The sequence below is a fragment of the Urocitellus parryii genome, chromosome 16 (genome assembly GCF_045843805.1).
Source record: "Urocitellus parryii isolate mUroPar1 chromosome 16, mUroPar1.hap1, whole genome shotgun sequence".
Taxonomy (NCBI): Eukaryota; Metazoa; Chordata; class Mammalia; order Rodentia; family Sciuridae; genus Urocitellus; species Urocitellus parryii.
Genome location: NC_135546.1, coordinates 25,161,131 through 25,305,309, shown reverse-complemented (window position 1 = coordinate 25,305,309; position 144,179 = coordinate 25,161,131). Strand labels below are relative to the sequence as shown.

The window sequence follows — 144,179 nt, the reverse complement described above, 5'->3', positions numbered from 1 at the left end:
CCAGAGCAATTAGACATATGAAAGAAATTAAAGGAATAAATATAGGAAAAGAAGAACCTAACCTAGCACTATTTGCTGATGATATGCTTCTCTTCCTAGAAGACTCAAAAAACTCCCCTAGAGAACTTCTAGAACTATAATTCATCAAAGTAGAAGGATATAAATTCAACACCCATAAATCAAAGGCATTTCTGTATATCAGTGACAAGTCCTCTGAGAGAGAAATGAGAAAAACTATCCCAATATCCTCAAAAAAAAGAAACTTGGGAATCAACAAGAGGTGAAGGATCGATGCAATGAAAACTACAATACACTAAAGAGAAATCAATGATCTTAGAAGATGGAAAGATTTAACTTGAACTTAAATAGGCAGAACTAATATTACTAAAATGACCCTACTACCAAAAGCACTCTACAGATTTAATTCAATTCTGATAAAAATCTCAATGGTATTCCTCATACAAATAGAAAACACAATCATGAAATTCATCTGGAAAAATAATAGACCCAGAATAGCTAAAGCAATCCTTAGCAGGAAAAGGGAGGCAGGTCGCATTGCTATACCAGACCCTAAACTATACTACATAGCCATAGTAACAAAAACATCATGGTACTGGCATCAAAACTGGCTGGTAAACCAATAGTACAGAATAGAGAACACAGAGACCAACCCACAAAACCACAATTATCTTATATTAGACAAAGGTGCTAAAAATATGCACTTGAAAAAAGGCAGCATCTTCAACAAATGGTGCTGGGAAAACTGGAAATCCATATGCAGCAAAGTAAAATTGAATCCCTCTCTCTCACCATGCATAAAAGTTAACTCAAAATGGATCAAGGATCTAGGAATTAAACCAGAGACTCTTCAAATAGAAGAAAAAGTAGGCCCTATTCTCCATCATGTGGGATTAGGCTACAACTTATTTAATAACACTCCTATGGCACAGGCATTAAAACCAAGAATCAACACATGGGATGGATTTTAACTAAAGACTTTTATCAAAAAAATAGAATGGAGAGCCTCCTTTCTGGGAGCAAAGTTTTACCCCTCATACATCAGATAGAGCACTAATCTCTAGGATATATAAAGAACTCAAACATCTTAACAAAATAACAAATAATCCAATCAATAAATGGCCCAAGGACCTGAAAAGACATTGCTCAGAAGAGGATATATAATCAATCAACAATTATATGAAAAAATGCTCATCTCTAGCAGTCAGAGAAATGCAAATTAAAACCACTCTAAGATATCATCTCACTCTAGTCAGAAGGGCAGCTATTATGAAGACAAACAACAATAAGTGTTAGTGAGGATGTGGGGAAAAGGTACACTCTTACACAGCTCGTGGGACTGACAATTGGTGCAGCCAATTTGGAAATCAGTATGGAGATTCTTTGGAAATCTGGGAATGGAACCACCACTTGACCCAACTATTTTTCTTCCCAGACTATACCAAAAAAATTAAAAAGAGCACACTACAGGGACACAGCCAGGTCAACATTTATAGCAGCACAATTCACAATAGCTAAACTGTGGAGTCAACCTAGATGCCCTTCAGTGGATGACTGGATAAAAAAAATGTGGCTTATATACACATGGAATATTACTCATCATTAAAAAAGAACAAAATTATGCCTCTTGCATGTAAATGAATGGAGTTGGAGAAGATAATGCTAAGTGAAATTCGCCAATCCTCCCCACAAAAAATTGCCGAATATTTTCTCTGATATAAGGAGGCTGACTCATTGTGTGTTAGAGAGGGGGAGCATGGGATGAATAGATGAATTCTAGATAGGGCAGAGGGGTGGAAGGGAAAGGGAGGGCACAGCGGATTAGCAAGGATGGTGGAATGTAATGGACATCATTATACAAAGTGCAAGTATAAAGACTTGAATTGGGTGTCAACATACCTTATATACAACATACTAAATTATATATATATATATATATATATAGTTGTAATGCAAAAAAGTACATGTATAATGGCATAAATTGATGTGAACATACTTTATATACAGCAATATGAAAAATTGTGCTCTATGTGTAATAAGGATTATAATGCATTCCACTGTTGTCATGTATTTGAAAAAACAATAAAAACCATAAAAAATAAATCATGATCTAAAAAACATCTAGAAAAAAAAGAAAAAAACAAACAAACTAATGAACTAACTAATTGAGATAGGATGTACGTGGTGCTACACACCTGATATATCCAGAGGTCTGGAGGCTGAGGCAGGGGGATCACAATTGTGAAGTTGACCCCAGCAACTGAGTGAAACCCTGCCTAAATTTAAAAAAAAAATGCAGTAGTAATTTTTTTAAAAAATAAGAAAAAATAAAATTTTTTCATAAAAATTTTAAAAGGCCTGAGGATATAGTTCAGTAATAGGACACCCTTATTACAATCCCGTTTCACAAAAGGACAAAATAATGGAAAAAAAAGTACTTTTCAAAGTTACAGAAAAATATTTTTAAATTTATAAATTATATATATAAAAACAAAAATTCTATTCCTCAAATGACACTATTAAAGAGTACAAGGAGAAGTGACAGACGAAAGAAACCAATTGCCTCAACTTTAACCAAACTCTTCTAAGAAAGAAGGACAGAGAATTTGAGAGAAACGGACGCAAGAGCCGTGAACAGCCCCTTCAAATAGCAGGTATCTAAATGTCCCATCATCACAAAGCAATCGACGTCTTTTGAAAGGAGGGACTGCACAATAAAGTCACATTGTACACACAAATTGAAACAGTGTTAAATAACATGTGGGATTATCATGAAGGTCCACAGAAACTGATGTGGACACTACATCACCTGTTCATATGGGGACACAGCACACTCCGCCAGAGCTGAGACCTGGGGTCTGCTGAAAGACGATGTCCATTTGGTAATAGATAAATAATAAACTATGGAAAATAACCATTTATGGAAGTCAGCCACATATTGTTTGCCACATTGCATACAGTTTGACAAATAGTATGAAACACTGTGTTGGGCTGGGGATGTGGCTCAAGCGGTAGCGCGCTCGCCTGGCATGCGTGCGGCCCGGGTTCGATCCTCAGCACCACATACCAACAAAGATGTTGTGTCCGCCGAGAACTGTAAAAAATAAAATAAAATAAAATAAAAAAAAGAAACACTGTGTCAGTTTTATATAGCTGTCACATAAATCTCACATTTAACACATAAGCATATTTTAAAAGGACACCTGCAGAATTTGAAAAAAATGCAAATACAGGTCAGCACATAACAGACTGAATTACCCACCCTGGGAATAGATGATAGGACTCCTCATTATAAAGAGGACGGCTTCCCTCAGGTTCATCTATGACAACAACCCATCAAAATTTCACCATGATTTCCTTTTCATTGAAGAAGGGACCAAAGCAAAAACTTTGAAAATTCTCCTGGAAGGTTGAATTGATATGAAATTAGCCAGGAATTCTGAACTCTAAGAGCAATAGCAGGAACTATCATTACCAGGCACTACTGATGTTATAAAATTATCATAATGCAGTAATTTGAGGACCAAAAAAAATCGCAATGCAGAAATTTCATAGATGATTCCATATGTATGTAAATGTCAATTTCATTATTGAGAGACATATGCATTGGACCACTGAGAAAATCTCTACCATTCGAAGAGCAGGCAAAGTTGGGGGACACATGGGCAATAGTCCTGCCTTGAGCAATGTGCCACATAATTGGGACAGAATACCCCATTCCAGTGTCACCCAGAGTAGAGGCAGACTGAATTGGGGTCACAAATTGAGCACATTGGACACTAAATGACGTGTAGCTGGAAACACAATTTGTCTGGTGCTCATAGAAGAAAGAGCTGGATATACACAAGTATCAGGAGTAGAGAAAAGGGGTGGTTTTCTATGGCTGTGGTGGGTCATGAGCTTTATCCTAGGGATCAGGGCAGAAGGGGAGTGAGATCAAGAGTCCCAATTTATCCCTAGAAGGAATTTGCCAGCATGATCTGTAAACTGTTATTGCTAACAGATGAGCTCCTCGCTAGCCAGTCCCTAAGGGTAGACGGGACAAATGCAGTCCACGCAGCAGCCCTGCCTGAACCATCTCCCCACTACCTCAATAACTCCAGGCCTGACCATTTCTTGCTGGAAAGAGTATGTCCAGGCACTCAGGGTCCCAACATTTTTTTTTTTCCATTCCAGGAACTCCATCCTAACCAACCAATCTTTGGGAGCAATAGCAACTGTGCATGTGCAAATCTCCCTGGATCAAAAACAAGGGGCTTCACATTGATATGCAAGCACTTCCACGGACTACTATCACTTTTGCAGGAATAAAGAAAAAGGATTAAAACCACAACTACCTGTTTCTTTATACAATAGGCTCACACCCCCTTCTTGCAGTGAACACAGGCAGCCTAGGTTCTAAAAAATTGCATAAAGAATTCAGTCACCAGCCAAGTTGAAGACCTTCTGCACCCTGAGCCCAGCCGTAGGGAAGGGTCCTATAAAACAGGTGAAGGAACTTGTCCTCCAATTACATGGATAAGGAGCAAGAGACACACTGACACGGGACTAGAATATAAACTTAGTGCAGACAAGTTTTTAAAATAGCATGGAGTTCTTTAAAAGCTAAAAGAGTAACAACCAGTGTGGACGCATTTCCAAAGGAACTTGAACCAGTGTGTTAATAAATGGCTGCATGCCCATCGCTCTTCCAGGATCCATAAGAGCCAGGACGAGGGAACATCTGAAGTGGCTTCTGGATAAGGAGACTCCTCCCAACTGCAGGGCAGTCACCTAATCCCCTGAGAAACTACTTCCGCTAAATGTACCTGCTCATAGGTCCACAGGTGGCTGATATTTACCAGACGCTCAAGACACCTCAGATGTGCCAGGTGTGGGACCCTTGTGTCAGGCAGAGCCAAACCAGGACAAGGAAAATATCACAGATGGAATGAGACCCCTAGGACATGCAGTCCTCAGGGGGGACACTCAGCTCAAAGACATTCTGACGTGGTGTCTGGCCTGGGAGAGAAAGGGAGAGTACACATGTGTGCACGCGCACGCACGTACGTACACACACACACACACACACATTTTTACTGGAAATGGGGACAGGGGACTTGAATTTTAGGAATTCATTGATACATGTATACATGTATACAGCTTTTGTCCATGCTATTTTAAAAACTTGTCTGCACTAAGTTTCCCGGGTTCTGGATCTGACATTTTGCTTCACTTTCATTTAGAACATTCAGGGGAACCCAGGCTGGAGGGCACACATCTGTAATCCCAGCCATTCGGGAGGCTGAGGCACAAGTTCTAGGCCAGACTCAGCCTCTGTCTCAAGCTAAATGATAAAAAGGGGGAGGGATCTAGCTCAGAGGAAAAGGAGCTCTTCATTCAATGCACTATACCCCCCTCCCCCTAAAAAAAGAAAAGCTCAGGAGCAAGAAAAACCTGAGGCCCCTGCAGATCCCAGCCCCCTTGGGTAGGAAAAGGGCCCATGGAGTGGTGATTCTCACGGTCCCAACACTCTGAAACCCACCACAGAAGAAATTCAGGGAGGAGATTTGAGCTGTGAATTTATCCAGGAGATACCTATGTGATCAATAATAAGAATAAAAAGAGTTCATCCTTATGTGATTGTCTATAGTCAATTCTTGGAGACCAGTCTAAAATATACCCACTATTTCTAGAAGCTTTTTGTTGTACTGGCAAGACATTTGCACAGTCTATTCATTTGGTAAAGGTGCCACATTCTATTGCAGAATGATTAGGACAGTAAGGTATTGGCAGACGTTCTGTGGCAATGACTGGTGTGTTATGAGAAAATTCCATTTTAACACTGTTTGGACATATTGCTTAGAGTCCCAGAGTCCAGTACGATTGGCTGGTCTAGATCCCCCCATTTGCTATTTTCTTCTTCAAAAAGCTACCCCGAGATAGCCAGCATGCTTAACATGGGACCAATATATACGTAGTTGTCCACTGTAATCAGTATAATTAAATCCAGTCACAGGAATGGGTATATTCTGAGTATCTGTAAAACCACACATTACATGAGTATCATTGGTAAATACTGGGATGGATTCTCCAGTCTACATCACTGGGTATATGAAAGGAGGGTCTGAAAAATATGTCCAATTGGTTTCTCCCTAGACCCCATTTGTCAGACAGTTCAACAGAGCTAACATGGCCACAAACATTGTGGCTGCAGATTTAGCTCCTCCTTGTGTTGAACTATCTGTTCAGGTTGTAGCATTAGATTCTCCAGTTGTTTCCATCATGGTAGATTCAACATTCAGCCTCTCTGGGCCTTCTTCATCCTCTTCCTCTTTTGTAGCTTTCACTTCCTGCTGGGGGTCAGGGCTGACATCTCTGGATCAATCTTCAGTCATCTAAACCTCAGTTCCAGGTCCTCCATGTCTGATAGCATGTTCAGGTACCCCAACAGGATGAGAGGCACCTTCTGGGAAAACACAAGCATGACTTCTACTCCATGTTATCACTTAATCTGATCCTTTCTGTTGTTATGTTTGTAAATAATTCCACCAAACTTGGACCAAGAACCTGTTGCCGTGAAAGATGTGTCTTTCAGCTGCAGTGTGACTTTCAGAGTCACAATTTTAAACAATTAAAACAAAGCATGATTAAGGTTATTTTGTGGGGACTTATCACCCCCCTTTTTTATATATGTAGATTAATAGATAAATGAGCTCATTCTACAATGGCTGGACCTTGAGGATTCTACAGAATACCATTTTTATGATCAATACAAAATTGATGGCAAAACTGCTGAAAAGAAAAATTAGTATAAGCTGGAGTATTATCAATTTCAATCTGTAAAGGACATCCTAATGCTGCAAAAGTAGCTGGGCAGTGAGAAATAACATGCTGAGTATTTTCTTTTACACAGGCAGTGGCAAAAATAAATCTAGAATAAGTATCAACAATAACATGAACTTAACACTGCTTGCCAAATTGAGGGATGTGAGTTACATCCATTTGCCATAACTGATTTGGTCAAAAACCATGGGATTAACCCCAGTTGGTGAAGATAAAATATGTATGAAACATTCTGAAATTTGATGAATAATTTGACAAGATTTTCCCCAGGAATATTGAATTTTTATGTAAAGTAGAAGCATTCTGATGATGTAAAGAATGTGAGGCTTGTGCACAATCATTTAAAGATATGTATTCACAAATGGCAACAAGTTTATCAATCTTATCATTACCTGATTCTAAAGGACCTGGAAGATTAGAATGTGCCATTTTATGGCTAATAAAACTAGGATGGTGACACATTCTAATTATCTTTTGTAAGGTCTGAAACAAATTAAATAACTCTTGCAATGGTGTGTTCCCAGTATTTGATTTTTCAATATTTTTTTGTAACTCTAACTGCAATATAAACTATCAGAATAAATATGGATTGACTCTTTTGCAAAATGAATTAAAGCACAAATGAGACCTTGAATTTCTGTTCATTCTGCAGAAACATATGATGTCTGTATTATCTCCATATGAACATGGCTATAGAAACCTGCTTTTCCTAAACTCAGTCCATCAGCAAATACTGTTAGTGCTCCAACTATTGGTTAAGCACATACAATTTTGGGAAAAATGAATGTAGTCACAAGAGTAAACTGGATAATTTTCTCATGAAGGTAATGGCTTTCCATTTGGCCAGGAAAATTAGCAAAAGCTATCTGCCAAGTATTAGAAGATTACCCAAGCCAATCATGCTTTTGAGTAGAAAAGGGACCAACAATAATATTGGGCTATGACCCAACTATCTGCAAAACTCGAGTTCTTCCTTTAGTAACTAACTGAGCAATAAAGCCATGTATGGAGTTGATGACTTTTGAGGAGAATCGGGTATGCAAGGTCACTCAATAATTCCCAATTATTGCCATATTGTTCCCCTAGGGGTACGGACATTGGGAAATGTTAATCAATATATAGGCTCTTGTGGATTAATTCTAGTAAGCTGTGCAGTCTTCATGGCAGATTCAACTTTTGTTATGGCAATCCTTTCTTCTGCCAAAGTTGATGAGAAGGTGAAGAAGGATCTCCCTGTGCAATCCAAAACACAGGACACAAATCTGCAGTGGCGAGTTTTAAAATGGTCACAGCCAACGGATATCACCTAGTAACTTTTAGAGGTCATGTGCCTTGGGCAATCTAATCTGCTTGAAGGTACCTCCATAGTACCCAAGGTTAAATCTAAATCCCCATGGCTCCATACTGAGAAGACTCCCAAGTAATTCATGGGTGGCTCCTTGAAACTTGGTGAGGCCCTACCTCAAATTGAAACATAAAAATGGCTGGGAATAGGTCTGAGTGGTAAAGTGTTCCTGGGTAAAAGGCGAAATACAAAACAAAACAAGCCAATAAAAACAATAAAGAAAACAGCTGGGGAGCTATGCACATGTCAGACAAAATCAGCTGTAACAGAAATTGTTAGATAGAGGCAAGAACATGCTATATACTTGTAATTACATATATTAAATTATATATTAAATATAGGCATATTTATGATAAAAATCAAGATATATAATACATATCAATAAATTGGCAATCTCACAAACTAAGTTATAAATGTATACATGTCGAAAAAACAGTGTTCCAAAATATGTGACGTGAAAACTATCAGGATTAAAGGAAGAAAAATTTCCACAAAATAGGTGGATAATTTAAGATATCCCATTTTCAAGAATGAATTAAATATCTAGCAAAAAGTCCATGTAAAACAAAACAAAACAACTTGAACAATAATATAACTACCCTAGGTCTAGATGACTATATAGAATTTCTGCCCCAAAGAGTAGAATGCACATTTTACTCCAGTGTGTAGGAAACATTTTGCAGAACTTGCCATTTTAAAGCCATAAAAATATCAATAAATTTTAAAGCACTGAAATCAGGACAAGTATCTTTTGTAACTACAATGAATTTAAGTTAATAAAACAGAAAACTTAAAAATTTGCAAACATGTAGCAATTAGACAGTGTACTCTTTTGGAAGAAGAAAAAGAACAAATTAGAAAATAGTGTGGGTGGATAAAAATGAAAAGCAAACATGAAAATGAAAGCAAACATGCCAAAACTGATGAGATGCAGCTAAAATAGCCCTCAGAAGAAAATTCATAACCACAAAGGCCTACACTATAAATAAAAACTGCCCAAACAAAAACCTAAATTTACACAGTAAATAGAGAAAGAGAAGCAAGGTGTAATCAAATTGCACAGAGGATAAATTTTAATAAAGAGTAGAGCAAGAATAAAAAAAATAGACAAAAGAATTAAGAAAACAAACTTGATTGTTCAAAAGATTTACAAAATTGATTGTTCCATTAACCAAGAAAAGAGAGAGAAAGAGAGTACTCAGTTAATAAATATAAAAAATAATATTGAGACCATCAAAACTGACTCCACAAAAAAATTAGAAAAATTAAAGGGCATATTATGAACAACTGAATGTGAACAAATTTTTATATAACATCCATAAAAACTGACTTAGACATAGAAAATCTAAAAAGACTTAAAAGAGATTGAATCAGTAAAAAAACACAATAATAAAATCCATATCAGAGCTGGGCATGGTTGGTGCACACATGTATCCCAGTGACTTGGGAGGCTGAGGCAGGAAGATCGTGAGTTCAAAGTCAGCCTCAGTAAAAGCAAGGCGCTGAGTAACTCAGTGAGACCCTGTCTCTAAATAAAATACAAAATAGGGCTGCGTATGTGGCTTGGGAGTCAAAAGCCCCCGAGTTCAATCCCTGGTACCCAAGAAAAACAACAAAAATCCATATTAGAAATGTGAAGTGAAACTATCAAACTACATCTAAGTCTAAAAACAGATAGATGGCTTTATGTGAATAATTCTAATGTCTCTACCAAAGAACTATTTGAATTAAAAAGTTCAGCATTTATGCAGGATATAGCACCAATAAATCAATACAATATTTGTAGCTGAACAATAAATATTCAAAGCAAAATTATTTAAAAATTCTTTTTATGGTAGCATCAAACATTAAAAACATGGCAAAAATTTATAAACAAATATGTCTTATAAGCAGAAAATACTATAGAAAATGTTTAAAAGAATAAATAGGCATCGACTATTGATAAGATTAATGTTGCTGAAATGGTAAAATTCAAGTTGATTTACATACCAATGTAAACCTTACCAAAATTCCCACATGCCATTTTTGAAAAACATGTAATAGTAAGCCTAAGGTGAATATGGAAGTTCAGTCAACCTCAAATACCAAATACAGTTTGTTTGTTTGTTTTCAATGAAAATATAAAGAACAAAGTTGGAAGACTCACACATCCCAATTTTAAAGCTCATTGTAAAGTTTCAGTACTCAAAGAAACTGGATCCCTAGTCCTCACCCTGTTCAAAATCAATTCAAAAGAGGTAAAAGACCTGACTGTGAAACTACAAAATGAAGAGGGAAAGCAACTTAAGACTCTGCTAAGTACAACAAATGTTTTAGACAGAATTTTGAAATAACAAAAAAATAAAAATTAAAAATTCCATTAAACTAAAACCTGACGAACAGCAAAGAAAAAAAGTGAAATCCATATAAAATGGGAGATAATCTTTGCCCAGTATATGTTTCATAGAAGCTTCATATTTAGAATACGTAAAGAACTAAAAAATCATAACACCAAACAAGCAATCAAAAACTAAGTAATGCCATTCAAGTGGGCAAAGGAAGTAGACAGTTTTTCAAAAGAAACAAAAGTTCCAGTAAACATATAGAAAAATGTTCCATATAATTAGCCTTCAGGAAAATGCAAATCAGAAATACATGAGAAAGGCTGGGGAAATAGCTCAGTTGATAGAGTGCTTGCCTTGCATGCGAAAGGCCCTGGGTTTAGTCCCCAGTACCTCAAGAAAAAAAATACACGTGGTATTATCACACCCCATTTAGAATGGATAACTTAGAAAAGTGACAAACACCAATGTGGATGCGGAGAAAAATCAACCCTTATGCACAGGTGTGTGCAAGGAAATTGGGTAGCTGATATAAAAAAAGTGTGCATATTACTCAAAAAACTCATAGCTGGGATCATGGCACACAACTAATCCCATATTTAAGAAGTTAAAGGAGGAGGATTACAAGTTTAAGGCCAGCTTGTGCAAGTTCAAGGTCAAACAGTGCAAAACCCTGTCTCCAATAAAAAAGAAATATGCTGGGGGGCCAGGAATGGTGATAAATGAATGTAAAGTAGGCAACTTGGGAGACCACAGGAGGAGGATCCTGAATTTGCTGTGAGCATAGGAAACTTAATGTAATGCTCTCCCTAAATAAATAAATAATAAAAGTATAAGGCACTGTGATGTAGTCTATGGTCAAATGTTTTCCAAGCACATAAAGCCTTTGGTTAAGTTTATAGTATCTCAACTAAATAATACTAAAATAGAATTACCTTGTGATTCAGGTATCCCACTTGGGGGTATATAATGAAGAAGTATGAAACCCTCATTTGATACCTAGATGCTCATGTTTATTGAGGCATATCCCAATTGAAAAGACATGGAATCACCTAGGAATTCTGGGACAGATGGATAAAGAAAATATGGCATATATGCATGCATACATCCATAATAATCAAATCCTGCCACCTGCAACCAATTGGGTGAAATTGGAGGGTAGCATGGTAAATTGAAATAAAACCAGACACAGAAATACAAAGACTGCATGCTGTCCCGCATGTGGGGGAAGCTAAACCTGAATTTAGATTGGTGATTTTTAAAGGTTAAATACTGGCGGTGGGAAATGAGAATGGGATTTCATCAGTGGATGTGGCATATGTGTTAAAATACCATGCAGAGACCCTTTATTATGTATATTTAGTACATCTTCATCAAAGCTATTTTTAGAATGTTACTGTAATCAGTATTGAGTGACACTTACAAAATGATTAAATGGAATAATATAGCCAGGCATGGTTGTGGATGCCTATAGTACCAGCAACTCAAGTGACTGAGGCAGGAGAATTGACACTTTGAGGTCACCCTTGGGAATGTAGCAAGATCTTGTCTCAAAACCAAAATAAATTAATAATAATAATAATAATAATAATAATAATAATAATAATAATGAACTGGGGATGAATCTCAGTGGTAGAATGTTCCTAGATTAAAATTCATTACTGCAAAAAGAAATAAGTAAATAGAATTTAGAAATAGATCCTTATATTTATGGGTGATTATTTTTCAAGGAGAATGCCAAGATGTTATAGGAAAAATGTTTCCAAATCATCTGGAACAACTATCCTTATAAAACTTGGAACATGATCTCAAACACTATCTTACACTTTACAAAATTAATTTTAAATGGAAGAAAATGTAAATATGAGAATTGGGACTACAAGATTCTTGGCAGAAAACACATAAAAATCTCATGACCCTGCATTGAACACTAAATTCTTAGAAAAGACAATTTTCTTTGTTTCTTTTTGGTACCAGGGATTGAACCCAGGGAAGCTTATCCACTGAGCAACATTTCCAGACTTTAAACAATGTTATTTAGAGACCAATTGCTAGGTCTGGCTTTGAACATGTGATCCTCCTGCCTCAGCCTCCCAAACTGCTGGAATTATAGGCATGTGTCAAAAGATACTTCTTATAATGCCATATATTTGGAAAATATCTACATGATTTTAGATATGAGGTTTATGATATGGCATAATAAATTTTGTGAATAGTAAAGATAAATATTTATAATTTAGTCACTATGTTTCTTATAAGACATAGACTTTTTCTAGGCTTCTGTATATGCTATTTGAAATTTCACGGTCCCCCAACGGGGAATTCTATCTGAAAAACCCCAACCACATTTACCTTGTGTAAGTCAAACCTGGATATCCATTTTTCTTAATCTATAGACTTAAAGTAAATTTAAATTTCTCAAGAGTAAAGATTCTTCCTCTGGAGCCAAATGATCCCTAGTATTGTGTTGAGTCATATTAGCTGAAAGGCTGTCAAACAAATAATATTTACTAATTATCTTCTGACTCCAAACTAACATCTATATACTTGTTGCTTTTTCATGTAGTCATGAATGTATTGTTGAGTCACAAAAAGGAGAAATCTTATAATTTTGTGGGCATATTTTTTAAAAAATTATGAATTATCATGAAAATAGTTCTCATTTTCAACAAACTCACAGAAGTGTCAACAGAGTCAAGATTAAGCCTATTAAATTAGGAAATGTTGCTGTTCATTTAATAACTATTTGTTAATACTGAAAATTGAACTCAGGGGTGCTTTACCCCTGAGCTACATCTCCAGTGCCTTTGTTCCTTTTTCAGTTTTATTTTTTATTAGTGAATTTCAGTTACACATCACATTAGGGTTTATTTTGACATGAAATCATACCACTTTTAGAAGGCAGTTGGTTATTCTAAATGAGAAGAGTGGCATCATTAAAAGGAATACAAATATTAAATAGCCATCATCACATCCAAAGTAATGAAAATTTACTCAACTGTTTTTTGTGAGTTTTATGCTTCTAGATATTACACAAATGCCTTTGATCCTTTTTTAAAACTTTGCTTTTATATATGATGTGAGGTACTTATCCAAATACTTTTTTTTTCTTGTGGATATCTAATCATCCCAGGGCCATTTTTTTAAAAGAGAGAGAGAGAGAGAGAGAGAGAGAGAGAGAGAGAGAGAGAATTTTTTAATATTTATTTATTTATTTATTTATTTTTCGGCGGACACAACATCTTTGTTTGTATGTGGTGCTGAGGATCGAACCCAGGCTGCACGCATGCCAGGCAAGCGCGCTACCACTTGAGCCACATCCCCAGCCCCCCAGGGCCATTTTTGCTTTTGCTTTTACTCTTGAAAAATATAAGGTGTGTGTGTGTGTGTGTGTGTGATCCCTCTGAACCACAGATACAAATTGCTGCCCAAGTAGGTCAGGCAAATTTCTGCCCATGCAGTTACAAATTGCCGCCCCGGATCTGCCCAGGCAGCTGAACATAAGAACACTCCAGGGACACCACATAAAACACTGACACACTTTACCTTTACACAAGCTTCAGGATGGCTTCTCCACTTTCGTCTCAGGCTCCCCAAAAGGGAGGACAAGAGAAAGTCATGAGAGGCAGGTAAGAGAGAGACAATGTTCAGAAGAGAGCTTTTATTGGGGTGACTCTTGTTCTTAGAAAATTCTATTCAAAAAAGGCCAGAAGGGGAAGAGTTAAAAGGGACACATGAGGGTAACTCAACCCTCATGGGTAATGTCTACATCTGAAGACCCACCTCTCTATCTCAGCTGGACAATGCCCAAGTCACCACAAATGTAGTGACTGGTCAGAGCCACCTGCTTCAGGACTGGAAAGCATGGGTCATTCAAAATGGCTCCCCACATATCCCACATTCTTTTTTTGAAAAAGCAGGTGATGGGTCATTATTTCAAGTCCCCAAATTATTGTTCTGGGAGCATGACATCCTACAATTACAACACAGAGAGAATTAGTAGCAACAAGAACAATACAAAGATATATAATGCAGAGTGTTTGGGAATGTTTCCAGGGTTAAAGCTGTTTAATTCTTTAAGTATTTGATCAGCTAAAGAAGTAGGATCTGAAAAATCAAACTTACTTTTTTGTGTATCTTGCTTCTGATGATGCATCTCCTAAAGATCCACGCTACTATCATTATTCTGACAAATATTCAACAAATGGTTTTGAACCTTCTCCCAATACCATTAAGAAGCATTGCATTTGGCAGCAGTAACACACACATACTTATAGCTAGCATGACATTTAAGCCTTTTCTTGAATTTCAAAGTGGAAAGTTCATTACCAATATTTATGACAGCAGCTTCTAAGGCATTTAGCTTGGTCTCAATCTTTCATCAACAATTTGACTGTTGAATATTTGAGACATGGCCACAAAGGCTGTGACCATGGAAGCAATAAAAGAAACAAAAGCAACAACTCCCACTATTATGAGTCTAAGAGCACATTTATGTCTCACTATCTGGGCATGTATTTGTTGTAAGACTTGAAAACCAGCATCAGCCTACCATGGCTCTAAAATATTTACTGGTAATAAGAAATAAAAAGGGCTGATGAATTATCATCGTTCCTTTATCTCTATTATTTCTGGAGATACAATTAGTTAAATTACATTTACTACATGTTACAAGATATCTATCATCTTCCATTTTAACTTTTACATTTCCAGTAATTAAAACGTAAGGAGATTGAACTCAGGCCTGTAAGCCATAGCAAGAACCTTCCTGTTACAGCTCTTACATAAAAAGTCTGGTAAAAGTTTGTCAGTAAAAAGTAAAAATTCTGAGGCAGCAATTAAGCTTTAAACATCTTTCTGAAGGCCACATTCGCTGAAGATCAGGATGTTACTAACAAATCCTCCAGGATTCATGGCATTACCCTTGCATAACTGCCTTTTGTCAAGTTTAGGAGACCAGTCCAAATTATACCCACCATTTCTACACACCTTATGCTGTACTGGAAAATTATTTATACAATCCATCCACTTAGGAGAGGTGCCAATTTCTATAGCAGAAGTTTGAGGAGAATGAGGTATTCGTGGACCTTCTGTTGAGATGACCATTTTAATAAGTGATCTAAGGTTTTGAGTCTCCATTAACAGTATTATTAGTTGGTCCCCCAATTGCTGTCTTTTCTCCCAATGACACTTTTGGACAGCCAGCATATTTATCATGGGACCAACACAAGGGTAGTTGGGCACTATAGCCAGAATAATTAAATCCAGTCACATGGTTTGGAGTAATAGAGGTGTCTGTAAATCCTCCATCATGAATGAGTCATTAGCAAACACTGGGATGGATTCTCTTGTCCACACTGCTGGGTGTACTAGAGGTGGATCTGGAAAATATGTCTAGTAAGTGTCTCCATGATTCCCCTTTACCTGATGGCTCAAGAGAGCTATTCTGCAGTGAGCATCATGGTTGGAGATTTAACTTTTCCTTGCTATCTAATAATTTGTTCACCTGCAGTGTCAAATTCTTCAGGTCCTTTCATGAGAGTGGCTTTACCATTGGGTTTCTCTTGGCCATCTTTCTTTCTCTCTTCCTTCTGGAGTTCCTCTCTTTGGGGGGAGTCAGGTCTGGCATCTCTGGGTTGCTCTTCAGTCATTTAAATCTTGGTTCTAGGTCCTCCATGCCTGATGATGCGTTCAGGTACCCAAAAATGAGGAAAAGTGCCTTCTGGGAAAATACAAGCATGACCTCTGCCCCACATGATCACTGAATCTGGTTCTCTCCATTGGCCAGTCTGTAATTCCTTCAACCAAACTCGGCTTAAAGGGCCTGTTGCTGAGGAAGACATGTCATTCAGCTGTAGTGTGACCTTCTGAGTCACAACTTAGAAAAAAAAAAACAAAACAGAGCATGACTGAGATTATTTTAGGGAGTCCTAGTCCGATCTCCCCCTTTTAGCTTTTGTAATTGTAGCTTAAGAGATAAATGAACTCGTTCTACAATAGATTGACCTTTCTCATTTGCACGTTTTGAGGACAGATTGTATGTCCTTTAATCACATGACCTAGATATTAAAAAGGAGAGGTCTTTAGCATCTTTTCAGGTTCAATGCACAAACCCATTGCTGTGAGAGACATCTCTAATTGGGCAAAAAGTTTTAAGAGTACATCTGGGTTATCATGAGCTAAAACTATGTCTTTCATAAAATGAATAGTATATGCATCAGGGAATTTCTCCCTTGATGGTGTGATGACCCAAGTCACAACATTTTGACATAGGGTAGGAATATTACACATTCCCTGAGGAAACACTTTCCAACAATACCTTTTAATTGGTTCTTTAAAATTGATTTCTGGGACACTAAAGGAAAACTCTTTAGAGTCATCTGGGTGCAAAGGCATACAGAAGAAGCAATCTTTCAGATTCATTATTATCAAATAAAAACCTAAAGGAATAGCTGTAGGAGAAGGAAACACAGATTGTAGTGCTCCAATGGGATCTGTAACACAATTAATAGGTTTAGGCCTTGTAATAATCTCCAGTTACCAGATTTTAACCTAATTACAAAGATGGATGTGTTCCAAGGGCTGAGTGTAGGCTCTAAAAGACCACCCTGAAGTTGTTCCTTAACTAATATGTGGACTATTTTAATTTTCCTCTGTTAGAGGTCACTGACAAATTCAGATTGGCTCTTTTGTGAGCCAATTATTATTATTATTATTTTGCTCTTCTCTGGGTTAGGGATAAGGTCAGGGCACTTTCCAAAAATTTGGGCTGGGTGCATTAGATAATCTCTGTTGGAGAGATTGGGTTACAGGTAGGTACTCTTCCTGTAAATCTCCCTCGATTTCCTAGGAGTAAACCTTTTTTTTTTTTTTTTTTTTTAAAGAGAGAGTGAGAGGGGAGAGAGAGAGAATTTTTTTAATATTTATTTTTTTTTAGTTCTGGGCGGACACAACATCTTTGTTGGTATGTGGTGCTGAGGATCGAACCCGGGCCGCACGCATGCCAGGCGAGCGCGCTACCGCTTGAGCCACATCCCCAGCCCAGGAGTAAACCCTTAATTAAGTTCCTCAAATGACATGATAGTCTCTTGTAGAGAGCCGGATGGCCTGTTCTGATTGCACAGCAATTTTAATCTAGCACAAAAACTTGAATCAATCAATCACTCCTAGCAGTACCTGAATTCCATTTTTTACATTGTTTCATCTCAAAATTAGGCCTATGGTATGGGTGTAATGGTCTGCGAGTAACCACAAATATTGTGACTGATCAGAGCCTCCTGCTTCAGGACTGGAAGGCATGGTCATTCTCTTTGGCTCCCCACAACACATCTTATTGTTAGGCTGAAAATTTAAAAATTCAGGAGCTCCCCAGTTACTCCCAAATTACAATGTACACTTTCCATAGAAAAAATTAAAATGACTCCTCAGAACTAAGTTATCCTGTGTGAAATGGCATGGAATGAATACAAAAGGAAAGGTACATGAACGACCCCTGGAAGGAAAGAGAATGACCATGCTACATCCATATCTGAAACCAAAAATGGGGTACACTTGGGCATTAGTCCTGCCTTGAGCAATGTGCTACATAATTGAGACAGAATACCCCCATCTAGTGTCACCCAGATTAGATGAAGACTGATTGGGGTCACAAATGGAGCACATTGGACACTAAATGACTTGTCACTGGAAACACATTTTGGTGCTCATAGAAGAAAGAGCTGGATATACACAAGTATCAGGAGTGGAGAAAAGGGGTGGTTTTCTATGGCTGTGGGGAGTCATGTGCTTTATCCATAGGACCAGGGCAGAAGGGTAGTGAGATCAAGAGTCCCAATTTATCCCTAGAAGGAATTTGCCAGCATGATCAGCAAACTGGGGTTGCAAACAGTTGAGTTCCTCTCTAGCCAGTCCCTAAGGGTAGACAGGAGAAATGCAATCCACCCAGCATCCCTGCCTGAGCCATCTCCCCCATACCTCAGTAATAACTCCAGGCCTGAACAGTTCTTTCTGGAAGGAGTATGCCCAGGCACTCAGGGTTCCAACATTTTTTCCAATTCCATGGACTTTATCCTAACCCACTAAGCTTTGGGAGCAATGGCAACTGTGCATGAGCAAACCTCCCTGATCACAAAAGAGGGGCTTCACATTGCACTGCAAGCACTTCCATGAGATACGATCCCCACACCAGGAGTGAAGAAAAAGGATAAAAACCACAGCTACCTGTTTCTTTATAGAATAGGCTCACACCACCTTCTTGCAGTGAGCACAGGCAGCCTGGGTTCTAACCAACTGCATCAGGAATTCAGTCCCCAGCCAAGTAGGAGAGTTTCTGCAGCCTGAGCCCAGCTGTGGGAAAGGTTCCAAATCAAACAGGCAAAGGAACCAGTCCTCCAATGACATGGATATGGAGAAAGACCCGCTCACATGGGGCTAGAACATAAGCTTAGTGCAGCCATTTTTAAAAACAGCATGGAGTTCCTTAAAAGCTAACAGAGTAACAACCACTCTGGATGCATTTCCAAAGAAACTTGAACCAGTGTGTTAATAAATGGCTGCATGCCCATCGCTGTTCCAGTATCCACAGGAGTCAGGATGAGGATACTTCTGAAGTGGCTTCTGGAAAAGGAGACTCCTCCCATCCACAGAGCAGTCACTTACTAGCCTGAGAAACTACTTCCCTTAAATGCACCTGCTCATAGGTCAACAGGTGGCTGATATTTACCAGATGCTCAAGAGGCCTCAGATGTGACAGGTGTGGGATTCTTGTGTCAGGCAGAGCCAAAATATGACCAGGAAAATGTCACAGAGGGCATTTGAACCCTGGGACATGCAGTCCACAGGGGGGAAACTCAGCCCAAAGACATTCTTACAAAGTGTCTGGCCTACGAGAGAAAGGGAGAATACGCATGCACAAACACACACACACACACACACACACATTTTTTTTTCAAATGTCAAGTGGTTTTTGGTGTACTTTTCTGTCATGTGAAATGCTCATAAACAGAAAACAAAACCTTTGCTTCTTATTTTATTACAGTGGGGAGGCAAAACTGTCACTGGAAATGGGAACAGAGGACTGGAATTTGAGGAATTCATTGATGCATATGTACAGGTTTCATCTGGGAGACAGGGTTGTGGATCTGACATTTTGTTTTCCTTACATTTAGAACATTCAGGGAGGTGCAGGGAGGAGGGCCACACCTGTAATCCCAGCCACTCAGGAGGCTGAGGTATAAATTCAAGGTCAGAGTCAGCATCTCAGAATCTGTCTGCTCTGTGGGAAAGGACATCTGCATTCAATCCACTATTCTCCCAATGCCCCCCCCCAGAATTAAGAAACCCTCAGGGGGGAGAAAAACCTGAGACCCCTGCAGATCCAAGTCCACTTGGGTAGGAAAAGGGCCAATGGACTGGTGATTCTCATTGTCCCAACTCTGAAATATATGACAGAAGAAATTCAGGAAGGAGACTTGAGCTGCCAATTTGTACAGGAGATACCCATGTGTTTAATAATGAGAATAAACAGAATCCAACATCTTTAGAAACCCAAGAAATGTAAAATAAAACCTTATCAGAGAGAAAATTAAATAGTATCAATGAAGATAGGAACCAAAGAATTCTAATAAACTCAAGAAGTTTAACTGCTTCTTAACTATTTGTGGAAACTGTTTTGCCATTAAAGACACATGATAGTCCCCCAACGCAGTGACTTGCTGCAATCAGTTCATATGACCGGGATAATACATTAATAGTTATGGTACATTCAGCTTAAAAATAGTATAAAAGGCCATGGGTAAGTTTTACACGGGTGCCATATGCAGGTGGTATTATGTATAACTATGATGCACTAATAAACAATCCAGCATGCTTTACTCTTAATGGAAGCATCTAGTCCTAAAATTCATTGACAAAGTTAAAATATGTGAACTTAACCAAGAAACCTTTGAATTATAAGAGAAAAATAATTATAAGCGAAAAAAATAAAATAAGAAGAAGTTATTACCTAACACGTGCATTGTGAAGCTGTACTGTTACAATTGCCATCAAGGAATCAAGACGTCAACAGAGTCCACCCACAAACGCACGTGGTTGTAAAAATCATATACTTAATTGCAATGGAAAAGTCATTATAAATCAAACCCTAACAAGGCCAATCTCAGCAACTTAGCTAAACCAGTGGGCAGAATAAAAACTAAAAACTACCAGGGAGAGAGCTCAGTGGTAAAGCACCGTTTTGTTAACTACCAAAACAAAAAAACAATAAACTCCACAAAACTAGCTCAGGAATGGCAAGGTCCCTGTTTACCACAGCTTCCCTCCTGCAGGAAAATGGTGTTTGGAAATTTGATCTTTTTTTTGGGGGGGGGGATGGTGTTGGGCATTGAACTCAGAGCCACTGGATCACTGAGCCCCATCCCCAGCCCTATTTTGCATTTTATTTTGAGGCAGGGTCTCTCTGAGTCTCTAAGTGCCTCATCCACTTGCAGAGGCTGGCCTTGACCTTGCAATCTTCCTGCATCAGCCCCCACCCCCAGCCGCTTTGAATGGCAGGTGTGTGCCATTGCTTGGTTTGGAGATTGGATTCTTCTAGTGGTCCAACCTGTCAATCACCACACCCTGGGAAGACGCCAGGCTGCTGCGCTCACCTGCCAGATAGATAGGACTTAAGCAGGGGCTGAGGCTGCCCCAGGGGATGGGGAAGCTACGCTATGAGGATAGGGGTCTCTGCCACTGTCACGCTCTCCACCCTACTGGCCAGGGGGACATAGGGGCACTGTTCCCAATGGGCTCAGGCCTGTGGTTGCAGAGAGCCCCTGGAGTCAGGGTCCCCAAACTCGGGTTGTCCCCACAACCGGGCCGCCAGAGGGCCTCCCTGCCCCGCCTCCCTCCTGAGCCTTCCTGTCCAGGCACGAGGTGCCACTGCACACTCACCATCTCCTGGTTTCCAGCAGGCAAGCCTGCCCTGGGAAGCTTCAGCTTCTGCATGGCAGGGCCACCAGGGATCCTGGGCATGGAGCAAAGCCTGAAGTCCAACTGCTAGAATCCTGGAACCACGGACCTCAGAGAAATAAATCCCCTCCCAAGCGCGGAAGCCCGCCCCCTGCTCGCTGGCTGCGCTCAGGATTAGACAGCGCTCAGCACGGGGGCTTCTGATTGGACAGGGAGTCAGTCAGTCTCTGCTCTCCCCTGTCTGAGCCCAGGGAGCCTTCTTTTTGAGTGGGGGGGGAGGGTGATATCTGCTCCAGGTAAGAAAGAGGCCAGAATGGCAGGGTTGGGTTGCAGCTTTTTTCTTTTTCTTTTCCTTTTGAGGTCTGGGCATTGGGGTAGGTTTAGGGTGATCAGAATTCTAAGTTCTGTTGGGTTTTGATGTTAGGAAATTGAAGTCATTTCTTGAAAGTTTCATCACCTGGGCCTCCTCCTATAATAAGACAACCCAAAGCGTCTTTGGTGGGCTGTCTTGTCCTCTGTTTATCTGTGCAAAATTCTCCAAGCAGAACTGACCTTTTGCCCTGTGGGAACTGCCCAGTGCATCATGGCCAGCGCTGGTGGAGGCTCACTGGGGGCCTGGCAGGCGCCCTGGAGGAGTTTACCACGCAGTTGGCAGCGTGAGAGCTCATGTTCCTCCAGCTGAGTTGAATCTATCTGGAGCCCACATTGAGGCTGGAGGCAGAGTAAGGAGATCAGCACAGAAGAGATGCAGGAGAGCACATCCCTGGGTAAACCCCAGCTGCACCCAGGCTCCCTCACTCTCTGGTGCATTGGGGGTTGAAGTCACAGGACTCCACCTCTGAGCACCTTCCCCAGACCTACTTTGAATTTTATTTAGAGACAGGGTCCTACTGAGTTGCTTAGTACCTTACTTTTCTGAGGCTGTCTTTGAAATCGCCATCCACCTGCCTCAGCCTCCCCAGCCACTGCAATGACAGGCGTGTGCCACTTTTTTTTTTTCTTTCTTTCATTTTGAGAGAAATACCTGCGGTGGCCACAGGATAACAGCCTTGCACAGATCAAGGCCACCCTGGGTGATCTCCTTGGTTCCTGCCAGTCCCCTGGATCCTAGGCAATTGGATCCTGACTCTTCCAAAAACCAGAGAGGACCCTGCCCAGGTGTACATCCTTAGTATCAGCTGAATTCGCTGCACTTGACAAGAAAAAAGAAAAAGAAAAACAGACAGACCCTACCTGCTTATCTTGATGCAAACAAAGCCAATGTCTTTCAAAAGGGAGCTCCACATCTTGTCCCCCCAATTCAGTAGTGCAAAAAGTCACATAATACAGGGAAGACTTCTCCTTAAGAGTGACTCAAGGGTCTCTCTAAGAAAAAACAATTTGCCTTTGATTGGTAGTCCAAGAAAGCCAATTCCAGGTTTTCCTAATTTGGTAAAATAACTCCATAGCCTCGAATGCACCCTGCTCCTCTCTGCCTGATTTAACAGTGGAGGCCTCAAGATTACTTGCCCCCTGTGACCTCTGCACCTGTAGATGAATTCGGGGGACAGGCGAGTCCTATCTTCTCTCTGCAGCTCCCTGTACCTCCACCTTCCCACAGGCTCCAACACCTTTGGCAGCATTCAATGGGGGAGCCATTTAGAAAATTCTGGAATGTACCTAAAGACATTTCCTCATCTGGCTATGATGCTATCAATTTGGTTCCATGGTCCTTTTCAGTACTTTTAAATCTTTTTCTATTTTATTGGTTCTTGTTAGTTATACATGACCATAGAGTCCACTGTGGTAAACTTATCCAAAAATAAAAAAAAAATACCTTATTCTCCTTAGGACCCCATTCTTGTGGGTGGGCATAATGAGTAGATTGACTTAGGTATTTTCATTTATTTAAATGAAAATATGTTCACTTCATGCTACTGTCTTTCCTGTTCTTATCTCCCCTCCCTTCATGTTGCTCCCCTTTGTCTCATCTACAGAACTTCTCCTCTTGCCTCCCACCTTCCTTGTGATATAGATTTGATTTTGGGGTATTGCCTATTTTACTTTAGCATGATATTCTCCAGATCCATTCATTTACTGGCCAATGTTATGAAGTCATTCTTTTTAAAGCTGAGTAGTATTACACCATGTATATATATACCACAATTTATTTATCTATTCATCTGTTGTTTGGACGTTTAGGCTGGTTCTGTAGCTTAGCTATTGTAAAAGTTGTGCTATCATAAATATTGATGTGGCTGTGTCCCTGTAGTATGCTGATTTTATCCTCTTTATGCTGAAGAGTGGGATAACTGAGTCTGATGGTGGTTCCAGTCCTAGTTTCTTGAGGAATCTCCATCCTGCTTTCCAGAGGGGTTGCACCAATATGCAGTTTCTCCACCAAGGTGTGAGCATTCCCTGTCCCCCACATCCTCACCAATTTATTGTTACTGTATTCTTGATAATTGCCATTCTGACTTGAGTGAAAGAGAATCTCAGTGCAGTTTTAATTTGTGTTTCCCTAATTGCTAGAATACATTGCCTTTTCAGTATTTTTTTAAATATTTTTTTCTAGTTGGAGTCGGACCCAATACCTTTATTCTGTCCATATATTTTTCTGTGGTGCTGAGAATGGAACCCGGTGCCTTGCACATGCTAGGCGAGTGCTCTATGGCTGTGCCCCAGCCTCAGCCCCCATTTTCAGTATTTTTGTTTACTTTTGCTTCTCAGTACCAGCAGCCCAGGTATTTGGGGAACCAGTTGTGCTGCATTTGTGAAATGGGAACATTTCTCTTGAAAGACGACTGAGAAGGTCAAGGCACCTGCCCAGGATTCCAGGGATGAGCAGTGCAAGGTTGTCTGGCCCAAGATGAGGAGAAAATGTATGTGGCTGAGAAGACAGAAAGAGCCGGGATCACCCTGGGGCTAGAACCCCCACCTTCCCCCATGAGGGAAATTATTAGTTATTCTTGCTGTTAGTATTCTTAACCCAAATGAGAAATTTTCCTAAGCTACCAGTGCCACTAGATATAGGTCCCTGAATGGAGCTCAGATTTGTCTTGAGAGGCAATAAAAAGTGAATAACCAACCCAGTGGTTCCAATAATCAAGCTAGACCTCTGGTTCCTTGGGGACAAAGCACTGGGTTTTTTCCCCAATAATTAACAATCCAACAGCACCTGAAACCCAATTTATGAGAGATGGAGAATTGGATCGGTGCGTATGGGGGTCTGTGGGTGGCCAACTGCAGGAGCTTGCCTGGGGTGCATTACTTGCATCTGAGAGGCTTTGCAACCTCAATAAGATAAGCAGAGTGGCGAGAAAACTGGCAAAACTCTCTGCATTATTCTAGCCAGGAAAATTTATAAGCACTTTAAAAGCATCTTAATGTTTACCCTCAGTCGAATGTGCCTCAATTAGAATGCCACCATTTGAAAATAGCTATCAACATGAAAAGTTTCTGAACCACATTTGAGGATAACTACAAAAACCATATGATTCCATGGCTAAACACATAAGTAAAAATAAAAATCGAATAACGAGCATTCTCTTAAGACTTCCTTCCTGAAAACATTGCCCTATTTGCTTTTAATAATTCCTCTAGCAACACATGACGTTCATTGAGAACCGAGGAACATGTCTGCTTAGGGCAGAAATGCTGGATACTAAGAAGAAACTTACACTGAACCTCAAAGGAGAAGGTTCGTAAATCACAATAATGCAGGAATGCCCACAAATTTTGAAATTAAAAACAAGGGACTGGAGTTCTGGCTCAGTGACAGAGCACCTGCCTAGCACTTGTGAGGCACTGGGTTCAATCCTCCGCACCACATTAAAAATAAATATATAAAATAAAGGTATCCTGTTCAACTAAAAACTATTTTTAAAAACAATGGTCAGACTTAAAAAGAAAAATTTTTAAAAAGCCAGAGATAATTTTTGATAATACATAAAATATAATCAAAGTAGAGAAAAGTTTATTGGCCCAGAAATCACTAGCAGCAGGAAGTGAGGAAACAGTGAGGCTTCTCTGACATCTCTAGGCCACACACCGATTTGCTACTCAAGTTTATGGGAGATGCTGTGGGTAATTCCAGAGGCCTGCCCATGGACCAATTCCTACTTCTTAAGTGGCAGTAGGATTGCATCATATTTGTAGGTTCCTACTCCACATGATCTTTTCCAGAGTCACCAAAAGAAACCCTGAGTGTGTGTGTGGGGGGCAGATATTATGAAGACAAACACAATAAGTGTTGGCGAGAATGTGGGGAAAAGGTACACTCCCCATATTTTTCTGGTGGGACGGCAAATTGGTGCAGCCAATATGGAAAGAAGTATGGAGATTTCTTGGAAATCTGAGAATAGAATCACCATTTGACCCACCTGTCCCTCTCCTCTATCTAACCCCAAAGGACTTAAAATCAGCACACTACTGGGACACAGCCTTATCAATGTTTAATAGCAGCACAATTCATAATAGCTAAACTGTGGAGCCAACCTAGATGCCTTTTAGTGGATGCATGGATAAAAAATATGCATTATATATACGCAATGGAATTTTACTCGGCAATAAAAGAGAATAAAATCATGGCATTTGCAGGTAAATGAATGGAATTGGAGAAGATAATACTAAGTGAAGATAGCCAATCCCAAAACAACAAATTCCAAATGCTTTTTCTGATATAAGGAGGCTGACTATAGTGGGGTATGGAGGGGAATCATAGGAGGAATAGATGAATTCTAGATAGAGCAGAGGGGTGGGAGGGAAAAGGAGGGGGCAGGGAATTAGCAAGGATGGTGGAATGTGATGGACATCATTATCCAAAGTACATGTATGAAGATACGAATTGGTGTCAACATACTTTATATACAAACAGAAGTATGAATAATTGTGCTGTATATGTGTAATAAAAATTGTAATGCATGCTGCTGTCATTTAGTTTTTAAAAATCAATAGAAAAAACTTATTATGAAAAGTTTAAGATGATATTCTAAATATATAAATGCAACTCTCAAGTCACCTTGCTCTGTACTGACCAGTTCTCATTGGAACTTTTCTGGGACCAGTAGGAAAATAGGGGCACAACATACCATCAGAGAGGACACTCCAGCTTGAGAGTGTCCCTATTTTCCTTCCCTATGTCTTTAAATAAACTAATACCAGATAGATTGAAGGATGTGTCTGAAATAGTTGTTAGCAGGTGCACACTAGTGACAGGAACAGGAAGTTGACATGCCAAAGATCCAGGACAACTCTAGGTCACTAAGGGCTATGCAGGTATGGAATGTTTCTTACATATTTGATGGTTAGGTGCAATCATCCTATCTTCTTGAGTTCTGAAATCTAGTCTGTGAAAGTGTCCCAGAACTTGTCCCTACCAGGGTAATTTGTGTTCTCACTGGTAGAGAGACCTGTATTGCTCACATAAATCACAGGTTGTTGGCTGAGGAATGGAATCTAGCACATCGACGTGACCCAGGCAGGGCTCTAGGTAAATTATGATTCTAAAAAAAAAGTGGGGGTCTGCACAGAGGGCAGGTTTATTAAATGACTCACTGATCTGCATGATCCCACCAATCACGTCTTCATGCTACCTGTCTCTATCAGTATGTAGCTGAATGGTAGAGCTACCACGAGCACTGAAGATAGATAGATCAATAGATAGATAGATAGATTGATCGATCGATTGATCGATCAAGGCAGGCATGAGCTGCATCTTTGAGAACCAATAATGTATCATTCCATAGAGTTCCCTAATAATTTTGCATTTTAAAAATACAATCATTGGCTTATAAAGTGTAGTATCCACTGGTAGGCCAGGTGTTGGATATTCATTGAAAATGGAAAAGAGACCTTCTATGTGACCAGAAACTCAAGAAAACCTTATTCACGGGCCATAAATAATCTTTCAAAACCACTGAACACTTTTACGAGTTTTCTAAAACAAAAATAAAGACAAAAACAAAACAAAAAACCTAGGTTCTGCCTGTCCTCTTTTCCACCCCAACACTCATGGCTCTGCCTGTCACCTGCTGCTTTCCCAGGTGTCATCTCTGTCACTCAACTTGCTTCTGTCTCTGGTCCAGATGTTATTGGAATTCCTACAACATATTTCTAAGCCTTTTATAGACAATCTTCCCTGCATGTTCTCCAGGGATTGGAAATACCTGTGGCCATATGCATGGATTCTGCACCCAAGGTCTCAAACACTGGTGCATGGGAAGGATTTGAAAATGATTTGCCCATGTACCAAATAAATGTACAGACTTTCTCCCAAGTAATGAAATGGTATAACGACTTCTTACATAGCAGTTACTTTGTACCATTTTTTAAAAAATATTTTTAGTTGTAGATGGACACAATACCTTTTTTCTATTTATTTATTTTCAGGTGTTGCTGAGGATCAAACCCAGTGCCTCACATGGGTAGTTGAGCACTCTGCCACTAATCCCCAGCCCCAGCCCTGTATCAAATTGTACTAGTAACCAGTGATTTTTTAAATTACAGGAGGACATGAGCAGACTGCTAAAAACTTTATACATAAAGTGATGACTTTTGCTATCCTTTGGGGATTGCTGCCTGGAACCAGTCATGCACCTATGCTGAATAAAAACTGCAAGACATCTCCACTGCTGGAATCAGTCCTCATTTCTCTCCTCCCACAAATTTGTTTTTTATCTGGGTTCTTACATTTTGTCACCAAGAACTTTGAAGTGGCCTTTGACTCCTTGTCCTTGTCAGCTATCCATTCTATTACTTGCAATCAACTTCACCTGGAAGTTTTTCTGTAACTCTATTCTCATCCATCACTGGTACAGACCCTTACTGGCTCTTGCTTAAACTGGTGGTTGGAGGGGGAACAAAAACAAAACAAAAACAACTCATCTTTGACTTCTTGACTTCAACCCTTATCATTGAAAAGAATCATTATTTTTATCATTAAGGAAAATTAACTGAGCCAGAAAGAGTGGTGCCTGCCCATGATCCCAGCAACTTTGCAGGCTGAGGCAGGAGGATCATGAGTTCAAAGTCAGCCTCAGAAACTTAGAAGTAAGCAACCCAGTGAGACCCTGTCTCTAAATAAAGTATATATTAAAAAGGGGGGAGGCTTGGGATGTGATTCAGTGGTTAAGTAGCTTTGGGTTCAATCCCTGGTGTCAAAAATAAATAAAAAATGAGCAGAATTGACCACTGAAATTCCTTCTAAGAAGCTTTCAAACTCTCATAGCCTAGTATTTTTAGAAGTTTAGAAATATGTGCTTCTGCATGCATTACATGGTATGAGAATGAGGCTTAAATTCTCCCATGGATGACCACTATAGCATTTTCCTTTTGGAGAGAATAAGGACCTCCACTGGCTCCCAGGGACTGATACCTCATCCCTCCAATCATGGTGGCATTGTGGCACGGGTGGGGGGTTACCTTGCATTGTCAGATGAAATCAGGTTCAATCCTGGGAATCAGGTATGCACTGGACTGCCGTGGTTACACATGAGCCATTCTTAAGGACACTTTGGCATACAAATATATACTATGGAAATGAGGTTCAACTTCCTTCCTGGTGGACATTTTAGAATTACAATGAAGTAGAATTGACTTCCTTGTCACTGGTACTTTCTCCTCAGTTTATTTGTGAAACAGGTTCCTCCTAAACTTATTAAACACATCTCAAATTCGTGGGTCATAATCTCATGGGAAATCATATCTTCCATTAGGAGAGGGTCAAGGTGTGTCTTCTATTCTTAGGCTCCAAGGTGCTAACAATGCAACATGGGCACAAACAGAATGTGGTGCATGAGTAATTGGAGAGATGTTCTCTTCTACACAAGTGGAGCACTATCACAACTATCAGTCTCTCAACAAAGATGGCAACTAGCCACTAACAGGAAGGTATTCCACAAACAGTATATCAATTGGGAAACTGCTGGAGAAGGCAGAGGCTCATGCCCCTGGAGGGCTGAGACAAGATTGCATCATGCTACTCAGAACACTTTGCAATTTAAAACTCATGAGTTGCTCATTCTGGAGTTTACTATAGCTTACAGAAAGAGAAACCATATAAGAGAAACTATGATAGTTGAATTGCTGTAAAACAAATACCAAGAAGCAATCTCATGAATGGACAGAGAGAAGTAGTTGATCAGGTACAAGACAGCATTAGTGGGTTTCCCTAGAGAATCCAAGAAGCTGGAAGGCAGTGGGAGGACATGATAAAACCTGTTTTTTTAATAATCAATAATTTTATACTTTGCAAAACTGTGCTTCAAAGATAAAGGCAGATTTGTACAAGGAAAGGTTTGTGGTGAGTAAAAAACTCTTGAAGAAATGCCTATAGAACCATCTAGGTTAAAGTAAATGACAAAAGACAGAACGTTGAGCCCACATAAAATAATGAGAAATAATGGTATATATAGTCAGTAGCTAAATATGGTAGCTAAATATATCCAGTACCATGGAGTGTATAGTTTCTAACTTTTTCTATTTGTTCTAAAAATATAAGAGTAAAAATTATACTCTATATGAGTAATAAAAATTGCAAAGCATTCTGCTGCTGTGTATTTTAGAAAATAACATTAAACTAAATAAATATGAGTGCAAACCTAACACTTAAAACACAAAATAACAGTTACAACCAAACAAACATTGAAGCTTAATGACCTCAAGACTCCATTTCATTTCTATCAGAAAATACTTAAGGCTGAGTAGTTTGTGATTAGAAAGTCATTTGGATCAGAATTTTTTGAGTGTGAGTGTCCAAGATAAAGGGATCCCATCCACTTTGCTTCTGGGGAGTATCCAATTTGCTCCATTCCAGCATGGTGGCTGTAATCAGAGTGGGGACAAGTGGAAGAAGAAAAATCATATGGACCAATACGAGCAACAGAGCAGAGAGGGGCAGTCTTGATTTTTTCATAACAACTCATTTTCTCAAAAACTCATTTCAAGAGACTAGTGTCCATTCCTCCTGAGGGTGGTGTCCCCAATGACCGAATTAACACCCAGTAGACAGCACATTTGAAAGGTTCCCCTGCCTCAGTGCTACTATAATGAGGATCAAGCGTCCAAAAGCTAAGCTTGATTGGGGACAAATGATATCCAAGGCATAGAAGACACACAATGCAAGGAGTTATAGTTTATGACAAAGATAAAAAACAGGACTGAGGGACAAATCTGTAAGATTAGCAAAACTTTTCTATACAATTGAAACTAATTTGGCATGAACAAAATAAAAATTGTCATAAATTTAAGATGTTAGAGCTCCCAGAACCATCACTAAGGAAAAACTAAGCATGTGCCAGAAGAAGAAAATAAAAATGGTACAGAAGAAAAAATAAATCATTAATAGGCAATAATGGGAAAATTCATGTACCAAAAATATGTAGGTAGAAAACAAGTGGCAACATAGAAAAAACATTTTTCATTACTATTACTTTTTAATTACTATTACTACATATGGATTCAATTTATTCAAATTTTAGAAAGTATATTGATCAAGTTGGGCATGCAGCACACCTCCGTGACTCTAGAAACTCAGGAGGCAGAGGTAAGAGGACTGCAAGTTGGAGGCCAAATTCGGTGACTTATGGAGAGCCTTTCTAAGTCATCATCATCTGGGCACAGTGGCGCAACGCTGTCACTAAGCTACTTGTGAGACTGAGGCTAGGGGATCACAAGTTTGATGCAGGCATCAGCAACTTAGTGTAACACTGTCTGAAAATAAAATATAAAGATATTATAAAGTGACTGGGGATGTAGCCCAGTGTTACACTCTTGGGTATAAGTCCTAGGACCAAACAAAATTATTCTGCTGTCTACATCAGATTCACTTTAGATTCCAAAACAAAGTTGAGATAAGAATAAAAAGTGTTAAATAAAAATAGCAATCAGGACCCCACCCCTGTGGCTCAGGTCTATTATCCTAGTGACTTGGGAGGCTGAGGAAAAAGTATCATGAATTCAAAACTGCAGGTGGTAAGAATAGAATTGCTGGAATGGTGGAATTCCATTGGTGGAATGGTCTGGCTGCAAAATAAAAGCTAAGAAAGGTAAAGCAGAAAAAAAAGCCCACAGGATAGAGAATGTAATTTTAAAAAAAGGGGCAGGATGGGCTAGCCAATCTTAGAAATGAAGCTTCCACACTCAAAAGAGTAAAATGGAGCCCATGTTTGCTTTATGTATATCAGGGAATAACAAAGGTTTTTTAATGGAATGTTCTTTGCCAAACAAGGTAGAGGAAGGCTTTGTAGTTTCCAATGGGTTATGCCCAACTCCACAGCTACAAGATGGGTCTTCCTAATAGAGCAGAAATAGGGTCATGTACTTTGGGCAATCCAGTGCACTCTGGGGAGCTGTGGATAGTTATCAATGTTAGACCTAAATCTCCATGGTTCCATACCCAGAGAAGACCCTCAAGTAATTCACAGGCGGCACCCTGCATAGTACCCCTTTTTACTTTGCAATAGAAAATGATTAGCCAATATTTCAAGTTCTTGGAACCTTGTTCTGAGGGAGAGACAACCTATTATCACAATACAAAAAAGAACTAGTAGCAAATATCTCATTCCAATAATATACCATGCAGAGTGTTTCGGCACATTTCCAGGGTTAAAGCCATTTCATTCTTAAAGTTTTTCCAGTTAGAGAGGTAGGATCCGTAAGATCAATTTTGCTTTTCTGAATATCCTGGATGTTGTGATGTAACTCCATAAGATCCAGGCTATTATTATTGTTATGCCAAATGCCCATTAGATTATTTAACCTTTTCTCAATCCCTTAGGGAAGCCTTATATTTGGCTACAGTAACAGAAACCTTCATAATTACATGGCATTTAAACCTTTCCTTAAACTTGAGAGCAGAAAGCTTATTATCAATATTTATGACAGAAGTTTCTAAGGCATTCAATTTAGTTTCAATATTTTCATCAATATTTATGATTATTGAGGGCTTTGGAAGTATTTTGAACCAAATTATTAAGAAAATTTGCATGTTGAATATTCTGAGATATAGCCACTGAGGCTGTAACTATAGAAGTGATAAATGAAATTAAATGACATTTTAAAAATTATAACCAAAAATTTCGAGTCCAAGAGCTCGCTTATGTCTGGTCAACTGAGCATGCATCTGTTGTAAAACCTGAACACCAGCATCAGCATACCATGGCTCTGAAATGTTGACTATTAGTAAGACAAGGGAAGTTTGGTGAAGGATTAATGTTCCTTTACCTCTGTTATATCTAGTGATGCAATTAGGTAAATTGCAGATTTACAGGCTACATGATATTTATTATCCTTTCTCTTAACTCTTACATTTCCAGTAATTAAAGCATAAGAAGATTGAACCAGTCCTGCAGCCATACAAGGAACCGTCTTCACACCCCCTGCCTACAGACTCAGGCATAGGGCTGTCAGTGTAATATAGGAAATCTGAGGCTGCAATTAAGCTCCAAACATCTTTTGGATACTACCTTCACTGAAGGTTTGGATATTACTGACAAAACCTCCAGGGATCATGGCATCCTTTTGTGATTGTCTTTTGTCAATTCTTAAAGACAGTCTAAAATATATCTACTATTTCTAGAACCGTTTTGTTGTACTGGCAAGACATTTTCACAGTCTATTCATTTAGGAAAGTTGCCAAATTCTATTGCAGATTGATTACTACAGTAAGGTATTGGCAGACGTCCTGTGGCAATGATGGCTTGTTATGAGAAAGTCCCATTTTAATAACTGTTTGAACATACTGCTTAGAGTCCCAGGGTCCAGTACGATTGGCTCATCTAGACCCCTCCCATATGCTGTCTTTCCTTCAAAAGATACCCCTAGATAGCCAGGTGCTTATCGTGGGATCAATATATACGTTTTGTCCACTGTAAACAGTATAACTAAATCCAGTCACAGGGTTGGTTTTAATCTGAGTATCTGTAAAACCACATATTACATGAATATCATTAGTAAATACTGGAATGGATTCTCTGGTCAACACCTCAGGCTGTACCAAAGATGGGTCTGGAAAATATGTCCAGGTGGTTTCTCCCTGGACTGCATTTACTGGACAGCTCAACAGACCTAACATGACCACAAACATTGTGGCAGCAGAGTTAGTTCCTCCTTGTGTTGAACTATCTATTCAGCCTGTAGCATTAGATTCTACAGTTGCCTCCATGATGGTAGTTTCAACATTCAGCCTCTCAGAGCCTTCTTCATCCTCTTCCTCCATTGTAGCTTTCCCTTCCTGCTGGGGGTCAGGGCTGACATCTCTGGATCAATCTTCCATCATTTGAACCTCAGTTCTAGGTTCTCCATGTCTGATAGCACATTCAGGTACCCCAATAGAATGAGAGGCACTTTCAGGGAAAAGACAAGCATCACTTCTACCTCACATTATCACTGCATCTTATCCTTTCTGTTGTTATGTTTGTAAATCCTTCCACCAAACATGGCTCAAGGGACCTGCTGCAGTGGAAAAAAATGTGTTTTTCAGCTGCAGTGTGACTTTCAGAGTCACAATTTGAAAAAAATAAAACAAAGCATGATTAAGGTTATTTTGTGGGGCCTTATCCCCCACTTTTTATAATTGTAGCTTAATAGATAAATGAGCTCATTCTACAATAGCAGGACCTTGATGCTGCTATGGAATACCTGTTTTATGATCAATACAAATTTGACTGCCTAACTGCTGAAAAGAAAAATTGGTAAAAGCTGGAGTATTATCAATTTCAATCTGTAAAAGACATTCTAATACTGCAAAAGTAGCTATACAGTGAGAAAAAAAAAAACATGCTGAGTATTTTCTTTTACACAGGCAGTGGCAAAAATAAATCTAGAGTAAGTATCAACAGTAACATGAACTTAACACTGTTTGCCAAATTGGGGAATGTGAGTTACATCCATTTGCCATAACTGATTTGGTAATAAACGATGGGATTAACCCCAGTTGGTAAAGATAAAATATGTTTAAAACATTGTGAGATTTCATGAACAATTTGACAAGTTTTTCCCGGGAATATTAAATTTTTTATGTAAAGAAGAAGCATTCTGATGATGTAAAGAATGTGAGGCTTGTGCACAATCATATAAAGATATTTATTCACAAATAGCAACAAGTTTATCAATCTTATTATTACCTGATGCTAAAGGACTTGGAAGATTAGAATGTGTCCTTCTTATAAGGCTAATGAAACATGGATAGTGACATATTTGAATTGTCTTTTGTAAGGTCTAAAATAAATTAAATAACTCTTGCAATGGTGTGTTCCCAGTAGTTGATGTTTCAATATTTTTTGTAACACGAACTGCATGTAAAATATCTGAATAATCATTGATTGATTGGCTCATTTGCAAAATGAATTAAAGCACAGATGAGAGCTTGAAGTTCTGCTCATCAAGCAGAAGTATAAGATGTCTGTATTGTCTCCATATCAGCCTGGCTATAGAAACCTACTTTTCCTGAACTTGATCCATCAGAAAATATTGCTAGTGCTCCAACTATTGGATAAGCACATAAAATTTTGAGGAAAATAAATGTAGTCACAAGAGCAAACTAAATAATTTTATCATGAAGGTATTGTCTTTCCATTTGACCAGGGAAATTAGCAACAGCTATCTGCCAGTTATTAGAAGATTGCTAAAGCCAATCATGCTCTTGAGTAGAAAAAGGTACAAAAATAATATTAGGCTATGACCCAACTATCTGCAAAACTCATGCCATTCCTTTAATAACTGAGTAATAAAGCGATGGTGATGAGTTGATGACTTTTGAGTAGAATGAGGTAGGCGAGGCCACTCAATAATTCCCAATTATTGCCATATTGCTCCTGTAGGAGTATGAACATTGGGAAATCTTAATCAATTTATAGGCTCTTGGGCATTAATTCTAGTTAGCTGTGCAGTCTCCATGGCAGATTCAACCTTTGTTATGGCAATCCTTTCTTCTGCCATAAGTTGATGAGAAAGTAAAGAAGGATCTCCGTGGAAAATCTTAAATAGAGGACTGAAATCTGCACTGGCTATTGTTAAACTTGGTCACAGCCAATGAATATCACCTAGTAACATTTAGATGTCATTTGCCTCGGGCAATCTACTGTGCTTCCGGGTGCTGACAATAATACCCAAGGTCAAACCTAAATCTCCATGGCCCCATACTGAGAGAAGACCCCCCAAGTAATTCACGGTGACTCCCTGCAACTTAGTGGGGCCCTACCTCAAAATAAAACATGAAAATGGCTGGGGAACGTTTTCAGTTATAAAGTGTTCCTGGATAAAACCACCAGTACAAGAAAAAAAAAAGAAAACAAATAAAAACAAAAAAGAAAACAGCTGGAGGGCTCTGCACATGTGAGACAAAATCAGCTGTAACAGAAATTGTTAGATAGAGGCAAGAACATGATATATACTTGTAATTACATATATTACATTATATATTAAATATATGCATATTTGTGATAGAAATTAAGATATATAATATATATCAATAAAGTGGGCAATCTCACAAGCTAAATTATAAATGTATACATGTCTAAAAACAGTGTTCCAAAATATGTGAAGTGAAAACTCTCAGGATTAAAGGGAAAAAATTTATACAATAAAGGGGTGGATAATTTGTGATACCCTGAAAGACCCTAGCCCAGTTAGCACAGTTACCTAAGGCCAAGATATGAAATCAAGGTACCGGGCTTGTCACAAACAGGCTCAGGCGCCGGATGTGCTTTCCATATAACCGGTTGAGAAAGGACAGAGCACCCACATCCTGAGGCATGAATGAATAAACAGGAACACATAAGCAGGAACAGAAAGAATAGAATGCAGACCTGTGGTTTTTGGAATGCAGACCTGTACCCCCTAGGTGGCCTATATGCTAGATTTAAACAAACCAGTAAGAAACCTGTTGCTTCCCACGTGCGCGAAACCTGCCCCAAACCCTATAAAAATCTCTGTATCCCCAAGCCCGGTGTGCCAGTTCACCAAAGCTCTGGCTGAGGTTCTGCTGGGCACCTGCAGGCTCCTGTGTCTCAATAAACCACCTCGTGCTTTTGCAGCCAGTGTTTCCTGTGATTCTCCTTGGACAGGGAAACGGGGGTCTTTCAGAAACGGAGTGCCTTTCAACCCCACTTTCAAGAAAGAATGAAATGACTATCAAAAATCCATGTAAAACAAACTGACTTGAACAACAATATAAGTACACTAGGTCTACAGGACTATATAGAATATTCTGCCCCAAAGAGTAGAATACATATTTTACTCTACTGTGTAGGAAACATTGTGCAGGACTTGCCATTTTAAAGCCAAAAAATATCAATAAATTTAAAAGTCTGAAATCAGGACAATGATCTTTTGTAACTACAATGAAATTAAGTTAAAAAAGAACAAAATTTAAAAATTTGCAAACATGTAGCAATTAGACAGTGTACTCTTTAGGAAGAAAAAAATAAAAAAATATTTTAGGTGGATAAAAATGAAAGCAAACATGCCTAAAATTTGAGGTGCAGCTAAAGTAGCCCTCAGGAGAAAATTCATAACCACAAAAGCCTACATTATAAAAGAAAAACCACCCAAACCAAAACCTAACTTTACGCAGTAAGTAGACAAAAAAAAGCAAGCTGTAATCAAATTACATTGGGGATGAATTTCGATAAAGAATAGAGCAAGAATAAAAGAAATATAAAAAAGAAAGAATTAAGAAAACATCTTGATTGTTCAAAGGATTTACAAAATTGATTGTTCAATTAACCAAGAAAAGAGAGAGAGAGAGTCCTTAAGTTAATAAATATCAAAAATAAAAGTGAGACCACCAAAACAGACTCCACAAAAAATTTAAAGAATTTTAAGGGCATATTATGAACAACTAAATGCAAACAAATTCCTATAAATCTTCCATCAAAACTGACTTAGACATAGAAAATCTAAAAACACTTAATAAGAGATTTAATCAGTAAAAAACACAATAAAACATCCATATCAGAGCTGAGCATGGTTGGCGCATGCCTGTATCTCAGTGACTTGGGAGGCTGAGGCAGGAGGATCCTGAGTTCAAAGCCAGCCTCAGCAAAAGCAAGGCGCTGAGCAACTCAGGGAGACCCTGTCTCTAACTAAAACACAAAAAGGGCTGGGGATGTTGCTCTGTGGACAAGGGCCCCTGAGTTCAATATCTGGTACCAAACAACAACAACAAAAATCCTATTAGAAATGTGAAGTGAAACTATCAAACTATATCTAACTCTAAAAGCAGATATATGGCTTTATGTGAATTAAATCCTAAGGTCTCTACCAAAGAACAATTTAAATAAAAAATTTCAGCTTTTATGCAGGATATAGCACCAATCAATCAATGTAATTTTTGAAGCTGAACAATAAATATTCAAAGCAAAATTATTTAAATTTCCATTTTTGGTAGTATCAAACATTAAATTCATAGCAAAAAATTTACAAGTATGTCTTGTAAGCAGAAAATACTATAGAAAATGTTTAAAAGACTAAGTAGGCATCCATTATTTATTGATAAGATTTAATGTTGCTGAAATGGTAAAATGCAAGTTGATTTACATACCAATGTAAAGCTTAACAAAATTCCCACATGCCATTTTTTGAAAAAGATGGAATGGTAAGCCTAAAGTGAACATAGAAGTTCAGTCAACCTCAAATATGAAATACAGGTTTTCTTCGAGAAAAATATAAAGAACAAAATTGGAAGACTCTCCCCAATATTAAAGCTCAGTATAAAGTTTCAGTTCTAAAGAAAGTGGTTCCTGATTCCTCACCCTGTTCAAAATCAATTCAAAAGGGGTAAAAGACCTGACTGTAAAACTACAAAATAAACAAGAGAAAGCAATTTAAGCTCTGGTAAGGGCAACAAATGTTTTGGAAATAATTTCAAAATCAAAAAATGAATAAATAAAATAAAAATGGCATTAAACTAAAAACCTGATTTACAGCAAAAAAGTGGAATCTCTATAAAATGGGAGAAACTCTTTGCCCAGTATGCATTTGATACAAGCTTCATATTTAGAATACATAAAAAACAATAATAATAATAAAACAAAACAAACAATCAAAAACTAAGTGATGCCATTCAAGTGGGCAAATAAAATAGACAGTTTTCAAAAGAAGAAACACAAAGTTCCAGTAAACATAGAAAAATGTTCAATAAATTAGCCTTCAGGAAAATGCAAATCAAAAATACAATGAGGGAGACTGGAGAAATAGCTCAGTTGGTTGAGTGCTTGTCTTGCATGCACAAGGCCCTGAATTCAGTCCCCAGCACCACAAGGAAAAAAAATGCACGAGGTATCATCTCATCCCAGTCAAAATGGACAACTTAGAAATGTGACAACCACTGATGTGGATGTGAAGAAAAATCAACACTTATGCATGGGTGTGAGCAAGTAAATTGGGTAGCTGATATGAAAAACTGTGCATATTACTCAAAAAACTAACAATAGCTGGGATCATGGTACACAACTAATCCCATATATTTAAGAAGCTAAAGGAGAGGATTACAAGATTAAGGCCAGCTTGTGCAAGTTCAAGGTCAAAGAGGGCAAAACCCTGTCTCCAATAAAAAAGAAATGTGCTGGAAGCCAGAAATGGTGATAAATGCCTGTAAAGTACACAACTTGGGAGACCACAGTAGGAGGATCCTGAATTTGCTGTGAGGATAAAGAAACTTAATGTAATGCTCTCTCAAAATAAATTAATAATAATAATAATAATAATAATAATAATAAAAAATAAGTCACTGTGATGTAGTCCAATGGTCAAATGTTTGCCAAGCACATGAGGCTTTGGTTAAGTCTTCAGTATTTCAACTAAATAATACTAACATAAAATTACCTTATGATTCAGGTATCCCACTTGGGAGTATGTAATGAAAACAGTAAAACACTCATCTGATAACTGGATGCCCATGTTTATTGAGGCACTTCCTAGGTGAAATGATATGGAATAGCCTAGGAATTCTGGGACAGATGGATAAAGAAAATATGGCATATATGTAGGCATACATCCATAAAAATCAAATCCTGCCACCTGCAACAATTGGGTGAAATTGGAGGGTAGCATGGTAAAATTAAATAAAACCATACATAGAAATACAAACACTGCATGCTGTGCTTGCGGCTGCCTATAATATCTGCAACTCAGGTGACTGAGACAGGAGAATTGACACTTTGAGGTCACCCTTGGGAATGTATCAAGATCTTGTCTCAAAACAACAACAACAACAAAGAAAAATAATAATGAACTGGGGATAAATCTCAGTGGTAGAGTGTTCCTTGATTCAAATTCATTACTGCAAAAATAAATAAGTAAATGGAATAGAATTTAGAAATAGATCCTTATATTTGTGGTCGATTTTTTTTCAAGGAGAATGCCAAGACATTATAGGAAAAATGTTTTCAAAAAATCTGGAACATCTATCCATCCATATAAAACATGGAACACGATGTCAAACACTATCTCACACTTTACACAATTTTAAATGCAAGAAAGGTGTAAATATGAGAATTTAAACTACAAGATTCTTAGCAGAAAACATGTAAAAATCTCATGACTCTGCATTGAACAACAGATTCTTAGAAAAGACAATTTCTGTTTGTTTCTTTTCGGTACCAGGGATTGAACCCAGGGGAGCTTAACCACTGAGCAACATTCTCAGCCATTTTAAAAATTTTACTTAGAGGCCAATTGCTAAATCTGGCTTTGAACATGTGATACTCCTGCCTCAGCCTCCCAAACTGCTGGGATTATAGGCAGGTGCCAAAAGATACTGCTTATAATGACATATATTTGGAAAGTATCTACAGGATTTTAGATATGAGGTTTATGATGTGGCATAATAAATTCTGTGAAGGGTAAAGAAAAAAAAAATATTTATAATTTAGTCACTATGTTTTTTTTTAACTATAGACTTCATCTAGGCTTCCATATATACTATTTGAAATTTCACTGTTCCCAATGGAGACTTCTATCTGAAAAACTCCAACCACATTTACCATGTATAAGTCAAACCTGGACATCCATTTTTCTTAATCTATAGGCTTAAATAAAATTGAAATTTCTCAAGAGCAAAGATTATTCCCCTGGCACCAAATGATCCCTAGCATTGTGTGGAATCATATTAGCTGAAGGGCTGTCAAACAAATAATATTAACTAATTAACTTCTGGCCCCAAACTAACATGTATATACTGGTGGCTTCTTCATGTAGTCATGAATGTATTGTTGAGTAATAAAACAGAGAAATATTATAATTTTGTGGACATATTTTTTTATTATTATTATTTTTTTATTGTTGGTCATTCAAAACATTACATAGTTCTTAATACATCATATTTCACAATTTGATTCAAGTGGGTTATGAACTCCCAATTATACCCCATATACAGATTGCTGAATCACATCAGTTACCCTTCCATTGATTGACAAATTGCCTTTCTAGTGTCTGAGGTATTCTGCTGTCTGTCCTATTCTCTACTATCCCCCCTCCCCTCCCCTCCCCTCCCCTCCCCTTTTCTCTCTCTACCCCTTCTACTGTAAATCATTTCTTCGATTTGTATTATCTTGTCTTACCCCTCCTTTCCTCTTATATGTCCTTATGTATAACCCTGAGGATCGCCTTCCATTTCCATGTGATTTCCCTTCTCACTCCCTTTCCCTCCCACCTCTCATCCCTGTTTAATGTACATCTTCTTCACAAGCTCTTCGTCCCTACCCTGTCCTTGTTTACTCCCCTTATATCAAAGGGGTCATTTGGTATTTGTTTTTTAAAGATTGACTAGCTTCACTTAGCATAATCTGCTCTAATGCCATCCATTTCCCTCCAAATTCTATGATTTTGTCATTTTTTAATGCAGAGTAATACTCCATTGTGTATAAATGCCACATTTTTTTTTATCCATTCATCTATTGAAGGGCATCTAGGCTGATTCCACAATCTTGCTATCATGAATTGTGCTGCTATGAACATTGATGTAGCAGTGTCCCTGTAGCATGCTCTTATTAGGTCTTTAGGGAATAGACCGAGAAGGGGAATAGCTGGGTCAAATGGTGGTTCCATTCCCAGCTTTCCAAGAAATCTCCATACTGCTTTCCAAATTGGCTGCACCAGTTTGCAGTCCCACCAGCAATGAACAAGAGTGCCCTTTTCCCCGCATCCTCTCCAGCACTTATTGTTGTTTGACTTTCTAATGGCTGCCAATCTTACTGGGGTGACATGGTATCTTAGGGTAGTTTTGATTTGCATTTCTCTGACTGCTAGCGATGGTGAGCATTTTTTCATGTACTTATTGATTGATTGTATGTCCTCCTCTGAGAAGTGTCTGTTCAGGTCCTTGGCCCATTTATTGATTGGGTTATTTGTTATCTTATTGTCTAATTTTTTGAGTTCTTTGTATATTCTGGTTATTAGGGCTCTATCTGAAGTGTGTGGAGTAAAGATTTGTTCCCAGGATGTAGGCTCCCTGTTTATCTCTCTTATTGTTTCTTTTGCTGAGAAAAAACTTTTCAGTTTGAGTAAGTCCCATTTGTTGATTCTAGTTGTTAACTTTTGCGCTATGGGTGTCCTATTGAGGAATTTGGAGCCCGATCCCACAGTATGTAGATCATACCCTACTTTTCTTCTATCAGATGCCGTGTCTCTGATTTAATATCAAGCTCCTTGATCCATTTTGAGTTAACTTTTGGGCATGGCGAGAGATAGGGATTCAGATTCATTTTGATGCAAATGGATTTCCAGTTTTCCCAGCACCATTTGTTGAAGATGCTATCCTTCCTCCATTGCATGCTTTTAGCCCCTTTATCAAATATAAGATAGTTGTAGTTTTGTGGGTTGGTTACTGTGTCCTCTATTCTGTACCATTGGTCCACCTGCCTGTTTTGGTACCAGTACCATGCTGTTTTAGTTACTATTGCTCTGTAGTATAGTTTGAAGTCTGGTATCGCTATACCGCCTGATTCACACTTCCTGCTTAGCATTTTTTTTTTGCTATTCTGGGTCTTTTATTATTCCATATGAATTTCATGATTCTTTTATCTATTTCTACAAGAAATGCTGCTGGGATTTTGATTGGCATTGCATTAAACTTATAGAGAACTTTTGGTAATATCGCCATCTTGATGATGTTGGTTCTGCTTATCCATGAGCAGGGTATATTTTTCCATCTTCTAAGGTCTTCTTCTATATCTTTCTTTAGGGTTCTGTAATTTTCCTTGTATAAATCTTTCACCTCTTTTGTTAGGTTGATTCCCAAGTATTTTATTTTTTGGGGGGGTATTGTGAATGGAGTAGTTGTCCTCATTTCTGTTTCAGAGGATTTGTCGCTGATATTCAGGAATGCCTTTGATTTATGCGTGTTGATCTTATACCCTGCCACTTTGCTGAATTCATTTATTAGTTCTAATAGCTTCTTTGTAGACCCTTTTTGGTCTGCTAGGTATAGAATCATATCATCTGCAAATAGTGATAATTTAAGTTCTTCTTTTCCTATTTTTATGCCTTTAATTTCTTTTGTCTGTATAATTGCTCTGGCCACTGTTTCGAGGACTATGTTGAACAGAAGTGGTGAGAGAGGGCATCCCTGTCTTGTACCAGATCTTAGAGGGAATGCCTTCAATTTTTCTCCATTCAGAATGATGCTGGCCTGTGGCTTATCATAGATTGCTTTTACCATGTTGAGGTATGATCCTGTTATCCCTAATTTTTCTAGCGTTTTGAACATAAGGGGATGCTGTACTTTGTGGAATGCTTTTTCTGCATCTATTGAGATGATCATATGGTTCTTATTTTTAAGTCTATTGATGTGGTGAATAACATTTATTGATTTCCGTATATTAAACCAGCCTTGCATCCCAGGGATGAATCCTACTTGATCATGATGTATAATTTTTTTGATATGTATTTTAATCTGATTCGCCAGAATTTTATTGAGGATTTTTGCGTCAAGGTTCATTAGAGATATTGGTCTGTAGTTTTCCTTCTTTGAAGTGTCTTTGTCTGGTTTCGGAATCAGGGTGATGTTGGCCTCGTAGAATGAATTTGGAAGTTCTCCCTCTTTTTCTATTTCCTGAAATAGCTTGAAAAGTATTGGTGTTAGTTCCTCTTTAAAGGTTTTGTAAAACTCTGCTGTATACCCATCCGGTCCTGGGCTTTTCTTAGTTGGTAGTCTTTTGATGGTTTCTTCTATTTCCTCTATTGTTATTGGTCTGTTTAGGTTGTCTATATCCTCCTGGCTCAATCTGGGCAGATCATAGGACTCAAGGAATTTATCTATGCCTTCACTATCTTCTATTTTATTGGAGTATAAGGATTCAAAGTAATTTCTGATTATCTTCTGTATTTCTGAAGTGTCTGTTGTGATATTGCCTTTTTCATCCCGTATGCTAGTAATTTGGGTTCTCTCTCTTCTTCTCTTTGTTAGCATGGCTAAGGGTCTGTCAATTTTATTTATTTTTTCAAAGAACCAACTTTTAGTTTTGTCAATTTTTTCAATTGTTTCTTTTGTTTCAATTTCATTAATTTCAGCTCTGATTTTAATTATTTCTTGCCTTCTACTTCTTTTGCTTTTGTTTTGCTCTTCTTTTTCTAGGATTTTGAGATGAAGTATGAGATCATTTATTTGTTGGTTTTTTCTTTTTTTGAGGAATGAACTCCAAGCAATGAATTTTCCTCTTAGAACTGCTTTCAATGTGTCCCATAGATTCCGATATGTTGTGTCTGTGTTTTCATTTAACTCCAGGAAGTTTTTAATTTCCTCCTTAATGTCTTCTAAAACCCATTGGTCACTCAGCAACCTATTGTTCATTCTCCAAGTGATGCTTGATTTTTCCTTCCTTCTTTTATCATTGATTTTCAGTTTCATTCCATTATGATCAGATAAGATGCATGGTATTAGCTCTACCCCTTTATATTGTCTAAGAGTTGCCCTGTGACATAATATATGGTCTATTTTTGAGAAGGTTCCATGTGCTGCTGAGAAAAAAGTGTAACTACTTGATGTTGGGTGGTATAGTCTATATATGTCAATTAAGTCTAGGTTGTTAATTGTGTTATTGAGTTCTATAATTTCCTTATTTAACTTTTGTTTGGAAGATCTGTCCAGTGGTGAGAGAGGTGTGTTGAAGTCTCCCATGATTATTGTATGGTGGTCTATTAGACTCTTGAACTTGAGAAGAGTTTGCTTGATGAACACAGCTGCACCATTATTTGGGGCATATATATTTATGATTGTTATGTATTGTTGGTGTATAGTTTCCTTGAGCAATATGAAGTGTCCTTCTTTGTCCCTTTTGATTAACTTTGGCTTGAAATCTATTTTATTAGATATGAGTATGGACACTCCTGCTTGTTTCCGCAGTCCATATGAGTGGTATGATTTTTCCCAGCCTTTCACCTTCAGTCTATGAATATCTTTTCCTATCAGATGCGTCTCCTGTAGACAGCATATTGTTGGGTCTTGTTTTGTGATCCATTCTACTAGCCTGTGTCTCTTAATTGGTGAGTTTAAGCCATTAACATTTAGGGTTATTATTGAGATATGGTTTGTTCTTCTATCCATATTTGTTTATTGATGTTACTAACCCTGATTTGTTATCCTCTTTGACTACTTTCCCCCCTTTACTGACCTATCTCCCATTGTTGGTTTTCAATGTTATTTTCCATATCCTCTTCCTATAATGTTTTGCCAAGGACTTTTTGAAGAGATGGTTTTCTAGCTGCGAATTCTTTTAACTTTTGTTTATCGTGGAAGGTTTTAATTTCATCTTCTAATCTGAAACTTAATTTCGCCGGATACACGATTCTTGGTTGGAACCCATTTTCTTTCAGTGTTTGAAATATGTTATTCCAGGATCTTCTAGCTTTCAGAGTCTGTGTTGAGAGATAAGCTGTTATCCTGATTGGTTTACCCCTAAATGTAATCTGCTTTCTTTCTCTTGCAGCTTTTAAAATTCTCTCTTTATTCTGTATGTTGGACATTTTCATTATAATGTGTCTAGGTGTGGATCTCTTATTATTTTGCACATTCGGTGTCCTGTAGGCTTCTAGGATTTGGGAATCTGTCTCATTCTTCAAGTCTGGGAAGTTTTCTCGTATTATTTCACTGAATAGACTGTTTATTCCTTTGGTTTGGAGCTCTGTGCCTTCCTGTATCCCAATGACTCTTAAATTTGGTCTTTTGATATTATCCCATAATTCTTGGATGTTCTGCTCATGGTTTCTTAGCAGACTTGCTTAGCTGTCTATGTTCTTTTCCAGTTGAAATACTTTGTCTTCATTGTCTGATGTTCTCTCTTCTAGGTGATCTTCTCTGCTGGTAGTATTCTCAATTGAGTTTTTAAGTTGGTTTATTGTTTCGTGCATTTCTAGAATTTCTATTTGTTTGTTTTTTATTACCTCTATCTCCCTGTGAAATTGATCTTTTACTTCCTGGATTTGTTTGTCAATGTGATCTTTCATTGTCTGATTTTGCTGTCTAATGTCTTCCTTGAGACTCCAGATCTTCTGAAGCATATAAATGCTGATCTCTTTATCTGACATTCCATCTGTTGCAGCTATTACCTCTTCTAAAGTTGAGTTGACCTGCATTGCTTGTCGTCCTTTCTTTCCTTGTCTTTTTATACTGCTCGCGTTTCTTTCTGCTTGGTGCAACTGTTGTGTTTTTGAAATTTACCCCCTATTTCTTTATGTTGCTCTTGTATAGTTGGGGAGTCTCCCTTGCAGGGAGCGTATTGGCTGTGCTCCTCCTCTAATTATGGTGGTCTGTCTACCCCGCTGATCGGTCGCAGGTCTTCCCCCGGTGCGGGCACGGGTGGTGGCTTTGCTCTGCCCCCACTCCAATTGTGGTAACGTAACTACCACGCCCTGGGGTCCTTGGTCCTGATCTGGATGTGGGTGGCGGCTCTGCTGGGCCCCCACTCCAATTGGTGTGACGAGTCTACCGCGCTGGCAGACCTCTAGGCCGGTGGGTCGCAGTTCTGCACAGCCCCCACTCCCAATGGGGGTACCTGACTACCTCTCCAACTGGTCTCTGAGCCCCCTCCGGACCCGGGCGGTGACCCTGCTCCACCCCCACTCCAACCAGTGTGACGCGACTGCCTCGGTGTTACGTGTTCACCACGCTGGCAAGCTACCTGGCCTGTCTTGCCAGTTGGCAGCAGATCTGCCTGCCCTGCTTGCTCGGATGTCAGCTCTGCACAGCCTTTACTCCAAATGAGGTTACTTGGCTACCGCACTGCTGAATCACTGGTCCTATTCTAGGCGTGGGCGGCTGGTCTCTTCAGCCCCAGCTGCGTTTGGGGTGTCATGGTACCACGCCGGCGGGTCACTTGGCCTGCTCTGGGCGCAGGTGAAAGCTCCACTCTGCCCCTACAGCACCCCGCCGGACCCTGATTGAGAAGCAGTCACCGCCGGTTCCCTAGCCTTGGGCCAAAGCAGCTTAGGTAGCCGGAACCCCGACTCTCCGATCCCGATACACTCTCCGCTGGGAGCTGGCTCCAGGGAGCGACCCCCACGGGTTCCCCAGCCCCAGGCCAAAACTGTTCCGGGAGTCAGAACCCAGTCGCCCCAAGCTCAGTGCACGCTCCACTTGGAGCTGGCCTCCACCGGCAGTCTCCGCAGTTTCCTCAGACCTGGGCCAGGTTAGTCCCGGGAACCAGAATCCAGCTGCTCAGTGCCCGGCGCATACCTTACCCAGCACACGCCTCTAGGAGTATTCTCCACAAGAACCACCTCCCCGAGGCTGAGCAAGAAATCTGTCTGCTAGACGCAGGTAAATACCAGCCTGATATCACCTGTTCCGTAGTTGAATGGGCTGAGATCAGTAGAACACGGGGATGATTACATCATCTCTCCGAAATGGCGGCTGCTGTCGTCCTCTGTGGTCCGACCGGTGCCTGGAACCAAACTGGGCCGCTTCTCTCCTCTATTTCAAAGCTGGAACTCAGCACTAAGGGCTCCGATGTACCACTGGCGGGAGCCCCCCCGGATCCGTATCGCTGTTCCCCCACTCCGGCACCCTGCCGCTCCCCGGCACGCGCCACAGACTCCAGCCTCCGGGCGATCGCCTGTCAGGCTATGCGACCCTCCGTGCGGGGAACTGGAGCTCTCAGAGCCGAACTTCTCACGATGGAAATCTGTCCACTAGATTCTGGAGCACCTCAATTTCACTGGAACTTCCCAAAGATATCCTTCAGCCGTTTTGAATCGTCTTTCTCCCACTTAGTGACGCGGCGCCCTGGGGTGATGCACTCCCTTCACCGCCATTTTCCTATTCTTGTGGGCATATTTTTATCAAGTTATGAATTATGATGAAAATAGTTGTCATTTTCACCGAACCCACAGAAGTATCAACAGTGTCAAGATTACGTTTATTACATTCAGAAATGTCTTTGTCCCTTTAATAATTATTTGTTGGTACAGAAAATTGAACTCTGTGGTGCTTTACTCCTGAGCTACATCTCCAATGCCTTTGTTCATTTTTAAATTTTATTTTTTTTATTAGTGAATTTCAGTTACACGTAACATTAAGGTTTATTTTGACATGAAATCATACCACTTTTAAATGGGGATTATTCTATCTGAGTCGCGTGATTAAAATAAATACAAATATTATATAGCCATAACCACATCCAAAGTAATGAAAATTTCCTCAGCTGTTTTTATGTCTTTTATGCTTCTAGCTATTACACAAAGGTCTTTGATCCTTTTTTAATTTTATTTTTGTATATGATGTGAGGTATGTATCAAAATACATTTTTTCTTCTTGTGGATATCTAGTAATCTCAGGGGCATTTTTGCTTTAGCTTTTACTCTTGAAAAATATAAGCACTGTGTGTTTGTGTGTGTGTGTGTGTGTGTGTGTGTGTGTGTGTATGTGTGTGTGTGTATGTAATCCCTCTGAAAACCAGTTACAAATTGCTGCCCATGCAGGTCAGGAAAATTGCTGCCCACACAGTTACAAATTGCCACCCCTGACCTGCAAAGTCAGCTTAAGTTAAGGGCACTCATGTGAATTTCCAGGGACACCAAATAAAACATAGACACACTTTACCCTTACACAAGCTTCAGGACTTCTTCTCTGCTCTTGGCCTCAGGCTCCACAAAAGGGAGGGCAAGAGAAAATCACGAGAGGCTGGTGAGAAAGTGACCACATTCAGAAGAGAGCTTTTATTGGAGGACTCTTGTTCTTAGAAAGTTCTATTCAAAAAAAAAAAAAAAAGTCCAGAGAAGCAGGGTTACAAGGAACATGAGGGTAAGTCAACCCTCATGAATAATGCCTACATCTAAAGACCTGCCTCTCTATCTAAGCTGGGACAATGCCCAAGTCACCACAAATGTAGTGACTGGTCAGAATCTTTTGCTTCAGGACTGGAAGGCATGTATCACTCAGAGGGGCTTCCCACATATCCGTCCTTCTTTCTTTGAAAAAGCAGGTGATGGGTCATTATTTTGAGTCCTTGAATTCTTCTTCTAGGGGCCCAACATCCTACAATTACAACACAAGAGAGAATAAGTAGCAACAAGAACAATACAAGGATATAACATGCAGAGTGATTAAGAATGTTTCCAGGGTTTAAGCTGTTTAATTCTTTAAGTATTTGATCAGCTAAAGAAGTAGGATCTGAAAAATCAATCTTACTTTTTTGTATATCTTGAATTTGATGATGCACCTCCAAAAGATCCAAGCATTATTCTGACAAATATCCAACAAATGGTTTTGAAGCTTCTTCCAATACCATTAAGAAGCATTGCATTTGGCAGCAGTAATACACACATACTTATAGCTAACATGATATTTAGGTCTTTCCTTGAATTTCAAAGTGGAAAGTTCATTATCTATATTCATGACAGCAGTCTCTAAGGCACTTAGCTTGGTCTCATTCCTTTCATCAACATTTATTTGATTGTGAAGAGCCTTGGAAGTATTCTGAGCCAAATAATTAAGAAAATTTGCATGTTGAATATTTGAGATATGGCCACCAAAGCTGTCACCATGGAAGCAATAAAAGAAAACAAGGGAACAACTGTCACTATTATGAGTACAAGAGCACACTTAGGTCTTGCTAGCTGGGTGTGTATTTGTTGTAAGACTTGAAAAGCAGCATCAGCCTACCATGGCTCTGAAATATTTCCTGGTAATAAGACAAAGGAGGGCTGATGGAGCATCATCATTCCTTTTTCTCTATTATTTCTGGTGATACAATTAGTTAAATTACATTTACTACATGTTACAAGATATCTATCATCTTCCCTTTTAAATTTAACATTTCCTGTAATTAAAACATAAGGAGATTTAACACAGGCCCATAAGCCGTAGCAAGAACCTTCCTGTTACAGTTCTTGCCTACAAAGTCTGGTAAAGGTTTGCCAGTAAAATGTAAGAATTCTGAGGCAGCAATTAAGTTCCAAACATCTTTCCGAATGCCACCTTCCTTGAAGGTAAGAATGCTACTAACAAATCTGCCAGGATTCATGGCATTACCCTCACATAACTGCCTTTTGTCAATTTTAGGAGACCAGTCCAAAATATACCCACCATTTCTACACACCTTATGTTGTACTTGAAATGTAAAAATAAAATTTAAAGTTTCTAGTATTAACAAAAAAATGAAAAAGAGATGGAGGGTGCCAGATCTCTAGACTCTGAAGTATAAGCAATTGAAAACAGACTTACGTGCAATTTTGCCTTGAGCATAGTGGTAGGATTATGATGTCCACTCCCCCCAATGGTATGGGGTACTATGAGAATATGAGCACAAATCACAGATTTTATATATATTTCAATACAGCCCATCAACAAACTCAATATTAAATTTAAAAGAAAAAAATTAAATCTCTATTGTTTAGGTCAAGCCCTAGCTACCAGAGATCCAGGGATCCTGAAGGATGAGTGGCTTAGGTGAAAGAAGAGGAGACAGGACTATAGTTGCAAGTTATGAGTCGCCTTCAGAAGTACCTGCTGCCCCTAGAGTGGCCTTTATTTTTATACATTTTTACAAGTGGTTTTTTTTCATATAGTTAATGTATAGCTTCAAAGCTCAATTTTTTTTGATTTACATAATTTTTAAGAGTTACAATATTTTCAGACATATATTAGTTACCTAAGATATTGAGTACATTGTTTAAAATATTTTCCTGTAACCTTTGCCAATCATGATTAAGCTTTTACATTTTCACCTCAATCAATAAATACTAGACTACACAACTCGACTTCATGTATCTTGACCTATTATTAACTTTTAACTTTAAAGCATACGTATAATTATATCATTAACCTTTAACTTTAAAGCATACCTATGATTATTGGTAAGATTTCTTACTTCTAAAGTCCCAATGAAAGACTTAAAGTAGTTAAAGCCTATTACTTAAAAGCACTTTTCTGAAGTGCTTCTAAAATGTATGTATATTAATTTGATATTATTCTATTTTTAATTCCAAAGGTAATTTTCTTTTTCACATGACCTATTTAACTGCTTTCTTTAAGAGTTTCTTTGATACTTTTCCAAAATACAACTATTCTTATGTCTTTGTAATCTTTAACAAAAGAGCAGGCTCTTTAACACAGCCCATTTACCATTAATATTAACAACGTGTTTCCCATTTTTATCATGAATTCCTGTGTAAGGCAAAGGAGGGCCTGTTAGTGACTGGAAATGTATGTTGCACAGATTGTAGATTTAGAATGTGGGGCTTAGTGTAAATTGTTATGTTTTTCTCAAGAACCTTGAGATTTGTAAGATTTTCTTCATAAATTTTTGAGGAATAACGCTATTGTTTGTGTCCTGAGAGATATTAAAACACATCTCCAGGCATGTCTTATGTGTATCTTTAGTCTCATTTTGGGAATTTTCCTGCCATTTCCATCAACATGTACTTTTATTTTTGATTGATGTATACTCTATTATCCATATCATGAGTATCATAAACAATACATTTAACCTTCCCCATGGTTTCAGTTTCTAAATAGTGTAGCTCTGCCATGGCATCCCCCATGCTGTGACCCTGTCAGACAAAGGGTGCAGGAACAACGTAACCACATTATCTATAAGACATCAGCTATTTTCAATATGACTTCTGTGGAATTTGTGATTGAATCTTGAGTTCCAGCCTATGGTGTGTCAATTAATTGTCAATTAATTAACAAGTCATTCTAAAACTTATTGGCTCACTCGACCCCTGAGCCAAATCGCCAGCAGCATTTTGTATTTTATTTAAAGAAGTGCTTAGCACTTCTCCCTTGCTGAAGCTGGCATGGAACTCATGATCCTTCTACTTCAGCCTTCCAGGACCCTGGGATTACAGGAGTGCACCACTGCACTCAGCTCTGTTCACAATTTTAATGCCAGCATTCCCTCTTTGCCTTACCAACTATTTTTTATGCTATATTTCAAATGGATGCAGTATTTCTAATTTTTCCTCCAAGAACTGGATGACAGTTTATAGATTTTGCTTTCTCTTTGTGAGCATTTCACATGAGAAAAAAGCAGACACAATGAGATTATTAGAAGTGATGTGAAGGAAGAAAAAGGTCACACTTTAAATAGAGAGAATGTGTCCTCTCTGTAAAGAGAATAGCATGGCTCTCTTTCTCTCCATTTTTATTAGAGATCTAAAAAAAGATTCTAAAGGATCCTGCCCAGGTACAATTTTTGACTTTTGACTGACAGCAGGATAATATAAAACTCTCAAGTATCCAGTGCCATGAAAACTTTAGGTTAATTAGCCTCATGTTCATGATTTATAATTGAATTCTTAATCATAAACTCTTGCAGATTTTATGGTTAGTAGGAATTATCTTTATTTCCCTGAGTTCCAGAATCTGGTCTTTAAAGTCTCCCCTTTAGTGTAACTTGCGTTCCTCTTACAAACATTATTTTGAAACTGCATTTCTCCTGCAGATAATAGTTTGTTAAAGAATGTAACACATCCTGTCCAGTTAATCCAGAAAGGGTGCAAGTAAATTGCTTCTTGGAAAATAAAGCATAGGGTCAATGTGTTGAGCTTATTTATTTATTTATTGTTTTGTGTGTTGAAATCAGAGCTAGTCGACCAGTGAGCTACATCACCAGCTCCTTTTTTATATTTTATTTACAGACAAGATCTCATTGATTTGCTTAGTGCCTGGCTGATACGTTGCTGAGACTGGCTCTAAATTTATGATTCTCCTGTCTCACCCTCCCAAGCTGCTGGGAATACAGGTATGTGGCACCATGCCCAACCTACCATTTACCTTAAAGGTACTTCAATTCTTTTACCAGGTTCTGTGAATAATACTACAATTTAAATATAGTCTTTTCTATGATCTAATGACTCCAATTATTTTTAGATACATACCCAGAATTACTACTAGTGAATCATATGACATTTTTATTTTAACTTATTGAAGAACCTTAATACCATTTTCAAAAATAGCTTTATTCAATTTATATTTTCACCAGCATTTTTACAAGTGAATCTTTATATCCATGCTCATATGCTCTGGATTACCTACTATCTTTCAGTTTTTTATTTTTTACTTCTAAATATTTTACTTATTTATTTACTAGTCATATACACAAATAACTTTTATTTTATTTATTTGTTTTTATGTGGTTCTGATGCTTGAACACAGTGCCTCCCATGTGCTAAGGAAGCACTCTATAACTGAGCCAGAACCCCAGCCCCTATCATTCAGATTTTTATCATAGGCATTCTGACAAGACTGCTTAGGGTGAAGGAAAGTTTTCATTTGACTGATGCATTAAATTTCTGAGGCAAGTGTGTTATATTCCAGGCTGTCAAGTAGCTAGAAGAAGAGTGTACTGTATTTTCTGTGGTAAAACAGGATTCTGTGATTTCTAACACATTTTTAACTCTACTGTTGCAAATTTTAGTTTTTGGAAGTAGTTAAAAACAATGCAAATCCAACTATTTGTAATGTATGAATATTTGCACATGCTCAGTCTCTGTTGCTTATAGAAATTGGATGTTTAGGATATACTCCCTGAAACAGAAGTCACTAATTTTAGATGCTCAGTACATGGAGAAACTACTTCTGAAAACAACTGGAAGGTCTGGAATTATTACTGGGGTGAACAAGGGTAGGTCAGGGCTCAGAAAATGCTCAAATATTATTGAGTCTATCGGTAGTTTATTTAATTTTCCCATTTGGTAGCTATAATTGAGTTGAGAGAGAAGCAATTCTTCCAGAAACAGAAGTTAGTAAAACCACTGGAACTTATTCCTAGTGAAGATGACTAGAAACTTTCTCTAGAAACTTTCAGATGACTGGGAGCCAAAAGTAACAATTAGCATTTTGAAAATCATTCTCAGAAAATACTATAAAGAGTAGCAGAAATATCTGAGGGGTTCACAATTCGGAATTCATTTTTTAATTTGTTGATCATTTTATTATGGAGCCACTAGAGTTCCTTTTATAGTCTGAATACTATGAAATAATTAAATATGTAATGTAAAATATTTTCTCCTGCTCGGCAACTTGTTGTTTTAAAAAATATTATCACATGTATGACCTCCTCAGTAGCCACATGAATGTTTATAGCAGCTCAATTTGCAATAGCTAGACTATGGACCAACGTAGGTGGTTCTTGAAAGATGAATTTATAACGAAAATGGAATATTAGTCAGGTTGAAAGTAGGCTAAAATTATGGCATTTTTTTGTAAATGATTGGAGTTGGAGAATACCATGCTAAGTGAAATAAGCCAGTCTCTCAAAATCAAAGACAAATGTTTTCTCTATTATACTGATGCTAATTCAGGAGGGAGGGGGCACTGGGGCAGAATAGCTTTACCTTACATTAGGTTGGGGGAAGTGATAAGAGGGAAGGGAGAGGGATGTGGGAATAGGAAAGATAGTAGTAGATTGAAACAGACATCATCACTGTATATATATATATTTGACTACAAGACTAATATGTTTCTGCAACATGTACACTCAGAAAAATGAGAAATGATATCCCATCCAAGTATGATATACCAAAGTGTATATATGTGCATTCTAATGTCATGGGGATAAAAGAGGGTCTGGGGATGTGGTTTAGTGGTTAAGAACCCCTTGTACTATAATGAGTGAGAGAGAAAATAGGGAAGACAAATCAGAAGGCAGGATGGATCCACACAATTCCAACAAGTTTCCCATAATCCCTACCCTCATTACCAAGTACTTAGGGTCTGTATGATATTGGTCCATCTGTGAAAATTTGAAAAAAAAATATTTTTTCTTATGATCTGGAGACATAGAAATGGACTTGCAAATTTCTACCAGGCCTGGTAGAATGGGTTGGAAACAGTCGTCACATCCTATAGAATTCCAAAGTAGTTACTTTAATTGAACCACTTCAGCTGAGTTCCAAGCAAATGTGACTGCCATTGGGGTAACGGTTCAGAGACCACATTGCTCCAGTTTTAGATGACTGTGAGGTCATCCTGGGCAACCGAGTCCACCACTGTCTCAAGAAAGAAAAAAGAAGGGGGGCCTTGGTGAGGGTGTAGCTCAGTGGTAAAGCAGCCTTGGGTTCAATCCCCTGTGGAGACCAGTGACAGTGATTGGGAGACAAGTGTCTGAGATGGAGGTTTCTAATGACATAATGGCAGTGGCATGCTTGGTGACTGGAAAAGTTTCTATGCAAATGTATAGGATGCCTGGTTGCTATGGCAATGCTCTCCATGGGGGAGAATCTGTTGTGGGAGACTTTTCAGCTTCGTCCTTATTCTCAGGCAAAAAGTTCCTTGCTAAGTCAACCACATGGTTCACCAGTTCCACTGTTTTAAAGGAAGCTTTAAAATAACTTTAAAGGATGGACTTTCTTGAGAGCTTCAGGGTGCTCTTAACATTGCACATTCCAACTATAGAATGTAACTCCGGAAATAGCTGCATACTGTTGCTAACTGTGTAATTTTCATAAATACAAAGAATAATGCTTGCATAGTCTTTAATATGATCAATGAAAGATACACAATAAAGTTTGCTGGTGTAATTCTTTTTTTCTTTTTTTTAGAGAGATAATTTTTAATATTTGTTCATTTATATTTTTAGTTTTTGGTGGACACAACATTTTGTATTTTATTTATATGTGATGCTGAGGACCAAACCTAGTGCCCCATGCATGCCAGGTGAGCAAGCTACCACTTGAGCCAAATACTCAGCCCCCCCGGTTTAATTCTTTAGACCTGCTGCTCCAACATAGAGCAGTGATCCACCCGATCCCAGATGTTGTATCTTCTGCGTATGTGACTCTTTATTTCTTCCAATGTCCCATCAAACATTGCCACAACCTGCTAGTTTGGCCGTGTTTGTCGCAGCAATCCCCAGTAGCAAAAATAAATAAATAAACACCATCAATCTCTGATTAAATCACTTCATATGTTTTTTGATATGTTAAAACAAGGTATATAGAAACTAAAAATTCCTATAAAATCTGATGTGCTCCTCAGAATATTTAATAGTCTAACAGTTTCTAATTCATTAAATATCGAAAAATCAGTGTTCTATCTGGGCATCCTGAAATGTTTAAACACTGTCACTGATAATCACAGAGGAAAAAATAAAATACCAACCACAGAAACACAGATATTCTCTATCTCAACATTTGCCTTGGGTAGATTACTGCTACTTTGATGATTTGGTCCCGTCTGTAAGTATCAATACCCAATACCAAATATAATGAATATTACTAATCCTATCTAATCAACAACTGGTATATATTTTGGCCTCAGATTCGGCTAATATTTTCTGTTTTCTCTATTTCAATAGCATTCTAATGCAAATTGTCCTTATCACTAACAGGACTAAATAAAGTTCAGACTACTCATCAGCTTTTCACAAATGACCTGAGCAGAGACTCACAGCATCACGTTTTTTGCAGGAGCACCTCATAAATTGCTGACATCCTCCTCCAAGGTTGCTTGACACACTCCTTAAAGACAAGAAAATCTGACACCTTTTAGGCTGCCCTGGACCAGGTGGTAACGTGTTCTTCACTTATCAGTTTCACTTGAGCTCCCCAATGACATCATCTATAAATCAGAGACCTCCATATGGAATTCCTCCACCAAAAGGCTCTGAAAAGACAGGCACGTTTAGCACCTTCATAGACTCCTGCACAATAAAAGCTTTTGCAAACTCTTTATGATAAGGACATTATGGCCACTTGTGATGACTACCAATTACTGAGGGTTGCCAGAGCAAGAAGCTTCTCCTCATGGACCTTGCTAAATTATTATTTTTTAAAAACATACAATTGATTTTTATTGAATTGGTGAATTTTACAGAGTTCCTGAATTAATAAACCATGCCTGAGAATCCAAAGAATAAAACAATATAATGGACAAGCCCATCCACCCATCATACGGTTTATTAAAACTTGGTTCATAATGCATTTTTCTGGGAGGTACTGGGAATTGAACTCAGTGGCACTCAACCACTCAGCCACCTCCCAGCCTTCTTTTTTATTTATTATTTGAGTTTCTTCTTAGAGACGGTATCACTGAGTTCTTTACTCCTTGTTATCCAGGGAGGCCACCTTACAAATCACAACACTTGGGATAAGGTTGTGGTTCAGTGGTTGACAATGTGCCTAGCATGTGTGAGGCACTGGGTTTGATTCTTAGAAAAAAAAAAAAAGTATATATATATATATATATATATATATATATATATGAAAAATGAAAAGATGGGCTGGGGATGTGACTCAAATAGTAGTGTGCTCACCTGGCATGCGTGGTGTGCTGGGTTTAATCCTCAGCACCACATTAAAAATAAAGATGTTGTGTCCACTGAAAACTAAAAAATAAATAAATATTAAAAAATTCTTTCTCTCTTTAAAAAAAGTAATAAAAAAAATCACAATCCTCCTGCCTCAGAATCTTGAGCCACTGGTATTTCAGGTGTATGCCACAGCACCTGGGGATTCTCAAGAATTTTGAGAATTTCAGAGTCTTTCATAAAATTTTAACAATAGTGGAATCTAAGCCTGCTGCAAGTCTCTAAAACTTATAGTACACTGTACCATTAAATAAACCTCTCCATGTTTATCTCAGTTTGTTTCACATAAGCATCACACTACAAAAGTTTATGAGAAAATGCATACATGAAGGAAAATATGTGCTTCAAGGTCCAAGAGGTTACTTGTTATTATGTTTGGCCCCCAAATTATGTCTTTGGTATGACAAAGAATATTTTAATTCTCATTTAATCATTGTACATTCTCACTATTTGCTCAGCTACAAACCCAAATCCATCAGAAGGTAGCCATCCACCTGCCAGCTCACATGACAACACTATTGTCCAAAAGGGACAGGCAGGTCCTGTCAGGAGATTCTGGAGCCCTCCTAAAAGTCTTGATTCCTGCACTGATGTCCTCACCAAGACTGAACTCCTACAAAGAATGCCCACATCCCAGGACAGTTGCATTCACTCCAGTCCCTCACACTGCCCAGGAGCAAGCCTGCAAATACTGCCTTTGGCAAATGGATGTATTACAAAGAAGTCCAGACTGCATCAAGTGCTCACACACCTCTATGCAATATTTCCACTAAATCAAAAACGTAAAACTAGGAAATTGCCACACTGACTCATTAGCTGCAAAGAAAGTTTTTGGAAATCCTGGGAAGCATTCAAAACTATTTTTTAAAGAAGAAGTTTTACTGAATGGCTTAGGCTGTATTTATCAAAAACAGAAGGGCCACAGCACACTGTTTTGGCCTTCCTCTCCAAACGAACACCGAGTCACAGCAAAAGGCTGGAACAGAGATGGCAGTGACAATCAACCCATCTTTGGCATGGTGGCAAATTTCAATATTTGGGCACAAGTATGTAAGGAACTTTTACCAATGATCACACAAGATCCATGACACCTGAATAGGTTGTGGGTGAGGTTTTGCTCAGGAGTCTTGGAATCCTTAGGACAAGTAACTGAATCCTTTAGCATGAGCAGAAACAGCCTTCTCCACAACAAGTACTGCACAATATCACCTGATTGGAGGCTGTAGCTTTATTAGTGATGTAGGACACATGAGGCTAGACACCCAAGGAATATTCCAGGAGCACATTGATTAGCTGCAGGGTTCTGAGGGGTATCACTTAATATTTGGAATATTAAGTGATACCCCTGTTTGGAATTTCATTGATCTTCATTTACATCCAGTGGGACAGGGATGGAGGTTTATATTTTTTGTAGGGGTATACATAAAGGTGTTTTGTTGTTGTTGTTGTTGTTTTGATTAGTTCACAGAAAGTACTTTGTGTACCAATTGAAAGATTGGTCAGAGGTCTTCCAAGCTTTGCCACAAAAGCAGAAATCTGTGTTATAACCCACATTGAGATCTTTGCAAAATCTTTTCCTGACATTCTGTTGAAAGAAAAATTATGGTGAAGGTCTCTTGAGAAGCTTATTTAAGATTATTTGGTGGAGAAGGGAGTGCCACTATATTAGGACATTAGACTGGGATGCTCCTTACCAAGCCTTTGGTAATGTAGTGTGTATTAAGAAAACTATCACACAATTTTTTCCAGGGCTACTGAGGTACTCCAAAACACCGAGAGAAATCAAACCTGGGTTTTCTGGCATATTCCACCTAAGTATTATTCATGGGGAGAAAACCTAAGTTGGATGTAGTTTTTTAAAAAAAAATCACTGGTATAAAAGACCTTTAAGAAGGAAGAGATCAGCTGCAATTGTGGAGGAAACACCTGCAGAGCTACATCTGCTGATGTGTTTATCAGTGGGTTCCACACTCACAGCAGCAGCAAACTCACCACCTGAGCTATGGAGCGTTCAGCGCTAGAATGCCTGCCTAGCATGCACAAGGCAGGATTTGGTCACCAGAACTGGGAAAAGAAAAGATAAAGCAACTCAAGTATAGGGCAAAAATATATTTTGAGAAAGTGCCTCTCTAAAGAATATACACAAATGACATTATTTTATAATGCTCTTTAATGTGCCTACATACAGCACAATACATGAGCCTTAGAACAAGCAGAAGTGACAAGAGTGGTGGTCCCAGAGTCAACAACAGATCAATAAGCAATCAAGGAAAAGGAAGAGGCCAGCTGCAGGGTACACAGACACATTCCTATGGTCCCAGCTGCCAGCCTCACCCCATCTCAAAAAATAACAATTAAAAGGACTGTGGAGAAACTCAGTGGTAGAGCACTCCTGGGTGAAATCTGAACAAAGAAAGAGAGGAAAGAAGTTCAGAAGAGCCATTTCACCAATATGTACCAAAGGCTGGAGTGGAGAGGCCTAAACTAACATACACAACATGTAATGAAACATTAGACAAAAAAGACTTAAAATACAGGAAAATGGAATCTAACAATAAGAGAGATTTAACCCAGGAAAATGGAATCTAACAATAAGAGAGATTTAACCCAGAAAAACATGTTGCTTTCAAATCTTCATGCTGATGCAATGCTCCTCTCCAACCCAGGGTGCAATTTTGTTACCTCTGAATAGATTAAAAAAAAAAGAAAGAAAGAAAAAAAGAAATGAAGGCACACACACCATTTTCACACATCTAAAGTGGTTACCCAAAAATAAAAAATAAAATGAAATAAAATAAAATTTTCCTCAAGTGTGAACAAGTTCAAATGGATCTGAAACAAGCAAAGTTCTCACCACATTTCTACATACAGGGCTTTTCTCCAGTGTGATTTCTTAAATGCTGTTCAAAGGGACCTGGAAAGTTGAAAGTATTACTGCAATTTTTAAAGATAGAAAAAGGATTTTCACAGATGTGAATTCTTTTATGACTTTGGAGAAAACTCTGAAAGTTGAATATTGCCCCACATGGCTTATCCTCAGCATTTTCTACAGTATGAGTCCTTTCATACAACTGAACAAAACTAGAATGGCTGAACCCTTTATATTTCTTACTTGCATAGGATTTATTCTTTTTATTCCAAAACAATATTCCCAGTCCTTAGGAAAGAAATGAGAAAACTAGAAAGATTTCTCACATTTCTCACATTCACATGGCTTCTCTGCATGAGTGTTTTCATATACAAGAAAGGAAATGAAGCTGACAAAATGTAGCAAATCCCCCAAATTCAGAGGGTTTGTTTTTCAATGTGAGTGAAATGGCTTTGAAGGCAACAGGGAAAATGGAATGATTTGTGATATTTTTCACATTTAAAGAGTTATTCAGTTGGATGTGGTGGTGTATGCCTTTAATTCCTGAGACTCGAGAGGCTGATTTTGAAGAATCAATGTTGGAGGCTAGCCTCAGCACCTTAGGAAGACCCTAAGAAACTCAGCAAGTCCCTGTCTCAAAATAAAAAGTAAAAAGGAACTGGAATGTAGCTCAGTGGTAGAGCACCACCAGAGTAAATCCCCAGTGGATTGATTGATTGATCAAGCTCTCTCTCTCTCTCTCTCACACACACACACACACACACACACACACATACACACACACACAAACACACACATTTTCAGCAGTGTGAGCCTCTCTTGTCTTTGAGGATGACATGAAGTATTGATTTACCATATTTCACATTCAAAGGGTTTTTCTCCAATAAACTTCCTACATGTATATGAGTGAAACAGTAATAACAGAAGAGTTTACCAGTTGTTTTCATGCATATGATTTCTATGCAGTATGTGTTCTTTCACATGTGTGAAGCAGACAAGATGTGGCAAAGGCTTCTCCACGTTGTTGACATTCATTGGGCTTCTCTTCAGTATACATTCTTCCATGTCTCTGAAGGTCACTGGATCTAGCAAAGGCTTTGCCACTCTGCTTACATTTTGAGGGCTTCTCTCCAGTATGAGTTTGTTCATATGAGTGAAGGTAAGAGGACTGAGTGAAGGCTTTGCCACACTGCTTACATTTATAGGGCTTCTCTCCAGTATGAGTATGTTTATGCATCCGAAGGTAAAAGGCAGTAGTGTAGGCTTTTCCACATTGTTGACATTCATAGGGCTTCTCTCCAGTGGCTGTTCTTCCATGTCTGTTAAGCTGATCGGATGTAGCAAAGGCTTTTCCACATTGTTTGCATTCATAGGGCTTCTCTCCAGTATGTATTCTTCCATGTTTATGAAGATGACGGGATGTAGCAAAGGCTTTGACACACTGATTACATACATAAGGCTTCTCTCCAGTATGAGTTCTTTCATGTATGCGAAGGTCACCAGATCTAGCAAAGGCTTTGCCACACTGCTTACATTCATAGGGCTTCTGTCCAGTGTGCACTCTTCCATGTATTTGAAGTTCACTGGATCTAGCAAAGGCTTTTCCACACTGCTTACAATCATAGGGCTTCTCTCCAGTATGAGTTTGTTCATGTGAATGAAGGTGAGAGGACTGAGTGAAGGCTTTCCCACACCACTTACATTTATAGGGCTTCTCTCCAGTATGAGTTCGTTCATGTATCTGAAGGTAAGAGGCAGCAGTAAAGGCTTTTCCACATTGTTCACATTCATAGGGCTTTTCTCCATTATGCATTCTTCCATGTATGTGAAGATGACGGGATGAAGCAAATGTTTTTCCACATTGTTGACATCCAAAGGGTTTCTTTCTAGTATGTGTTCTTCCATGAATCTGAAGGTAACTAGATCTAGCAAAGGTTTTTCCACACTGCTTACATTCATAGGGCTTCTCTCTAGTGTGTGTTCTTCCATGAATCTGAAGGTAACTAGATCTAGCAAAGGCTTTTCCACACTGCTTACATTCATAGGGCTTCTCTCCAGTGTGTGTTCTTCCATGACTCTTAAGCTGATGGGACATAGCAAAGGCTTTTCCACATTGTTTGCATTCATAAGGCTTCTCTCCAGTATGTGTTCTTCCATGTGCATGAAGCTGATGGGATGTAGGAAAGGCTTTTCCACACTGCTTACATACATAGGGCTTCTCTCCAGTATGAGTTCTTCCATGTTTGTGAAGGTCACCAGATCTAGCAAAGGCTTTTCCACACTGCTTACATTCATAGGGCTTCTCTCCAGTGTGTGTTCTTCCATGTCCCTTAAGCTCATAGGATATAGCAAAGGCTTTTCCACATTGTTTGCATTCATAGGGCTTCTCTCCAGTGTGAGGTTTCTGATGTATTCTAAGTAATCTGGGATAAGCAAAGTCTTTCCCACATACCTTACATTTGAAATGTGCATTCCCTGTGTGTGTGATCCTGTGCTTTTGAAGACTTGTGTGTGAAATAAAGGTTTGACCATCTTGTTTACATTCATAGAGTTTCTCTCCAGAATGAGTTCTTTCATGTCTTCTAAATAAAGAACAGAAATGAAAGGCTTTCCCACATACCTCATACTGAAAAGGTTTAACTCCACTGTGTTTTATCATGTGTCTTTGAACACCTGGGAGAGAAAAAGAGGCTTCACCACATTGTTGACATTCATAGGTTTGCCACCCAGTATGAGTTTATTCATGTCTTTGAATGTCATTGGAACAACTGATGACTTTCCCACATACTGTACTTTCATATGGTCTATCTCCAGTTTGTAACAACATTTGTGTGTGAACACTTTTGAGAGAAACCAGAGATTTCCTATATTGTTTAAATTCACATGGTTTCTCTTCACATTCCTCATGCTTATAGTATTTGTGTCCAGAGTGAGATGTGATGTGCCTATGAAGGAATGAAGGACATATGAAATCTTTTGCACACATAATGAAGTCACATGGATTTACTCTATTAAAATTTTTCTTTGTTTGATTAAGAATTGGAATCAATTTGAAGGTTTCCCCACACTATTCTGTGGGGAAAGTTTGAAGTTTACAATAGGACTTCTTTGAAGAATAAGTGACCAGCACATAATTGATACCTAACTCATTCAGTTTTCTATTTATTTATAGGTCTTTACATTTCTACTAACATCAGGTAAAGGATAGATTTTCTGACTTGTTAAAGTTGCCTGAAAATAAAGAGATTGAAAGGAAACAATCCTTTGCAACACAGCTTCTCTATGGCTATTATTCACATAGGCATATTCACATATGCAATTTCATAGTACTTTTTGCATGTCAAGTACTTTGAAAAGACTGAATACCTGTTACAGATAAGTATATATTGCTGGTAAAAAATATTATAAGAATAAATACATTTCAAATTATGCATACTTCTTTGGTTGGATTGCTTTAAAAATTATATGACAGTTCTCAAATTCCCTCACAAATTCCTCTTGTGAGTACAGTTACCTTAGATTGCTTCCAGAGTTTTCAATCTGATCTTCAGTGGTCTTGTCTTCCCACTTGTTTCCTAAAATGAGAGAACATAACAATCTTTATGAATATTTAGGAGCTAGAAATGCTTTGCCAAATTGTAGGTGCCATTTATGCTTCAATAATTCACCAACTGATTTCCTTTTCACCTTCTACATAAATGACCAAAATAAACATGAGTTCTCTATTTGATTAATTTTAAAACCAAAATTATTACCTATAGAAACCAGGTTTCTGAGGACTTCCAGCAGCACATCTCTGTAAAGGTTCTTCTGGGAAGTATCCAGAAAAGCCCACTCCTCCTTGGTGAAGTTCACAGCCACATCCTCAAAGGTCACTGAGATCTAAAATATCCCACAAATGTATTTTGGAAGCCAGCACAGAATGACAGCATGACATATATATTCTATATATGTCAATTAAGTTATTAATTGTGTTATTGAGCTCTATAGTTTCTTTATTCAACTTTTGCTTGGAAGATCTATCCAGTGGTGAGAAAGGTGTGTTAAAGTCAACCCAGATCATGTTGTGGTCAATTTGACTCTTGAACTTGAGAAGAGTTTGTTTGAACATAGGTGTGCCATTGTTTGGGGCATATATATTTATGATTGTTATGTCTTGTTGGTGTATGGTTCCCTTCAGCAGTATGAGATGTTCTTCTTTATCTATTTTGATTAACTTTGGCTTGAAGTCTACTTTATTTAATATGAGTATGGAGTTCCCTGCTTGCTTTCAAGGTTCATGTGAGTGGTATGTGTTTTCCCAATCTTTCACCTTCAGTCTGTCTTTTCCTGAGTCTCCTGGGGGCAGAATATGATTGGATTTTTTTTAATCCAGGCTACTAGCTTATGTCTTTTGACTGGTGTGTTTAATCCACTAACATTTAAGGCTATTTTTGAGTCATGATTTGTATTTCCAGCCATCTTTGTTTATTTTTGTAACTTGAAGTGTTATTTATTGTTTAATTTTTAATTTGTATCTTCATATAGGATCCAGCATTTTAATTGAACATATGTAGTGATCAAATCTGTGCAACTTCGCTGTGATCAACTTTCTCAGCTTCAACATATGAGTGCAAACATCCAGGATTTGTGAAATATGAAAAATCACTAGAAAAAGACAGTCTCCCATGGTAAATCCAGAAAAAAGAATATAAATTTAAAAATTGTAAAATATAATCCCAGTGCTTTGTAAGGCTAAGACAGGAGGATGCTGAGTTAAAATACAGCAACAGCAGGGCCCTGAGCAACTTGGTGAGATGCTGTCTCTAAATAAAATACAAAATAGGAGTGAGGATGTAGCTAATTGTTTGAGTGCCCATGAGTTTAATCCCTGGTACCCCCCAAATATATTAGGGTTCACATTTAATCACTAGGCCTTAGTTATTTTGGTGAGATCTATATATAAATGTCATATGCCAATTCTCATGAATTTATTTTATGTTAGTCAAATATTATATAAATATTTTTACAGTATAGGCTTAAATTGATCTGTATTATCATGTAAAAAATAACTTAAAAATTGCTTTAGATGTAGCTGAATCCTTGTAATCCCATTGGCTCAGGAGTCAGAGGATTGCAAGGCCAAAGTTCAGTAACTTAGCAATATTTTTCCCCAATATAAAAAATGGCTGGTGAGATAGATTAATGACTAAGTGCCCTGGGTTCAATCTGGGGTACAAAGGAAAGAAGGAGGGTTTTTAAATTGCCTTGTTTCAACAACAAAAACAAATATGAAATTTAAAACCAAAAACTGCATTCTATCACTTTTCTGTGACACACAGAATCTGCTTTATTTCATTGTAAACATTTGAATGTTACACAATCCAAGTTTTCTAACACTCAATAAATGACATGTTTTAATCACGTGGGTCTCCAGGCCATTGGATGAATTTAAGGTCAGTGTAGCTGAGGAATCTGCAGTCATACAAACTGGAGTGTGCAGATGCCATGAATTTGCAGTAATAGTTAAGAACTCATGAATGGATTGTTCATTGCCTTGAAACTGTTGGAAAATTGTTTTCTGATGGTAAATTTCTGTATCAGTATTGGGAAGAACTTAGACCTTTTCCTGATAGTATGCTTCAAAGAAAGGGACACAATTTCATGCATTAATGAGGAGAACTAATCTTCATACAGGAAGTGGCTAGGAGAAAGCACAGTCTGGTCATTCTGCTAGCTCCAGTTTTGAACCACAATCATTACTAAATGATGTGCCTCAAGTATGATTAAAATTGTGTAAATGTACCATGGTAGTGTTGTGAAGAAATATGTATAGTAATGTCCATGCTAAGATACAATTGTTGTTAGGAAGCATCCTGGAGAATGGGAGTGATTCATAGATAACTAAACTCCTGAGCTATGTACCTTCCCAGCTGTGCAGATTATGCCTCACACAACATAGTCCATGAGATCATGAGACATAACACAAGCTCTCTGACATCAAGGAGGCAATCTGAGAAACACCCCTCAAACAAGGGTCTACGGAGTGATACTTCCAGCTTGGTCCATGGATGCCCTATTGTACTGGGCACTCATGTTCTTTATGCACTGAAGAAATTAAGCTGCCCCCTAGAGTGGGCATTCTGTGTGGAAGAACATGTAAATCACAGGGAATCTAACACAGATTTCTGAAATAGGTTACATTTGAAGAATTCACATATGGTAAGAAGAAGGAAAGGCCAAGTGAGGAGATGAGAAAAAACAGATCACACATGAAAAAGAAATTTTCAAAAAAAAAAAAAAATCAGAAGTTTTGTTTGTTAGAGCTGATAGTAAAGACTCCCTTTAGTATCTGGATCCAGGAAGGAGTCATGTTAGATATGATGCTCTCACTAAAGTCAGGGGTGGTTGTATGACACATGCACCATCATCTATGTTGCAACCATCTAGTGAGGACTGCTCAGGCAGTGGACACGAGCTGGTGATCAGGACAGAAGTAGAGAGAATTATAGGAGAAGGACACCCCACTGGAATTTAGGGATATTTGGATCATCTGGGTGGGCACATTCCATGGTTAAAGTGAGAGGAAGAAACATCTCTTCTCCCATATGCAGTGTGAGCCCCATGATGTTCATAAGGGGTGAGAAAATAGAATCTGTCACCCCTAACAACACATGTGCGGACTTACAGCTTGGGGTTGTCCTCATCACCCAGCTCAGCTTCACCACTACTGCAAACCCTAACCATGTCCTCTTGGTGTTCACTAACAGATAAAAGGGATATGGAGAATTGAGACTGGTCTTGCTTCAAGCAAGTGGGCTTGCGACTGATGTCAGCCTAGGCAGAAACCTCTTACATGTGGCTCTTTGTGTGCTGAGAATCTATAAAGAGCACTGGGGAGAAATGACTGACACTGCAGAGAGAGCAACACCATCACCCAGCACCTCTGCTGCAAAACACGTTCTCCAGTAACATGATGAGCCAACCCTGGACAATATTTGACTAAATGAATGGAAGCTCTTTGTGAGAAGTAGATATGAGAACCATGGTTTGCTTTTATAAATTGTCAGGGTTTTAAAATACAGCTCAGGATTCACACTTACATCTATAATATTTATATTACTATCATTTTAAATTTCTCCTGAGAAAAGCAACTAGAAGAGAAATTGTTCTTTAAAGTCAAGAAAGAAGCCCCAGAGGTGCTGCTTTGTGGGCACAAGTGCTTGGAGTACTGCATACAGGGCATAGATTAATGGTGTCTGTGTGGCAGGCCACTCCCCATGCTAGGCATGTGAGTGGTAAACTGCTTATCCTGTTGGCACAGCTCTGGTCATGAGGCTGCCTGTTGCAGTCCCACTCTTTGATTGTTCACTGCAAGGACAGTTAGCAGACATTACATTGGTGGCTGTCTATATTTTGCTTAGGTACAGCCTGAGTACATATACATGGTAACTGCACAATAAAATCAGACCTGCTTCCTGCTTGGTCTCTGGAGGTCTTGATTAGAGACTCTGCAGCCACACTCTCCTCTACTCTGTTATGTGGACCTCCTTGGGGATGAGAGAGCCCATGCCCTTCTCTGCAGACCCACAAGCTCTCATTACTGGGAAACCTACATGATCCTGCAGAAGGGTCTTTTTCCCCTGACTGATGTTGCAATGGAAGAGTCAAGTTCAGCTTTCAGCTTTCCTGCTTTATCTTCCTCTGTGTGTCTTAGGGTCACATTTATGAATTTTAGAAAAAAATCTGACAGTGACCAGGGCAGGATAGATTTCAAGAGTCCTGAATGTTCCTCTAAGCAAAATTTAATTTACACATTTCCATTATTAGATATTACAAAAGGTTTTAGTGATTAAAACAAAATGTACTAATGCATAAAAACATTCTTCCAAATTCTTGCGAATTATATTAACAAGCCTATAATTTGGCACCATGAATTGGAACTTACCAGCACATTTATTTGATTTTCTAAAATATTTAATGTACTTCCTTCTGATCAAGGTCCCTTATTTAACATTTACCAACTGAAAGTTCTTAACCATGTGAGACTCCATTCTATAAAATGAGGTTTTGAACATAGAACATCATTTCCCTCTAAAGATGTCAAAATGTACAATTACTCAAACCATAATTGTTCTATGAGTTATGAAGATGAACAAAGCAAGATTATCAATCAAAATATTAAAAATTATTAATTCCCTGGTAATAAGTATACAAATTAGTAGTGTTTAAAATCTCTACATGACATACCATATGTATGTCCCATGAAGTTATTAAATTGAAAAATGAAGAAGTAAAACTGACATTCCCTATAAGAAAAATTGATTCATTTTAGCACGATCTCAAGGAAGCAAACATCTTTGGGAGACAATATCCTCATTACACCATACAGAACATGGTCCTCTTGGCTCCAACAGTCCTAATGAGCTCAGAAGACCATGTTCTGTATGGTGCAATGAGGATATTGTCTTCTAAAGATGTTTGCTTCTTTGAGAAGCAAAGAAGCTACTGGGAAACCTCACTAATAGACTGAACTTCCTCCTCCAATGCCCTTTTTAGAATCCACACTAACTCTGCATCTGAGGACAGAGGTACTTTGTCACCTAAATTATCTGAGCAGTGCACAAACACTTGAAAGTTTTATGGAAAGGATGTGTTTAAGTTCTGTCTCTGCAGAATTGTAGTTTTAATGTCTATAGAAAGGCAAGAAGTTCCCACTTTAGAACACAGAACTGTGGCTTCCTCAGTGGGACATGTCATCTCTCTTAATTTTATTGTCTTCTCTGATGGATAACAGTAATCCAAGAGATCTGGGCTTCAAACCCTTAATGTTTTGGACAGATCTGGAAAAGGAACTTGATTGAGATTATTTTCTGATATTGATAAGGAAACTTAAATTACTCTAATTCTGGTCCTAAAATCAAATTAGTCCAAACCTGTCCCACAACTTATAATGCCTCTACTTTGATGTGAGGGACTCCTGGCACCCCCATAATTTCCCTGAAGCCCTGAAGTATGTGATAGGCCCCTCTTTCCTAGTTTGAACATGGAGCACAACTTCTTGTGGTTAGTGATGATTTGGTAAGTCATCCTTTCCAAAGTAACAGTTCTATGGCTCAAGCTCTAAGTGAAATGTTAAAATTAAAAAAAAGAAGAGGAAGACCTATAGGTCACATGTTGTAGAAATCACAGGCAGATGGAAGCTAGTCAGAGCCGAGGCAGAGTCTGAGCTGGAGTCCACTCTAAGAAACCTACATGATCAACTCCACCTTCTCTGAGAGAAAACCATGTAAAAATCATGCTCAGTCTCCTGGGTAATGTATATAAATATACATAAAAGTATTAAAGCGCTATATTAAAAAGCATCCCCGTTATCTGGAGTCAAAAGAAAGGACAGTCATTTCAAGCAGACTCATTTATGTTCCAGTTGTAGAAATCAGAAGATAGTTCTTGATAACTGCCATTATTGACATGTGAAGGGTTAGTACAGGCATGATAATGAATGAGACATTTGTTTTTTCTAGAGGTAATTGCAAACTTGGACTAAATGGAAATATATAAAATGAAAACTAATAGCCACAGACAGAAATTCCACATGGATGGGATGAGGGAGGTTGGAAAACTGAAGAAGAAAGTCACAATAATTGCCAAAGCATGAGACCTCCAAAGCCACATGAGAGGGAAACATAAAACAGGAAAAGAGTGCAAGTCATTGAACAAGTATTTCAGCATATGAACAGTTAGGAAAGACACATCAAGGGTGGAGGAAAAGTATCCCCTCATGCAGCCCCTATCCTGTACCAGCCACATGAAAGTTTTGTTCCTTTGGTGAATTGGGCTCTGCCTTACTCCCTGGCATAGCCCATTAATCACCAACGTGCCACCTGGAATACTGTCCCTCATATACACTCACTTCCTTGGAGGTTCTGAATGAGCCATGGCAGAGAGTTGGCCAGTACTCCCAACTTTGTGGAGCCAAGAAGATCTCTTTGGAGGGGTGGAGAATTGCATACCACACCTTTGTTTTAATGTGGACATGCTGTGTAATTAGGTGTTGTTGAGTCCAATCTCTTTGTAGCCCTGATTTTTCATAGAGAGGAAAATAGTTCCATCTCTAATTGTGAGGATTAGGCCAAAAATACTAAAGAAGTGGGTTCCAACCAGTTAAAGAAGGCTCTCTGTGGAGCTGGCCATGGTGGTATTTACCTCTAATCTCAGCAGCTTGGAAGGCTAAGGAAGGAGGGTCATGAGTTCAGAGCCAGCCTCAGTGAAAAAAAAAAACTTACTCAGCAGATCAGTGAGATCCTATCTCTACATAAAATAGGGATAGGGATGTGGCTCTGGGGATGAGTGCCCCTGAGTTCAATCTTCGTCATCGTACCCCCCCCCAAAAAAAAAAGAGAATGTCTAGCGAGTGAGCCTGAGGCTTTGGATTTATAACAACTTTCATGGAGTTCTAAAGTGTAGAGCTAGTACAGAATAAGTGTTATGGGCCAAGCTCTGGGTTGGATGTGCATGCATTTGAATCCAGGGTTTTATATATATTTATATATATTATAGATTTGGTGTTGATCTATTGATGGAATATTTCCTACACAAGGCAAGTATTTGCTTTAGTTAAAGTCTGAAATAGTAAATATATATTTTAAATAATCTGCAGCTACACATTGAAAAATAATAGTCATCAGAAAATCATTTGTGAAGCTAGATTATTTCATGATTCTTTAGAACATGTAGATCTATAAGGCAAGATAGAGAAAAAATAAAACTGAAACATTAATGAACTTGGGATACCATTTAAAAATCTGAGGTGAATGTTGGTTCACAATCTGACTTCCATAACAAGACCCTTACAAGACCCTTACAGCACAAATATTAAAAATCAAGAATAAATAAAGGGGATAGATTCAAACTAAAAAGCTGCTTCTCAGCAAAAGAAACAATAATGTGAAGAAAGAAACTACAGATTTTATACAAATCTTTACTACACGTAATTCAGAAAAAGCACTAATGTCTAGGGTATATAAAGAACTCAAAATTAACACAAACAACAACAACAAAAACCAATTAACAAATGGAATCAGTAACTGAACAGACAACTTCACAGAAGAAATACAAGCCATTAACAAATATATGAAAAAAACATTCCACATATCTAGCAATTAGAAAAATGTAAATCAAAATTACTTTAAGATTTTATCTCACTTCAGTCAGAATGGCAATCATTAATAATAAAGGCAACAATAAATGTTGGTGAGGTTGTGGGGGAAAAGGAACACTCACACATTGCTCATGAGATTGACTCCAAATTGGTGCAACCACCATGGAAAGCAGTATGGAGACGCCTTGAAAAACCAGAATGGAAACATCATTTGACCCAGCTATCCCTCTTTGGACTAAACAAAAAGGACTTAAAAAGAGCATACTACAGGGAAACAGCTGCACCAATGTTTATAGCAGCACAATTCACAATAGATAAACCATAGAACCAACCTATGTTTCCTTCAACAGATGAATGGATAAATAAAATGTGACATATATATATATAATTTCCCCCACCAATTTATATATATATATATATATATATATATATATATATATATATATATATAATTTCCCCCACCAATGGAATATTACTTAGCTTTAAAGATGAATGAAACTATGCCATTTGGTGGTAAAAGGATAGAGGTGAAGAATATCATGCTAAGGGAAATAAGCAACCCCTCCACACACACACAAACACAAAGGCTAAATGTTCTCTCCAATTAGTGTAGGCTAATTCACAATGGGGGTGGGGAAGAATAGTTGTTTTGATTAAATAGAGAGGAGTGCAGGGAGGGGAAGGAATATGGGGATAGAAATGATAGTAGAATGAAACAGACATTTCATATAATACATAATATATAGATATGCTAAAGCACTCAACAAGGGAGGGGGAGAGAATAGAAATTCAGTGGATTAGACAAAGTTTGATTGAAGGGAAGAAAAGGGGAATAGGAATACAAATGACAGTAGAATGAATCAGACACAACTTTTCAATGTTTATATATAAATACACCACCATGTACACCTCAAGAATGTTATGCTAACTAAAATGAGTTTTAATCCATATATAATATGTCAAAATTTGCTCTACTATCATGTATACCTAAAAAGACTAACAAATTTTAGAAATGACAAGGGATAATTTGTATACTGAGAAGGTTTGTGAGTTAAAAAGTCTTCAATGAATGGTAATGTCATTAAGGTTAAATAAAAGTATAAAAGAGTACCTTGATCCCATACAAAACAACAATGGTAAATAGAGTTGCCAAAGTCAGTCTGCGCAACTATCAATTATCACAAAATTTTTGGTTTACAACACTTTTCTATTTGTTTTACAAAGCAGCATAAGAACAATTCTAACAAGTTGAGCAGAGAGGAAACATTACAAAGCAGTGTTATGAATACTATTAATAGTGCTGTGTGCACTCAAAGCATTCTCAATTTCCTCCCCCATGCAATAAAAAATCATGCAGTTGAAAGATACACTACTTATTGATTAGATAACACATACATGTGTTTGTGACATTCAGTATGTTGGCAGCTGCTCAACTTTGCAGGTCAGATCCAATAGATAAGGAAAACACTCTCTTCACACAAGACAGTGTTTCCTTGAGTAATACTATGAAAGCAAGAGAGAAAGCAAAAGTGAAAGACACAGGCAACTGTATTGCCAGACTAGGAAAAGCCAACCACTGAACCTATGTACTGGGGAGTCCCAAACAGCTGTTGAGAGTCCTGACTGGGAAGTGCTGGGCAGAGCATCCTCTCCACAGGTGAGAGTGTGAACTCTTGTTCTAACTTGTATTGAAAGTGAGGCCGAATAAATACAAGTTAGAACAAAGAAACTTCATTCTAACATCTTGCATGACCTGGTGATCCCCTGAAGGACACCAAGTCCTCCCAAGAACAGATCAGATCCTAGAGGAGGGAGTGATAGCCTTGAGATGACTAAATAAATTGGGATTCCAATGAGTGAGAAACCCAGCCAGACGCATTGAGAAATCAGCATTTTTAATATATTTCATCAGGTACTGCAGACATCATTCAATCAAGAAAAGGGAAGATCGTTAGTATTTTCCTTAGACCTCTAGGACTGAATCTTTCCTCCTGGCCTTATAAATAGTTTAAACTCTCATATATAAAATGAAGCCAGTTTTCTGCATAAAATTATGTGGAGATAAGCACGAAACCTAGATATTTACCCTTTGGAATAAAGAATGGTGTGAATATTATTCTCCTAGAACTTAACAATATATTTCAATATTTATTTTCCCAAATAAAGTTAAATGAAATGTTGGTGGGTGGTATTTTGTTGACCCAAAAGGCTCACATATGAAGAGAATATTGTGTTTTTACTTTTTGAACAGGACTTGTAGATGAGAGTCTAGAAGTTTATTTCAATCAAAATTGTGTTTCTCTCTGTGGTGTCATGGGCTCTTGGAGCTATAAGATCTGAGGAGGGACATGGTTAGTTTATAGTATTTTATAATTACTGGGTTGCAGAGGGTTCTGGGAGACCATGACACATGCTATCTATCGTATAATCCAATAAGTATAACAAACATTATATTGTAAATTATTAAGTAGAACCAAAGGGTCTACAAAATCAAAATATATAATGAAATAAAAAATGTGGGGACATAAATGTTCCTATAGTATGTCTTTTTCTTTTTACAGTCATCATTTTACATGTTTCTAGTTACACTTTTCTACTGGGTATACAAAACTAAAGAAGTGGTCCCAAATTGTGATGTTTTTCCTACACTAGAGGCGAGTATAGTCACCTCAGTGATGAACGTCATAGAATTCATGAGGAACTGCATGGTTTCTTCAGTCCAAGAGTCAGGATGGGCCTATGGACCATGTGGATTCCCCAGGAAACATTAAGACTCTTTCCCCCTTCAGCAACCCTCCTTTATTGCCTGAATATGCACATTGGCTCCTAGTCTCTTGGGTCTTTCTCCTCTCCCTGATTGGGAGCTTGTATACCTCTCCGGAATTGTAGATCCCTTAGGGAGTACTGCTACTCTATAAGGTGAAATGTTAAACTCATAATTCAAACTAGAGATATCTGGGCATTATTTTAGTATCCCTAGGTCCTTCCAAAACTCTCTTAATTTTCCCATAATTACAAAAAAGAGAGTATATAATTTACATAAATATTCTCCAAATAATACTTGATTAAACATATGAAATAATTAATGGAGATGTTATAGTATTATTTACCCAATAGAATGTTTTACTATTGCATCGATCCATTAGCAAAGTGAATAGTGGAAGATGTGTGACCTAATATCATTAAATGCATGACAAGGTTAACATTAAGAAATTCACTTTATTTAGTAACAAATTGCATCTGTAATGAAATATAAGTAAATGCTCTGTAAAACGGGTATGGTGGGCCATGCCATGACCCTAGGGATGAGAGAAGCTTTGCAAGTTCAAAGTCAGGCTCCATAACTTAATGAGGCCCTATACAACTTAGTAAAACCTATCTCTAAATAAAAAAGAAAAAAATCTAAGGATGTGGTTTACTGATTAAGTGCCCCTAAGATTAAGAGGCTCTTAAAATTTAAATTTTAAATTTCATATAAATCTTAAGAGACTTCTGAAATAATCAACTCTGAGTGTTATTAATATTTCTCCAGTTGTGAAAAATGAGACTCTTTAGTAATTGTTGGTTTATACTAAAATTATTTCTTTTTAGGGATGAACAATTCTATTCTTGTATTTTCTTATTTCTACAATATCAACTAAAGATGTTAAGAAATTTTTCAGCAAATGTCAAAAGCAATTACCTATTTTCTACATTTAAATGGTTTTTTCCACCTAGGTCCCAAATACATCAAGGGATGGGCTATAGATAAGAAACTTACTAGAATCTTTATATTTGTCAAGGTGTTTTTGTAAATATTTTGGTGTTATCTAAGGTACACACTTTGGACAAATGCTACTCCACATTTGCTACAGATATGTGGTCAGAAGTTAAAAAATGTTGGAAATTTGAATACAGTCTTGGACACATTCTTTGGGTTTCTATATGGTATAAATCTTCCAGTGTTTTAAAAATGTTTGATCAATGGCCAAAAGTTTTCTAAAAATTTTTTCGCACGTCCTCTCACTTGTATGAATTCTGAGGTGCTGAGTAGGGTGTGAACAACTGTTGGAGACTGTGACACCTATTTTACCCTTGTATGATTTCTGTGCTATCATATCTCTGGTGTGAAATAGTGTTGAACTACTATGAAATAAGGGTTGATTCATCCTTAAAGACCCTGATCAATTTTTTCACTTATAAAGCTTCTCTCCATTAGAAAATCTATAATGTTTAGTAAGATATGATCTTCAATTTGAATAGGTTTGCCATTCTTCATATTTATAGGACTTCTCTCTAGTATGGGTTCTCTGGTGCCGAGTAAGTATTGATTTTTGATTAAAATCTTTGTCACATTCTCTACAGTTGTAGGGCTTCTCTCCAGTTTCGGTTCTCAGATGCCGAGTAAGTACTATTTTTTGATTAAAACTTTTGCCACATTCTTTACATTTGTAGGGTTTCTCTCCAGTGTGGATTCGCTGGTGCTGAGTAAGTGATGATTTTTGACTGAAACTCTTGCCACACTCTTTACACTTGTAGGGCTTCTCTCCAGTGTGGATTCGCTGGTGCTGAGTAAGTGATGATATGTGATTAAAACTCTTGCCACACAATTTACATTTGTAAGGCTTCTCTCCAGTATGAATCCTGTTATGGCAATAGAGATGGAGTTTCTATTAAAACTTTTGCCACACACTTTACATTTGTAGGGCTTCTCTCCAGTATGAATATTTTTGTGCCAATTACGCTGTGAGATGCTAGTAAAAGCTTTGCCACATTCTTTGCAGCTGTAGGGCTTCTCTCCAGTGTGAATTCACTGGTGCTGGGTAAGTGATGATTTTTGATTAAAACTCTTGCCACACACTTTACACTTGTAGGGCTTCTCTCCAGTGTGGATTCGCTGGTGCTGAGTAAGTGATGATTTTTTTATTAAAACTCTTGCCACACACGTTACATTTGTAGGGCTTCTCTCCAGTATTATTTCTCTGGTGATTTTTAAGGCTTGGTTTTTGACTAAAAGTTTTCCAAAGCTGTTTACATATGTGGGGCATCTCTTCAGTGTGTGTCCACTGGTGACAAATAAGATTGGAGCTTTTATTAGAAGTTTTGTCACATTCTTTGCATTTGCATGGCATATCTCCTGTATGAACACTGTGATGTTGAGTAAAGTTTTTGAGTGTGTTGCATTCTTCACATTTGTAGGTCTTCTCTGCAGAATAAATTTTTGGTGTTGAGTAAGAGTTGAAAAAATTTTAAAGCTTTGCCACACCTTTTACATTTACAGGTCTTTTATTCAGTATAAATCCTCTGAGCTTAACAAGTTGTAACGTTTCACTAAAAGTTTTTCCACATTCTTTAAATTTATAGGGTTTATCACTGTCATAGTATCTACTGTGTTTTGAAGATGTTCAGCAAGCCGATGCTTTGATATTTTCTTTAAAAGTATAGGGCTCTCATTCTCTATAAATTCTCTTGTATTGAGTAAGCTCTGCACTGTGATTAAAAGCCTTTCACATACCTTACACTTGCAAGTTTTGTCTTGACTACGAATATTTGGATGAGTAATAGTTTTAGAGCACCGAATCAAGACTTTCCCACATTTTTCATCTTGGTAAATTGTTTTTACAAAATTACAAGGAGTTTCTCTATATTCATAATTTTTATTGTCAATGTAAATATCCTGGTAATTACTCAGGGTAGAGACATGGCTAATGGTGTTACTTATAGCATTATCTATATAGTGCACTTTCCAGAAATCTGTATCAGAATTGTCATTGAGCAATAGTGGGGAAGTAGAAACCTTTCTACAATTCTTAATATTGTCCATTTGTTTTGTTGCAGAAAAATGGACATTTTGTAAAGAAACTCTCAAAAGAATCACTTTTAGAAATTTGTCTTAAATATTGTCTCTGTGCAAATGTTTGATGGGAAGTTTAACTCAGTGCTACATTTATAATTGGCTAAGTTATAAACTTATGCATGGACCAGATATCTTTTCAAATTTTCCACATTTCCTTTCAGAGGATATATAGTCGTCAAAATTGGCTGTGAATATATTCTTAAAGATATATATATATATATATATATATATATGTTTAAGAATATATATATATATATATATATATATATATATATCCTTAATACTAATAGAAATCCATTAAATAATTTTTCAGATATTAATTGTTTATGGTGTATTTTGGCTATAAAATTTTTAATCCAAATACAGACTACTAATTGGTTTTGTCCATTATAATATGATTTCTGACCTTTACTCTCACCTATATTTTCCCACTGTTTTCTTAGTTGTAAATAGTCAAGGTCACACTTTCCATATCGTCTCTCTCTCTTTTATTCCCTGCTCTGGTAAAATTTCTCGAGGATGATGAGAAGTCATGGCTGAAATAAATAAAAAACAATCATGTTTACTTACTGTACTGGGCTGAGTATATTTTGCAAACATAGGAAACTACGGCAATTAAGGAACATCAGCAGGGGTGTGGATTATTAAATCCAAGTCCATCGTTATGGCAGAAATATATATGAATCAAAGAAAAATCTACACAGAAAAATACACTGAGAAATTTTCAAATCATCTTACTGTTCACATTATCCAAGATGTGTACATTACTGTGAAGAATAATACAGTAGAGGAAAATACATTGTGTTATACATAGCCTTTCTTCCTTCACAATATATTTTTAAAATTTAGCAACTTTCTTCTGCTTCATTAAAAAAATATGAAACATGCAAATATTTGGGGACTGTTCAAAAAAGGGTTCCTGCTTACCACCAGAAAAAAACACAGCTAAGTGAACTGTAAGAAAAGTTATGAATTAATCCAATGAATAGTAAATTATCATTTAAATGAAGTTTACTGAACTAAACCAACACACAAAAACAGAATAAAAATTAGTCAAGAATTGTTAATAGTAAAAAGCAGAAAATGTGTGTTGAAAGAATTTCTTGAGAAAATGTCTTAAAGTGTCAAGGAGGACACAGCAACATAGGAGGTTGGGCCAGAAGTATCAAAAGTTCAAGGCCAGCCAAAGTAAAATGAAAAATAAAATGAAAAGTGGGAAATAATCCTTAAGTTTTCTTTCTAGTACTAATAAACACATCCCAGAAAATAGGAAAAATAAAACATCCAAGCAACTCAATTATCACAAAGTTGTAAAGAGTCAAAGCAAGTTTTCAACTTAGTTTTTAAACTCAGAATATTGAGAGCATCCAAGAGAAAAAGATGGGTCACCTAGAAATGTGTAACTGTATAATTGTGAAATCCTTAGTTGAAACTTCACAAGACAGAAAGGAATTCAGGGCTATTTTCAAAAATGAAAGAATAAAATTATCAACCAAGATATTATATTCACAGCTACTATATTTCAAAAGAGAAGGAAAATAATGACTTTAAAGATATAAAAATGCACACATTACTCATCAACACTAGCTGTTCTCCACAAGTACGAAAGGTAATTCTTCATACTACAATATAAATGTGCCCAGCAACACAAGTCATATAAAATTTTAAACATGTCTTGGCACGAACAATTCTATGGTATTGTAATGATGGTTCACAAAATATGTAATTTTGCAATAGAATTTGAAAGAAAAAAGCATAAAAACAAAAGTGTAAATAGGCATATATATCTGTAACAATAATATAATTTTGAAAGGACACATAAATATATTAAATTTTTTAATAAAGTGAAGTAAACTTGAAACTCATACAAAGTATGTGAAGGAGATAATTCAGTTTTAAGGTTTTTTTGTTGCCAAATGCAAGATTACAAAATTCTGATCAAAACAAACCTTAGCTATCTGAATTAACTCTAAAAATTACAAGTGTTGGTAGTCTGCAGGATACTCTAAATCTAAAAACACACACATATACGGAAAGCAAGAGGATATAAGAAGGACACATACAAAGGTGACCGAACACAATCTGGGCTGTCTAAATTATTGTACACAAAAAATAGTTTAAGACAGTAATAGGACATAGAAGACGTTTTAAATTTAAAAATAACCTTTGAAAAGAGGCAAAATAGAGAAAAGGATCCTTTCCCTAGGTTCTGAATTAAGAGTAAATACATTCACAACAAACATCCTACTTTCCAAACACACAAAGAAAACATTGAGAGAGTTGAATGTAAACCAAGAATCACTGTCATACTAAAAGACATCAATCCCCACTTACTGAAAAGGGAAATACAGTGAAGCAAAATGGTAATTGCAAAGCATAAGACTTTACAATAGTTTCAAAATATTTTCAGACTTATAGAATCCCTGTTCTTAATCACAAATGGGATATTATGCTGGATAGACCAATTTTATGTATTGAAAAATATTAATAAATATTTAAGTGATAGTGACAGTATGAGAGTATCACTGCCATCAATCCCCATTACACTTACACATAGAAAACTTCAATTTCGAAGTACATGGGCAGAGTAAAAAGCCAATCAAGATAAAATACAAAAGTCATGGACATAAGAGGCTTAATATTTATACAAGCAAAAGCACATATAATATTTTTGGCAATACAAACAAGAATCATACATATCTTAGTTTGTGAAGCAATTAACTGATATGAGGAAACCCAGTCTATAACATGGAACCTACTGTACACAATTTAAAAAAGACGAAAAAACAACCAAATTGTAAATATCCACAGATGTATTATTTTACGAATCCTCTTATTCAACTACAACTTACACCATCTCTCAGAAGAGCAATCTTTGTCCATCTTGATATTCATTCCATGGCAGATAATTTCACATAAACTCCATTACACACATTCAGAAAGAACTCTGATAAGGAAATTTTAGTGAAAAATATGTACAAATAAGATTAGAGAAACTGACTTATGATAGTAATTTACTACAATGGGTTGACCTGGAGGTCTTGAGAAATGTGCAAAAATTTACTGCAAATAATGCAAGAAGGGTTGGAGTTGTAGACTAGTGGTAGAATGCTTGCCTAGCATGTATGAAGCCCTGGGTTTGATCCTCAGCACCATATATGAATAAATGGGAAATTCATTAACAACTAAAAATAATTTAAAAAGTTATGAAAGTGCTGTCAGATAATATTGACACTCACAAGGCAAGGGGAGTGTTTTGTTGTTAATTTGAATGTTCCAATACATTACTGGAGGAAAAGCGGGAGACTAGATAATTTTAAAGCACAAAACACAGAACAGGTTTTTCTATGATAACAAGAGAAAGAAATCAAGGATTCTCAAAAATCTTTTCTGTTGGGTAACTTCTCAATCAACCTTAATGAATTTAGGCTTCCTCCTCTACCTCAACTATGTCCTCTCGTATATGTGGGCCACAGGATTTGACATCACTGCATTCCTCTAAGGAAACCATATGTCAAGTGAAAGATATATATCATGCCACCAAAGGAAAACATTAAGGATGAAAATAAACATCATTAACATTGTCTTGTCAGCACCAAGAACTACTCCATCTTTCTTACTGAAAGCATAAATCTGAAACACATTCTTGGGGAGAAGTTCCCAAAAGATATACTTCAAGGGAAGAAAACTAAATAATGATAATTAAGAATTTTGAAGGAAAGTTATGCTCACCCACAAAGAGCAGGTTGCTGTAGTTCTACAACATCACTTTTCTATATAAATTCTGCTGAGCAGGATCCAGGCATTCCCATTCCTCCTCAGAAAAATCAATAGCCACATCTCCAAATGTCAATGGCTCCTGAAATAAAAATTGGTAGATCAATAGCACATGGATCAAACCATTATTCAGTTTTTAGTTTGAATTAAGAGTTGGTAGAACTGACTGTTGTGCAGGAAAATGAATTTATTTATGTAAAAATATACTTTCCATTATTGTTCCATTATCTAATTCAGAGGAAAATACATAAGTCCAAAACAGTGTGTGTGTGTGTATTCCATATCAGAGTGAAGTGAAGGATATATACCATAATCCAAGCACTGAATAAAAGCTCAAATCCTAACTTTCCTGCTATCAGTGAATGTGAAATTTGGTGGACATTACAGATGCAAATCAGACTTGTCAAAGATATTCTCATAAGGAGATTGTGCACAAGGGAGACAAAAAGACTGGCAAAAAAGCTTTTGAAAAAAGTCTGGTTCCTATTCTCTCTGCTTTATATTCATGAGATAGATTGAGCTCCCAAAACAGTTAATTTCAAGTATCATCCATGACACATTTCCAATGTGTAAAATATTCATATAATATTAATGTTTGGAGACATGTAAAGTGACACTTCAACCTCGTGAAAAGACAAACTTGAAATATTTCAAGTTCTATAAGCAGTTCGATGATTGAATAAGATTGGAACAATAGAGGTCCAGACAACAGCACATATGTGTTCAAAAGACTGAGTCAAAGAAATGGTTAATAAAAGAAAAAATACCTTTTGATATAATTGTAATGGAAAAATAATAGTAACAATGTTACTTAAGACTCATACAACCAAGTAAATATAACCAAGTAAAACGATGGTTTTGAGAAATACATAATAAAATTATTAGTCATAAGAGGCACAGGACTGTCAACATCTGTGTGTGAAAAAGGAAGATGATATCAGTAAGACACACCAGAAGTGTCCACATGGGTTTTCTGCATGTGGATGGATCCTAATTACTTAAACATAGCTACTTTATTGGAACAATTACCTTGACACCAGAGAATAAGCACCCCATCTACACAAATAAGTAATTAAAAATCTTCAATAGCAAAATGTTTAAATAACTGAGTGAATTGGAATTGTAAGGTATCAAGATTTTATGAAAGAAAAACCACAAGAAGACAAATCAGGTTAGTAGATTATTAGAGTCACTGTTCACAAAACACAAAAAATAAAAATCCTGACATGTTATAATAAATATATTTTCCAAACTGTGGAGCACCCTCACTGTAACACTGTAGCCTTCTGTGGCTCATTCCTAAGAAGTGAGTGAGGTAATTCTGGACAGCTAAGAAAATAAAGTCCACAAACCTCAGATACCTTTGGCAAAGAAAGGAAATGCTTAGTCTTCCAGAGTCACAATTCTCACCAGTTAACAGCACATAGCAGTAATCAGTTATAAGTCACTTAGAAGTCTGATGTCACTTATAAGTCCCAGAATGTCATCTACACTGCTGATCAACTTCCTGTAAGTTGGTGGACCCTACAACTACCAAACACAGAAAGGAGCGTTCAATATTAAGTGTTAGTTATCTACAACTCTAATAAATGATTAAACACAACCATGATAAAATCCTAACAAGTTTTTGCATAAATATTGAAAAATTGGCTTTTAAAGGCTATATGCAGAAGGCAGGCATATAGAGTGGTCAACAATTCTGTAGAATAAGTTTACAGAACTGAAATATTGGATGCTGAGATGTAACCCAAATGGTGAGATATGTGGCAAGGAGTATACAAACAGATTAGTGGAATAGAACAAAACCTAGAAAGAAACTCAAAAAAAATACAAGAAATTGGAGGATTTCACTGGAGATGATATAATATTTTTAATTAATTATGAATAACTTGGCATCTGTCTGCAAAGAAATGTATTTGACACAGCACTTGCAACTTTTAAAAAATGAAATCATTCATCTGAATGAAAATGTTAAATTTGTAGTTTGTGTCAGACAACATAGCAGAAATTCTATATGGCTTTGTCCTTGACATGAACATTCAAAGCCAGAAGCAGCATGTATTAATGAGAAACTTAATGAATTTTTATTCTGTTGAAAACTATTCTGTATTTTGAAGTATGCTATAAACTGAATGAGAAGAAACTAGATGAAGTATTTGAGATATATATATATATATATAGATAGATAGATAGATAGATAGATAGATATAGATATAGATATACACATATATAGATAGATATAGATATAGATATAGATAGATAGCACTGGGTTTGATCTTCAGCACCACATACCAACTAAAAACAAATAAAGGGCCATTGATAACTAAATAATATTTTTAAAAAACACTGAGCAAGAAAACAATGAGTTTCAAAATGGCACTATCACATATAATGATATTAGAAACTCATAAGGAGCAATAGAAAGAATAATATAATTAGAAACTATAATAAATATATACAGATCCATGGAGATGAGATTTGTGTATCTATTTACATCTGTTTTTCTATAGACTTCTGTATATGTACATACTTAGATTTATAATTATTGATATATAAAATACAGAATTACATAGTTTAAGAATATATCTTAAAAAATCTTTATTATAATTCATTCATTAATGACTCATTGTATATAATTTATGCATAAATACAGAATAACTTGTAAGGTTTTCACTTAGAGATATTTACACAATAATATCTTATGGAGTTATGCTTGTAGTTAAGTGGTGCAGAATTTGTACAGCTTGTGCAAGACCTTGGGTTTGATTACAGCAGCACAAAAACAAATGCAATAGTTTCCACTAAGGCCGTGATAACATAGTGACATTTGACAGATATTTCAGTCATTTTCTTGGTAAACCACAGAATTTAGTGGGTTTCTGTGTCTCCTATATGTAGTAGAAAATTCAATGTCTGAAAACTTCTACTTGAAATATTTTTACCAACCCCCATTAATTTCTAATGTCATTAAGTTAAAACAATCAATCATGATCCTCGTGTACCTTAAGCATAATTTTTATTTAACTTTCATTTTTTTACTTTTCTTTGTTTCTACTTAATGCCCAGCCTTTTTTACTTTGGAATTCATAAAGTCCCCAAATTATTCCTCCTGTTCAAACACCATGGTTCCAAGAACTGTAGCTGAAATGTACAAACTGCCCCCTTAGGGAATCTAGACTGATAGCCCTGCCCTGGATGATCCCATGTATCAGTAAATTCTTAAAAGTCAAAGCCATAAGGAACAAATTGTTATACCTTTTATCTTTCTAAAGGTTGTTGTCTAGTGAACAAACCAGTATTAAAATTTACACAAATCTAAAAATGTAAGAAAGCAGATTTAAAATTGACAAGGGATGCAAAAATTAAAAATAATTCTTTGGGAGAATGTAAATAGGTGTTAGAAGGAACTGATTTTTTATGTATAAAATATCAGAAACTAAACACTGGTGATCGTTTTACAACAATGTGACTACTGTATAAGCTATGGGATTGTAACCTTAAAAATTGTAAATTAGATTTTAATTATATTTTGCCAGAAGAAAAAAAAGGTTTGTAAGAGGAACAAGAAAAATGTCAAGACCATAGCAAAAATAGTAATTATTATATAATAAAAGATTTCAAAAGGCAAACAAAAATGCTAGTGATATTTGCCCAATAAATAACACTATTTCCATAATGAGAAACATTTATTTGAATATGCTTCTGTCTATATATACTGATCAACAGTTGATTTTTTTCTTATGCCTGACATATTTGTATCAGAAAAGCATGTCCGAGTAGCCATGAATATTGGCTATCTGTAATTTTAATTAATAGTTTATTTAGATAGAGCCACATTTTTTCCCAGCATCCCAATTCACCATAGCCAAATTATGGAAGCACTTCCCATTATGGACGCAGTTCCCAATAGATGAATTGAGTAATAAAATGTGATACACACAATGGAGTTTTTAGTCAGCTATAAATAATATTATTGACAAATGTCACAATTTAAATGGACAGAAATTAACATCATCATGCTATGTGAAATAAATCAGACTGATCAAGGGTCAAATGTTTTCTTTCACATGCAGCAGCTACAGCAAAACAAAGGGAAAGGAGAGTTGGATATCATAAATATATAGGAAAGATTAGTGGAGTATGAGGAGATTGGGTGGGAGTGACAGGAAAGGAGAATATCAAATGTAATTCCCACATACCACTGTGAATTCCACCTTCCTGTATATGGAGAAAGCATCAACCATAAATGAGTAAATACATTAATAAAATAGATGAAGGAGAATATTGGGGGAAAATAATGAAGGGAAAAAAAGGTAATGAGAATTGAAAGGGATTAAATTAATTTAACAAAAGAGGTGAAAGCCTTGTACAATGAAAAGTACAACATGCTAAAGAAAAAGAATTAAAGAAGACCTAGAAGATAGAAAGTTCTACCTTGTTCTTAAATAGGTAGAAGTAATATTGTCAAAATGACCATGCTACCAAAAGCAATGTACAGATTTAATGCAATTCCAATCAAAATCCGAAGACATTCCTCATGGAAATAGAAAAATAAATAAAAATTAATCCTGGAAAAACAAAGAGACCCAGAAGAGGCAAAGCAATCCTTAGAAGAGGAAGGCAGGTGGCATCACTATACCACATCTTAAACTATACTTCAGAGGAATAGTAACAAAACAGTGTGGTACTGGCACCAAAATAGACAAGTAAACCAATGGTATAGAATAGAGAACACAGAGAATAACCCACATAAATACAGACATATCATACTAGACAAAGGTACCCAAAAACATATTGGAGGAAAAATAGCCTTTTCAACAAATGGTACTAGGGAAAGTGCAAATCCATATGCAGCAAAATGAATTTAAAACCCTCTCTTTTATCATGCACAAAACTCAAATCAAAGTGGATCAAGGACCTAGGAATTAAACCAGAGACCCTACACCTAAGAGAAGAAAATATAGGTCCAAATCTTCATCATGTCCCATTAGGCCCCGACATCCTTAATACGACTATTATAGCATGAGAATTAAAACCAGGAATCAATAAGTGGACGGATCAAAACTAAACAGCTTTTCAGCAAAAGAAACAAGCAGTGAGGTGAAGAGACATCCTACATCCTGTGAGCAAATTCTTACCACTCACATGTCAGATACAGCCCTCATCTATAGGGTATATGAAGAACTCAATCTTGACACACACACACAAACCAAAAAAAAAAAAAAAAAACACAACCATATAACCCAATGGATAAATGGACCAAGGAACTCAACAAGCATTTCTCAGAATATGGTATACAAATGAGCAACAAATATATATATATGAAAAGTTCAACACAGCAATTAGAGAAATGCAAATCCAAGCTAAGATTTCATCTCACTCCAGCCAGAATTGCAGCTTTTATGCTTATAAACAATAAGTTTTGGCAATGGGGAAAAGGCACATTGATACATGGCTGGTGGGGATGCAAATTGCTGCAGGCAATATGGAAAGCAGTATGGAGAGTCCTTGGAAATCTGGGAATGGAACCACCATTTGACCCAGCTATCCCACTCCTCAGTCTATACCCAAATGGTTTAAAAACAGCATACTACAGGGACACAGCCACGTCAATGTTTATAGCAGCACAATTCACAATAGCTAAACTTTGGAGCCAACCTAGATGCCCTTCAGTGGGTGAGTGGATAAAGAATATGTGGTATATATACACAATGGAATATTACTCAGCACTAAAAAAGAATAAAAACATTGTGTTTGACAGTAAAAGAATGGAGTTGGTGAATATTATGTTAAGTGAATTTAGCCAATCCCAAAAAACAAATGCTAAGTATTTTCTCTGATATATGTGGGGTGATTCACAGTGGGGTAAGGAGAGAGAACATGAGAGGATTAGATTAATTCTAGATAGGGAAGATGGTGAAAGGAAAATGGATGGGGAAGGGGATTAGCAAGGATGGTGGAATATTATCAACATCACTATTCAAAAATACATGTATGAAAATTTGAATTTGATGCCAACATACCTTATATACAAACAGATATGAAAATTGTGTTATATAAGAGTTGTAATGGAGAAAGAAATAAGTACATGTATAATAACACGAATTAGCATGAACATACTTTTTTATACAGAGATGTGAAAAATTGTGCTCTGTGTGCAATACGGATTGTAATGCACTCCATTGTTGTCATGTATTTAAAAAATAAATATTTTTTTTAAAAGAAATTTATTTGAACCCGTTGGGGACACTATAAGCCTACAGGGTAAAGAATGTAAAACCTTGAAAACACAGAGATGGAAGAGAAGATTAATGAACAACATGAAAAACGAAGAAGAATGTGCCCCAAACAAAGATGCTACATTATTAGAATCCATGGTCAGAACATCAGGAGAAAAAACAGAGAAGGAGTGGAGGAGGTACATAATTTTCTGTTAAATAAAGGATGATATAAGAGCAAATACAGGCAGCAGAGGATCATTTTGATAAAGAGCTACATAAGCAAATATAGAAACCAAAAATTTCCTTCAATAAGGAGATAGAGATTCTGAAATAACAAACAGAGATCTTTGAAATGAAGGGAACAGTAAATCAAATTAAGAACTCAATAGGAAGGATCTCCAACATAATAGATAACTTGGAAGACAGAACATCTGCTTCTCTCCCTGTAAGATGAAAAAAGAGACAGATTTGGTTTATAGTATCTTGTAAACGGTCTATTATAGAGAAGTTTGGGAAGTCTATGCTATATACTGTCAACCCTGCCATCCCAAGTGTATAATTACCATTATATATTATAAAGTATACTAAAAGAGGTAAGAAAATACAAAGATATTTAATTAAGTAAATTGTGAGGTGCCCGGCTAGGTCAGTTGGTAGAGCATTAGACTCTTATTAAATTATGTGGTAGGTTTAAGTGCTCCATGGGTATGTATCTTTTATATCCATATTATTGTACCCATTCCTGGTTATATTTCCATGCCAGAGCTTCAAGAATAAATAGGAAGTCAATATTGGGGAAAATATTTTCCTACATTCTTTGAAGTCAGTCAAGTATCCTCAGGGGTTACTTTTAGGGATTGCCTGACTTTTTCAGAATGTTTCTGTGCATGAAGTGTCAAGAGCCAGGAAAGATCAATATGTAACCACATTTCTCTTGAAAATATTGGGAGTATTTCTCTCCAATGACCCTACTTTTCCCCGAATATGTGCCAGCTGCTCTATGCCTTTGAGGTCTTTCTAATTACCCTGTTTAGGAGGTTGTGTGACTCTTCAGAATTGCATGATAAAAAGTTAAATATTTGTTACTCAAAATACATAAATCTGGGGCTTACTTTCATATCACCATACCTTATCTACACATGTCTTTATTTCTCTAATGATTACAAAGAAAAAAATGAACAAAGATATGACTCATAGGAGTAATATTCTCCAAGTAAATTGAATAATTAATAATTAATAGAGATGTTATGCCACTATTTACCCAATAGTGTGTTTTTACTACTTGCTACTAAGAATATTTAATAAAGTAGAATAGTTTGATATCTGTAACATGATGATTCCATACAGAACTGTGTCAGCACATTAATACTTACTTTTATTTTCCGAAAAAAAAGCATTTATAATGTGAAGAATATATTTCAAAGTCCATAGCATACTCTGAACAACAACAATAACAACAACAACAGAATAAAATCTCTGGGGCTGGGGCTGTAGCTCAGCAGTAGAGCACTCAGAGCCAGCCTCAGTGAAAGATTTACTAGGCAGCTCAGTGAGGTCCTGTCTCTACATAAAATAGGGCTCGGGATGTGGCTCAGTGATTGAGTGTCCCCGAGTTTAATCTTCATCATCCCCCAACCAAAAAAAGCATATCTGGGTCATTCTTTCATGGAGGTTCTAAAATGTAGAATTAGTATAGAGTGTTATGTGCCAAGCTCTGGAGTGCATGTGCATGCATTTCAATCCATACTTTTATATATATTATAGATTTGATGTTGATCTACTGATGGAATATTTCGGACACAAGGCATGTATGTACTTTAATTCAAGTGTCTGAAATAGTAGAAATATATTTTAAATAATCTGCAGCTACATATTGAAAAATAACAGTCATCAGAAAATCATGCATGTGAAGCTAGATCATTTAATGACTCTTTAGAACATGTAGATTGACAAGGCGAGATAGAAAGAGAAACAATAAAAGTGAAACATTCATGAATTTGGGATGTCATTTAAAAATCCGAGGTGAATGTTGGTCCAGAATCTGACTTCCATAACAAGATCCCTACAGCATAAGAATTAAAAATCAAGAATCGATAAATGGGATAGATTCAACCTAGAAAGCTACTTCTCAGCAAAAGAAACAATAATGTGTGGGGCTGGAGATGTGGCTCAGCGGTAGCGCGCTCGCCTGGCATGCGTGCGGCCCGGGTTCGATCCTCAGCACCACATACCAACAAAGATGTTGTGTCTGCCGAGAACTAAAAAATAAATATTAAAAAAAAAATTCTATCTCTCTCTCTCCTCTCTCACTCTCTCTTTAAAAAAAAAAAAGAAACAATAATGTGAAGAGAGAACCTACAGATTTGTATAAAGTCTTTACCACACATACCTCAGATCAAGCACTAATCTCTAGGGTATACAAAGAATTCAAAACTTAACAAAAAACCCAATTAACAAATGGGCTGAGTAACTGAACAGACATTTCACAGAAGAAATATAATCCATTACCAAATACATGTCAAAAAACGTTCAACACATCTAGCAATTAGGAAGACTTAAATCAAAATTACTTTAATTTTTTATCTCACCTCAGTCAGAATGGCAATGATTAATAATACAGGCAAGAATAAATATTGGTGAGGATGTGGGGAAAAGGAACATTCACATATTGCTCATGAGACTGACTGCAAATTTGTGCAACCACCATGGACAGCAGTATGGAGACTCCTTGGAAAACCAGAATGGAACCACCATACAGCTATGCCTCTCCTCAGACTATACCCAAAGGACTTAAAAAGAGCATAGTACAGGGACACAGCCACACCAATGTTTACAGCACCACAATTAACAACAGCTAAACCATAAAACCAACCTAGGTGTCCTTCAACAGATGAATGAATAAATAAAACGTGATTAAATATACCCCCCACCAATGAAATATTACTTACCTTTAAAGATGAATGAAACTATGGCATTTGGTGGTAAATGGAGTTGGAGAAATATCATGCTAAGTGAAATAAGCCAACACACACACACACATACACAAACACACACACACACACACACACACACAAACATGAAGGCCAAATGTTCTCTCTGATAAGTGGATGCTAATTCACAATGAGGGGTGGGAAAGAATAGTTACTTTAGATTAACTCAAGAGGAGTACAGGGAGGGAAGGGGATATGTAGATAGAAATGATAGTAGAGTGAAACAGACATTTCATATAATGTATAATATATATGGATGCTAAACCTCTCAACAAGGGAGGGGGAGAGAATAGAAATTCAGTGGACTAGACAAAGCTGGAATGCAGGGAAGAAAAGGGATATAGGAATAGAAATGACAATAGAATGAAGCAGACACAATATTTCAGTGTTCATATATAAATAGAACACAAGTGAAAGTTCACACCATGTACACCTCAAGAATGGAATGCTAACTAAAATGAGTTTTACTCCATGTATAATATGTCAAAATTTGCTCTACTGTCATATACGTAAAAAAAGTAAGAAATTTTAAAAATAATAAGGGAAAATTTGTATACAGAGAAGGTGTGTGAGTGAAAAACTCTTCAATAAATGCTAATGTCATTAAGGTTAAAGAAAATTATAAAAGACTACCTTGAGCCCATACAAAATAATAAACAATGACAAATAGAGTTGCCCAAGTCAGTCTGTGCAACTATCAATTATCACAAAATTTTGATTTACAACTCTTTTCTATTTGTTTTACAAGGCAGCACAAGAGAAATACTTACAAGTTGAGCAGATTTATTCTAGATTATCCTAGATTTATTCTAGATTTATCCTAGATTTATTCTCATAAAATTGGTTGAGCTGCTTTCTTAAAAAGTTTGTTGTTGTTGTTGTTGTTTAATCAAGGTACACTAGTTCTTATGTTATCGTAATATTTCTCACTTAAAGGCCAGTTCTGAACATCAGTCCACTTACTATCAATGTTAAGTATGCTCATCATAAGTCCCTATGTGAGGTAAAATAGGATTTAAAGAAAAGGGAGAAATGCATCTTTATTTGCCTAACTCTCCTAAGTGTATATCATACTTTTCCCTTAATCAAATAAAACTACATATAGTGGGATTTGTGCAATAAGCATAATAATTAAGCTTTCTAAGAGGCTGCAGATATCGGCTTGGGTTCCTAATGTTATGCTCAATTTTGGAACCCCCCAAAGACCACCAGAGACCAAGATCAATGTAAGCAGCAAAATTTATTGGGAGCTAGCTCTGTCCTCCATGCACATATAGCAACTGGTGACACTCAGAGATGCCTAGCCCAGGGTTTGAAGCAGTTTTATACATTCTTTGGGGAAGGCAGGGACTTCACATACATCATAGCATCTCTTAGAAAATTATCAGACACTGCAGGAAAATCATAAAACAACTCTAAAACATGATTAGCACACTTAATGGCAGGAATAAGTTGGGTAAATGTGATTGGTTAGTACAAGAGGGGATTCCTTTGAACTGATTGGTTTAAGCCATGAGGGGAGTACGTGCTGAACTACATGGTTTCCCAACATGTTATCAACCACAACAAACTACTGGAAGGGTAATGCGAATTTGCAGGTATTTTCTCTGTCTCATGTTGATTAGTGGCTGCTAGGGGGTGCTATGGGTCCTCACCTAGCCTGACAGAATCAGATCTCTCCTGTTATTTGTAGATAAACAACTCAGCAGGGTGGGTATGTGCCTAGGAGTGCTCTGTGGGTCCTTCCAAAGACAAGTGTCATGCCCCCTTCTTTGGACAGGCTTTGCTTTGAGATAGAAGCTGATTTTTCAATACCAGCTAGATCTCCCTTCTCCCTTCTTGGAGAAGTCTATGTTACACCTTTTTAAAATAAACCCTGTTTTGTATGCTTGCTTCAGTGTGCTTCTCTAATGTTCAAACTTCAACATGTGGGGAAGCAGGACTCATCAACAGTAACTGGAGGTATCGATTGTTCCTTGGGAAAAATCTTGGCTGAATGGGTCACCTATAGATGTAAACATGTCTAAGAAGATGATGTTTTTCTGTAACAATTTGGTCTTTGAATAGTTTTTTGAAATATTGTACAATCTTTCAGTTGGGAGTTGGTTTATTAGAGATAAAATAATTATCAGAAACACTAGCATTTCAAACTTTAGGATTAAAAGAAATACATGGGATAATTGGTAAGAAAACATCCAGGATCCCATTGTTAGCCTTCACAAGCCAGTTTAAAATCTCCCATTTCTGTTCTTGTGCTCAGATGTACTTAATGTATTTTTATATTGATATATTTTAGAACTATATGTTTGAAATCACCTGGAAAATGTTATGTATTACTTAGCCAAACTTAACCTTCAATGCCCCAGGTATGCTTCTGCTTCTCTATAGGGAGCCAAAAGTCAATTTATCCTTGAATACAAGTGCCAGCCTTTCTGTTCTAACCTCTTACCTTAGCCCTTTTAAAAATATCTGAATGGCCTATTATCAAAAGGGTTACTTCTCCTGGTTTTGAATAGGCATTGGAGCAAGATTTAACCTATTTAACCTGTTTGTCTCTGAGAGAAAAAGAGTAACCCTAGGAATGTTCACACAAGAAATGAACCCACTTAACAGCCAAAGACTTATCTTAGTAAGGAGTTAACACCAGAGCTATATTAAAAAAAAAAAAAAAGAAAGTAAGGTATGATAATTTTGGACACTCAAACCTGTCCAATTACCAACTTCAAAAAAATGGTTAAAATGCCTTAGGCATCATGTTCCTGATGAGAACAGCAGTTCCTCTAGCTTCTTCATAATCTCAGCCAGGATATACATAGAAATGCAAATGGAAGCTCTGTAAGAGACTAGTTTCAAGTCCTGGGTGTTGGGGGGAGTAAAAGTGCTTTTTACCTGAACTTATATTAGATTAAACCCAAAGTAAATTGTGTGGTACTTCACTAATAAAAGGTCAGTCATTTTTTTCTAGTAATCTTGCTTTTTAAAAAAAAAATCTGTATATTTTTTTCTTCTAATCAGTCTTAATTTTTATTTTACTATGAAATTTTTAAACATATGTACCATTGCTATGGAGATTAACCTGCAAAAGTTTAATCTTACATTACAAGGTGAATTCTACTTATTTTTACCAAGTATGTTGAACAGTAAAATCCATTTCTTCCTTGTTGAAAATGGTCTTCACTGTTATATGTGTGCATACTGTGTATTGTGTTGTTGTCCATAACTGTGTGTGTGTTCATGTGTCATGTACATGATATAAAAATTGGCAGAGAGGCTGGGGATATGACTCAAGTGGTAACGTGCTTGCCTGGCATGTGTGCAGCCTGGGTTCAATCCTCAATACCACATACAAACAAAGATTTTGTGTCCACTGAAAACTAAAAAATAAATATTAAAATTCTCTCTCTCTCTCTCCAAAAAAATTGGCAGATATATAAGGAGAACTCATTTTTTTAAGAGTTTTAATGGCTTTTATTTTGGATCTCAAACAACATAGGTTACTTATTTTTAATCATTAGACCACAACATGTTTTTTTGTTTAACTTTTTAAAGTTAAAATATTATTTTTTGAATGGTTAATATTTTCACATGGTTCAAAATGCCAAAATGCCAAAGATGCAAATAGGGCATTGAGTTAGGAGATTCTCACCTTTTTTTCCTTCAGCTGCTGAAATGTGATGGACATTATTGTACAAAGTACATGTATGAAGACATAAATTGGGTGTCAACATACTTTATGCACAAACAGAGATATGGAAATTTGTGGCATATATGTGTATTAAGAATTTTAATGCAAAAAAAGTACATGTATGAAGGCATGAATTTCCATAAAATACTATATATACAGAGATATAAAAATTGTACTCTGTGTAATAAGAATTATAATTTTTTAATGGGTCCAAATACCTTTAATTCATGTGATTTAAGACAGTTAAATTTAAATTGGGTAAGCAGATGAAAGTAAAGATCTCTTTAAAATTAAACACAACTCACAAGTCTCTCTAGGTAGTCAAAAAACTAATAAAATGTTGATGTCTATAAAATGGCTAATATCTCTTAGTTCTAGGACTTTTATTCAACAAGGAAAAAGTGCCTTACACTGTTTAATATACTTGTCTGATACCTTGGTAAAAATAAGTAAAGTAGAATTGAAATGAAATTACTCATCTATGTGTTTGTTAGACATCAGATTAATTTACAAGTTTAAAAAGGTAACTGTTAAATAGACCATTGAGTACTTTAACTCCATGAATTCCATTGGATAACATTATTGATATTTTTATTAATGGTAAAAAGGAAAAATGGTTTAATGCTTTTTTTGTCATCACTGAAAAGGTTACTAAAAGTTTAAAGTGCCAACAGTTATAATTCCATGTACTTAAATATTATGTTTTCATGAAATGATAAACAAAAGCGGTTCTATATGCAAACACTTATGGAAGATTTATATATACAAAGGCTCAAAAGTTTCAACTGTTCCAATTGAGAGTAATGTAAACAATATAAAGTATTTTTATTAAAATAAATAAAATAATTTGCCTAAATTCAAAAATTTACAAGAATTCTTTTTCAAATTGTGAACAAAAGAGGGTTAACAAATGAGAAAGAGAAATTAAAAGTTCTATATAAGTTGGAGATATATATCTCCAACTTATATAAATGATCAGTCATTTGAGATTTTCCATAAGGTCAAATGTTAACATACTGGTATAAACTAAAGTTTTATCTATATTTTAGAAAAACAAGGATTTCTTAAAACATTCACTTACTCATAACATTGTGTTTATTAATTCTTGTTTTTTGAGAAAGTAATCTTGAAGAAATTAAGGATTATACAAGTATGGTTAAACAACAACTCTTATTTTAAAATATTATAATATGTTATTTCCTTAAGAACTAAACTTAATTAATAAAAAAATCAATGTAGTTGTGGTGCTATTACTCTTTTTTAAATATTAAATATGTTCATATCTTCCAGGTATACAAGTTGTTAAGATAGAAGCTTTAAAAACATTATATCAATCTGGTATTCTCCAAGCTAAAGTTTTAGTGTAATTTTGGGTTTATAAAGATGGCAAACTTTATTGGATATTTATTTATATCATTTCATGTTCTCTACCTGGACCTGTTATCACTAAGATATAAAGTTTTATGTTACTTTTTACACTGGAGTACAATTTAAATATATTTTAAGATAATGAGAGTGTAAGTTATATAAAGGTTCATATTTTAAAATAGGAAAGAGTTTTTGCTACTTTCTTACAAAAAATTAAAAGCCCCTGGCATTCTTTAATTCATTTTTTATTTATTTTTTAACATATTTATTAGTTGTAGTTGACACAATACCTTAAATTTATTTATTTATTTTTATGTGGCTGAGGATCAAACCCAGGGCCTTACACATGCTAGGTGAATTCTCTACCACTGAGCCACAACCCCAGCCCCTTAATTCATTTTTTAAATATAATATTGTATTGTGTTAGCTAATAATTATGTGAACCTGAACAACAATATATATAAACTTTGTAAAATGATATTTAAGAAACAAAAATCAATTTCAGAACTAGAACAATTCACCTAAGGTTTGAATGAGCTCCACCTTACCTGAGATATGTCTCTTTCTCCCAAGTTACTACATGTCATAATGACTCCAAAGCAGGCCAAATTTAAGTTCACTTAAAGGTGTGTTCAAAAGATTGATTTTTATTGGTAAGATTACTAGAATATTAAAAAGCAGTCATAATTCAGGATAGTTATTACACAAAATAAATATTTTCACTCTTATTAATTTTATTTTATATTTTTCTTATAAGTGGTCTAAATATTGCCTGTTAATGTTTCACAGAGGTATTGCTTCAAAAACACACAATCTAGGTTTATTTATAATAACAAGCCATCACCTAAAGGACAAAAAGCATAGTATAGACCCTAAATAATACAAAGGAGTAAATGACTATAAGGTTATAGACATTAAAGTTAAAGCCCAGTATGCTTAATTTAAGACTGGTGAAACTGACTTGCTAGATATTTAAGATCAAGACTTAAGAATTAAAGTTAAATTAAAGGGTCCAAGAACCAATATTTGGCTCTTGCCCTTCAAGTCAGTCTAAATCTAGGAAAAAGGGAACTTCACTAAAGAGCTTTGCAACTCTGGGTCACATAACCTCCTTATCAGGGAGATTAATGAGACCACTGGAAAACAGAAAGCCAATCAATGACTTGGCATAAAGAGGAGGGTAATTGGAGAATGGAGACATACCTGATGCTTCCAAGAGAAGCCACATGGTCAGCAATACATGAACGCATCCTAGAGTAAATGTCACTAGCAGAACTAAGGAACTTCTCTCAAGATTCTCCAGGAATGACTCCCATGGAAACTCAGCTGACTCTTACAAATATAGATAAAACCAAGTTAGCTTGACTTGTTTAATCTTAAACACGTAGCAAAAGCAATTAAAACCAAAACATAGCCATTCCTGGGCATTTAAAAAACAAATTATAATTGTTAAATATAACTTAAGATATATACTTAATTTAGTCTCCCAACATAAGACTGGAGGCTACAAAGAGAGTTTCTTAAGATAGACATCTACAGCATTAAAATATAAATGTTGTGTTTATATCCCTGATAACTCTAAAGAGTTAAAGATTAACATTCCTATATAAAGGGCTTGTCTACTTTGGCCTTATTATGGGGACAGCTACTTAATATCCACACCTTCTGGTGAGAAAATATTAACTTCTGTCATCTTTGTCATATTAATTGACATGTTTCAGAGGTTATAATATTGGTTTAGCACTTATGCTTTTTTTTTCTCTCTCATGGAATCACCTATCCCCAGAGGATATTACAACCTCTTCTTCCTCAATCAGAGATCAATCCAACATGACTTCTAAAAGTAAAAATTCAAACTTTTGATATCTTATCACATTGCACCCTCTCAGCTCCAAAGCAGCCAATATAGTCATCATGCCATTTCCTTACAGTAATACAAAGTTCTAAAATTATATATGGGTAATACAACCAGAATTAGATGGACAGAAAGTATAGATAGGTAAATTGAGTCAGGTCAGATCAAGGTTATCACATCACCCCCTCTCAGCTCTAAAGCAGCCACTATGGTCGTTACCGCATTTTCTTACAGTAATATAAAGTTTCTAAAATTAGAAAGGAGGAATAAAAACAGAATTAGTTGGACAGACCAGTATAAATTGTTAAATCATGTCAGGTCAGATAAAGGAGGCCAGTTTTGAGTAAGTTCAGAAAGTTGGAGAATATCCTCTGAGGGATTAAAATTTCTTCAGAGCTCTACCTCCATCCTTTAAAAGTTTTGAAAGGGACACATAAGACAAGGGGGGAGATGATCAACCCAGCCTAATTCTACTTTAAGATTGGGAGCCATCTCATCACAAAGTCATAGAAAGTTAATTTCTGTTTTACTATAAATCACTGCAATTTTAATTTTTTTTTGAAATTCAAATTTAGAATTCAAATGTGCATGCATTGAACTCACCCATGCTTCCTTTCCCTGACTAGATAACAACCCTCTCTAAATCCTTAGTGGCACCTCGTAAATCCTGGCTTCACCTGACCAGATAACAACCCTCTCTGAAACCTCAAGTGTCCCTCATAAATTATGATGCTGGGATCTAAATGTATTCCCTACCTTGAAATATTAACCCATGTAAATCCTTAATCTATTGTCTGACTTTGCACTATTGTTGTCAAAATCCTGCTATCGTAAGTTATCATGACACACCCCCTTCAAACATTTTATGCTAAAAAAAACTCTTTCCTGGAGATCTGGGGTCCTGATCTCTACCATGAATTTGGTGGTCTTTTCTTTGTGTCAGGGTTCAACAATAATGATCATTTGTTACAGAGAGGATTTTCATTTTATAGGGTACAACTAGGGTGTTTAATCATTGGGATGTGACTGTGATGTTTGGATAATCAGTGGTAGTTTTGGAGTTTAAAACCTTAACTAAAGAGGGTAGTTTTAAAAACGTTAAAACTCATTGTTGCTTGGAGAGATGGGAGCCCAGATTTTGAGGAATGAATACTAAAATTTTGTTCTTTGGTATTCTTTCTCTGGGATTCCTTGTTTCCTAGAGTTTTTAGTATTTACTGTGTCTCTGTTTAAGACGAATTTGCAAGTGGAAAAATTCAAAGTTCAGAGCCCAGCATTTAGTATATACTCCCTTCTTTTATGGTCTATTGTTATTGAAAATGGATATACCGGGAGGTATATGCCTAGCTATTCTTTCCCCCTCATCCCCAGCTCCACCACCTCTCCACTTTGCTTCAGGGGCTGTTTTATGTGATTATTATTTTTCATAGATCTTCACTTTTTTGCAATTTCTGCTAAAATAAAACCTTAAGACATGCCTCTATTTTTCCAAATACATGCTTTTCAAATTAGTTATACAGTGAATTACTAGTAACTGACAATCTCAGCTAGTTCTCTATTTTATTCTGAGCATTTATTTAAACAAAATTAAATATTCCAATCTAGGGCTAGAGATATATCTCTGTTTGTAGAGTGTTTGCTTCACATGCACAAGGCCTTGGGTTCAATCCACAGCAAACCTCACATAAAAATTAAAAGAATCCAAACTAATATATAATTCAAAATATGTGCCTCTTCTTTTACAGGTTTTATGTGAAGTAATAACACACATGTAATATATATATATATACACACACACACATACACACACACACACACACACACACACTGTGTGTGTATGTGTGTGTGTGTTTCTGTCACTACATCATGGGTGTGCCTTCTAAGAACTTGATAACTGGAATGAAAAAATAACACTCTATTTAAATTCATTGCTGAACTTTCTTAAAAGAGCTTGTTAAAAAAAATTATTACAATAGCAAATTGGCTGTTTGTGGCTGAATCACTTATCACAAGAAATGACTTTATTTTGTTCCTATGCCTACCCTTTAGCATTGATGGAATCAGATATTTGCTGCTGTGACAAATAGTCAAAGAAAACAAAATATAAATAGGATTGGCAATCACAATAATTGACACCTTCCAGCAGAAGTGTTTAATAGAAAACAAATATTCATGTCCTCGTGCTGCTCTGAATGAAATGGTTGGAGGAGAGTAATATGGATGGCAGCCTAGTCAAGGAGGCATTTTAGATGCTGCTGTCTTATGGAATAATAATTATTTTTAAAAAAAATCACAAGGAAATACTGGATGCTGTAACTCTTTAATGGTTCAAAATTTAATTGAACTTCTAAGTGATTTTATTATCAATCTAACTAGTCAAGGAGCTCATTAAAAAGGATTTAGGGAACTGAAGATGGAGCTCAGTAGACACATTAAGAATGCACTGGGCTCAACTCCCAGCAAACAAAAATAAAAAAATGGCCTTCTTTGTATGATCAAATAAAAATTAATAATCACTTCTTTTAGGAAAATATGTTGGACCTGAATTGGAGTTGACATTATCAAAATCAAAGTACTTTCCTCACACTGAATTGCATAACTAGACTATAAGGGACTGCAGTGTAACATAGTAAAGTATGTTTACATTAAGCATACTGCAAAGTAACAAAAAAAGCTTTATTGACTATTGGGAAATAGAAAAAATGGACATAGTATAGCTTAGAAAATTATTAATACACTGGAAACACGATACTGATATAAATCCTTCAGGACACACCAGAAAATTTGACATTTGCCTGTCATCACAGATACTTGGGAGGCTAGGAAAGGAGGATAACAAAAATTAAAACCTCCCTGGGTAATTTAGCAATGCTTTGTCTCAAAATACATTTTATAAGAGAGCTAGGGATATATGTAGTTCAGTGCTTGCCTAGCATATGTAAGGCCTAGTGTCCAATCAACAGTGCAAGAAATTCTCAAGCTCAAATATCTAATCACAGACAACCATGGAAAAAATAGAATTGGGCAGAGGTCATATGTCAACTTAAAGAAAATTATTAAACTATACCTGCACTTTGTTCAGCTCACAATATTAACATGTGTAAACTATGCTTTCACTGATTCAAAAAAGATAATCTTTTAAATATTATAAAATATACGTTGGGACTGGAGTTTAGGTTTAGTGGTAGAGCACTCACCTAGCATCCATGAGGCACTGGGTTCAATCTTCAGCACTAAATAAAAATGAATAAATAAAATAAAGGTATTGTGTCCAACTACAACTTTTTTTTTTGTTTAATTGTATGTGCTTTTCTAATGAACCCAACAAATACTATGTATGTACACTCGACTCTCCTCTAAAAGCTACCTTGTAAGCACATAGAGGCACTGACATTAGGATAAAATGTTATCATGGAACTTTCATGGGAAATAATCATAAGTACTAATAAACACACAATTTCAAAGAAGAAATTCAAAATTATGACACCAAAAGCACATTGGTACATTTTTAAATGATATTGTGAAAAGAAGTGAAGCATAATATAGTTCTCCAACAATAATTCCTGATATCGATAAAGTTCTATGTTTATAAGAAAGTGTGTCCCCTTACAAGGAAGCAATATATAATTAACTTTCTGATGAATGTAGATTTTAATAAGATATAAGAATATGCTTTTTAAATTTAGACATTAGAAAAGAAAATAATTTTAAGATTATTTAGAAAATGTATTTAAATTATAAAATGAAGAAAATGAGTTATCTCTTGCATATTGTAATAGTTTGAGTCCTGAGGAAATTTAATTTTTAGTCGTTTTAAACATCATGCATTGTAATAGTTTTCATGAAAAATATCACCATCCTAGGTAGGAAAGTTGGTGGAATGAGATAGTTATCATTAACCTAGGTACATGTATGATTCCATGAATGGTTTGAACATACCTTGTGTACAACTATAGAAGTGAAAAAGTATGCTTTATTTGTGTACTATGAATTGAAGAGCAATCTGCTGTCATGTATAACTGATTATAACAAGTAAATAAAAATTAAAAATTAAAAATAACACCATCTTGCTCCTATGTTTTAAAACTGATTTGAAAATTTTGCTTAGAATAATTTCATTCAAATATGGAAGATATATTGTGGATTATGAACATATGTATAAGTATACGATCTTTTACCATACCTGATGTTTGAGTCTTTTCAAAGACATCTTCTGTGTGGGTGTGGTGGTGAGAATCAACCAGGACCTCTCACATACTAGGCAAGTGCTTTTCCATGAGCTGCATGCCCAGACCTCAAATATGTCTTCATAAGCACAACTTAATAAAAATAAATCAATAATATCATAAGAATTTTTAAAATAAGAAAATTCTTTTAATCAAACTAAAGTAAACTAAAAGTATGTTTTAAAAATGTTGTCAATGAAAAACAGCAAAAGTTCACAGGATTCTGTAAAAAACTAGAAAGAGTAGAAAATAAATGTTGAACTAGAAATCTATTGCACATGGGGGAATTCTGAGAAAATACAGACATTGCAAAATGACTCTATGATGAAGAAACTATAAACTGACTAATTAGTATAGGAAACCTGGACTGATGCTAAGAGATCTCCTACTGAAAAAGACCATAGGATCATCAGGGATAAGAGCTGAGTGTCACCTGACCTTTGACACATTCTGATTTTATTTGTTAAATATATACTGTTGATGGATTTTTATTTTATTTATTTGTTTATTTCAATGCTGAGAATTGAACCTAGTGCTTCACACATGCTAGGGAAGCACTCCACAACCGAGTCACAACTCCAGCTGATTTTATTTTAATGTCTGTGATTAACCAAGTGGCTTGAAGCCTGAGGCAGGAGAATCAGGAGTTGAAAGCCAGCCTTGTCTAATGTGCAAGACCTTGCCTCAAAATTTAGTAAATAAATAAATAAATAATAAATATTTAAAAAGAGAAAAAGGGATTTTTAAAATTTGGTTTAAGGCATAAGAAAGCCTGAGATACTTCATCCAATGCAGGATAGGTGTCCATAAAGTAGGCATTATTTTATGTACCACTGCAAACACCGCCAATTATCGCATTGAGGCAAATCAGCCTGCAGCTCCTCCACCTGGCCCTGTAGAGGTGGTGCCTAGAGCAGGGTGGGACCTGAAGAAAATCAGAGTCAGGAAGATTGTGGGTCTGGAGGGGCAGATTCTGGAGAAAACTAGGATCTGGCGATGTGAGGAGGAGGTGGGGCTTCTGGAGGAGAGGTCTCTAGAATGACCAGGACCTGGAAAAGTGTGGGGTCTGAAGTAGAGGCAAAGTCTAGAAGAGGGCAAGGCGTGGGAGAGTTGGGGTCTATAGGAAGGGACATGTTCAGAAGAGGGGTGTAGGTTCTAAAGAAATAGGCTTTATCTGTGTGGGGTCTGGAGGGCAGTGTCTGGAAAATGGCTTGATCCTGATACAGGGAACTTCTCTGGAGTAGGTCTAGAACTTGAGAGGGACAGGGACTGGAAAATTGACAGAATCATAATAAAAGGTGAATATGGAAGAGTGGGGGGAATCAACAGAAGAGGTGGGGTCTAAAGAAGTGGTAGGGTCTGGAAGATGGGAATGGGGTTTGGAAGAGGACAGGATATGGAGAAGGGTGGAGATTTGGGGAGGTTATATGGAGGATGGGGAAAGGGTCTGATGGGATACGAGGTCTGGAGGAGGTTCTGGGTGCCTGGAGCTGTGGGCAAGAGGGGACAGGAGGTGATGAGGAGTAGAGTCCTTGGTTGTCACTAACTTTCAGAGCATCTCAATCTTCAAACTTTCATCCTGAAATCTCACCAGGTTGAGCTGAGGCTGAAGCTTGGCAGAGGCAGTGAGATCCTGCCATACCCACAACCTGCTTTAGCACTAGGCATCTTCAGCCACACTGAATCCAGGGGTAGTTTTCCTAGGCCCACCAATCAAAACTACCTATACTGTTCTAGCTGCCAAAAGATGCTGAGGAAGTGACAGGTGTTTATTGCATAATGTTAACAGGAAAGAATGCAGGCATTGAGACAAATGCCTGTTATCCACCTAATAGGGAGAGTGAGACAGAAAGATTGCAAGTTTGAGACCAGCATGGAAAACTTAACAAGATTACATCTCAAAAAAAAAAGAAAGAAAGAAAAGAAAAGAAAAAGAAAGAAAGAAAGAAAGAAAGAAAGAAAGAAAAGGAAAAAGGAAAAAAAAAGGACTGGGGATGTTGCTCAGTAAAGTAGCACCTACCTAGGATACATGTGGTCCTGGACTCACTTCCCTGTTCTGAAAATGAATAAATAAATAAATAATAGACAAACAAACAAATGAACAAATAATTAAATAAATTAAAGGGAAAAAGAAAAAGAAAAAAGGAAGAGGAATACATTAATATTTTAAAGTCGTTTTCTTTTTTCAGCCTTCTTTTTCTTTATTCTTTCATGCATTTTAATACTCATGGACAATGAACTATTTGGCAGAATCTGTAGAGCATTTGAAATGCAAAATGTAAGATGCTACTTACTCTGTGTGATTCAATTAAAAATAAAGGATTTCTAAATTAAACCTACAAGTCAGTAGAAAAGCCAGGTTGGGCTCATAAAAAACTGATTCTTCAATATATTGTCGCAGGCTCCAACTTCCTTGAAAATACCCATAAAGTTCAACACTAAAATTAAGAATAAATAAGTATCAGGTTTTACCCATTCCTTTAGATCAAAATCCCTATGAAACTTTCTGAGATTTGGGTCAATGTATTGCCATAGGTTTGCACATGCATATATTTTGGAGTAAGGGAAAGAATCCTTAAAATATTGGATTCTAATTTTATTTTATTTTTGGTTTGTTCCAACATTATATTCTTTTTAAACTTGTCTGTAAGATTTGGAAATTGAACTGGGTATGGTGATATGGGCTTTGTTCCTGGTATTAAAATCAGTATTATAGCCTGTTTAGGTATTATGCCCTGTAGTATTTCTTCTGGATTATATTCTTTATTCATAAAAAGTACATATCTGAAAGAGTTCCACTTTGAAATCTTGTACCTAATAAGAAGGGATGAGTCTATGTTATTAGTTGGGTTAGGGAGCGGCAGGACAGCTATATTGTGGGTAATATTATAAAGAAATAAGTCTCAATCTTAAGCTTTTGTGGAACAATATCATCAGTGGCAAATCTATTATATTCTAATAGCACTATATTTTCTATATTTACTATAATCTGACAAGATTATGTATTAATGTGGGAGTCATAAAAATTTGAAATGAATAGATGCATAACTTGACTTTTAAAAGCATACAAAATGGGTGGTATTTTATATGGGTATATCCATCACCCAGAATAAGCTTTGTGCAAAATACAAGGTTCTAGCCACAAACATAGCTCTGAAGTACACACCAAAAATCTAGTGTTGTATATAAGATACAGTGACTTGACCTTTTTTTTACATTTTTCATTTATACATCTGTTAAATTCTGATAAATGGACTCACTTTTTATTGTTTCCAGCTTCTCTTAAATCCTAAAATATCTTAATTTTCTAGTTAATCTGTCACAAATTATCTGCCACAGCAGCTCATGTAAGGTGTGACTATATAGTACTTCAAATCTGGTAGTACACAGCAAAGTCTTAAACCTAAATTAAAGATTACTCACAACAATTTTGCAAGAATCATTAGGTTGTTACAACCAATATATGTCAAAACGCTAGCATCAAGTGAAATCAGAAGCAATTTTCAATCAGTGTCATAAAATGGTATTCTAAGTTCCACAGTCTGTTTCTCAGGAAGTCCAGGTAGGTGTTAACACAGATAAGTGGGTCCAATGGTATCCAAGTGAGCTCGAAAGTGCATGTAATATTCATATATGTTACATCCACTTTTCTATAATCAGAGGTGATTGCAGATTGGTCAAATAGCCATTAAATATTACCTACATGTGTTTTAAGTTCTTTGTGTTTGGTTTTAATTTCTTTATTCCATTTAGCACTCATCCTGAAAATTTGAAGACTATCATGAATATGTGTGAGAATTTCTTTTATGTCCTAGAACCAATTTGGAATATGCCAGCATACAGTATCAAACATGAGGAGGAATCTGCCCAAGAGCATAATCTATTTAATATATTATGTTTTTATGATAAACATCTGTTTTCATTGCATGCACTATCAATGAGGTGATGTGATTTGTATTATTAAGGTGTGCTACATCAAATGTTATTTAGGCATTCTGTCTTTGTAGTCATTCTATATTATGTTCAACCTGGTTTTGAAGTTGCTTCATATGTTCCAATTGTATGTCTTCATACAGTCATCAAATACTATATTATTTTGTAATGTGTGTTTTATCTGTATCTGTTGATTTGAGAAAGCTGTCATATATTTACCTGATTTAGTGTGTAATGTCAACTTCCATGTGCTTCATGGGTTGTTTTACACTTACCAAAACATATATTGGTGTCAGGATATTCAGAGTAATAATAATAATAATCCTCACCATTGGAGGTGCTGTCAGATGTGTCTTGCATAGTTGTCAATATTTGTGTTTTAGGGCATATGTGTTTGCATGGATAAGTTATTAAAGGTATAAGGTGAACAGGCAGCAAAACTATTATTTCCCAATGGTATCACTTTTTCCTGTGGATCAATTATAGTGAACTTAGATATATGTAACTCATGATGGTTTATATGTCCTAAGTATAGGTGAGTCAATGTGCCAATTTGTATCACTGATGCTTGTAAAATTGTTACATCTAGGATAATGTCTGATCTTATTGGTTTTATGTATTTATTGTCTTATCCATTTCTGCATAAAAGTATCATAATATTCTTTTGGGGATATTAGTGTCTGAACTACAATTTGCCTCTGTAGTTCAACTTGATGTAGATATCTGTGATTGTATATAAAGATTAAGAAATTATTTTTAGTCCATAAATTTCATTGTCTCTAATGTGTTTCAGGGATGTAATTCTAACACCCAAGTCCTCTATGTTTTGCACTAACAATTTCTCCTAATTCTAGTCCAGCTATAGCTATCTATTCTAAAATTTCCCTTGTTCTCCTAATATCTCCATATTGTTGTAATGTTCCATGTTGTTTTCTGAGGCCATCTCTAGCATATATTGCTGTGTCAATAGTTAATGTTATCCTCTGAATTATGGAATTTACAATTATTTGTAGAGGAATTTGTATATTTGATATTACATAAGATGCTGTGGTGATTGTGGATAGTCTTGGACTTTATAGAATTTCACACCTGATGTTCTGTAAATAGTTTATGTGTTGCATTAGTACCTTCTCTAGGGCTGAGGATTTGGCTCAAGTGGTAGTGCACTCGCCTGGCATGCATGAGGCCCGGGTTCGATCCTCAGCACCACATACAAAAAACAAAGATGCTGTGTCCACCAAAAACTAAAAAAAATAAATATTAAAATTCTCTCTCCCTCTCTCTCTCTCTCTCTCTCTCTCTCTCTCTCTCTCTTTTTAAAAAATATCTTCTCTATCAATTATACATGTTTGGAGATGGTCCTTCATATAACATCTTTCAAAGGACATGGGTAATAGGGTAATTCAAATAAATACACGTTCCTGTTTCTGCCATGACATTTTGGCAATTAAAGTTCTATTAAATAGAGGTGTATAAGCCACAAAATCATATTGACTTAATTCTTATGGCTTGTTTCATTGTCTTATTAGCATGTAGAAATGGTACAGCATATAATTATGATCTACTCTATATTGTGATACTTTATCAGAATTTATGCCTGCTGTTTGCCACCATTATTAAGGCCTTTTATCTGCTGCTTTTTTTTATATACCTGTGGTAGAAATAGGTGAATTCAATTTTATATTCACCCCACTGTAGTAATCCCATCAGTATGTCTGATGTTACATAATCATCTATCCACACAGCTCCACTTATGTAAAGTTTATGATCTTATCTTTTGTCTGGGTGTGGTGTTTGCATGTTTGGTTGTCGTTTTATATCTAAGGGAATTTCAAAGCCTAATGTGTTGTTCATGTGTATTGCAGCCATTTGGTCACACATAAAGAATACAGATATCTGGATCTGCATTTGTTGTCATCTATATATACTATGGGATGTATCCATAAGTCTTTTTACTTTCACTGATCCATGTAGAGACATGACATACATTTTTTTACATTGGGTTTCTTTTTGGGGATCACATTGTGGGCTACATGGGGTTATGAATGATGCATTAGGAAGTGCTGTATAGTCAAAGAATGCCACTAGACTCTTCTCTAGAAGCATGGAATGTGGCTTAGGTGAGTCCCAACGTGTACCATTGTGTGTCCATGTGTGTGTCCAATTTCATGAAACATTATAAGTGTTCTCTTGTTTTCTAGTTTACTGTTTTATACATGATAATTCTAGTGTATAGTTTTTCTTCTTATCCTTGCTTTGATTAATTAGCATAATGTGTGAAATTATTTACATGTGGGAAGGTAGTATATTGTGTTACTTTATTTTTGAGAAATTATATTTCATGTCAATAGCTTCAAGCATATCTCCAAAGTTGTTTTTTTTATGTTCCTATACATAGTTAAATTTTTATGATTGTAGTTAAAGCAAGAGTGTCCTAAAAATGCTTGTGAAATTTCTCTTGTATAAGGCTGCACACTAGAGTGCATAAGGGTAGGAATTGGGCAGAGTACCTGTCAATGAAAATTGTTTCTAAACAGAGGTAGTCTCAATGTAGGAATCCCTATCTTTGGATATAGATGGCCAAATTTGTTTCACTATTTTTAAAGGCTGAGGTATGGAATCTGTAATAATTATAGAAAATTTATATGTTTGTGTACCTAATGGTAATATGCCTATGCCTGACCATGCCTCAGCTTTTGGAAATGAGTAATTATGTATCTTAAAATCTGATGTTACATGTACTAAGTAAAATTTACCATACTATGGGAGGTTAGGAAAATCTATGACACACCAAATTGTTTTTTTTTTTTTTCATTATAATTTCCTGGAATGAAGTTCCATACATTCTCAGGATATGGGAACATAATGCTGAATGATTGTAATGATGGAATTTTACCTTAGAAAAATATGAATTGATTATGTCATTGGTTTGTGAAGAAAGTTCTTAGGGATTTTTCTCATTGAAGTATTTGTATGTTAAAATTCATTGCTTATTAATTATGTCTATGCATGAAGTTTCTGGGAACATGGGTGAAAAGAAGAGTGATAAGAATTTTAATTATGTAGCCCTTTTGTATTTTAATTCTGTAGGTCTTTTCCCCCAGGTTCCAGGGTGCCAGGCCTAAGCACTTCTAGGAGAAAAGCTGGTTCTGTCTCAGAGTATGCTCAGTTCATTCCTTGGCCTGTTGTGGGGGCAGAAGGCTGCCTCCTTGCTGCTCCTGTTCACATATCTTCACACAAAAGAAGCCATATGACTGTCAACAGGAATTCTTTGGTGGCTATAGTGTGCTATGTGTAGCATAAATTGGTGGTGGCACAACTCTAGTGGCCCGTGTCCCCTGGGCAATGAAGAGTTCACAACCTTCATACTTCAGCAGCAGATGGGGAATAACAGGGTGCACATGGATTTTTGTGCTCTGCGCCAGACTGGACTCAGCTGGGTGCCAATGTGTGTTTTAACTTCCTGGGAGTGAACTAGACCTCTGTGTAATGCTGAAAGTGGTGGTAGGTGGGTAGCAGGAGGTGAGCCTCTGACTTGAATGACCCCAAGGATCCTAGAACCTCAGTATAGGGGTCTTCACAGCAGGGTTTCTTGCCAAGGTATGGCAGTAGAGGAATTGTGGGTTACCTGAGAAGGCCAAGATCATGCCACTTCCTAGGACACAGGGTGGGGTGAGGGGCAAGAAAGTAAATGCTATTGTGTCCAGAATAATTATGTGTGGTAGGAAGGCTTAACATAATCTTCAATTATGTAAATGCACATCAAAATTTTATTAGGATTTCATCTCACCCCAATAAGAAATGGTATTATGCAAACTAGTGAGAATTTGGAAAAAATTTAATGCTTATATAATGTTGGTGAATTTTTAAGTTATTTTAGTCAGTATGAAGAATACATATATATATATATATATGTCTAAATATCTAGATATCTAGTTATCCAGATATATATATATATATATATATATATAGATAGATAGATAGATAGATAGATAGATAGATATAGATATATACTTACTCCTGGGTTTAGATCTTTAGGAAAAAAAGTTGGCATACAAATGAGATACCTTCATAACCATGTTTATTCTGGTACTATTCACAAAAAGATATGGAATCAACATAGGTGCCTTTCAAAATATGAATGTAGAAAAAATTCTGGGATATACACAGGATTGACTTATATTTTTTTATAAGAAGAATGAAACATCTCATTTACAGAACAATGGATGAAATTGGATATTACTGTGTCATGAAAACATTAGTTATGGAAACATTTGTACCATACAAGTTCTCTCACTTACGGAAACGAAAGGAAAATCAATGAGGAGAAGAAGGATAAGCAAGATTATTTGTAAAACATATGTGTGTGTGTGTGTGTGTGTTTGTTTGTGTGTGTGTGTGTGTGTGTGTGTGTGAGAGAGAGAGAGAGAGAGAGAGAGAGAGAGAGAGAGAGAGAGAGAGAATGGAGACATCAGAAGAAATGTATTCAATCAAAGTCTGATATATGCAAGTATGCAAATAGTATAGTCAAACACACTAATCTCGAATTGATGTAATTGAGGCAGTAATGTAGAAATATAAATAAAATGCAAATGCAGTAACTTTAAGGAAAAAAACTAATGTGCAAGAATTGAAATGAAAACTGGTACAAAAACCATACTTGAATATTTTAATAGCAATGATATTGACAATGATTTCTTGGAAGTGGCATACATTAGTTAGTCGCACTTTCTACCACAAAATACCTGAAGAAACCAATTTATAAAAAAAAGGACTCATGTATCTCAGTTTTTGGTATTGAATTGCAAGTTGCCTTCTTTGCTGAATTCTGGAAAGGGCCCTGAATTATGTCACACCCTTGCAGGACCATGTGTGCAAGAAAATGGTCACACCTCAAACCAGAAAGCAAATAGAGAGCACATTTCAGATTAACTATCTAATGAGCATTCCCACTGACCTATGGACCTATACCTTCAGATTTCCAAGAGTCTCCCACCATCCAGTTGCATCACTTGGAGACCAGACATTTAATACATAGGCCATTAGGAGACATTCAATAATTGGTGTTTAACATGATACCAAAAGCATGAGCCACAATTCAGAAAGATACAAGCAGGACTATGCCATAACTCAAAGCTCCTGCTTAGCAAAGGATACAAGAGCAAAAAACAGAAGAGAGAATAAATTCCCAAACCTGATATATGACAAGGAGTTAATATCCAAAGTACATGATAGGCAGTTCCATCTCAAGAACAAGTAATAAATAAAAACCCAATTGAAAATGGTCAAATAATCTTAATAGATATTTCCCCACAAAAGCATAGAAATGAAAAAAATTGTATGAAAAGATGTTAGTGTTAAGCATCATCATGATAATGATTATCAAAATAATAATGATAGTAAGTAAAACCTGGTAAAAAGACTATCATTATAAAACATGTAGTCCAGGGTTTGGGAAAGTTTGGATACTTCTTTACTGGACTTTCAGTTTTGACCAGGCAGGTATTTACATATTTATGTCATATATATTTGTTAAGAGGACAGATATCATTAAAATATTTTTACCATAATAAAAAAATTACAATCAGTAATGTAAAGTTAAGGGTATATCCTCAGTTATAGATCAAATTAGATCAGATTGTAATTGTTGCACAATTTTGAATACTTACAATAATAATTTTTTAGATTATCTAAATATTTGGATGTGTAAATTTCAAAACACAAATTTGTTTTAAATAACTGACTCAACATTTTTACTTCCAGTGGAAATAACATGTTTGTAAAAGAATATATATATATATATATACTATTCATAACACTTTAAATAATTTAATTAACACATATAAATCCTTTTTAATTCACTTTTTTAGTTGTAGATAAATTCAAAACCTTTATTTATTTTATGTAGTGCTGAGAATTGCACACAGTGCCTCACACATACAAGGCAAGTGCTTCACCACTGAGCCACCACCCCAGTCTGACACATGTATATCTTTAAGATACAATATAATAACTTGATACATATACTAATAAAAGTGGTGTAATTAGTATCTTGCCTCCTCAAATACTTTTGATTTCTAATTTTTGACCACATTTACTTTTTTCTAATAAATTTGAATCATATCATAAGTTGTTGTAGGTATACAATTGAACACCAGATGTAAAAATAGAAATGTAATAATGAGCATTCTCTTAAGACTTCTGTCCTGAAAACACTGCACTATTTGCTTTGATTACTAAATGATCATTTAACCATTCATCTAGTAACACTTGAGGTCCATAAAGAAGTGTGGAACAGGGCTGGGGATGTGGCTCAAGAGGTAGCATGCTCGCCTGGCATGCGTGCAGCCCGGGTTCGATCCTCAGCACCACATACAGACGAAAGATGTTTTGTCCGCCGATAACTAAAATAAATAAATTTAAAAAAACATTTAAAAAGAACTGTGGAACATGTCTGGTTGGGGCAGAAATGTTGGGATACCAAGAAGAATGTTTCACTGAACCTCAAAGAGAAAGCTCATAAATCACCAGAATGCAGGAATGCGCACACAAAAAAAATTGAAATTAAAAACAAGGGACTGGGGTTGTGGCTCAGTGACAGAGGACCTGCCTAGCATGTGTGAGGCACTGGGTTTGATCCTCAGCATCACATTAAAAAGAAATATATAAAATAAAGGTGTCCTGTCCAACTAAAAAATATTTTTAAAAATAAAGACCAGATTAAAAAAAGCAACTCCCTGCAATGCATCATTCCTCTTAGACCAGCTTTCTGGACCCCCAAATACTAGCATGATATGAGCAATCTTAGAAAAATGGGTGAGAAATTACAGAAGTCTGCTATGGCCCCATCTCTAGTCCAGCCCCACTTAAACGACCCTCTTCAAATAGCAACACCTCTGACTTTGTATTTGCTGTCTCTCCCTTTAGAGTTTCTCACATTTTTTCCTTTCTTTCTTCTTGTGGTGCTGGGGATTGAACCTGGGACCTTGTGCATTTGAGGCAAGTGCACTACCCACCTCACTGTATCCCGGGCCCCTCGCGTTCTTTCCTGAATGTATATCTGCCTTTCTAAATAAGTCTGTCCATGTGCCTGACAAATGATGAAGTATTCTTCCATGGATGACGACTATAGCATTTTCCTTTTGGAGAGAACAAGGGACTCCAGTGGCACCTCATTATGCCCAGGGACTGATACCTCATCCCTAAGATCATGGTGGCATGTATGTGGGGGGGTTTACATTGCATTGTCAGATGAAATCAGGTTCAATCCTGGGTGTTAAGCATGCACCAGACTGCCTTGGTCATTGCCTTGATCACCATGCATTCTTATAGAACACCAAAGCATACAACCATATAATATGGAAATGAGGTTCAACTTCTTTCCTGGCTAGACATTTTAGCATTACAATCATGTACAATAGATTTCCTAGTCATTGGTATTTTCTCTTGAGGTTATTTGTGAAGGAGGTTCATCCTAAACTTATTAAACAAATCTCAACTAATTGGGTCATAGTCTCATGGGAAATCATGTTTTTCATTAGGAGAGGGTCAAGGTGTGTCATCTATTCTTAAGCTCCAATGAAACATTGGAGCTAACAATTCTTAAGCTAACAATGCAACATAGGCATAAACAGAATGTGGTGCATGAGTAATTGGAAGATATTCTCCTCTACACAAATGGAGCACTATCACAACTGTCAGTCTCTCAACAAAGATGGCAACTTGCAACGAACAGGAAGGTATTCCAGAAAGAGTTTATCAACTGGGAAACTGCTAAAGAAGGCAGAGGCTCCTACCGCTGGAGGTCTGGAGTTGGGTGCTCCTCAGAACACTTTGTGATTTAAAACTCATGAGTTGCTCATTCTGAAATTTTTTATAGCTTACAGAAAGGGAAACCATGGATAAGAGGAACTATAGACGTAAAACTGCTATAAAACAAATACCAAGAGGCAATCTCATGAGTGGTCAGAAAGAAACAGTTGTTCAGGTACAAGACATCATTAGTGGGTTTCCCTAGAGAATCCAAGAAGCTGGAAGGCAGTGGGAGGACAAGATTAAATTTGTTTTTTAATCATCAATAATTTTATACCTTGCTAAACTGTGCTTCAAAAGATAAGGGGAGATTTGTACAAGGAAATGTTTGTGGTGAGTAAACAAATCTTCAAGAAATGCCAATAGAGTCATCAAGGTTAAAGGAAATGATAAAAGACAGAACCTTGAGCCCACATAAAATAATGAGAAATAATTGTAGATGTAGCTCAGTATCTCAATATGGTAGCGAAATATAGCCAGTACCATGGAGTATTTAGTTTCTAACTTATATAAGTGTAAAAACTTGTACTCTATATGTGTAATAAGAATTTCAATGTATTCCACTGTTGTGTATTTAAAAAATAAAATTAAAAAAATAAGTGAGTGCAAAAATAACACTTATAACACTTAGAACACAAAAATAACACTTAGAACACAAAAATAACACTTAAAACCAAACAAACATTGATGCTGGTTGACTACAGGACTCCATTTTTCATTGATATCAGATGTGATAAAAATTCCTTTAAGTAAGAATTTTAGAGACTGAGAGTCCAAGAAAAAGGGATCCCATCCACTTTTCTTCTGGGGAGAACCCACTTTGTTCTATTGCAGCATGATGGCTGTCATCAGAATGGGGATAAATGGAAGAAGAAAAATCATATGGACCAATATGAGCCACAGATCAGAGAGGGGCAGTCTTGATTTTTCATAACAACTCATTTTCTCAAAAACTCATTCCTAGAGACTAGTGTCCATACCTCTTGAGTGTGGTTTCCCCAGTGACTGAATTAACACCCAGTAGACAGCACATTTAAAAGATTCCCCTGCCTCTGTGCTACAATAATGAGAACAAAGTGTCCAAAGCGTAAGCTTGTTTGGGGACAAATGATATCCAAGCCATAGGAGACACACAATGCATGAAGTTATAGTCTATGACAAAGATAAAAACCAGGACTAAGGGACAAATCTGTAAGATTAGTAGGAAAAAAAAAACTCCACAGGATACAGAAAGTAACTTTAAAAGCGGAGGTGGGATGGGCTATCCAATCTTCGTCTGTCGATGAAGCTTTCACACTCAAAAGAGCAACAATAAGCCCATGTTTGATTTACTCATATCACAGAATATCAAATGTTTACCACGGAATATTCTTTGCCAAATAAGGTAGAAGGTGGGCTTTGCAGTTCCCAATGGGTTATGCCCAACTCTGGAGCTACAAGATGGGTCTTCCTAGTAGAGCAGAGATAGGGTCATGTGTGTTGTGCAATGTAGTGCACTCTAGAGAGCTGCGGATAGTTCCCAAGGTTAGACCTAAATCTAGATGGCTCCATACCCAGAGAAGACCCTCAAGTAATTCACTGGTGGCACCCTGCATACCCCTCCATTTTACTATGCAATAGAAAATGATGAGCTGTTATTTCAAGTTCCTGAATTCTTGTTCTGAGAGAGAGACAACTTATTATCACAATGCAAAAAAGAAGTAGTTGCAAACACCTCATTCCAATAATGTAACATGCAGAGTGTTTCAGTGTGTTTCCAGGGTTAAAGCCATTCCGTTCTTGAAGTATTTCCAGTTAGAGAGGTAGAATCCATAATATTGTTTTTTTGAATATCCTGGATGTTGTGATGTAACTCCGTAAGATCAAGGCCATTAATATTTGCTATGCCAAATAACCATTAGATGATTTAACCTTCTCCAAATTCATTGTGTAGCCTTATATTTGGCTACAGTAATAGAGACCTTAATAGTCAGATGGCATTTAAACCTTTCCTTAAACTTGAGAGCAGAAAGCTCATTATCAATATTTATGACAGAAGTTTTTAAGGTATTCAATATAGTTTCAATATTTTCATGAATATTTAAAATTATTGAGGGCTTTGGAAGTATTTTAAGCCAAATTATTAAGAAAATTTGCATGTTAAATGTTCTGAGATATGGCCACTGAGGCTGAAACTATAAAAGCAATGAATTAAATTAACATTTAAAAATTATAGCCAAGAATTATGAGCCTAAGAGCTCGCTTAAGTCTGGTCAACTGAGCATGCATCTACTGCAAAACCTGAACTCCAGCAGCAGCTTACCGTGGCTCTGAAATGTTGACTGATAGTAAGACAAAGAAAGACTGGTAAAGGATTAATGTTCCTTTCCTTCTGTTATATCTAGTGATGCAATTAGGTAAATTACACTTTTTATAGGCTATGAGATACTTACCATCCTTTTTCTTAACTCTCACATTTCCAGTAATTAAAGCATAAGGAGATTGAACACAGGGCTGCAGGCCATACTAGGAACTCTCTTTACACCCACTGCTTAAAATGTCAGGCATAGGGCTGTCAGAGTAATATAGGAAATCTGAGGCTGCAATTTAGCACCAAACATCTTTTTGTACACCACCTTCACTGAAGTTTAGGATATTACCAACAAAACCTCGAGGGATTATGGCATTGTCTTTTGTCAATTCTTGGAGACCAGTCTAAAATCTATCCACTATTTCTAGAACATTTTTGTTGTACTGGCAAGACATCTGCACAGTCTATCCATTTAGGAAAGGTACCAAATTCTATTGCAGAATGATTAGGACAGTAACGTATTGGCAGACGTTCTGTGGCCATTGCATAGAATCCCATGGTCCAGTATGATTGGCTGGTCTAGACCCCCCATATGCTGTATTTTCTTCAAGTGATACCCCTAGATAGCCAACATGCTTATCATAGGACCAACTACATACGTAGTTGTCCACTGTAACCAGTATAATTAAATTCAGTCACAGGGAATTGGTGTAATCTGAGTATCCGTAAAACCACACATTACAGCAGTATTATTGGTAAATACTGGGATGGATTCTCCAGTCCACACCATGGGGTGTATCAAAGGTGGGTCTGGAAAATATGTCCAGTTGATTTCTCCCTGGACCGCACTTACCAGACAGCTCAACAGAGCTAACATGGCCACAAACATTGTGGCTGCAGAGTTAATTCCTCCTTGTGTTGAACTATCTGTTTCGGCTGTAGTGTTACACCTTACAGTTGCCTCCATGATGGTGGATTCAACATTCAGTCTCTCTGGGCCTTCTTTGTCCTCTTCCTCTTTTGTTGCTTTCACTTCCTGCTGGGGGTCAGGGCTGACATCTCTGGATCAATCTTTAGTCATTTGAAACTTGGTTCCAGGTCCTCCATGTCTCATAGCACATTCAGGTAACCAAATAGGATGAAAGGCACCATCTGGGAATACACAAGCATGACCTCTACCCAACATTATCAGTGACTCTGATCTTTTCTGTTATTATGTTTGTAAATCTTTCCAAACTTTGCTCAAGGGACCTGCTGCAGTGGAAGAAATGTATCTTTCAGCTGCAGTGACTTTCAGAGTCAAAATTTAAAAAAATTAAAACAAAGCATGATTTAGGTTATTTTGTGGGGCCTTATCCCCCCTTTTTTGTAATTGTAGCTTAATAGATAAATGAGCTCATTCTACAATGGCTGGACCTTGAGATGTCTATGGAATACTTGTTTTATGATCAACACAAAATTGATGGTAAAACTGCTGAAAATAAAAATTAGTATAAGCTGGATTATTATCAATTTCAATCTGTAAATGAAATACTAATGCCACAAAAGTAGCTAGACAGTGAGATATAACATGCTGAGTATTTTCTTTTACACTGGCAGTTTCAAAAATAAATCTAGAGTAAGTATCAAGAATAACATATACTTAACACTATTTGCCAAATTGAGGGATGTGAGTTACATATATTTGCCATAACTGATTTGGTCATAAACCATGGGATTAACCTCAGTTGGTGCATATAAAATATATATAAAACATTGTGTGATTTGATGAACAATTTGACAAGTTTTTTTCTCAGAATATTAAAATTTTTATGTAAAGTAGAAGCCTTCTGATCATGTAAATAATATGGGGCTTTTGTGCAATCATACAAAGATATTTATTCACAAACATCAACAAGTTTAGCATCCTTATCATTACCTGATACTAACGGACCTGGAAGATTAGAATGTGCCCTTATATGGCTAATAAAACATGGATGGTGACACATTTGAATTGTCTTTTGTAAGGTCTGAAACAAATTAAATAACTTTTGCAATGGTGTGTTCCCAGTAATTGATGTTTCAATAGTTTTTGTAACATGAACTACATGTAAACTATCTGAATAAATATTTATTGCCTCATTTGCAAAATGAGTTAAAGCACAAATAAGAGGTTGAAGTTCTGCTCATTGTGCAGAAGTATGTATGTCTGTATTATCAATGTATGAGCATGGCTATAGAAACCTGCTTTTTCTTAACTCGAGCCATAAGTAAATACTGTTAGTGATCCAACTATTGGTTAAGCACATACAATTTTGGAAAAAGTAAATGTAGTCACAAGAGCAAACTGAATAATTTTATCATGAATGTAATGGCTTTCCATTTGGCCAGGGAAATTAGCAAAAGCTATCTGCCAAGTATTAGAAGATTGCCAAAGCCAATTATACTCTTGATATAAAAAGGGATAACAATAATATTGGGGTCTGACAACTATCTACAAAACTCGTGTTCTTCCTCTAATAACTAACTGAGCAATAAAGCCATGGAATGGAGTCAATGACTTTCGGGGAGAATGAGGTACGCAAGGCCACTCATAATAATTCAAATTTTGATATTTTGATAATTCCCAATTATCACTACTTTGCTCCTGTAGAGGTATGAACAGTGGGAAATGTTAATCATAGGATTAATTAAATGTTAATTAGTTAAATGTTAATTAATTAATTAAACGTTAATCATAGGATTAATTCTAGGAAGCTGTGCAGTCTTCATGGCAGATTCAACCTTTGTTATGGCAATCCTTTCTTCTGTCATGAGCTGATGAGAAGGTAGAGAAGGATGTCCCTGTGAAATTCAAAACAAAGGACACAAATCTGCAGTGGCTAGTTTCAAACTTGGTCACACCTAATGAATATCACCTAGTAACTTTTACAGGTCATGTGCCTTGGGCAATCTGATGTGCTTGGGGGAGCTGCCATAGTTCCCATGGTAAAACCTAAATCTCCATGCCTCTATACTGAGAGAAGACCCTCAAGTAATTCATGGGTGGCTTCTTGCAACTTAATAAGGCCCTACCTCAAAATAAAACATAAAAATGGCTGGGAATAGTTCTCAGAACAAGAAAAAACAAATTTAAAAAAAAAGAAAGAAAACATCTGGAGGTTATGCACATGTCAGATAAAATCAACAGTGACAGAAATTGTTAAATAGAGGCAAGAATATTATATATACTTGTAATTACATATATTAAACTATACATTAAATATATATGCATATTTATGATAAAAATTAAGATATATAACATATATCAATAAAGTGGGCAATCTCACAAGCTAATTTATAAATGTATACATATCTAAAAACAGAGTTCCAAAATATGTGAAGTGAAAACTATTAGGATTAAAGGAAGAAAAATTTCTACAAAAAAAAAGGGTGGATAATTTGTAATATTCCACTTTCAAGAAAAATAAAATGACTAGTAAAAAGTCCCTGTAAAACAAAATGAGTTGAACAACAATATAACTACACTAGGTCTAGAGGACTATATTGAATATTCTGCCCCAAAGAGTAGAATATACATTTTACTCCAGTGTGTAGGAAACATTGTGCAGGACTTGCCATTTTAAATCCATAAAAAAGTCAATAAATTTAAAAGCACTGAAATCAGAACAAGTATCTTTTGTAACTACAATGAAATTAAGTTAAAAAACAGAAAATTTAAAAATTTGCAAACATGTAGCAATTAGTGTACTCTTTAGGAAGAAGAAAAAATAGAAAATAGTTTAGGTGGATAAAAATGAAAGCCAACATGCCAAAACTATGAGGTGCAGCTAAAATAGCCCTCAGGAGAAAATTCATAACCACAAAAGCCTACATTATAAAAGAAAAACTGCCCAAACAAAAACCTAAATTTATGCAGTAACTAGACAAAGAGAAGCAAGGTATAATCAAATTGCACAAAGGATACATTTTAATAAAAAATAGAGCAAGAATAAAAGAAATAGAAAAATGAAAGAACTAAGAAAATATCCTGATTGTTCAAAAGATTTACAAAAGACTTAATAAGAGATTGATTCAGTAACATGCAATAAAAACATCCATATCAGAGCTGAGCATGGTTGGTGCACACCTGTATCCCAGTGACTTGGTAGGCTGAGGCAGGAGGATCATGAGTTCAAAACCAGCCTCAGCAAAAGCAAGGTGCTGAGCAACTCAGTGAGACCCTGTCTCTAAACAAAATACAAAATAGGGCTGGGGATGTTGCTCTGTGGTCAAGGGCCCCTGAGTTCAATATCTGGTACCAAACAACAACAACAACAAAAATCCTATTAGAAATGTGAAGTGAAACTATCAAACCATACCTAACACAAAAAGCAGATATATGGCTTTATGTGAATTAATTTAAATCCTAAGGTCTCTATCAAAGAACTATTTGAATAAAAAAGTTCAGAATTTATGCAGGATATAGCACCAATAAATCAATATAATTTTTGAAGCTAAACAATAAATATTCAAAACAAAACTATTTAAAAATTCCATTTATGGTAGTATCAAACATTAAATTCATAGGCAAAAATTTACAAATATGTCTTGTAAGCAGAAAATACTATAGAAAACGTTTAAAAGACTAAGTAGGCATCCATTATTTATTGATAAGTTTTAATATTGCTGAAATGGTAAAATGCAAGTTGATTTACATACCAATGTAAAACTTACCAAAATTCCCACATGCCATTTTTGAAAAAGATGTAATGGTAAGCCTAAAGTGAATATGGAAGTTCAGTCAAACTCAAATACCAAATACAGTTTTTTTTTTTAAATGAAAAGAACAAAATTGGAAGACTCACATTTAAATTTTAAGGCTCAATATAGTTTCAGTACTCAAGGAAACTGGATCCCTATTCCTCACCCTGTTCAAAATAGATTGAAAAAGGGTAAAAGACATGACTCTGAAACTAGAAAATAAACAAGGGAAAGCAATTTAAGACTCTGGTAAAGACAAAAAATATTTTGGACATAATTTCAAAATCACAAAAAATAAAATAAAAATGGCATTAAAATAAAAATCTGATTTACAACAAAGAAAAAATTGGAATCTCTATTAAATGGGAGAAAATCTTTTCCCAGTAAGCGTTTGATACAAGTTTCATATTTAGAATATGTAAAGAACAAAAACAAAATTATAACACCAATCAATCAAAAACTAAGTAATGCCATTCAAGTGAGCAAATAGACAGTTTTCAAAAGAAGAAACAAAAAGTTCCAGTAAACATATAGAAGAACATTCCATATAATTAGCCTTCAGGAAAATGCAAATCAAAAATACAGTGAGGAAGGCTGGGGAAATAGTTCAGTTGGTAGATTGCTTGCCTTGCATGCGCAAGGCCCTGGGTTCAGTCCCCAGCACCACAAGAAAAAAAAAATACATGAGGTATCATCTCGCCCCAGTTAGATTGGATAACAGAAAAGTGACAACCACTGATATGGATGTGGAGAAAAATCAACACTTATGCATGGGTGTGGGCAAGTAAATTGGGTAGCCGATATGAAAACTGTGCATGTTACTCAAAACACTAACAATACCTGGGATCATGGCACACAACTAATCCCATATATTTAATAAGTTAAAGGAGGAGGATTAAAGTTTAAGGCCAGCTTGTGCAAGTTCAAGGTCAAACAGTGCAAAACCCTGTCTCCAATAAAAAAGAAATATGCTGGAAGCCAGTAATGGTGATAAATGCCAGTAAAGTAGGCAACTTTGGAGACCACAGTAGGAGGATCCTGAATTTGCCTTGAGGATCAGAAACTTAAAGTAATGCTCTTTCAAAATAAAAAAAAATTAATAATAATAATAATAATAATAATAGTAAAGAATAAGGCACTGTGATGTAGTCTAATGGTCAAAAGTTTGCCAAGCGCATGAAAGCTTTAGTTAAGTCTTCAGTATCTCAACTAAGTAATACTAAAATAGAATTACCTTCTGTTTCAGGTATCCCACGTGGGGGTATGTAATGAAAAAGTATGAAACACTCATCTGATACCTGGATGCCCATGTTTATTAAGGCACATCCCAATTGAAAATATATGGAATCACCTAGAAATTTTCGGACAGATGGATGAAGAAAATATGGCATATATTTATGCATACATCCATAATAATCAAATCCTGCCACCTGCAACCAATTGGGTGAAATTGGAGGGTAGCATGGTAAAATGAAATAAAACCAGACACAGAAATGCAAATACTGCATGCTGTCCCTCATGTGGGGGAAGCTAAACCTGAATTTAGATTGGTGATTTTTAAAGGCTAAAGAGTGAAGGTGGGAAATGAGAATGGGATTTCATCAGTGGATGTGTCATATGTGTTAAAATATCATGCAGAGACTCTTTATTATGTATATTTAGTACATCTTCTTCAAAGATATTTTTTTAAATGTTACAGTAATCAGTATGGAGTCACACTTACAAAATGATTAAATGGAATAATATTGCCAGGTGTGGTTCTGGATGCCTATAGTACCTGCAACTCAGGTGACTGAAGCAGGAAAATGGACATTTTGAGGTCATACTTGGGAACATAGCAAGATCTTGTCTCAAAACAACAACAACAAATATATACCCATGGACAAATCTCAGTGGTAGAGTGTTCCTAGATTCAAACTCTTTACTGCAGAAATAAATAAGTAAATGGAATAGAATTTAGAAATAGATCCTTATATTTATAGTCAATTATTTTTTCAAGAAGAATGCCACGATGTTATAGGAAAAATGTTTTCAAATCATCTGGAACAACTATCCATATAAAACTTGGAATATGATCTCAAACACTATCTCACACTCTACACAATCAATTTTAAGTGGAAGAAAGGTGTTAATATGAGAATTGGAACTACAAGATTCATAGCAGAAAACATGTAAATCTCATGACCCTGCACTGAACAATAGATTCTTAGAAAAGACAAATATTTTTTATTTCTTTTTGGTACCAAGGGTTGAACACAGGGGAACTTAACCACTGAGCAACATTCCCAGCCCTTTTAAAAATTTTATTTAGAGACCAATTGATAAGGCTGGCTTTGAACATGTGATCCTCCTGCCTCAGCCTCCCAAACTGCTGGGATTAGAGGCATGTGCCAAAAGTTACTTCTTATAGTGCCATATATTTGGAAAATATCTACAGGATTTTAGATATGAGGTTTATGATGTGGCATAATAAATTTTTGAAGGGTAAAGATAAATATATTTACAATTTAGTCACTATGTTTTTTTTTTTTTAAGCTACACACTTCATCTAGGCTTCTGTATATGCTATTTGAAATTTCACTGTCCCCAGTGGGGACTTCTATCTGGAAAACTCCAATCACATTTACCTTGTGTAAGTCAAACCTGGACATCCATTTTTTCTTAATCTATAGACTTAAATAAAAGTAAAATTTCTCAAGAGTAAAGATTATTCCTCTGGAGCCAAATGATCCCTAGCATAGTGTGGAATCATATTAGATGAATGGCTGTCAAACAAATAATGTTAACTAAATAACTTCTGACCCTAAACTAACATCTGTATACTTGTGGCTTCTTCATGTAGTCATGAATGTATTGTTGAGTCACAAAAAAGAGAAATAATTTTGTGGGCATATTTTTTAAGAAATTATAAATTATCATTGAAATGGTTCTCATTTCCAGCAAACCCTCAGAAGTGTCAACAGAGTCAAGATTAAGCCTGTTACTTTCAGAAATGTCTTTGTTCTGTTAATAATTATTTGTTGATATTGAAAATTGAACTCAGGGGTGCTTTATCCCCGAGTTAAATCTCCAGTGCCTTTGTTCATTTTTAAATTTTATTTTTTACTAGTGAATTTCAGTTACATATCACATTAGGGTTTATTTTTATATGAAATCATACCACTTTTAAACGGGGGTTATTCTAAATGAGAAGAGTGGCATGATTAAAATAAATACAAATATTAAATAGTCATCACCACATACACAGTAATGAAAATTTCCTCAACTGTTTTTTTATGAGTTTTATGGTTCTAGATATTACACAAAGACCTTTGATCCATTTTTTTAAAATTTATTTTTGTATATTATATGAGGTATGTATCCAAATACTTTTTTTTCTTGTGGATTATCTCGTCATCCCAGGGCCATTTTTGCTTTTGCTTTTACTCTTCAAAATATAAGCCACAAGAGTGTGTGTGTGTGTGTGTGTGTGTGTGTGTGTGTGTGTACGTGCATGCACGTGTGGGTGCATAATCCCTCTTATTCCCAGTTACAAATTGCCATCCCCGATTTGCACAGTCAGCTGAACTTAAGACCACTCATGTGAATTTCCAGGGTTAACAAATAAAACACAGATACACTTTACTTTTACACAAGATTAAGGACAGCTTCTCCACTCTCAGCCTCCGGCTCCCCATAAGGGCAGGCAAGAGAATGTCACGAGAGGCTGGTGAGAGAGAGTGTCCACGTTCAGAGAGAGATTTTATTGGAGGGACACTTGTTCTTAGAAAGTTCTATTTAGAAAGGCCAGAAGAGGAAGGGTTACAATGGACAGGTGAGTGTAACTCAACCCTCACATGTGACACCCATACCCAAAGACCCGCCTCTATCTGAGCCGGCACAATGCCCACGTCTCCACAAATGTAGTGATTGGTCAGAGTCTCCTGCTTCAGGTATGGAAGGTGTGGGTAATTAAGAGTGGCTCTTCACATACTCCCCCTTCTTTCTTTGAAAAAGCAGGTGATGTATCATTATTTCAAGTCCCTGAATTCTTGTTCTGGGGGCATGACATTCTACAATTACAACACAAGAGAGAATTAGTAGCAATGAGAACAATACAAGGATAAACATGCAGAGCGTTTAAGAATGTTTCCAGGGTTACAGCTGTTTAATTCTTTAATCATTTGATCAGCTAAAGAAGTAGGATCTGAAAAATCAAACTTACTTTTTTTTGTCTTGAATCTGATGAAGCAGATCCAAATGATCCAAGATGTTATCATTTTTCTGCCAAATATACAACAAATGGTTTTGAACCTTCTCCCAATACCATTAAGAAGCATTGCATTTGGCAGCAGTAACACACACATATTTAGAGCTAGCATGACATTTAAGTCTTTCCTTGATTTTCAAAGTGGAAAGGTCATTACCTATATTCATGACAGCAGCCCTTAAGGTATTTAACTTGGTCTCAATCCTTTCATCAACATTTATTTGATTGTGAAGAGCCTTGGAATTATTCTGAGACAAATTATTAAGAAAATCTGCATGTTGAATATTTGAGATATGGCCTCCAAACCTGTGACCATGGAAGCAATAAAAGAAACCAAGGCAACAACTCCCACTATTATGAGCCCAAGAGCACATTTAGGTCTTGCTAGCTGGGCATGTATTTGATGTAAGACTTGAAAACCACCATCAGCCTACAATGGCTCTGAAATATTTCCTGGTAATAAGAAAAAAGAGGGCTGATGAAGTATTATCATGACTTTTTATCTATTATTTCTGGTGTTACAATTAGTTAAATTATATTTACTACATTACATTTACATAACTTACATTTACAACATGTAACAATATATCTATCATCTTCCCTTTTATTTTATTTTATTTTTTTTAATTGGTCTTTCATAACATTACATAGTTCTTAATACATCATATTACACGGTTTGATTCAAGTGGATTATGAATTCCCGCTTCTACCCCGTATACAGATTGCTGTATCACATCAGTTACCATTCCATTGATTGACATATTGCCTTTCTAGTGTCTGATGTATTCTGCTGTCTGTCCTATTCTCTACTATCCCCCCTCCCCTCCCCTCCCCTCCCCTCCCCTTTTCTCTATCTACCCCTTCTACTGTAAATCATTTCTTCCATTTGTATTAACTTGTCTTACCCTCATCTTCCCTTTTAACTTTTACATTTCCAGTAATTAAAGCATAAGGAGATTGAACACAGGCCCACAAGCCATAGCAAGAACCTTTTTTTTTTAGTACTTGCTTACAAAATCTGGTAAAGGTTTGTCAATAAAATGTAAGAATTCTGATGCAGCAATTAAGAGCCAGACATCTTTCTGAATGCCACCTTCGCTGAAGGTCAGGATGTCAATAAGTATGGAGATTCCTTGCAAAACCAGCATGGAACCATCATTTGACCCAGCTCTACCTCTCCTTAGATTATACCCAGAGGACTTAAAAATAGCATACTACAGGGACACAGCCAAATCAATGTTTATAGCAGCACAATTAACAATAGCTGAACCTAAGAACCAACCTAGGTGTCCTTAAGAGATTAATGGATACATAAAATGTGAATATGTATATATATATATATATATATATATATATATATATATATAATATTACTTAGATTAAAGATGAATGAAACTATGGCATTCGGTGGTAAATGGATGAAGTTGAAAAATATCATGCTAAGTGAAATAAGCCCCTGACACGCACACACGCACACACACACAAACAAACACAAAGGCCAAATGTTCTCTCTGATTAGTGTATGCTAAATCACAATGTGGGTGGGAAAGAATAGTGACTTTAGATCAAGTAGAGAGGAGTGCAGGGAGGAGAGGGGATATGGGGATAGGAAGAATAGTAGAATGAAACAGACACTACATATAACACATAATATATGTGGGTGCTAAACCACTCAACAGGGGAGGGGGAGAGAGTAGAAATTCAGTGGATTAGACAAATTTGGAATGAAGGGAAGAAAAGGGAAATAGGAATACAAATGACAGTAGGATGAATCAGACACAACTTTTCTGTGTTCATATATAACTACACCACTAGTGAAGGTCCACACCATGTACACGTGAAGAATGGAATGCCAACTAAAATAACTTTTACTCCCTGTATAATATGTCAAAATTTGCTCTACTGTCATGTATACCTAAAGAGAGTAATAAATTTTAAAAATGATAAGGGAAAAATTGTATACAGAGAAGGTTTGTGAGTGAAAATCTCTTCAAAAGATGCTAATGTCATTAAGGTTAAATAAAATTATAAAAGACTACCTTGAACCCATAAAAAAAATGTTAAATAGAGTTTCCCAATTCAGTGGGTGTAACTATGTATTATCACAATTTTTTTTGTTTACAACTCTTTTCTATTTGATTTAAAAAGCAGCACAAGAGAAATACTTACAAGTTGAGCAGAGAGGAAATATTACATAGCAGTGTTATGAATACTATTAATAGTGCTGTGTGTCCTCAAAGCATTCTCAATTTCCTCTCCCAACCAATATAAAATCATGAAGTTGAAAGATACGCTAGTTAATGATTAGATAACATACACAAGTTTTTGTGACATTAAATATGTGGTCAGCTGCTCAACTTGGCAGGTCAGATCCAATAGATAAAGAAGACACTCTCTTCATACAAGACAGTGTTTCTTTGAGTAATACTATGAAAGCAACAGAGAAAGCAAACGTAACAGACACAGGCAACTGTATTGCCAGACTAGGAAAACTCCAACACTGAACCTATGTACTAGGGAGTCTCAAACAACTTTTCAGGTTCCTGACTGGGAAATCCTGAGCAGAGCATCCTCTCCACAGATGAGAGTCTGAAGTCTTGTTCTAACTTGTATTTAAAGTGGGGTTAATAATTACAAGCTAGAATGAAGATTTTTTATTCTAACAGCTTGTATGACCTAGTGATCCATGAAGAACACTACATTCTCCCTGAACAGGTCAGATCCCAGAGGACAGAGTGATAGCCTTGAGATGAGTAATTAAATTGGGGTTCCAATGAGTGAGCCACTTAGTCAGATGCATTGATAAATCAGCATTCTTGAGCTGATTCATTAGGATATGCAGACATCAGGCAGGCATATGGAAAGGGAAGATATTTAGTATTTCCCTTAGACCTCTAGTACTCAATCTTATCTCAAGGCCTTATAGTTAAAACTCTCATATGTAAAATGAAGCCAGTTGTCTGTGAAAAATAACATGGAGTGGAGACAAGCATGAAACCTAGAGAGTTACCCTTTGGAATAAAAAATATTGTGAATATTATTCTGCTAGAATTTATCATTATATTTCTATATTTATTTTCCCAAATAAAGTTAAATGAAATGTTTGTGGGTGGTGTATTGTTGACCCTAAGGGCTCACATATGAAGAGAATATTGTGTTTTTACTTTTTGGAGAGGACTTGTACATGAGAATCTAGAGGGTTATTTCAATCAAAATTGTGTTTCTCTCTCTGTGGTGTCATGGACTATTGGAGCTTTAAGATCTGAGGGGGGACAGGGTTAGTTTATATTATCTTATAATTACTGGGTTGCAGAGCGGTCTGGGAGACCATGACACATACTATCTATCATATAATCCAATAAGTATAACAAACATTATATTGTAAGTTATTAAATAGAATGAAAAAGGTCTAGAAAATCAAAATATATAATTAAATAAAAACTGTGGGGGCATAAATGCTCCTATGTCTTTTTCTTTTTACAGTCATCATTTTACATGTATCTGGTTACACTTTTCTACTGGGTATCTAAGACTAAAGACGTGGTCCTATATTGAGATGTTTTTCCTATACTTGAGGTCAGTCTAGTCTCCTCAGTGATGAACGTCATGGAATTCATGAGGAACTGCATGGTTTCTTCAGTACAAGAGTCAGGATGGGCCTGTGGACCACGTGGTTTCCCCAGGAAACATTTCCCCGTTCAGCAACCTTCCTTTTACCTGAATGTGCAAGTTGGCTCCTAGTCTCTTGAGTCTTTCTTCTCTCCCTGACTGGGAGCTTTTGCAACTCTCAAGAGTTGTAGATTCCTTAGGGAGTACTGCAACTTTGTAAGGTGAAATGTTAAAGTCGTAATTCAAACTAGGGATATCTGGGCATTATTTTAGTATCCCTAGGTCGTTCCTATAACTTTTGGAATTTTCCATATTTTAAAGATAATTTACATAAATAATATTCCCCAAATAAAACTTGATTAAACATGAAATAATTAATGGAGATGTTATAGTATTATTTACCCAATCTAATGTTTTACTATTGCATCGCTCCATTAGCAAAGTGAGTAGTGGGATGTATGTGACCTAATAAAATCATTAAATGCATGACATGGTTAATATTAAGAAATTCACACTTTTTATTTAGTAAAAAAATTACATATGTAATGCAAATATAAGTAAAAATGCTCTTTACAACAGGCATTTTGGTCCATGCCTGTGACACCTGAAAAGCGACAGAAGGTGTTTTTCAAGTTCAAAGCCAGGCTCCATAACTTACTGAGGCCCCAAACAACTTAGCAGAATGTACATCTAAATTAAAATGATGAAAAAAAAATCTGCAAATGGAGTTTACTAAGTGCCCCTAAGTTCAAAACTAAAAATTAAAAATTTAAAACTTCATATAAATATTAAGGCATTTCTGAAATAATCAAGTATGAAAATTATGTTTTTTCCAGTTGTGAAAAATGAGAATGTTTAGTAATTGTTGATTTATAGTAAAATTATATCCATTTAGGGATGCACTATTTTATATTTGTATTTCCTTATTTCTACAATATCAGCTAAAGATGTTAAGAAAATTTTCAGCAAATTTCAAAAGCAATAACTCATTTTCTACAATTAAATGATTTTATTTTCCTCTTAGTTCCGAAATATTTCAAGGGATGGGCTATATATAAGAAAATTACAATTATTATATCTGTCAAGGTGTTTTGTAAATATTTTGCTGTTATTTAAGCTACACACTTCGACAAATGCTACTCCACATTTGCTACAGGTATGAGGACAGAAATTTAAAAATGTCAGAAATTTGAATACAGTGTTGGACACATTCTTTGGGTTTCTATATGCTATAAATCCTCCAGTGTTTTAAAAATGTTTGATCAATGGCCAAAAGCTTTGCAAATTTATTCCACATGTCCTCTCCCTCGTATGAATTCTGAGGTCCTGAATAGGGTGTGAACAACTGTTGGAGACTGTGACACCTATTTTACACTTGTATAATTTCTCTGTTATCATATCTCTTGTGTGAAATAGTGTTGAACTACTGTGAAATAATGGTTGATTCATGCTTAAAGACACTGATGCAATGTTTTCACTTGTAAAACTTCTCTCCAGAATAAAATCTATAATGTTTAGTAAGATTTGATCTTCAATTTTAAAAGCTTTTCCATTCTTCACATTTATAGGACTTCTCTCTAGTATGGGTTATCTGGAGTCGAGTAAGTGTTGATTTTTGATTGAAATCTTTGTCATATTCTTCACATTTGTAGGGCTTCTCTCTAGTATGAATCCTTTTGTGACGATTAAGCTGTGATGTGCTATTAAATGCTTTGCCACATTCTCTACATTTGTAGGGCTTTTCTCCAGAATTGATCCTTTGGTGTCGAGTAAATGATGATCTTTGATTAAAAGTTTTGCCACATTCTTCACATTTGTAGGGCTTCTCTCCAGTATGAATCCTCTTGTGAGAAGTATGTTGTGAGATGCTATTAAAAGCATTGCCACATACTTTACAGTTGTAGGGCTTCTCTGCAGTGTGAATTCTCTGGTGCTGAGTAAGTGATGCTTTTCGATTAAAACTTTTGCAACATTCTTTACAGTTGTAGGGCATCTCTCCAGTGTGGATGCGCTGGTGCTGACTAAGTGATGATTTTTGACGGAAACTCTTGCCACACTCTTTACATTTGTAGGGCTTCTCTCCAGTGTGGATTCTCTGGTGTTGGGTAAGTGATTGTTTTTGATTAAAACTCTTGCCACACACTTTACATTTGTAAGGCTTCTCTCCAGTATGAATCCTGTTGTGGCGATCAAGCTGTGTTTTTGTAGTAAAACTTTTGCCACACTCTTTACATTTGTAGGGCTTCTCTCCAGTATGAATCCTGTTGTGGCAATCAAGATTTGAGTTTGTATTAAAACTTTTGCCACATACTTTACATTTGTAGGGCTTCTCTCCAGTATGAATCCTGTTGTGGCAATGAAGATGTGACTTTCTTTTAAAAGCTTTGCCACATCCTTTACATTTGTAGGGCTTCTCTCCAGTATTAATCCTGTTGTGGTGATCAAGCTGTGTGTTTGTAGCAAAACTATTACCACACTCTTTACAGTTATAAGGTTTCTTTCCAATATGAATCCCGTTGTGGCAATCAAGATGTGTGTTTGTAGTAAAAATTTTGCCACACACTTTACAGTTGTAGGGCTTCTCTCCAGTGTGGATTCTCTGGTGCTGAGTAAGTGATGGTTTTTGATGAAAACTTTTGCCACATACATTACAGTTGTAAGGCTTCTCTCCAGTGTGGAGTCGCTGGTGCTGAGTAAGTGATGCATTTTCATTAAAACTCTTGCCAAATTCTCTACATTTGTAGAGCTTCTCTCCAGTATGAATCTTATTGTGGAAGTCAAGATGTGACTTTCCTTTAAAAGCTTTGCCACATACGTTACAGGTGTAGGGCTTCTCTCCAGTGTGGATTTGCTGGTGCTCAGTAAATGATGATTTTTGATTAAAACTCTTGCCACACACTTGACATTTGTAGGGCTTCTCTGCAGTATGAATTCTCTGTTGATTTTTAAGGCTTGGTTTTGACTAAAAGCTTCACAAACTTGTTTACATATATGTGGCATCTCTCCAGTGTGTGTCCACTGGTGACCAATAAGATTGGAGCTTTTATTAGAAGTTTTGTCACAATATTTGCTTTTGCATGACCTATCTCCTGTATGAACACTGTGATGTTGAGTAAAGTTCTTGAGTGTGTTGCATTCTTCCCATTGGTAGGTCTTCTCTGCAGAATAAATTTTTGGTGTTGAGTAAGAGTTGAAAATTATTTTAAGGCTTTACTACACTTTTTACATTTAGAGGACTTTCCTTCAGTAAAAATGCTTTGATGCTTAACAAAATGTAAACTTTCACTAAATTTTTTTCTGCATTCTTTAAATTTGGTTTATCACTGTCATCATATCTACTGTGTATAGAATTTTTTGAACAACCCCATGCTTTCATATATTCTTTAAACTTATAGGGCTCCCTTTTTCTATAAATTCTCTTGAATTGAGCAAGCTCTGAACTGTGATTAGGAGCCCTTTCACATGCCTTACACTTGCACGTTTTGTCTTGACTTTGAATATTTGGATGAGTAATAGTTTTTGAGAACTGAAGCAAGACTTTCCCACATTTTTCATCATGGTAAATTTTCTTTAGAAAATGACTAGGAGTTTCTCTATATTCAAAATTTTTTATCACTAAAGTAAATATACTGGTAATTGCTCAGGGTACATACATGGCTAATGGTGTTACATATAGCATTATTTATATAATGCACTTTCCAGAAATCTGTATAAAATTTGTCATTGAGCAATAGTGGGGAAGTATAAAACTTTCTTAAATTGTTAACATTCTCCATTTATGCAGAAGGAGAGATTACTGGTTTGTTGCAGAAAATGGACATTTTGTAAAGAAACTCTCAAAAGTATCACTTTTAGAAATGTGTCTTTCAGTTTCAAATATCTTTTCTGTGCAAATGTTTGACTGGAAGTTTAACTCAGTACTACATTTATAATTGGCTAAGTTAAAAACTTATGCATGGACCAGATTTCTTTTCAAATTTTCTACATTTCCTTCTGGAAAATGGCTGTGACTATATTCTTAAAGACATACACAGCTCCTCAAAAGTAAGTGGAATAGATTGATTTTCTTCAGATATTAATTGTTCCAGGTATCTTGTGAATATAAATTTTTTATCATAAATAGGGACTACAAATTGGTTTTGTACATTATAATACAATTTTTGAACTTTACTCTCACCTATATTTTTCCATTGTTTTCTTAATGGTAAACATTCAAGGTCATACTTTCCATATCTTCCCTCTATCTCTTTTATAACTTGCTCTGGTGAAATTTCTTGAGGCTGATGAGAAGTCATGGCTGAAATAAGTAAAAATAACAATCATATTTACTTGTTGTACTGGGCTGAGTATATTTTGCAAACATAGGAAATTAGAGCAATAAAGGAACATCAGCAGGGGAGAGGATTATTAAATCCAAGTCCATCGTTACTGCAGAAATATATAAATCAAATAAAAATGTACAAAGAAAATTACTTTGAAAAATTTCCAAATCTTCTTCGTGTTCATAGTATCCAAGATAAGTACATTCCTACAGAGAGTAATATGGTAGAAGAAGATAAATTGTGTTACAAGTTTTCCTCCTTCACAATATATTTTAAAAATCTACCAACATTCTTCTGTTTCATTAAAAAAGAAATAAGAAACATGTGAATATTTGGGGACTCTTCAAAAAGGGGTTCCTGCTCACCAACAGAAAAAAATATGGAAAAATCAAAAAAAAAAAAGTAAAAGTTATGAATTACTCAATGGGAATATTAAATCATCATTTAAAAGAAGTTTAATGAACAAACACACAAAAAATAGAATAAAATTTAGTCAAGAATTGTTAATAGTAATAAGCAGAAAATGTGTGTTCAAAGACTTTTTTTTAGAAAATGTCTGAAAGAGTCAGGGGTGGTTGTACACAGCAACATAGGATGTTGAGCCAGAAGGATCAAAATTTCAAGGCCAGCCAAAGTAAAAAATGCAAAGTAGTATAGTGCCCTTAAGTTCTCTTTCCAGTACTAATAAAATCATCTCATAAAATAGGAAAAATTTAAACATCCAAGTAGTTCAATTATCTCCAAGTTGTAAAGACTCAAAGAAGATTTTAATCCAAGTTTTAAAACTCAGAATATTGAGAGCATCCAAGAGAAAAAGATGGGTCACCTAGAAATGTGTAACTATATAATTTTGAAATCCTTAGTCAAAACTTCACAACACTGAAAAGAATTAGGGGCTATTTTCAAGGGATGAAAGAATAAAATTTTTAACGAAGACATTATATTCACAGCTACTATCTTTCAAAAGAGAAGGAAAATGAATTCTTCAAAAATATAAATATGCACAGAATATTCATCAACATTAGATCTGTTCTCCACAAAGTACTAAAGGTAATCCTTCATAGTAAAATGTAAGTGTGTTCAGCAACTCAAGCCATATGAAATTTTAAACATTTCTTGGCACAAACAATTCTATTTTATAGTAATAATGGATCTCAAAATATGTAATTTTGAAATAGAAAATGAAAGAAAAAAAGCATAAAAACAAAACTGTTAATAGGCATATATACTTGTAACAGTAATATAATTTTGAAATGACATATAAATCTGATCAAAACAAACCTTGGATATTTGAATTAACTATAAAAATTTCAACAGTAGGTAGTCCACAGGATACTCTAAATCTTATGACAAACACATATTGAAAGAAAAAAGATACAAGAATGTCACATACAAAAGTGACTGAACAAAACCTGGGCTGTCTAAATTATAGTACACAAAACATAGTTTAAGACAGTTATAAGACATAGAAGATGTTTTAAATTTAAAGAACAACAACAACAAAAACAAAAGCTTTGAAAAGAGGCAAAAATAGCTAAAAGGAACTTTCCCTAGGATTAAGGGTAAATACATTCGCAATGTACTTCCTACTTCCCAAACACACACACACACAAAAAAAATAAAAAATAAAAAAAATGAGAGAGTTGAATGAAAAGAAAGAATCACTGTCATACTAGGAGACATCAATCCCCACTTACTGAAAAGGAAAATGCAGTGAAGAAAAATGGTAATTGCAAACCATAAGACTTTGAAAATATTTTGAAACTATTGTAGACTTACAGAATCCTTGTTCTTAATCGCAAGTGGGATATTATGTTGGATAGACCATTTTTATGTATTAATAGAAAGGTTAATAAATATTTAAGTGATAGTTATTTTGTAACCAACATGGGATAAAAATTTGAAGTGAAAAGTGATAGGGATGTTCAAAAATCCATAAATACATGTCAGTTGATTGAACACTCTTCAGCACGCTGTTGTTCAAGAATCAAAAGATAACTAAAGTTAACAACAGGCTCCAGGTCATATTCATCAAAATCCCATTGTAATTTTTTTTGCAGAGAAATCTATCCTTTAAATTGTATAAATATCCCCTCAAATACAAATATAATTAGAAGAATTCTTCCCTGCTAAAAAATATACTAAAAGTTACAGCATTCAATTGTAAATGCAGACATGGAGTTGGGTAGATGGAGTTCTGAGTGAGTGTGGTAATAAGCCCTCACATCAATAGCAAATTTAAAACATTACACACCAGTGTTGTTACAATGTTATTCAACAATGCCATCATGGAGGATACTGTTGAGAGCCCCAGCAGAAGCTGCCCCAGAAAACTTCCAGCTGATTGGCTCACCGTGGCTGCAACAAACTTTCATGTGATTTGTTCCTCTGTGGTGATGTTAATTGGGCTGTTTCCCGGCCCTTTCAGACCATACAGCTGCTCATTGGGGGACTCTTTTGCCTCTGCCCATGCAACTCAGCCAATTGGCCTCAAGAACAGTTTAGATGCTTGCTGGAAGAGCCAGTGGTAGCAGTTGGGCTCTGAGGAAATTCTTAAAGAGCTCCCATTCTTGTGGCTTGTGCATTCTAAAAATAAATTTCATTCCTGCTTGACTAGTGGCTCATGAATTTTGCCCAGCCAGACTGCGGCAGGATGCAAACCAAATATCCCTTGAAAAGAATGGATGAGACAATTTGGAATAGAGAAACTACGGAACTTTGAAGTCAAAGACTTTATTCTAATTATATATTTTACAAAATGTATGTACACTAGGTTAACTGACATGTTACAGAAAGAATATAGCAGAATTCTATGAATATGGCATCGATAAACTAATAAAGAAGCTTTCTGAAGAAAAGAAAATGATTTTGTGATGGGGAGAAAGAAATGAGCCCTTGCTTCATAGGAATTGATATTTTTTTGAGATATAAACTTTTTAGAGTTACATTGCATAACAATTGAAATTAATGTTACTGAACTGCATATTTAAAATTTTGGAGAGAGTATTATTTTGTGGTTTTGATTACAATGAAAATTACAAACAACATATAAAAGAGGATTGCAACATTTTCAAAGGTACATTTAAAATAATATGGTCTTTTTCCTATAAATAAGAACAAACTCATCAATATTCCAATGATGCTCATGCATGTAGTCTCAGCTACTAGGAAGTCGGAGGCTGGAGAATTGAAATTTCAAGACATCCTCAATAACGTAGTGAGAACCAATCCCCAATTATGAGTGAAAAGAAGCTTGGGGTGTAGTTCAGCATGAGAGTATCATTGCCATCAATCCCCATTACACTTACACAGAGAAAATTTCAATTTCTACGTACATGGGCAGAATGAAAACCCAATCAAGATAATATACAAAAGCCATAGACAAAAGAGGCTTAATATTTATACAAGCAAAAGCACATATTATATTATTGGCAATATCAACATGGGTCATGTATATGTTAATTTGTGAAGCAATTAACTGACATGAGGAAACAAAGTCTATAACATGGAACCTACTGTGCACAATAAAAAAATAAAGAAAAAAATTAGCCAAGCAAATTGTAAATATCAACAGATGTATTATTTTACAAATCCTCTTATTAAACTACAGCTTACATCATCTCTCAGTAGAACAGTCTTTGCTATCATGGCAGATAATTTCACAGAAAATTCATTACACATATTCAGAAAGAACTCTGATAAGCAAACTTTAGTGAAAAAAAATGTACAAATAAGATGAGAGAAACAGACTTATGATAGTAATGTATTACAATGGGTGGACATGAAAGACTCCAGAAAATGCAAAACTTTCTTGTAAATAAGGAAAGAGAGGCTGCAGTTGTAGATGAGTGGTGGAGGGCTTCCCTAGCATGTATAAGGCCCTGGGTTCTATCCTCAGCACCACATGTAAATAAATGGGAAATTCATTAACAACTAAAAAATATTTTTAAAAATTATGGAAGTGCTGTCAGATAATATTGACACTCACAAGGCAAAGGGGGTGTTTTGTTGTTAATTTGAATGTATGGAGACATTACTGGAGGAAAAGCAAGAGACTAGATTATTTTAAAGCAGAAAACACAGGGAAGGTTCTTCTATGATAACAAGAGAAAGAAATCAAGGCTTCTCAAAAATCTTTTCTGCTGGAAAACGTCTTGATCAATCTTTTTGCATTTAGGCTTCCTCCTCTACCTCAACTATGTCCTCTGCTATATGTGGGCGACAGTATTTGACATGACTGCATTTCTCTAAGTCAACCATATGTCAAGTGAAGGATATATATCATGCCAACAGAGGTAAACATTAAGGATGAAAAAAATCATTAATATTTTCTTGTCAGCACCAAGAACTACCGAATCTTTTTTATTGAAAGCGTACATGTGAAACTCATTCTTAGGGTGAAGTTCCCAAAAGATATACTTCAATGGAAGAAAATTAAATAATAATAAATACGAATTTTGAAGGAAAGTTATGCTCACCCACAAAGACAAGGTTGCTGTAGGTCTCCAACATCACTTCTCTATATAAATTCTGCTGAGCAGGATCCAGGAATTCCCATTCCTCCTCAGAAAAATAAATGGCCACATCCCCGAATGTCAATGTCTCCTGAAATAAAAAGTGTTAGATCAATAGAACATGAACCAAACCATTATTCAGTTTTTAATTTGAATTAAGTGATAGTAGAACTGACTGTCATGTGGGAGAGTGACTTTAATTATGTAATAAGATACTTTCCATTATCTAATTAAGAGGAAAATACATAAGTCAAAAAAAGAGTATATGTATTCCATATCAGAGTGAAGTGAAGGATATATACCATAATCCAAACACTGAATAAATCCCAACTCCTAACTTTTCTGCCATCAGTGAATGTGAAATTTGGTGGACATTCCAGATGCAAATCCGACTTGTCAAAGATACTCTCATAAGGTGATTGTTCCCAAGGGAGACAAAAATAGTGGTAAAAAAGCTTTTGAAAGCAGTCTGGTTCCTATTCTCTCTGCTTTCTATCCATGAGATAGATTGAGATCCCCAATACCATTAGTTTCAAGATTCATCCATGACACATTCCCAATTTGTTAAAATATTCATAAAATATTAATGTTTGGAGACATGTAAAGTAACACTTCCACCTCGTGAAAAGACAGATTTGAAATATTTCAAGTTCTGTAAGCAGTTCAAGGAGTGAATCTATTTGGTACAATAGAATGAACAATGGGTTACAGAAGACTTCAAATGAGATTAAAAATTCTTATAGGTAAACAAGAACATAGACACAACATATCAAAATCTCTTGGACACTATGAAATCAGTACTAAGAGGAAATGTCATTGCATGGAGTTCATTCCTTAAAAGAAGAAAAAGTCAATAATTGATCTCATACTTCATCTCAATGCCCTAGAAGAACAAATCAACAGCAAAAGCAGTAGAAGGCAAGAAATAATTAAAATTAGAAATGAAATTTCATGAAAAGACACAATGAAACCTTGACAAAAATTTGGTTCTCTGTCAGACCCTTAGCTATGCTAATGAAGAAAAGGAGATAGAAAATTCAAATTACCAGCATACGTGATGAAAAAGGCAATATCACAAGAGACATACAGAAATAGAGAAGATATTTAGAAATTATCTTGAAAATGCATACCCTAATAAAATAGAAGACACTGAAGGCATCAACAAATTTCTTAAGTCATATGATATGCCCAGATTGAATCAGGAAGATATACACAATTTAAAGAGACCAATATTAAATGATGAAATACAAGATGCTATCAGAAGCTTACCAACCAAAAAAAAGCCCAGGAACAGATGGATACACTGCCGAGTTCAACAAGACTTTAAAAAAGAACTACAAAAATACCAATACTCTTCAATTTATTTCAGGAAATAGAGAAAGAAGCACCACTTCGAAATTCATTCTATGAGGCCAATATCACCCTGATCCCAAAACAAGGCAGGGACAAATGAAAGAAAAAAATTCAGGGCAATATCTCTAATGAACATAGATGCAAAAATTCTGAATAAAATTCTGGCAAATTAAATACAAAAACATATTAAAAAGGTTGTGCACCAAGATCAAGTGGGGTTTTTTCTCAGGGATACAGGGTTGCTTCAACATATGGAAATCAATAAAGGTAACTCATCACATCAATAGACTTAAAAATAAGAATCATATGATCATCTCAATAGACACAGAAAAATCATTTGACAAAATGCAGCACCCTTTCATGTTCAAAACATTAGAAAAACTACAGATAACAGGAACATATCTCAACATCACAAAAGGCTATCTACACTAAGCCTCAGGCCAACATCATTCTAAAGGAAGAAAAACTAAAGGCATTCCCTATAAAAACTGGAACAAGACAGGGATGCCCTCTTTCACCATTTCTATTTAACAGTGCTTGAAACACTGGCCAGAGCAATTAGACAGACAAAAGAAATTAAAGGAGTAACTACAGAAAAAAAAACTTAAATTAGCACAATTTGCCAACAATACGATTCTATACCTAGAAGACTCCAAAAGCACCACAAGAAAACTTCTACAACTAAAAATGAATTCAGCAAAGAAGCAGAATATAAAATCAACACCCATTAAACAAAGGCATTTCTGTATATCATTGACAAAGCCTGGAGAAGGAAATGAGAAAAACTACCCCATTTACAGTAACTTCAAAAAAAAATAAGATACTTGGGAATCAACTTAAAAAAAGAGGTGAAAGATCTCTAAAATGAAACCTACAGAACCCTAAAGAAAGAAATCAAAAATGACCTTACAAGATGAAAAGATCTACCTTATTCTTGCACAGGCAGAATTAATATTATCAAAATGGCCATATTACCAAAAACACTATACAGATTTAATGCAATTCTGATCAAAATACCAATGACATTTCTCATAGAAAAAAAGCAATTATCATAATCATCTGGAAAAATTAGAGACCCAGAATAGCTAAAGCAATTATAAGCAGGGAAAGTGAAGCAGGTGGTATCGCTATACCAGACCTTAAACTATACTAAAGAGAAATAGTAACAAAAATAGCATGGTATTGGCACCAAAACAGGCTGGTAGATTGACCAATGATACAGAATAGGGGACACAGAGACTAACCCACAAAATTACAATTATCTTATATTAGACAAAGGTGCCAAGAACATGCATTGAAGAAAAGATAGCCTCTTCAACAAATGATGCTGGGAAAACTGGAAATTAATTTGCAAAAAAAAAATGAAATTAAACCCCTATCTTTCACCATGCACAAAACTCAATTCAAAATGGATCAAGGACCTAGGATTTAAACCAGAGACTCTGCATCTAATAGAAGAAAAAGCAGACCCTAATCTTCATTATGTGGGGCTAGGCCCCAACTTTCTTAATAAGATGCCTATAGCACAAGAATTAAAACCAAGAATCAACAAATGGGATGGATTCAAACTAAAAAGTTTCTTCTCACCAAAAACAAAACAAAACAAAACAAACAAACAAACAAACAATCTGAGGTGAACAGAGAGCCTATATCCTGGGAGTAAATTTTTTTACCTCACACATAAGAGAGAGAACTAATGTCTAGGGTATATAAAGAACTCAAAATGCTAAGCACCAAAAAAACAAATAACCCAATCAACAAATGGGCCAAGGACCTGAACACATATTTCTCAGAAAAGGACATAGAATCAAAAAACAAATGTATGGAAAAATGTTCATCATCTCTTGCAATTAGAGAAATGCAAATCAAAACCCCTCTAAGATATCATCTTATTCTAGTCAGAATGGCAGCTATTTGGAAGACAAACAACAAGTGTTGCAGAGGATGTGGGGGAAAATGTACATTTGTACACTGCTGGTGGGATTGCAAATTGGTGCATCCAATAAGGAAAGCAGTATGGAGATTCCTTGGAAATCTGGAAATGAAGCCACTATTTGACCCAGATATTTGTCTTTTTGGACTATTCTCAAAGGACTTGAAAACAGCATACTACAGGGACACAGCCACATCAATGTTTATAGCAGCACAATTCAGAATAGCAAAGTGTGGAGCCAACCCAGATGCCCTTTGGTGGATGAATGGATAAAAAATGTGTGGCACATATACACAATGAAATTTTACTCAGCAATAATAAAATCATGGCAATTGCAGGTAAATGGATGGTATTGGAGAAGTGAAGTTAGTCAATCCCAAAAAACAAATGCTGAATGCTTTCTCTTATATAAGGAAGATGACTATAGTGGGGTAGGGAGGGGGAGCATGGGAGGAATAGATGAATTCTACATCTATTAGATGGGTAGGAGGGGAGGGGAGGAGGTAGGGGATTAGCGGTGACAGTGGAAAGTGATGACATCATTATTCAAAGTACATGTATGAAGACAAAAATTGGTGGCAATATACATTATATACAACCAGAATTACGAAAAATTGTGATGTATACATGTAATAAGAATTGTAATGCATTCCACTGTCATCGTTTTAAATCAAAAAAATAAAATAAAACACACTTCAGCCTGTGTGAGGATCAAGGACGAATCCTTTCAACCATTCATGAAGACATTGAATTGCTTTGTTGTTCTGGTGCACAGCTGCAGGAAGAGCAGGAATATATGTGAATTTCAATACCTGATACCCACTGGGATATATTTAGGTGAAATACAAGAGACAGAACATCAATGGTGGGCAAGGTACAGAAAATCTGGGAGGCAGAAAAAAGTTATGATGAAAGCAATAGAAATTCTCAAGCTCAGCAGGTAGTAGCTGTGATGACAATGTCAATTCCATCCTAATTTTTCCCTACATTAACACAGACCCTCACTTCATGTATGGGGAATACTGCTCATCAGCAATTTAAGAAATATTTACCCAAATTCAATATCCTGCACAACATATTTTGCTTGCAATGTACATTTAAAATTTTTAAAAATCACACATTTTTTTACTTCAATATTGTGTTATTTAATTTCTTTTGCATTTTTTATGATTTCTAGAGTCAGCTGGTTATTTTTTACAAAATGATTTTGGGATTTTGGCTTAATTATGTTGAGTCTGGAGACCCAATGTGGAATATTGTGGTTTTAACAAAAATCAAAATTTTTATCATTGAATACTAGCTGTTTTCCTATTTTGTTTCCATATTTTTTTACATTTTATTTTCACCCTTACTTTTTATTTTTCAGCGAATAGGTATTTCCTTAATACTTTCATTTAGATTATTTTTCCTATATTTGTGAATGGATATGTGCCTCAATTTTAACACTGCTCATTGCTACTGTATGTAATTTAAATACTTTAATGTTGGCCATTTAACCCATGACATTATTGAACTAATTCTTAGGTTTCACTAGTTCATGGAAATTGCTTAGAAACATTATAGAAATAATAGTATCATCTGAATATACTATTTTACTTTTTTTTAATGTAAAAGTTGCACAAGAAAATTTATTTATCAAATCAAAAATACTCCTCAGTGTTTATGCTAATAACCTTGTGGCCACTGTACAATAATACTTGTCACTCCACCAACAAAAGAAAATTTACACATTGTGAAGAATTTTCTCTTTTTTTTATTGTTGGTCGTTCAAAACATTACATACTTCTTAATATATTATATTTCACAGTTTGATTCAAGTGGGTTACGAACTCCCAATTTTACCCCATATACAGATTACTGTATTACTTTTGATGTTTAATATTCTCAAACAATATTTAGAAGTCAGAAAACCATACATTTTTCATTTTCTAAAACTAAACTGTGAAACACTTCAGTCCACATCATTAAATATGAAAAGAGTTCATAGCTGCCCTTTAGTGGATTGAAAAGAACTTTCCTCTTGTTGTAATTGGCCATAGGTTTTACAGTAATTTGATATAAATGATTTGCCAAAAGCTTTTCTCTATTAAAATGATTTTTGGAAACTTATTATATTGTCCCTCTTTGTCATGAAGTCCAACTTTCTTAACTTTCTTTTTGTTTTTATTCTCAGTTTGCTAGGGGTTTGAATATCTGGGTCAACATCTATAGGAATATGGTGTGCAATTTCCATCCTTATGCTGTGTTATCTGGTAATTCTGGCCTTACAGAAAGAATCAGTCAATTTTCTTCTATTTTTAGAAGTGAACACAAACTATTGTTTTTAATCTCTTATTACATGTTTGGTAGAAATCACGTGTGAAGTCACCTTTTTAAGGTGTGAATTCTATTTTTTTTTTTTTTTGGTGAGTTAAATTTCGGAGATTTGTTTTACCAGGTTGGCCTCACAATCCTTAGCCCAAATCCTCTTCCTGCAACAGCCTTACATGTAGCTGGGACTAGGAGCATGTGCTCCCATGATCAGCTTTTCAGCTTCTCATAAAAATATTTGCAATTAAGTTAAATGTTAATTTGTAGGTCTCCTTTATATTTCTTCACATCTGGGTCTACTAATGTATTCTATTGATTCCTGAAGTAATTTTCAATGTTGATGATTATCTTGCAATTTAGCCATATGTTGTTGTTTTCCAGGCTTGAAACTTTCTTGGCAATTAAGATGGAATAATGAGGAAGCATAATGTGGGGAAATGAGGACCTGGCATTTTTATGAATGACCAATGTCTCAGGATGCCCTGTGCAGGATGGAGCTTGTGCACACATAACTTTTGTGACACAAATGAAGGAAAAATCTAAAGCAAATTATAATTTTAGTTAGCCTAATTAATAATCTTGAGTAGCATTTATATGTCATCACACACTTTTTTAATTTTTAGGGAAGAATCTAAGCATTTTACCATAATTAAATTAGGTTTCAAATGTTCTATTTAATTTTTGGTGAGTTGTGAAAGTTTAATATATTTGGATGTTGAGCTTTTATCAGACATGTGGATAGCAACGATTTACTTTAACCCACATTTCATCAATTGATTCCTTTGCTACATAGAAGCATTTTTAGCTTTATATAGTCTCACCTATCTCTTTGTTTTTCCTCGCACATTCTGAGCATGTTCTATCTAAAACCATTGCCAACATGAATGGCAAAGAATTCTTCCCATTTTATTCTGGAATTTTTATGATTTCAGGTTACATCACAATGAGATATAACCACATGCTTGTAGGTTATTCTCAAAGTGTTGGTAGGTAGCACATACTGCAGAGGATATGCAGAAAAGGAAACACTTGGACATCCTTGCCAGGATTATAAATTTGAATTGACATTTAAAATAGTACAAGGGTTTATTTTTTTCAAAAAATTAAAACTAGAGATGCCATATGACCCAGACATTTTGTTGAGAATATGCCTGTATTTTTCAGGGTTATTCAGAAAATGAGAATAAAGTACATAAAAATGGATGTGTATATAGAAGGGAGCTTATTATATTTTCTCACATAATGATGGGAGGAATAGTCACCAAATGTTTGTCCACAGGATGGCAACACTGGGAAACTGGTAACAGCTCAGTCCAAGAAGCTAGAAGCTTCACTATGTGAGGAAGCAAATGAAGCAGATGTGGTTCAGGACAAAGGACATCATAGACCAGGTAGATGAAAAAAATAATAATCTAATCAACAAATGGGCCAAGGACCTGAACAGACACTTCTAAGAAGATATACAATCAATCAATATGTGGAAAAAATCCTCATCATCTCTAGCAATCAGAAAAACATAAATCAGAAGTACTTTAAGATATCATCTCACTCCAGTCAGAATGGCAGCTATCATGAAGACAAACAATAAGTGTTGGCGAGGATGTGGGGGGAAGGTAAACTCATACTCTCCTGATAGGAATGCAAATTGGTGCAGCCAATATGGAAAGCAGTATGGAGATTCTTTGGAAATCTGGGAATGGGACCACCATTTGACCCAGATATCCCACTCCTCAGTCTATACACAAAGGACTTCAAAACAGCGTACCAAAGGGACACAGCCACATCAATGTTTATAGCAGCACATTTCACAGAAGCTAAACTATGGAGCCAATCCAGATGTCCTTCAGTGGATGAATGGATAAAAACTATGTGGTATATATACACAATAAAATATTACTCAGCACTAAAAGAGAATAAAAACATGGCATTTGCCAGTAAATGGATGGAGTTGGAGAATATTATGTTAAGTGAAGTTGG

The 144,179-nt window shown here is 36.1% G+C and overlaps 1 protein-coding gene across 1 annotated transcript; it reads right to left on the bottom strand.

Moving 5' to 3' along the window:
- Positions 1 to 61,015: 61,015 nt before the first annotated feature.
- Positions 61,016 to 116,157, bottom strand: LOC144250571 (uncharacterized). Its single transcript, XM_077793438.1, has 4 exons — positions 116,044 to 116,157; positions 63,813 to 63,939; positions 63,572 to 63,632; positions 61,016 to 62,636 (listed from the first exon to the last, which is right to left on the bottom strand). Exons 1-4 carry the CDS (start codon positions 116,155 to 116,157, stop codon positions 61,016 to 61,018), a joined length of 1,923 nt encoding a protein of 640 aa, XP_077649564.1.
- Positions 116,158 to 144,179: the final 28,022 nt, after the last annotated feature.

What these genes read in the sequence shown, in the direction of transcription:
- LOC144250571 (XM_077793438.1), bottom strand. Translation starts at nt 116,157, where the DNA reads ATGGAGGCAACTGTAAGGTGTAACACTACAGCCGAAACAGATAGTTCA. An exon ending in TAGCTCTGTTGAGCTGTCTG is followed by an intron (nt 63,940 to 116,043) that starts GTAAGTGCGGTC and finishes GGGATATTTTAG; the next exon opens with ATCTCAGTGACCTTTGAGGA. An exon ending in CAGAAACCTGGTTTCTATAG is followed by an intron (nt 63,633 to 63,812) that starts GTAATAATTTTG and finishes CTCTCATTTTAG; the next exon opens with GAAACAAGTGGGAAGACAAG.